The sequence below is a fragment of the Anabas testudineus genome, chromosome 22 (assembly GCF_900324465.2).
Source record: "Anabas testudineus chromosome 22, fAnaTes1.2, whole genome shotgun sequence".
NCBI classification, from domain to species: domain Eukaryota; kingdom Metazoa; phylum Chordata; class Actinopteri; order Anabantiformes; family Anabantidae; genus Anabas; species Anabas testudineus.
The window spans coordinates 19,161,643-19,274,074 of record NC_046630.1 but is presented as its reverse complement, the minus strand read 5'-3'; the positions used below and the strand labels follow the sequence as shown (position 1 = coordinate 19,274,074).

The 112,432-nt window shown below is 40.5% G+C and overlaps 8 protein-coding genes across 9 annotated transcripts; 2 read left to right on the top strand and 6 right to left on the bottom strand.

Moving 5' to 3' along the window:
• Positions 1-28,812: 28,812 nt before the first annotated feature.
• Positions 28,813-31,250, bottom strand: thap1 (THAP domain containing, apoptosis associated protein 1). Its single transcript, XM_026340518.1, has 3 exons — positions 31,078-31,250; positions 30,233-30,425; positions 28,813-30,127 (listed from the first exon to the last, which is right to left on the bottom strand). The coding sequence occupies exons 1-3, from the start codon at positions 31,146-31,148 to the stop codon at positions 29,726-29,728; spliced, it is 666 nt and encodes a 221-aa protein (XP_026196303.1). The 5' UTR covers positions 31,149-31,250; the 3' UTR covers positions 28,813-29,725.
• A 1,558-nt stretch (positions 31,251-32,808) lies between these two features.
• Positions 32,809-35,778, bottom strand: ccdc82 (coiled-coil domain containing 82). Its single transcript, XM_026338959.1, has 2 exons — positions 34,511-35,778; positions 32,809-34,198 (listed from the first exon to the last, which is right to left on the bottom strand). Exons 1-2 carry the CDS (start codon positions 35,045-35,047, stop codon positions 34,037-34,039), a joined length of 699 nt encoding a protein of 232 aa, XP_026194744.1. The 5' UTR covers positions 35,048-35,778; the 3' UTR covers positions 32,809-34,036.
• Positions 35,779-35,901: 123 nt separating this feature from the next.
• On the bottom strand, positions 35,902-48,111 carry wdr91 (WD repeat domain 91). The gene is made up of 18 exons (XM_026338954.1): positions 47,899-48,111; positions 47,137-47,273; positions 46,870-47,049; positions 46,577-46,784; positions 46,318-46,400; positions 46,079-46,188; positions 42,067-42,238; positions 41,541-41,738; positions 41,152-41,348; positions 40,897-40,951; positions 40,711-40,806; positions 40,074-40,168; positions 39,354-39,507; positions 38,254-38,362; positions 37,836-37,948; positions 36,903-37,010; positions 36,497-36,586; positions 35,902-36,265 (listed from the first exon to the last, which is right to left on the bottom strand). Exons 2-18 carry the CDS (start codon positions 47,257-47,259, stop codon positions 36,101-36,103), a joined length of 2,256 nt encoding a protein of 751 aa, XP_026194739.1. The 5' UTR covers positions 47,260-47,273; positions 47,899-48,111; the 3' UTR covers positions 35,902-36,100.
• A 2,692-nt stretch (positions 48,112-50,803) lies between these two features.
• Positions 50,804-51,905, bottom strand: LOC113147747 (coiled-coil domain-containing protein 42-like). Its single transcript, XM_026338958.1, has one exon. It carries the CDS (start codon positions 51,817-51,819, stop codon positions 50,821-50,823), a length of 999 nt encoding a protein of 332 aa, XP_026194743.1. The 5' UTR covers positions 51,820-51,905; the 3' UTR covers positions 50,804-50,820.
• Positions 51,906-52,518: 613 nt separating this feature from the next.
• On the top strand, positions 52,519-54,647 carry LOC113147745 (sperm-associated antigen 16 protein). The gene is made up of 3 exons (XM_026338955.1): positions 52,519-53,523; positions 53,613-53,717; positions 53,839-54,647. The coding sequence occupies exons 1-3, from the start codon at positions 52,579-52,581 to the stop codon at positions 54,484-54,486; spliced, it is 1,698 nt and encodes a 565-aa protein (XP_026194740.1). The 5' UTR covers positions 52,519-52,578; the 3' UTR covers positions 54,487-54,647.
• Positions 54,648-54,682: 35 nt separating this feature from the next.
• Positions 54,683-64,808, bottom strand: c22h18orf54 (chromosome 22 C18orf54 homolog). 2 transcript variants are annotated; one of them, XM_026338956.1, is made up of 15 exons: positions 64,445-64,808; positions 63,730-63,865; positions 63,228-63,378; positions 62,540-62,707; positions 60,558-60,702; positions 60,405-60,474; positions 60,094-60,292; positions 59,646-59,710; positions 59,184-59,292; positions 58,805-58,897; positions 58,151-58,214; positions 57,499-57,556; positions 57,192-57,383; positions 55,952-56,007; positions 54,683-55,277 (listed from the first exon to the last, which is right to left on the bottom strand). In XM_026338956.1, the coding sequence occupies exons 2-15, from the start codon at positions 63,862-63,864 to the stop codon at positions 55,127-55,129; spliced, it is 1,656 nt and encodes a 551-aa protein (XP_026194741.1). In that variant the 5' UTR covers position 63,865; positions 64,445-64,808; the 3' UTR covers positions 54,683-55,126. The 2 variants fall into 2 exon arrangements, with proteins under 2 accessions (XP_026194741.1, XP_026194742.1); XM_026338957.1 differs by having other exon boundaries at positions 60,420-60,474.
• A 1,618-nt stretch (positions 64,809-66,426) lies between these two features.
• On the top strand, positions 66,427-91,523 carry mbd2 (methyl-CpG binding domain protein 2). The gene is made up of 7 exons (XM_026339695.1): positions 66,427-67,273; positions 73,932-74,091; positions 78,266-78,406; positions 78,843-78,933; positions 79,010-79,187; positions 82,665-82,792; positions 90,730-91,523. Exons 1-6 carry the CDS (start codon positions 67,161-67,163, stop codon positions 82,780-82,782), a joined length of 801 nt encoding a protein of 266 aa, XP_026195480.1. The 5' UTR covers positions 66,427-67,160; the 3' UTR covers positions 82,783-82,792; positions 90,730-91,523.
• An 11,430-nt stretch (positions 91,524-102,953) lies between these two features.
• On the bottom strand, positions 102,954-104,562 carry LOC113148745 (lysozyme C-like). The gene is made up of 4 exons (XM_026340523.1): positions 104,394-104,562; positions 104,041-104,196; positions 103,402-103,480; positions 102,954-103,320 (listed from the first exon to the last, which is right to left on the bottom strand). Exons 1-4 carry the CDS (start codon positions 104,518-104,520, stop codon positions 103,254-103,256), a joined length of 429 nt encoding a protein of 142 aa, XP_026196308.1. The 5' UTR covers positions 104,521-104,562; the 3' UTR covers positions 102,954-103,253.
• Positions 104,563-112,432: the final 7,870 nt, after the last annotated feature.

The following is a 112,432-nucleotide window of genomic DNA, read 5'->3' as shown; positions in this document are numbered from 1 at the left end:
GCGCCCAATTCACATAAGCTTGGGTTACAATACATAACAAAGTTCTGTTTCATTGATGCACAGGTCAGAGCGAAAGCAGGAAATGTTCTTGTCCCACTGGGGAGACAAACAACTCGGGGGCACAGACCTGCAACCACAGCATAGCCATGGAAAAGCCTCCAGATGGCAACAAACATTTAATCATTTGGCAGACGCTTTTATCAGAAGCAACTTACAAGGTCCAGGCTTAGATGGGGTTAGGGGGGGTAAGCTTAGGAAGGCCTTGCCTAAGGACCCCTACTGGAGGTGTGCCACAGCCAGGATTTGAACCCCATGGAGGGCAGCGATGTTACCACTACACTATCCAGCCAACAAACCAGGTACACGGTAGTTCCCAGGCCAAGAGAGGCCACGCATTACAACTGCGACTCACCCAACAATGTGTGAGTCACAGAGGAGTACATCATGCCCCTCAAATAAAACTGAACAAATGAACATGGGGACACCCATGATACAGTCTAACATATGCCCTTCTTGGCTTCTTTCTCAGCTGACTAAAGCTCCTTCAAGAGAGCATGGAAACGGGGGCCAAACAAACCCTTGCTGCTGATGGGACCTTCCAGCAGCTCCCTCTGGTATCCGGGACATGTGGTGCCAGATCTTGCGGTTGACCAGCGTCTGCGAGGTGGCCATCCGGGCAGCGGCCACCATGACGGGGGCACAGGGAGACAGGATTGAGCTAGCCGTCTAGCTGACCCCCTCACAGACAAAATGTTTGCCGCCGCCACCTGATAGCCGCACTGATGTGACCTGTCAGCAAGGCCAGCCTTCAGAATATCCTTGGGAGAGGGAGGAAAACAAAAACGCACTTGGCACTGTAAAGGGAAGCAAGGCTGGCCTCCAGCGGAGAAACGGTGGAATAGCCATCCACCATGAAGCCATCCACCTGTGATGGGAAAGTAGGTGGAAACAGGAGCCTTAAGTTTCTGAGGGGCCTCATGGGCAGACAGGCCTCACTGGCAAATAAATAAGTCATAACAGCAGAAGAGCGAGGTCAGACCGGCACACAGTGAGGTGTCTGCCTCGGGTTGTACCAACCTGGTCTTTTACCAGCTCTCCTGGGGATCCTAGGTCAGGACGGGAGCAACAAGAAGAACACAGTGTTCAGCCGCCAAGCATATGATCTCAGGCAGAGGGGTGGATGATGAAGCCAGAAAGGCATGTTCCCGCGTAGGAAGCTCCTCTGGGGCAGACCACATTGGATCCTCAGCATGTGGAGGATGCGGCAGCGTACCAACTGGGGAGGGGCCAGCAGAGAAGCTGGACTTGTCTGAGTCCAGATGCAGTGAGTGCTGGAACTGATGCAGACTTGGCGGTGACTGGAGGATCTGAGACCGGAGCAGGGGAGGCTACAGCAGAGGGATTGCTGCTAGGTGTCTTCCCAGCACATGGTGAAACTCTCTGTTTGCTGCCAGCACTGCTCCAAAGACAGCCGCCTGCAGAAGTAGCAGGAAGTCTTGGGCATCAGCGCCAGGCCAGCATGCTCCGATCCCATGTAGTCCAAACAGTGGGGGTGAAGGTCATTCCCGAAGATAAAGCCCGAGCCACAATCGGGACAGAAGTGGGTCTTGCTGTTATCGCAACTGGAGGACATCATGCTTGTTCTTCTTCTCGACAAGGGGTAACTTTCTGTGCTGTCTGAAGTAAAGAAAAGGGGAAGATCTTGTCTGACATACATGTTATGTATACAGACAGAGACAACTTGGTTCGGTCAGATGAAAGGGCCCACTCCAGGAGTGAGTTCACTTTTTTTTTCAGCTGCTGAAGCAAGGAGGGATAAGACCCGTAGAACAAAAGCCCAGGGGTCTATGCACCAATGAAAACAGAACATACTGTCTCTACTAAGCAGGAGGGGCACAACCATTCAACTAACTGTTGAAAAACTGTAAATGTATGCTGTTATAATGATGGCTATAGCAGCTAGCGGCTGAATATTGCAAATTTTAATAGTTAAATATAATTTCTTATCCAGGAACAAAGATAATTGGTTCCAGTTTTTGGTTGTAATAATCACCACATGGGGGAATGGTGGAAAAGATTTAATGAATGTTTCTTAGAAATAAAAATATGACAATACAAATACTTTTAAAATGTACTTATATTTTTGATATATTTATATGTGCATTGTATTGGAGCAAAGTAAATTTGCAAGAATCCAAACTATACAATCTGACTAATAGGTATATTTAACTTATGATTTCTCTGCTGTTGATTTAACAGTCGTTTGGCAAATGACCGTTGAATCACTTGTAGTAACCAAACCACTGACAGTTGTCACCAGACTCATGCATGGGTTTTTGTGCCTTTGAGCTCTTTGTTTTGATGTTGCAGCCCATAAAGTTGCTGTTTTAGTGCATTCTCACTCTTACTATAAATAAGGGACCTCCAGGCCATAGAGACAGACTCAGAACAAAGGATGAGTGACAGAGCCGTCCACGTACTTATAGAGTATGTATCGATTTACTACTCTTCTCAGTGTTTTACTTGTTTTACTCATCAATGAGTTATCAGGATGAAGTGGGTTATCAGTGAATCACAGCTTTACAACTATTATCTCAGTCACAAATTTGGTTTAGCCATCTAGAAAATACAATTCAGTGGAGTGATTTGATGGGCACTGAGGGCTAAAAAGGAATTGATTTGAAACCCTTTCTGTAGTGTTATTACACTTTAGTGATAAAAATTTAACCCTAATTAAAATGTTTGTTTTTGAAATAACTTGACATCAATTCATCTTTTTCTTACGTCTCTGCGCCAGTGATGGCCAAGACCTGAGACAATATGTTTTCAGGTTGTCCAAACTGTCCAATTGGTATGGCCACACAATTATTGTGAATTTGATACACTAGGAGGTAATTCCTACCTTTGTCACCTTGGAATCAATGACAAACTGATTATATTTTGGTAGCCAAAGGTCAAGGTAACTGGTAAGTTATTGAGGGCCGAAGGTCAAAGGTCACAGTCACCTCATGTTCATCCAGTTTGTATTGTGAAGGTGATGATCTCTCGCTTTGAAATAGTTTCTTCAAATTTGGCACAAACTGTATGTTTGGGTGAAGGATGAACTGATTAAATTTTGGTGGTCAAAGTTCAAGGTCAATGTGACCCCATGTCTGAGAGTAACAATCAGACTATAAATGGGAAGAGCCAGAAGTGAGAATTTACTGAAGTGTCCGTACAAACAGTTCTTGATTCAGAAACACAGACTGGTCTGTTGCCATTTAGCATCTGCATGAGTTTAGTAAAATTGTTGAGATTCCTGACAGATATAACATTTTACAACACACATCCATTCTCTGATTTCAGTTCAACATAACTAAGACAGGTGAAAGTTTAGAGTCATCATTGTTTTGCCATTGAGGATAAAACCAAACTGAGTCAGTCTAGGTTAATAACAGTGTTCGTGGAAATCCTTCAATGATACTTCTGTCAGACTGTTATCAGTCAGGCCACATAACTCTCAAGACTGAAATAGGAGCCTTAAAACCTTCAATCAAATTTAGCAGGATCATATTTACCTAATTCTCTCCACAAGTTTGGTAAAACAGATACGTTGCATTTTGAAGAAAACTTTTTAACAGCCCCATTACATTATTAGATGACGTATTAGTTCATTTAACCATTAACAGCTCTGGTGCATACATGTCCCTACAGATTAAACATTTACACTGTGAATTCTCATTTGGGAATTAAGTGCAGTCAGCTTATGTGTTTTATTAATTTAATTCAAATATCTAAGTTTTGTATTTTCAAGCTAAAATAGGAAATAAACATGTAGGCACAAATGTGTGATCATGGGTCAGAAAACACCTTTTCCTCCATAACTAAACATTTAGTTAAAGTGTGGATTTATTCCCCCATGACTGGTTCACAAAGTTGACCACATTTGTTTCTTTAACCATGGCAACAAAGATTGTGTAACTAAGAAATGGCAAATTACAGTATTTGAACTATAACTAACTGACTTGGCTTTGTACCTCAATATAAGCAAACTGTGATGATTTTTGTGATGATGAAGGTCCAGTATGGCAGCTGCCATAAGCACTCGGTCTTGTGGATCGTATGAGAGGGTCGAGACAAAGAAATGATATACTTTTTTGAAACTATAGGACGTCTTAGTACAGCAAAATGTGAAAAGAATGTTTGCTAACATGAACTCCATATCTACTTAATACATTTGTGGCCTTTCGGCTCATTTCTGCTGCCACCAAGTGCCCAAAACGTTCTCTACATTTAAGACTAGACTTAAAACGTTCTTTTTTTTATAGGAATATAGGTTAGTGTGCTGGGGGAGCTCTACTGATACACTGAGCTCCTCTCTTCTCTCTTATATGCCACCTTTGCATGTCATTAACTTTGTCATTTCTCTCTCTTGTAGTTGTGTTTCCTCCTCTCTGTCTACCTCTGCCTGGAGCTGTACATCTCCAGAATCCAGTTGACCTGCTTGTTGTTGTTTTTGTTGCCTTCTGTTCTTTTCTCTCTCCTCTTTCCACTCACCCCAACCAGTCGAGGCAGATGGCCGCCCACTCTAAACCTAGTTCTGTTGGAGGTTTCTTCCATTAAAGGGAGTTTTTCCTCTCCACTGTCTTCTAGTTTCTGCTAAAGTGGGGTTGTTCTGTTTTCTATATTATTCTGTGTACAGTTATATTTTGTAAGGTCTTAATCCTTAAACACTGTAAGGTGCCTTGAGATGACATCTGTTGTGATTTGGTGCTATATAAATAAACTAATTGAATAAAAAAAAAAAAAATCTAGAATGTCCACGAAAAAAAACATAGTGTCAAAGCAACTGTATTTTGAACGAGGATTTCATCTGGACTTAAAAGCACGTTGAGGACATGGTCAGTAGTTAAGTGAATTTAAAAGACAACAGGCCATCCAGCCAGCTCGCTGGTTGATGTTTTACAGCCTTTACAGTTTTTACTTTGTACTGACTTCAGATGGAATCAAGTGTTTTTGTGTGAAACTGGTAGAAAACGTTGTGTTGCTGTTTTTCCATATTCTGCTCCAGATGGAGTGACCCACTTACTGAGAGAGAGAGGCTCTGTGCCATTTCTGGTGACTAATACCCCCTCCACCCACACCTCAACACACACACACACACACACACACACACACACACACACACACACACACGCACACACAGTAAGCTTTATTGCTGTGTTATCTGTCTTGTTGTTTCTCTGCGTTTCTTCTCTCTGATGATTCTGTTTGTTAAAAATAAAGACGTTCGTGAATAAATGAATGTTGACAGTGAACGTCAGTGCCTGTTATTGTAGTTTTACATGTTCAGAAACCTTCAGTCCAGCACTCCACTGCTGCCTGATGCCACTTTTTGTGATGAAAATCAAGACCTTTAAAAGCCGTTTTATTACTCCAAATCCAACAAAAGGAACTTTTAAGTAAATAGAATATTTCTCTAAACTTCTTTTCCCTTTAAGAAAACCAGGTGCTGCCTTTTGCCCCAAGACAAATTTTCATTGTGAAATCAGTTCTCCAACCTTGCTTCTTGCGCGTTTATGCCACATTTAATATGTGTGTATTTAATATATTTAATTTTTTTCATTTTTTCATGTTTTCTGGCTGAACACCAGAGGACAAATCAGTTCCTACATTGCACACACAAACAGGGACCTCAACTCTATCGCTGAACAGTAAACAGTTAAACAACTATTCCATATATTGTGTATAGAGAATTTTCACTTTCAAGTGTTGGCCATTGGACAAGTTGCCATTTTGCAGATCACAGGTGCAGGCACAAGTGTAATTCTTTGAAGACGTTGTGGATAGAGACTTTATGATATCTGATTCAGTGAAGACTTTCATGTATTAGAAAACTGCATGATGAGTTTGAGCGCTTGCTGTTTTGTGGTCTGCAAATCAGTCAATTATCTATTAATCACCTGTCTCCATACTGTCTCTGTCTTTACTAGACATTATATGAGCATAGTTTGGTTTCGATGGGGAGTGCGTAAAACTTGCACAACACTGTGCAAAACTCAACCCACCTTAATACACTGTGCAAAAGCAAAAGCAAACATCCTTAAGAAGCAACTTCTCTGGTCCAACTCTTCCTTCTTGTGTAAGCATTTGAAACTGTCTGAAAAGAGTATTTAAAGCTCCTGCACTGCAGCCGACCTCAGGTCTGATGGTTGGAATGTCGCCAGCTCTGAGCCCCACCCCCACACCTGGAGGGAGGTCAGCATCCATCCAGCCAGACATCTTCACTCTTCATTAAATATTCATGAGACTTACCTGAGGTGTTGCTGAACATGTCTAATGCCCAGAGCGGTGCCATTCGGAGGTGAGTTTCTTAATGCGAGAGGTCTCAGTTGGAAAACAAGACAATGTGGTGGATCATCAGCTGAGCTGTCAGATCACCAGCAGGATACACTGGCTCCAGAACAGCATCTACTAACAGTTCAGATGTGGCCCTTGGAAAGTCCAAGAAAGACATCCAACATGCAGTTTACAGCAAGTAATGCTACAGACTTAGTCTGCAGGTTTACAATAGTTTAGAAACTTATACAAACCTACAGACTAAGTCAATCTCAACTCTGATTTCTAGTGGCTCTCGCTGTAAAAAGACACAGCAGATTCACAGTGATGCACACAAACATGAGTGAAGCTGAACTAAAATCACTCAACCTAGAGCAGAATGTACAACAGCAGTTAGAGGAAAAAGGAAGCTATGGATAAGTATTATGTTGAAAATAAAAACAGGAAAGAATCCCTTTTGACTGGCCTTATGCTTAAAAACATCTGAGGTTAAAAAGAGAAATCCACATGTTTTATTGTTCTGCCTTTCTCTGGTATTCACTGGTACATCAGAGAAGATGGTTTGTAGATGCACCCACACAGGAAATCCATTAAGACTGACTTGCTTTTTAATTCCGCTTAATTGATTCTGCTGGATACATACATTCATTGGAAACTGCAGTATTTTATGTAGTTTTATTTGCCCTAGCCGTAGTCTGCAGGGCGTGATGTCTCCATCCTGCATTTCCAGCTCATTTTCAGCGAAAACTGAGGCTGCGGTAGTTTGTTTTTCCACCCAGTGGTACCACCTCAACTTGACTCTACTCCACTCCACTTGCTTGGCTTTTAGTACCAAGTACTACGCTTTCCACTGCAATATAGTACCCCCTCAGTGTACCGGGTCGGTATAGTGATGTCACAAGCAACTACCATGAAACTGCCAACACACACAGGAACATTGGAGGATATCGTACAAATGTTGTTCTTGTTTCTCTGTATTTCTCAGCAAAGAGATCTTTTTTTTTTTTCCAGAAGAGAGTGAGAGCAGCAAGATGGAGAGGGCGCTGAAAAAGTCAAGACAGTTTGGAAAATACTGACCAATCAGCAATCTGCAGTGTTATCTCATGGTATCACCTCAGCTAACTTGGAACTGATACAAACATTGTACCAGGTACTTGCAACAACGTTTACCTATTTGAAAAGCAAAAAAGGCAAGTAGAATGGATGGATTGGAGTGGATTCAGGCCATGCAGTGGATCTTAATGCCTGAGTTAATGTTGCTGGTCTGTGGTATCATGGTATCAAGTGTGTTTTCAGGAGAGAACGCAAACTGTCAGTTAAACTGTGTTTAATCCACAGCACAAATATTTAGAATATCGTCCTTATGCTCGGCTCTGTTGTGTACTGCTCTGTCAGTTTTCGGGTGCCCTTGAATCAGGTCTCTTTAATTTAGATAGTTCTATTTTGATAATGGCACAAAAGTCACCAGTTGATCGCTCATTTTATTTGATTAGTTGGAAATCTGAAAAGTTTATTTTGAGCTGAACTTTTTTATTTATTTATTTATTATTTTTGGTTGAGGAAGAACCTCCACGCGCTGCTCTTTTGCTTTGTCAACAGAGTTAGTTGAAAACAACACGGGCTTGGACAGTTTCTCAGGTTTTAATATGCGTCTCGTTAGTCGGGATTTTTCCCTATTTCGAAATTCCGATTTCAGTTGTGTCACTCCGATGACTTCACTGAACTAATCTCCCCTACAAAGCTCCCTTTAGCCACCTGTGGGAAACAGATGTGAGGGAGCCTAGCAGCAGATCTGCTCACACTGGGGAACAATATGCTCAGCCCCACATGCCTGTGTGATTTGCCTTCTGATTGCTTCTCTCTCACTCCTTCTCTCTGTCTGTTGATGTTGTTGGCCGCCTCAAAGAGTTATTGCCTGTTACATAACCACACGCAACAATGGTCTTAGCATTGCTGTGAGGACACAATGCATTTTCTAGGCTCTTAGCTTGACCTCAGCCTAATTCTAATCATATACCATGTATCATATAAGGGCAAAGGTTAAACCTCAGCAGCCCTTTAATATGCTAATATGTCTTCACCAAGAAAATGTCTTCACACAGCCATAGAAATACATGCACACACACACACACACACACACACACACACACACACACACACACACACACACACACGCACAATGAAAGTTTTCAGCTCTCTTTGTTTGGTGTTTTGGTCGGATGTTGCTATGGCGACACAGGCTAGAAACAAAACCAGAGGTAGAAAACAAAAAGACAAGCATGACAGGAGACAGTAAAACATATGTAAACACTCCCAAACTCAATCTATGAGAGCTGGAGGGTTTTGTTGTGTTGCTTTTGAAACTCAACACTTTTTCTCCACCTCAGTGCATGCTGGGAGATGATCTGGTCTGTTTTTAACAAATGATGACGAAGTGGGAATCATTCCTTCACCATAATAAATAAATCGGTGAAGAAAACCGTTCGGATTCGGTGAACGAGCGAATAAATGTGAGAGGATGAGACAGGTGAAGCTGGCTGTGCTCAAGTTGCTGTTGTGTAACCAAATGTTTGTTTGTTCATTGAAGAAAACAACAGTTTTTACCTCAAGTCCACACAGCAGAAAAGACAGAAATGAAGAAACTGCTTGTATAGTCAGTGAGGAACCTGATGTAGGGATGATTGAGGGAGAAGATGGAGGTGTGCAGGGATGGAGGGATGGATGGAGGAATGTATTATTGGCTCTGTAGTTGTTTGAGGGTGACTCAGATGCTCCACCCACAGACACGCTGAGTCACCATGAACCACCAAGTACTGTGTGTGTGTGTGTGTGAGTGTGTGTATGTGTGTGTGAGTGTGTGTGTGATGTACCTGATTTAAATGTCAGTAAAGTGAGAATCTGACTCTTTCTCACAATTTTTTTCGCTCCTTCTGATTGGACGATGAGACTCTGAGAGGTTACAGCAGGAACACACACTTTAATCATCTGAAACATAGTGAAGTACCAACCCGCCTAGGAGCACTCTAGCCTTTTCTCTTCAGACTACGTTTCCCAGAAACTCAGCTCGTTGACTCTGCTTGCCGTACATTTCCTGCACATTTCCTCACGCTTCCAACATCTCAATTAGTCTTTATTGTCACCAAGGCGTACATTAGGTTTGCAAAAGGAAAGGAGCAGCAGTCAGTGACCCCCAACACACTAAAGCAAAGGCAGGATAAGGACAGAGTAAAGAGGAAGAGCATCGGCCAACACTGAAAAACAAAAGCATGACAAGAAACAAGAAGCCTGTGATCTCTGAAGCAACATGTAAATTAAATGTCTCCACTAAGAGTTCTAATAAACAGTATACCAGTCCCTCCAGGAATTGCAAATTCAACCAATGATTGTGAATTTTTCATGACTTTGCAATGTTGTCTCTGCAAAGAAGTCTCTGAATGCCTGGCACACACACACGTACAAGTGGCAAGAAAAAGTATGTGAACCTTTTGGAATTTCATGGTTTTCTGCCTTAATTTGTCATAAAATGTGATCTGATCGTCATCTAAGTCAAGAATATCAACAAATACAATGTGGCTAAAATAATAACACAAAAGAAATTCTGTTCTAGTTTTAAATTCCAAGGGTTCACATACTTTTTCAACTAGCACTATGAGGTTTCTATGGTTGTTCTCTTTTGTGTTATTTTTTTAGGCAGATCATATTTGTTAATACTCTTGACTTACTGTAGATGAAGATCAGATCACATTTTACGACAAATGAATGCAGAAAACCATGAAATTCCAAAGGGTTCACAGACTTTTTCTTGCCACTGAATATCACATAGATTGAAATTGAACTTCGACTGTCAGCCTAGTCCAAACTTTCACATGACTGTGGTTCTCTCCAGACTATATTTGGTTGTTGTTTGTTTCTGTTTGTGTTTAATGAGCGCTGACTCTGAGGTTACATAAAGCTTCTGTCTCAGTAAGAACAGAGACACACTGACAGGTACAGTCCTCGGCTGTCACAGCTCGTCAGACACTGCCACAGTGTGATGCCATGACCCTTTTTTTACGTTGTAAAAAGTGAAGGCCCTGCTGCTTTAAACTGACTAAGGGAGGAACTGAACGGCATCAGTAGGAACAAAGAATTAAGAATAAAACTGTTGGACATCCTGAATTAGGTGAGAGTTGACTTTTTTTATCCCATTTTTAATTATACTAAGGTTGAAAATGCAAAAGCAACATAATGTTAGTAGTATCCTCAGAGGAGGTGTGCATGGACGTCTGTAACTTGCTGATCAAGGCACAACCCCTGTGTTCATCCGCAAACCTTATTTATTTATATCACAGAATCCAGTATGTGGACTTCCTTCCAACATGTACCAATAATAAGTCAACAAGTATATTTAGCCCAGTTACACCATAAAAGCAAGTATTACTCACTTAGTAGCACACGTCCTTACCTTTAGTCATTTGGCAGATGCTTTTATCCAAAGCAACTTGCAAGTGAGGTACAAGGCACAACGAATCTAAGTCAAGAAGAAAAACATTAAAGTGCAATAGGAAGAAATTAATCCATTTCATAAGATTTTAAAGATTTAAATGCAGAGGAAGTTGTGAAGTTCTGTTTTCTGGCGTGAGGCTCCTTGCTGTGCAGATATTGAAAGCTCATTCCACCATCGTGGGACCACTGAGCTGAAGCTTACTTCATCTTTTGCACACCAAAACTGGTTTTACACACAACCGTAACATTTAGCTTCAACTGCTGTCTTCTTTGACTACCTCAGAGTGCACTAGCGTAGTACACCATTTTGCTTCTCATGCAGCAATTTGCAGCCAATGAAAATGGTTAATCTCACCGATGTGGTCCACTGCTGAGCCCACATGCTGAATAAGCTGAAAAGCTGCCGACAGGGGTCCAAGTTGTGCCAAAGGTGCAGGACGCGATGCAAAAACGAGAGGGGCCGACGCCCAGCGTGGATCAGCTGTGTGTGTGATGGGCTTTGGACTGAAACTTCATTACAGACCTTATCACCTAACATCATTAACAGTGAGCCACTAAAACTGGCTGAATGAAAACAAATCTCAGCCAGGTTCCTAAATAACATTAAAAGGCTTCACATCCACTGTGATGAAGACAAAATGTCTGAGTACGCACTCACTGGTAAACACATAGACACACACAAGATTTGTTAGGATGGATATTTTTTACAGTGTACCATTAAGAGCATCTCTACTACTGAAGAACTTCTGATGTGGAGTGTGTCAACCTCATACAGAGACACGAGGTCAGGAGATCACAGCAGACTAAGACACTCCTCCGTGTCCTCACTCCGTCCAAAAGCATCATTTCTGCAGGCGTCCTGTTTAGTTTTTTTTCTCAGAATAGCTACGGCATGTCTGAGGAGCCCATGTGATGTCAGTCTGGATTAAACTGTGCTGAGGTCCAATCTCGTTTTAGCTCTGACCTCCGGGCTCCAACACACATGACTTCTAAAACATCGATGCTGGAGCAAGAGTCCACTTAGCAGAGACACCCTACGGCAAACGACATTGCTTAACTCTCTGAGGTCCGGGGGAAAAATATTAGTGAAATATAAACTAAATTAACTTGTCACTTAATCTGGACCTAATTTCACTAAGATCAACTTATCCCTGACTGAAATGCAAAAATAATATTGTGAAACGTGTAAAAACACAGTAAATAATATTTCTACAATGGATTTTCTTCTTTATCTGTACCACGACACAGGTTTTAAACTAATAGGAGGAGCAGGATCAGCAGTAAAAATCCATACTGTACTGTACACTGTGTGTCTGGGTTGTGTATGTCCATGTTTTTACATAGCTTCCAAATTATCATGGTTGCACTGGACAATCCTGCAGATACACAGGCACACTATTGAAAATACTGCGCTGACTATGTTGTGGTATCATAAAGAATTTTTAAAAATAAATTCTATTTTGTTGTAAATTTACAGTTATTAATAGATACAATTATGAGGTTTTCTAACCAGTCTACATTTACAAAAGGTGTCCTTGACCTTTGCTGCAGAGATGAGCATCCTGTTTGCTTTCATCTTTTTTAACATGTGTCTATGTAGAACTTGACATAGGGAGTCCACGGTTACAGTTTATGTAACACAAGCACTGAATCCTTCCGTATGCACTCCTGCAAGCACATGTTGCAGTCCATGGAGGCTGCCATCTTAGGGAGATCACTCTTACCTCTGACCTGATCCACCCACCTGACACCTTATTCCTGTTTTCTCCATCTTTGTAGTCCGGCTTTCGCTCTGATCATCCTCCACCTACCTGTGAGTACCTAGTCTGTCAGCACTCAGTCAGTACTACCCTGTTGACGGCTCTACTGACATAATCTCTTTGCCTAGAATTCCTGATCCATCTGAGACACTCCTCATTCACTGATTCCTACCTGATCCCAGGCTTTTCTCCCTATAAACACCTGCCTTCAATAAAAACTCTTCTTATTCTACTACTTGGTGAAGCAGGTGACCAAGAACCTATCAGTCAGTCTTTGCAGGAAGGACAGCCGTGTCAACATTACTCTACTGATCAGGCTTTTATGGTGCAGTGGTTGAATGGAAGCAATGGTGTGGGAGACTTCTGCTTGAGAATTAATATTGAAAATGAGCTGTCATACCATCCCATGCACAGTGACTTTAACCTCTGTTCAGCATCTACGTCAGCAGAACAGCATTCTGTTTGCCAGCAGGATAAAATAGTGGTTGCACAAACTGTCTTTTCACAGGTTGACAGACTAGTCAAAAATAGTCTGCTCAGCAGGAAATCAGATGTTCTGTTTATGGCATGTATAGTTATTTATTTCTATAGAAGGTAAAGTTACTGTAAATTAGCACTGGTTAAGTCATTTGAAACATAAGTAAACAGTAGATTTGTGTTAGTTAAATAGTTGTCTGTGGAGATTTAGCCTCACTGGAAACATCTGAAGTGGGGTTCCCATGGTGACGCACATGTCTCAGTTTGGACGTGGACTGGCACATCTGATAAAATGGAATTCCATCTGTTCTGTGACGGACACAAAAAATACGTCTTAAAAAGTTTTCTGTAGGTTTTTTCATATGTAAACTCTGGACAGTGTTGGACAATCAGGTCACACATGTAGCATACAGTGGAAGATTGTCAGAGTCAGACGCGTTGCCACATGGGGAGAAACGCTTGAGCTCACTAAAAGCCTGTGTGGTGTAGTTGTGTGCGGTGGGCGTGATATAACACAGCAAAGATCACATTAGAGCAGCAGGTTTCTTCTGAAATATATGAACTAGCCCTTAATGGTTTGTCACATCTAATGGAAGAATGGGAAGCAGTCCTTCACATAAATTGTGTAATAACGGAGGTAAATAAGTAAAATAGTGTGCTGTAATGTTAGTGATGTAGTAACTGAAGGTCAGTCTGAAAGTCAGATAAAAACAGAAACAAAATCCTTGAAGAGGAAACAGAAAATCTGAACAGATACTCCTGTGTGGAGATATGAGATTTGTGTCTCTGTCATTAGCATTAGTGTCAGTCTGAACGCAGCACATTAGCTACAGGTTTTACTGCGCTATAATTAATCCTCTTCACATTCATCTATAATTCATGGAGGTGTTTTTTTTTTTTCTTGGATTTGGAAGAGAGAGGGGAGCTTATTTAAATTTAACAGATCAAAATAAGGTGGTGGTGCTGGGAGGAGGGGGGGCACTGGCTCTGCAATTACACTAGCTTTTAATGTTTCATTTAATTTTTTTTTATCTTAACAATTTCCCCAGTTGTATGTCTGTGGGCTGTGGAGAGAGGAAAAAAAAAAGAGTTTTAATCCTTCAAACAGAATAACAGAAATGCACGGACATTGCATAAAATGTAACAAACTTTGTTTAGTTAATCAAAATGTGGTTTTATTCTTTTGAGAAAACAATAAATATGCATGATATGTCTGCATACATCTATTAGATACTGTACAAACATACAGTATGTGGAAGCCAGCAATATTTAGAGGGTTTTCAGCCACTGGTTTTGATGAGTTCTCAGGTTTTTGGAGACGGCGATCTAAGAATTAACCTACTTAGCATTTTATTTGTGCAGCTTTTGTTCTCCGAAAATGGCAGGTACACACAGTCTGAGCCTACCACGAGCTCAGGGAGCTACAAATGTGAACACGTTAAATATTTGCACTGATGAAAATAGAGAATGTGTTAGCAACAATCCAAATGCTTATATATATATATATATATATATATATATATATATATATATATATATATATATATATATATATATATATAGGAACTTTGAGACACAAGTAATAAAAAGAATAAGTAAGTAAAAGAATAAAAAAAAGTGGATTAATTATTATTGACTGGTCGGATTTCATTAACTCCATTAAGGACTCAACACTTTTCTGATACTACTGTGATGTAGTTAATCTTTTTTTGCATAAAAACATCTTTCTGTGATATTTAATACTGAATATGCATGTTATGAGCATGGCATTGGATTATTTGTTCATTGAGTTTGTTACAATATATTGGCTATCTAATCTAAAAGATTCAAATAAAACCATGTGGTCAGCATCAAAATGATATAGAACAAACACAACAAATGCCACATGAGAAGGCATCAGGTGACAGTGGAGAGGAAAACCTCCTTTTAATAGAAGAAACCTCAAGTAGAACCAGGTCTAGGTGGGCGGCCATCTGCCTCAACCTGTTGAGTGAGGGTTAGTGGAAAGAGGAGAGAAAAAAGAACAAGTGAGAGACAAAACAACATCAGGAGTTCTTCATGTCAGTGAGATGGTAGAGCAACTGTGCTTTAACACACTTTCAGCATCTGAACCCGTGTACACCTTTCCCTTATCCTACATGATGTTTGCTTCCGATCCCTCCGTCAAGAGGATGCATTCATGTGAACCATGCATGTAGTACAGACAGAGAGGAAACTTCTTCCTGCTGATGAACTCTGGCTTTTAATGTCATGTTGAATTGTTGCTTGAAGAGTTCATGGGAAGGCGGCTCCAGATAAAGTGGGTGCTGAAATGAATGGTTAAAATAGATTACTAGCCAAGGCCTTGACATCTCTTCAGCAGAGCATCTGTAAAAGTGTTTTGATTAAAGGGCTACATCCAGGAGAATCTCATGGAAGAAGCTGCAAAAAACATGCCAAGCAGTCTGCCATCGACAATGCTGATGGGATCACGATAGCAGCCGTGTTTTGAGTGGCAGTTTAACAAAACTCTTAACTTCAGCAAATGATCTCTTAGCTAACTCAAATATTTAAAAGAAAAGACATAGAATTCTAGGGGCTCCCAGTTTGATTGTGCTGTGCTCTGAAATATGAAGGAGAAAGTGAATGCACCACGCAGGTGTCAACCATTTCTTCTGGCTACTAAGTGAAAATGTGCTGAGGTACCTGTTTGAGGATACTGTGAGAATGAGTCCACTTCCAGAACCAGTGATTAGTTAATGTGACCAGTCACATTTTCCATTTTTCAGTTAGTCATTTAGTCAGAGGCTTTTATCCAAAGCGATTTACAAGTGAGGTACAAGGCAAGCAAAATGTATCTAGACCAAGGAGAAGAACAACTCCCAGGTTTTTGGCAGACTTAGGGTGGACGATGACTGAAAACCACTGAAAGTTATTTGGGCTAATTTCTGAAATGTTTGACTGAATGTTAGAATCAGTGAACACTGTAAAGTTGGGTATTGATGTTATTAGGGGTTAGACTATTGCCTTTCGCTGCCTCAGTTTATATAGAGCCTCTTGCCATCGCTTGGAGTGACCGATTTCATTAGGGACTGCTGTTTCCTTTCCTCGACATATTTGGCTAATGAGAGCTATTTGTGCAAGACTCAGAAAGTAGCTTAGGTCACAATTCTCATGACTTTTACATGTTTGAAATGCCTAGTTATTTGTTCATAGCCAAGTTCAGTGTTTTCCTTTCTAAATGCGGCTGTCCAGTTTGACTAAATCCAGATATGTTGGCTGCACACGTACAGAACTCTATCTAGGCCAAAGTAGTTGCTTAATTCATGCAAAAAACATGTTCATATTTGGTTACAGTAGCAGTATCTATGTCTAGTAGCAGTATCTGTGGTGTGTCTTTAGTGCAGACAGCCTGGGGCCGGGATAATGTGGTAAACAGATAAAAGGAGCAATCCTCTGAGTATTGTTGATGTTCATCTTGTTAAATATGTCTATTAATTCTTCAGTTACTGTACATGTATAGTTCCTATAAATACAACCTCAATTCCAAAAATGTTGGGACACTAAAATCTACATTAAACATAATAATAATATAATTCATGTTTTGCAGATGTCACAGTCCCATATTTTATTCACAATAAAACATAACATTAAATGTTTAAACCAAAAAACTGCACCAATTTAAAGTTATGGCACATGTCAAAAAAAGTTGAACTGAAAGAATAATTGATTAGATTACTGATTAGATTTATTATCAACATGTCAGTAGCATTAGGTATAAAAAATATATAGTTTATAGAATAAGATTTTATAGAGTCAGAATTGATCAGAAGTAAAGATAGACAGAGGTTTAAAAACCTGTGAATCATTGGTGAACAGAACATTGCTGGAATACTATTCTAACATTTGTCAAATAAATGATGTTCAGAATGATTTAAAATTATTAAAACACTTTAAATTTATCATTATCTACAAAACATAATATCATCAAATGTATTAGGTTGCTACCCTGACAAGGGTTAAAGCGGGCAACAAACGGTTAAAATATTTCTTTTAAGAAGTTCAGGTTTGGGTTAAACTAGGAACCAGAAACAGGAAGCTGGGGTCCTGGTCTTACAGCAGGGTACAGCAAAAAGTTAGGTTTGAAGTCTGGCCCCTGGAGTCAAAATCACTAGGTCAGAGAAACTAAACAAGGATCTGCCAGAGACTGTGGGACTGAAGACCAGAGAGCACTGACGATTCAGATGAACTGTGATTAGTAGAGAGTGGTCAATCGGACCCAATATGGTCACGGTTTGGACTGGTCTGTCTGCAGTCCAGACCTTTCTCCAACTGAAAATATTTGGTGCATCTTGAAACACAAAATACGACAAAGAAAACTCAGGGCTGTTAGGTAGTTAGAAGATCAGGCAACAATGGGAACATTTGTCTCCCAAAAAAGCAACTGGTCTCCGTAGTTCCTAGACGTTCAGAGACTAAAGAGGGCATGCTACAACCTGGCCCAACTTATTTGAGACGTGTCAATTTCAAGATTATCATGTTTTCTATGTTTTATTGTGAATAAAATATGGGTTTATGAGATTTGAAAATCATTGCATGCTGGTTTATATAATACTACAGTAGCAGATACATTACTATGAAGACACAGCAGGAGTTGGAATTTCATGGTTTTCTGCATTAATTTGTCTTAAAATGTGATCTGAACTTTATCTAAGTCAAGAGAATTATTAAATATAAAAACAAATAACACAAAAGAGAACAACCATAAAAACCTCATAGTGCTTTCCTACCTAACTGGCACTCAAAGCACTTTTACACTCATTCAACCATTCACACACACACACACACACACACACTGACCTGACTCACTGGGGGTAACTTGGGGTTCAGCATCTAGCCCAAGAACGCTCCAACATGTGACAGGAGGAGCTGGGAATTGAACAGCACTACTTATACTATTATTACTTGTAATTATTGTTATACTGATTATTTTGGTGCCTCTTTACCAGAGATAACACACATATGCACACATCCCCTCTCACTGTCTCTGAACCTCTGTACAGAAGAACAGATGCATTTCCTGGTTAAGTCCCTTTCAATAGCTATTCAGTGATTCACTCATCAGCCAAAATTCATTTCAACTGAAATTTTCTTTCATAATAAAAAATGAAATATGTGATTAATTTAGGTCAATTAATAATTAATGTAATCAATAAAACCTTTTTTACATATATCAACCCTTGTTATGTAACATCCTGTTCATATACTGCTACAACTGCAATATTGATTAATTAAGACATGTCTAATCCCTAATTCGCTTCAATGAAAGTTACTCAGTCCATTTTCAGTGACTGTGTTACCCTCATGTGATGTGTGCCAAGACATCAACGAAGCTGTAGTAACGCAGTTTGACCACTTCATGCACAGACCACATGCAGAAGAGCGGAAAAGAGACAGGTGCTAAAACAGAGCGTTTCAGTCACAGAGTGAAAAGTGGGGCTGCATATAGTAATGAGTTGTTTTGTGAAGCATGTAAACTTTTCCAGTAGGTATCTGAAATAACAACATGAACATGAGAATGAGCATGACATGTGCCCTTTAATGAAATGAACCCTAATAGAAACTGTGGTGCTTGTGTGTATTTAAATGAGCGAATGAGTATTTAAGACAGTTAATATTTTTTAACGTACTGAATGCTCTAATTACAAACACATTAACTAGAAAACTTTGGGTATTAACTGTCTTTTCCTAAATGATTGTTTTAGAAATTAAACCTTGGTGCTTTTTTTCTTCTTCATGCCCCTGGGAGCAGATCAGAGTCTAATCAACATGGATGTTTAAAAGAATCACTCTCAGAAACGCTCTAGCAACCTCCTGCTCGGCGTTACAGAGCCGTGAGTCACTCCACTGAAGGAACCCAGCGAGGGATGAAAGTGGTATTAGAGCCGGTTAATTCGTCCTGACAGTTAGAAATGTTAAATCCTGCAGGAGGCTCAGCTTAGGGCGCTTGCGCTCTGCCTAAGTAGGTTAAATACAAACCAGTGTGATCAATCTTCAGACACAGGGAATAAATACACACAGCTGAGCCAGACACCGGCTGGAAACTCTGCTGAGGAGGAAACAGAAGGAAGGTGGAGGAACAGAACCACAGAACAAGAGAGGAGCCCTGGAGAACGGCACTAAACCACCAGCTGCCCAGAGGCGACCACACGAGGCAGAGATGGATTACTAACCGGAATAATGGGACTAGTACCCAGAGGCCACCGGGGAGCCTTTAAGCACCAGGAACCCTAGACCAGTAGAAACTAGAAAGAACAGTGGCACTGTCGTAGAAAGCAGATTGGAACAGAGGCACGGAGATATAGGTGGCACATAGAGAAACAGAAGATGGGAGGCAAGGATAAAAAGGATAGGAAAGAAATGCAGGAGGGATAAGAAATATGAAGTTGTTAATAGAATAACTGATAATATGCACACTGTTGAGAGGTATGAAAAGATAGAGATATGTTAAATAAGCTGTGTGTGTGAATGTGTGCAAATAACCAGGCAAGATGGTCATACTCAAGTATTGATGCTTCAATGGCTTTACTAAAAAAACAAACTAACTGCTACTAGTTGCCATTTTATCTGAGCAATTGAGTAACTTACTTGAGCACTTACTTAATTTAGTGTAAACTAGGGCCCACAGGCTAATTCTATCCCGCATCAGACCGCAGAATCTGCAAGGCATAAAAAACACAGCAGCACGGTGGTGGAGTGGTTAGAGCAGGCTGCACAGTCCAAAGACACACAGTTAGGTCGAGTGGTGGCTCTGATTTGTCCATAAAAGTGAATGTGAAAGGCTGTCTGTCATATTAAATTCATAATATCATAGATTAAAATACTATACAAGCCTCACTTTTATCACATTTGTGATAAGTTATGAATACATGACCAATCCAAAGTTTGGCATCATTAGGAAATATCCATGTTGTTGAAAGAAAAGTCAATTTTATAACATCAAACTAATCAGAAATACAGCACAGACACTGTAAATCAATTAAATGGATATTTCTAACACCATATTAAGATATTAACAGGAGGCCATTGTCAGCAAACAGTACTGTGTTCCAGTGTCTCTGCTAATACAAGTTCACCAACCCTCAGCAGCAGTGTTAGCACAGCTGAAAAAAAAAAAACAGCTGAGAGCCTGGATCAATTTATCTCTTGATAAATTGGAGTTTACTACTTTTTGAATGCAGTCACCCTCAATGAAGTATTACCTAATTAAAAAGCTAATAAAATGAGCCCGTTTGTACAATGTGTCATTTTTTGGAAGGTGGAGTGAAGAGCCTGTCGTCATGGTGTGGGATGAGCTGCAATGATCGATCGAGTGGTGTTGACGGTGTTCACTGTCAGACGGTCCCTGCTCAAAGACGCTCATGGTGAGTTGAGGTTACACACAAACAGGGTAGAAAGCTGTGTGAAGAATAAAAGACGCGTTTGAGAAGGAGGGTCGAAGTTCATCAGGTCTGGGACAAAAAGCACAACAGGCAGTTAAGTGCTAACAAAACTGGAATATTTACTTTTCAACAGAACATACAACACAGCATATTTATCTGTTTGTATTTTGCGTGTGGGGGTAAGCCTGAGCATCATTTTGGGTGAATGTGATGTTCATCTCGTAACCTGCTCGGCTGGGACCGGAAGCGTGATCAGTCGGATGGATGGATGTTGGAGGAGAAGGCCCTGCAGCTGCTCTGCTGCATGAAATTACAGAGCAAAACGCGACGAGGAAATTTATGCGGCTGCCTCTTTGTGTTCACGCTGCGAGAGAGCAAGCTGAGCGGAAACTGATCAGATCTGATCAGAGCCACTTTCAGGATGAGGCCAGCGGTGCAGGGCTGGCTCGGTGTGTGTGTGTGTGTGTGTGTTGGGGTGGGGGGGGCGGATTTGCACGTTCACGGGGCCATACACTAATTTCATCCAGAGCTCGTCTAAAAATAATAACGCCTTACATTTTATTTTCAAACTAGAGGTTGGAATCACAATCAGCATTGGCTAATACTTCAGAGGAGCTGTCCTACATTTAGAGATTGAATAAAACACTGTTAATGTTTTCATTGTGTTTGACATATATCTACTGATTTTTATGTAACAACAATCAATTTCCTGATTTGATATATTTATCATGTAAATCTAATTTCATGTTTGTATATTGAGTACGAGTATATGGAGGAAAATGTCAAAGGTCATCACTCAGCCCGATGAACTGCGAACAGTCAGTCAAGGTTGAAAATGATATTTAGACACAAACTTCAGGGTAAAAGCCTGAAAACAACAAGATGATTCATTAACAAGGTCGAGTCTATAAAACTGAAAAGACATGTGAGCTGAGAAGTAAACTGACACCAGAAACACACACACACACACACACACACACACTTCATCCCACTACGATATTTCATACTCACTTCCTACAGATAGCCATTTGTTTTTTTATTACAAGTCTGGTTTCAAAGTAAAAGTACAAACTGTTTTTGTCATCAAATTTCAAATTAAGAGCACAGTCATACTGTTTTTTTGTTTTGTTTTGTTTTTTTCAATTTTATATCAAAGTTCAAGCACTTTTGTGCTCACTGTCTGTCACATTTAGTCTGTCCAAAACAACACGGAATTCAGTTTTCAAATGCTTAAGTTTTTACCGTAGTAGAGCCAAAAGAATTGATCAAATATACATCTACACACATTCACCAGAAACAGTACAAAGAATACAATGGAAGCCTGAAACAAAAGATGATGAGGGATTATACAACACAAAACCTTTTTGTCAGTACGTTGGTTGTTGCAGCTGTAAAGATTTATTGTGAGTTTAATGCCTGGTGAGGGTCCATGACTGAATGTGGCCTTTCTAATAAGCTCATTGGTGACAGAGGCGCTCTTAGAAAGCAGAGCTTTTAGGAAGCAAAACATATCAAATTTGCCCACGCTAATTCATCCTGTCCTGTCATGGTATTGCAGTGAAAGCAATTGCTTGTTTTACATGTCAGGTCACTTGCTGGGGAGGGGGGGTCATGCCTCTAAAACACCCACACTCTGATTTGTCCATGAATGCCTCACACTAGGAGCACCTGCGTTGTAGCTGATAGGCTGATCAAACGTAACCCACTATAGAGGGTTTAGAAATAAACCTAATAAACCTAATAAAGCATACAGACTAATGATTGATTCCCATAGGAGAAGAAGCTGATAGGAAATATCTGATTTCCACAATTTTTTATATATTTTGTGGAAGTTAGAGCGACTGGATAACCTCCTTACACTTACCCTGCCTTTGCCTTGCACCTCACTAGGAAGTTGCTTTGGATAGAAACGTCTGCTGAATGACTAAATGTAAATATACATTTCAGGACAGGTGAGATGTTGCCATCTTATCAGGCCACTCTCCAGCTGTCTATCTTTGCAGCGGCAGCTGACATGTGACATGTTTTTCCTAGTCCCACCTGTGCAGAGTTCTCTTAGACCTAGATGAAATGCGAGGATGTGCACTTCCGCTGTGACTGCACCAGCCAGCTGAGAAAGCTTCTGATTGGTCAGAACTCCAACAGTTTGTGCTTGAGACAAATCTGCAGCCTCAGATTAGAAATATCCCCTTTACTTCCTTGTGGCGGATTAATGTTCTTGAATTAAAGCTGACAAATCCCAAACAAATGAGTGACTGACACAGATGCACGTGTGTGTGTGAGTGTGTGTGTTGTTTTCCATACATTCAGCATTGACTTGTTACACCGTCTGCACCTTCAGATTATTATTAGCCACAAGGCTTAAGATGATACACACACACACACACACACATGAATTATTCATTAAAGTCTGTCCACAGATGTTTACAATGAATCCATTAAAGACAGACAAAGCAATGAGAACAAAGTTTTCATATTTTACATTTAAAATGATTATTTTACGCAGAAGTGCACAAAACAAGACATGAACCTCAATAAATAAAAGGCAGCTTGGAAATGTTTCAACAAATCATAATCTGAATTTGTGTCCATTTATAAACCTGCTCGTCGATTTGCAATGTGCATGGAGACCGTGCATCATTTCATGTTCAGTGAGCTACAGTCCCACAAACTTTCTCATCGCATGAGGCAGGAATTAAGTTGTCAGACGTGACTCAAGCCAGCAACGCACGTCCTCTGTGTGTTAACACTGAACCGTGCACTGACACACACTAAGGGGGCGAAACCATGTCGTTATGGTTACCGCGTGTCACACAGCGACGCCCTTTAACTCCAGAGGAGTGATGTCACACGGTCTCCACCCAGTTGTGCGTCACGCTGTGGTGGTCACAGAAAGTCCGACACAATAACAGGTGTGTGTGTGTGTAGTTATTATTATTACTTTGGCATGATGAACACACACTTTCAGATTCCTTTTTAATCCTTCCAGCTTCAACTCTGTTGCTGTGAATAGTGATCTCAAAATGCTGGAGTGTTTTGAAGCCTAGTAGCTCTAACTCACATCTCCACACGTGTTTTTAATGATTCCGGCTTTGTTTCATGTCATTAGTCAGGGGGTTCAGGGGGTTCAGGGGGTTAAAGTTCTTCTTATGCCTCCATCCTTGAGGATGCTACTTTCCAGGAACATCTTGAGAGAAGTCCATCAGATTTGGTGCAAACATCCATTATGACTGATGGATGGACTGATTAGGTTTCCGTGGTTATTTTGGCCACGAATGTTGTTAGAAATGTCTGCACAAGCGTAAGTGTTTGTACTGTAACATACTAGATGTGATTTGTGATACAGGTAAGCTGCTTCACCACACAGCAGCACTGCTGGTCTGTTACACATTTCTGTTATCATACCTTTTTTTTTCCCGCAGAAAGCCAGACGTGTCAGACAGAGAGGCCTCTCTGTACCTACAGCTACAGCTAAAACCTCGGAGGTTAAATCAGGTTTCAGTCGGAACTTTTATGAGCTTTGCCAAAAAAAAAAAAAAACTTTCCCCCGAACCACAAACAGCAGCATGAAGTTCTCTTTCATCTTTATCCTCTCTCATCTCGTCACAGCTCCACCACTCTGAGTCATTTTCTTCCACTGCCTTCAGATCCATCAGTACAGAACCTCCATGAAGAGAAGACTAATTAATTAATAGAGGTGGTAGAAGTACACAAGCTCAACATCAAAGTAAAAGTGCAGGTACTTGTGTAAAAACTGCTGCTCTACAAATTCTTTACTACAGTCATGGCAAAAGTTTCATTTTAGACTTTTATAAGCATGACTGCTGCAGTTCACTGCTGCATGCTGGATATGAGGTTCTGAGCCAGCCCTCACTGATGGTGATTCATTCTTATCTTATCAGTGCTGGAAGTTAATCACAACTTGTGGTCTCCTGCTTGTAAGAGTTGCTGAAGAGCTCTGTATTTGTTTTTCCCTCTGCTGACTGTCTGGGATGTCAGGAAGATTGACTTTCCCGAGAAGAGAAGGTAAACACGGGTTCTGGTGTCGGTGAAGCATCCTATAGTGTTACTATGGCGACTTGGTGTGGAACAGTAACAGCTGCTGATATAGGTGGAGCAGATTTGAACCACTTCATGTACTGACAGCTGCTTTTTCCATAATAATACATCAGCATTTATGAGTTAGATTATATTTTTATGAAGAATCTACAAAAGTAGTAGTAGTGAAATTCAAATAGTAAAAAGTAAAGCACCTCAAGCTGTACTTTATATATTGTGCATTTCTTCTACTACATGAATTAATTAAAGTGTAGAACATGAATCACTTTTTAGGACATGTCACATTTGTATTTCTCGTCAGTTTTATAACAGACACAGCTGAAAGAGGGAGAGGCGGGATGAGGAATGCTGGAGTACAAATATTTCAACCCTGTGTGTTCTTTTTGTCTCTCGTGCTTTGGTTCTGTCATAGCTGCAGCTCCTCTTCCTACATGAAAGTATCGCAGTGGAGTCCAGCTCTCGTTCATAAGACACTGACTCACGATCACTAACCTGATCAGATGTACATGTGGTCTTTCTTATTTGTCTGTTTGGCAGTGACTGACACGTTTCTTTGTTCAGCGTTATTAACATTTGGGAGAAGCTCATCTGGCTCCTCTGCGTGTTTTTGCGCATCACTTCGCTTTTTTATTCTGGATCCTGGATCAAGTTTTTTCATGTGGATGTCTTAATGTGTTTAATTTTAAATTGAATTTGTAGTGTGCAAAAAGCAAATGGGTCTGAAATGTGCCCTGATGAGTAACTTAACTTACTAATGATTTGTGCTCTAAAGTACATGAAGTACATGAGGTGTGTTCTTGAATTACTTTTGAACTACTTTATTCTTATTTTTAGTTTAAATTACTAATATTTCTTTCACAATAACCAGATTTGTTGAGATGCACTAGTACTGATGCACACGTGCTCGTTTTGCAATAATAAATGTGCCAATCTGGAAAGTTGCATTTCATGCACATAGTAAGTCATTCTTATTTTAAAGGAGTAAAAGGACCATTTTTAAAAACTATCCTCAGAAGTCATATCGTTGCGTTTCTGGTTTTGCTCCACAGCACATCAGCAGCATCAGCCTTGCTTCATTCACCTCTTCTTCTGTCTGGGATTTGAATCCAGCAGCTCCACGCTCACAGCTCCAGCGGGATTCCTCCCCCACGCGATTCTTCCCCTGAGGTGTTTTTTTTTGGGGGTGTTTTTGAGAAAGCAGCAGATTATTGGCAGAGAGATCAGACAGTGTTCAAAAATCTGATAGATGCTGGCAGGCAGATTTTCAATGTATGATGCTGTTTATATTTATATACATCGCCATCATTATCATGGGGTTTTGTCCCGCTAACCTCTGAGTCCTCGGCTCACTGCTCCAGGCTGAATACTGCGAGTCCAAACTGAAGAGAATGAAAAGTGAAGCTGTGTAGTTTCTATCTGGGTCAGAGCATGAACACATTTATCAGCACGCAGAACAGAACAAAACAATCTGTTAGAAGGCAAAAATGAAATGTGTGTACATTGTTCATCTTTAACCTCTGGGACCCTGATTTCCTCTGAAGTGTAAGGATGAGTGGTGTTGGTCATTTTAACAAATGTACGTCTTTCCATTCATATATAAAACTACTTCTATACTTATACACTGAAACCCAACACCACCTTTGGTTTGGTATGCGGGGAGCACCACATCATCCAGGTGTTGTTTAATCAGGACAGTCAGTCTGCAGCCTGGGGACTGTTCAGTTCGGACAGTATGACCTTGATGCTGCGCTGGGGGGGGGGGGGGTTAGGTGAAGCTTACACTTCCAAACACATCCACCTGGATGAGATTCAGCCCCACAGAGGAGGGTGGAGGTCACCAAGAAGTGCCATTGCTGTTCGATGAGTTTGGATCACAGAGACTCGTACAGCATCTGTCCACACCAGTGAAATGATTTAGTTAGCTCATAGTTTCATAATGTATGGATTTCATTTCATATATTTGCATCTACAGTACACTGCTTTTTTGTCACATCTAGTCAGCTGTTAAATTTCTTTATAATTATTTGATGTTAAAATGAGTATATATTATTTTTAATGATCAGAAAAATAACTGCTGTCTATCTTTGCCATGGCAGCTGACATGTGATATTTGGAAAATTCTACAGTGAATAAACTGTTAAATAAATGTGTTATTATCAGGATGCGGATTATTATCTCTTAAAACCAGGGTTCATATCTTGGAGGTTGGGGTGGCTCTAAAAAGACATAAGGTAATCTTTACAGAATTTTAATGAAAATGTCAATTACCGGGAAATAAGTTTTTAATTTTGGTACAGTTACCTGGTAAAACTGTAAAATCTTATTAGTGCATACATTTCCAGGTAATTGTATTCAAAATGTAAACCTGTTCCCACTCAATGCTTAGAATTTAATTTAAATTGTGGCCAAACCACCAGGTAGTTATATTAAAATGTAAACCTTATTTTGCACTAATTGGTTGTAGTTTAATTTAAATAAATAGTAGAACAGTTCATTATAATGTTATCAGTGGGATGTAATTTATTTTATTAAGTTATAAAACACCAGCTTCAGTTGTGGAACACATTTCATGCACACTAGTCTAATTTACACTGGACTTTGAGGCACAGTTTCCATACACGTGTATCTAGTGTGGGTTTAAGGCTTGTTGCTTGTCAGGTGGCACCCAGCGTGTGGACTGGGACAAGTAGATTGGATTCTAACATTCAGTTCTGTAGCGCCACCTGCTGGTCTAAAGGATCACTGCTGTTTCTCCTCCATCCACAACTTAGTAACAATGCAGCTGCAGAGACTCCAGCACCACTGATATTAGCTACTGTCAAGTCACTAGTTCACTGATGTGGGTAAAAGCAGCGTGTTTCCACAAACACCTGCAGGCAGTTCTGAAAAGTTTTGTCAACAGCTCCTGTCTTTGCTTTGTGCTGTACATTGAGGTATTTTATTTTTTTTTACCTTGCAGTGCAAATATACAATCACGGTATACTCTGATGCTAGAAAAGAAACACACAGCTGTTATGGCTTTAATATGATTTAAGTTTATTGCACTCAAGCAGCTGTTCAGTGATTCTATATGTAGACAGACACACTCTCGCACACACACACCCTGGATCATGATTGTTTTCCATTTAAGAAAAATGAATAAAAGACAAACAACAAATTTTTCACAGACATACAATTGTTCAATGTCCCACACCAGGATCTTTGAAGGAGTTAGAGAAAACAATTTACTTTCTTTTAGATTTATGTCAAAGCAACAACATGTAACTTCTTACAAATGATAATAACGACATACTTTATTGATCCCCTTGGGAAATTGTGGTTGGACAGCTACCACACAGTACATATTGGCTTCTACTATAGGATTTCAGTGTCTTGTCCAAGGACACCAGGATGAACTGGGAATGGAACCACTAACCCTGGGGTTTGTAGACGACAGCTCTACTACCTGGGCTCCTGCCGCCCTCAAAATGTATCTTATGTAACTTATTAGAAATATACTCCAGAACACGGGTTCATGTGGAATGGTGCTTTACAGCCTGGCACCAGAGATATTCTCTTGTAAGGTTTTTGACCAAGGATCGCCCTCATAACCAACCGGAGAAAGCCAGCTCAAAGCCGTCTATCAGTATAGGAACTCGCTTCAGGTCTACTCCCCTCACACTGAGGCTGAGCTGGGAACTCATGTTGTAGTGTGAGGCGGTTCCAGACATAATGTTATTGCTACTGACTGGCTCAGAATTTCCCCAATTTTTAATCATAAATATCAACTATGTTCTAATATGAGACATGTTATTATGACTATAAATTGTGTAGTATTAAAGGAAAAACTGAAAATTAAGCAGAAACCTGCAATACATGTGTGCCCTCCCCGATTCAACATTTTAAACTGGTTAAATTGTCTGCCGTCTTCCACGTTGTTAAAAATCTTTTAAGATATGAAATTCTTCCAGTGGGCAGCAGAAAAGAAAGGCTCTTAAAGAAAAGGATGAAAAGAGAAAAGAACCTGACTGAAGTTCTGTTTAAATCGAGAATAGGCAGAAATTGTATTGGCACCACTTTGAGCAGATAAGCAGAAAAGAAGAGGCATTCCTAAATGGACCAGTTCAGCTTCATCTCCATTTGACTGGTAGGTTTCATAGCGGATTTATTGTAAGCTTGGTGATACCTGCAGGGCTGGACAGCGCACAGTGAAAATAATTGCATATTGTATTATAAGTATGAAATAAACATGGTATATCTGATTGCGTGCATAAACAGCAGTTTGTGATTTCAGAAGCTGTTACAAGGTGGAATCATTTCATTTCAAGTGTTTAATTCATCTCAGCTGATAGCATTCTGGGCAGCGTCAGCCGCTGTTCATTAAGAATCACTTCCCGCACACTTCCTCTTAAGACAAAATCAAAATGTTGACATTTGCAGTGACCAAGGTCATATTCACACTTCCACTGGTCTGTGCTGACATTGCACTTAATGTTGCAGATTGAGCATAGGTGCCATAATTCTACACCCTCGAATACAGCAGGTCAGACCTTTTTCTGTTAATTTGAGATTTACAATAAAAGGAAAGAAGAAGAAGAAGAAGAAGGGCCCTAGTAGTGTGTTGAAAAGCAGCAATCTCACACCACAAAGAAATCATGATTCCACTGACATTGTGGCTTATGCATAGAGAGAGAGAGAGACAGAGAGAGATCCTTTTACTGCCATGGTGGCATTAATTGATGTCACAGTCAGACTGTACATGGACATGTTTTGCAATGGCGCTAAATGATACTGCATCAGAGTCCTACTGAACCATACCCCAGCCCGCCTGTTGCAGGGCCACAGTATGCTTAACTGTGGCCGCAAGCAAGGACACCTGTGAAACAAACCGGGCTTTTCGGGGGGTCAACCATGCCGGGACAGGGTACGGACTACACAGTGTGAGTGGAACAAGTCATGTTCACTGCAGCTCAAACTGAAAACACAAAGAATGAAATTCAAAAACAAATACAAAGATGTGTAAGGAGTTCTAAGAACTTTGCCACGACCTGATTTTTTCCTTCCTGAACTAGATCTTCAGCTCTCAGCTCGGGAGTTTGCTTTCCTTCCTAGGCAGCTCCTTCAAGTCTGCCTGGCTGCTACTGACAATTTTGAAATTGAACCTGCAGCAGATTTTAACATGCCCATTAGTTCAACCACTTTCGTTTCTCCTTTTTCCGCCACACCTCACTCGATGCCTTTGAGTGTGTGGTAGATGTGTTTGGGTAAAATCACGTATCCCTCGCTGAATGCTGCAGAGGGCTTGTGGCCGATCCTGGGCTCCTCACAGGCCGCCTTCAGCCTCTTGAGCTGTCTCTCCTGTCGTCGACACTTCTGCTGCATCGTCTTCAGCTTCTTCCTCAAACGCTCCAGCTGCTCCTCCAGCTGCTCGATGCGCTTCTTCTGCTGCACGGAGTCCTCCGCCGTGTAGTTGTGGTCACACGAGACTGCTGCTGTGTCACCACAGGTGTCGGATAAACTCCTCCCAGGCTCAGACTCCTCTTCCTCCTCCACCACCGGAACAGTGGTCAGAGGAAGAGAGAGTGGGAAGTGGATCTCTGAGGGGTAAGGATCCTCTGCTGAGTCCGGCTGTAAGACAGAAGACAGACAAGAGTTCTTATTCTGCTTTCTCACTTAATTCAGGATAAAAGGAAGTTACCCATATCTCAAATCAAATGGTCCATGTGACTGCACCTTGATGTTGAGGTTGAAGGTAAACAGTGAAGGCACAGCGCTCTCCTTCAGCACTCTGTTGTTGCACTCTCTCTTGAAACAGTCTTTGGTGAAGTGCTGCGAGCAGATGTTGCTGTACTTTGTCGGCTTGAAGTTGTTCCTCCTCATCGCTGCCACCCATTTCCCACAAACATCTGGACGCGCTAGAGGAAACCTGAGCAAATCAAGGCAAACACACAGTGAATGTATCCTGATTCCTTAGATCGTCTTGATTCTTAAAATGATTGTTTATTTCATTTCAGTTAGGCTGGTGATCAGACAGTTAAAACACCCAGGTGGTAGACTTGAGGCGGGTCCAGGTGGTCTCTGCTGTTGCTGTGGCTAGCATTAGCTTTGAAGCTAACAAACAGTTAAGTTAATGAAGCTTTTTACTCTTGCATTTCTGGATAAGAAAAACAGGTTGAGCGAATACAATGGTGTTTTAAGTTTATCTCCTGCTAACGTCAGCAGGTGAATATCTGTGAGACACTCGTTTATGTCTAGTTCCTGCAGCTCGTTCAGTCTCAGTGGAACTGGACAGTAACTTGTTACTTTGCTCCTCTGGTGAACTCCTGTACGACTCACTGACACTTTCAATTTATCCGATAAAATGTGTACTTTGTGTTTTATCTGTAATCCTAGCTTATCAATATGTCATACGGACATAAATAAGGGCTTGCGTGAACTCATATTTCACGTGTGTTGTTGGCGAGGTGCAGCCAAACTTCAGAGCCCAGCACGGTGAACTGTCTGTCAGCACTCTGAGCGGATCATGCTAACCGCTTCTGATGCTAACTAGCTCGCACCCTCAGTTCAAATCCACCTACTTGTGAAAAGAAATGTCTTTGTCTTTGTGGTAGCGGTTTTTACATCCGTACGCTGAGCACGTCTGGACCATGGCTGCTTGCCGAACGACAGTGTCTGAGACCCCGGCAGACAGTCCACTGAGCTCCGAGCCTGCTCCACCTGCGAACCCTCAACATTCCCGATCGCTCCTCGCTCCTCGCTCCTCGACCCGGAAGTCGTTCAGCTCCTCCATCTTCGAGGGCCTTTATATGTTTATGTAAGATATGTACGCACATAAGAATAAGAATAAGAATAAGAATGGTAACATTATATTCAATATTAACAACATATGTAAAAACAATAACGATAAAAAATAATGTTGATCAGGAGATTTCTTCATGATCCTTAAAGAATTCTTACATGAATTAAGTTAAGACTCATTTTGTGAATGAAGACACGTCTCTCCTTCACTTACACTTTTTAAATGTTTGGGAATAGACAAAAGAATGTGTCAGGCACGTGATGGCAGCTTACTGTATGTCTCCCTGAAATCTCAATAAACCCATCCAGGTCACTGGTACCTTCCCAGATATGCAGGTCACTCATGCTGTGGGCACTAGTAGACCCCCATACAATCACAGCTGCTGGCTTTTGCACCTTTCACTGTTAGATGATCTTTTTTGTCTTTGGTATGGATAATGCCAATTTTTTCCTGACAGCAACCTGAAACATGCACTCATGACAACACAATATCCATAGGGTTTCAAGCAGAAGAAACTGTTAAGTGCATGACAGTCTCTTATGCAGTGCTGCCTGAGGACTCAAAGGTCACATTCATTTACTTGACTTGGCTTTTACTTACTAAGATTTAGTGTAGATGGTGAAAGACCTAAATTCTTTTCAATCTGGCACTGAGAAATATTTTTTTGTTCAAATTGGCAAAGCCATATTGTAATCATATTGATGCCTATCTATCTTTGAGATGCAGTTATTATGATAGATGCGGAAGATCCGACACTGTGGCAAGAAAATGTAAGTGAACAATTTACAATTTAAAGTGAATAGATTTTAGAAAGGTTAGTTAGTATTATAAATAAATTATGTGAATCTTTTTACCTTGTATACTTTCATACAGATCTTTAAATGTATTAAAATTTATTTTAAACTTTATTTTCTAATACACCAACATTTTAGAAAAAATTACAATCTCCTGGAAAATTGAATATTTTACTACACATAAAAAACAAAACAAAAATGTTACTGTAATTTTAAATTTAGTACTATTATTATTATTAATTAATTAAAATTTGGTAATGGAATAATTAGAGGTTATTTAAGATCTTTTGCACCTAACTTCTTTTATGTTACTCAAAACAGTTTAAGCATCTAACTAGGACAGGAGAGTGCTGTTTAAATGAGTTTGTTTCAGGGGTAGCTGCTTTGTTCTTCCTAGGACACTTTAGAGTTCTTTTTCTTGTCTTAGATATTTTGCTTGTCTTGTACCTCATGTGTAAGTTGCTTTGGCCTAAAGTGTCTGCCCAATGACTAAATGTAAATGTACAAAAAAAACTAACTTTGCACTCCATGTCAAATGCTAAACTGAATGTATATGTAGATTTTTGAGCAACAAAAACTTGATGTTACATTGTTTTGTTATTTGTTATAGAGTGGTGCCTTCTCAGCTAACCTACATTACACTTAAGGATTATTAATTATTATTTGAAAAGTAACAGTCCTGACACTTTAACTGTCTATCAATCAGTTCATATAAATATAGAAAAAGCTGTAGTTTAAAGTTATTGCAAGCTGACTCGTGGGAAATGTAGTCCCACAATGCAAACATTAGGATGTGCAGATTTCCAACACAAAGTTTACTTGTTGGAAAAAAAAAACTTTATTAATAAAACATGTTTTCAACAGGGCAGGTTGGTCCAAAGAGAGCTATAAAGCAACAAGAGACCAGGAATCTGCTGGAAAACAAGTAAATACACAGCACTGATATGTAACTATTACATGTGAGTGTGTATTATCATGGCACTGTAACATACTGTAGTTGGGTGAAGAACAGAAAGTGCCACAGGGCTCTTAAAGGGTTATTACACCCTAAATAATTTCTTTTGTAATCTACACATAATTACATCATAGGACTTTTCCCAAATTCATGTTTGTCTTGCTTTTTTGGGGTCAAGGACTTCATCTTAAACAATGATACAGACCTGGCTCTGGGGTCCATTGTATTGGTCTATTCTAGTTTGATGACCTTAAGTCAAGACAACAGCACACTGTTGGTAGTTAACTGATTTAAAAATGGCAAATAGTAAATTATTTCTTTAGATTTACAATTGACTGACATCTCCCAACCCGTTGACGTGTCTGTGAAAGGCTGACACGTTGGTCCGTTCCAACTATAATACACTTGTTGGAATAGACCAGGCTGAAATATAATGTCTAGAAACTCAGATGTACACTAAAAACTCTTGACAGCTTATCTGTAGTGTCCAAGCTCAGAAATCTTCAAACGGTTTGAACCTCAAATGATGAATGATTATAGATGATGATTTCCAGCTAAGATATATGCAGTTAAATGCACCATTATGCAGAGAAAGAGAAAGGGAAGAAAGGAAAGCCTGAAGAGAAAGAGAGGAAGGAAACAAGATATTAGGAAATATTTAAAAAAGAGCAAAGTTCTGATTAGGGACATTATTTGTCCAGTTCATACATAAGCACTTGAATGCAGCATCCTTATTTTAAAGGAAAAAATAAATAAAATAAGTACAAATAAATGTTTTTTTATATATACTGGAAACACTTTTCCATCACCAATGTCTGTTTCTACAAGAACCAGGCATGACTGTGAAATCCTTGTAACACCAGTTCTTTGCATTTTTGTTTTCCCCTTGCTGCAAAGGGAAAATGGACAATAGAGAGTCATTATCGAACAACTTAAGTCATTTGCTCTTCACATTCAAACTCCCCCTCTGTTCCTCTGACTGTGGGGCTCTATTTCTCCTCCTTGGCCTCCTCTTCTGCCTGTTCCTCCTTATCCTCCTCTCTCCCTCCTTCTTCAGCCTCTTCCTTGCTGCCGTTTTCTCCTCCGTCCCCAACTTGACCACCACCAGCCTTGTCCTCGCCTTCTTTGGACTCGCCCTCTTCGCCTGCACCCTGGAAACATAAACACACTTTAGACTCTGCAGACCTAAAGCGTCACTTTGGTGAGATGTTTAAATACAGGCAAGCCTGGATCACAAGTTTTAGTCATTTGGCATGTTGACGGCAGGAGCCGGGAATCGAACCTCCTACCTTGAGGTTAGTAAACCCGCTCCACCTCCTGAGGCACAGCCGCCCCAAACAGACTTTAAACCAACAGGTGCCTGGCATTAACTAATCTGAGTAAACTTATGTATACAAACAGACATACATTACGTATTTAAGTAGGAAGTGTACAGGGGGTGTGTGAGGGGTCCAGGGGTGTACCTGCTTCACACGGTTCCTCCTCCGGTTCGGGACCCGGGCCTTCATCCTCCGGGACAGCGCCAGCAGCTTGTTGTGTCTCTGCCTCCTCTTGGCCTTCTCCGCCTCCTCCCTCCGCTTCTCCTCCGCCTGGTCCGAGTCCGACTCGTCCTGCCGCTGTAGCCTGCTCCGCTTCCTGGGCTGCACCATCCTCTTGGGCTGTCTCCCGTCATCTTCCTCCTCTTCATCATCCTCCCCGGTGCTGGAAGACGAGGAGCTGTCGTCTCCTCCGAGGAACGAGCGCTTTCTGCGGGTCACGGAGCGGCTGTCGTCGCTGGAAGTCGCCCCGGACTCGCTCCTGTCCCGGTAATCCTGCTCGCTGTCGTCCTCCGGGGAGCTCTGGAAGTCGGACTGGGATCCGGAGGAAGACGAGGACGAGAAGGACCCTTCGTCACTGTCGTCCAGTATGGAGGCGGGCAGGCCGATCTGTCGCTTCTTGGATGCGGCCACCTTGGTTTTGCGCATCGACGCGAACATTTTCCGCTTGTACAAACTCTCCATGTCTGGACGCGGGGCTGGAGGCCAGGGACATGAACCGGGAAACCGAGAGAGAGGAGCGGACTGAGTGGGACCGAAGTGTCGGGGCAGCTAGCTGCCTCCTATCGCCTGCGCGTCACAGCCACAACAGCTAACACCTGCGTTAAAAACACAACACGGCGCACGAAGTTACCTCCGTGGATTCCGGGGCTTCTCTTTTCATGGAAACGTTTTATCCGCCTGTGTTAAAACAGACTTAACAACCGTAAACTGGACATTTCATGATGTTTTCCTCCTGGTGCCGTGTGTTGTTATTCCTGCTCCTGCTTCTTCGCATTACATTACAGCGCTCGCTGTTAGAGCGCCCCCTGCGGCAGAGAGCGGCACTGCTGCTCCACACTGGCACGATGAAGACATCAAAAACAGCAACAGGATCAGATTCAGCCCGGCTGCACTCTTCAGACAAGATCAACACATCAGATTCTAGATTTGGGAACTGTTAAGGCCTGTTAGCTTTAATTAGTTTTTGTTTTACACTGCTCTCAAGGGTGTCAGTGGCTGTTTCCAGTGAAAAAAGCTCCAATAAACGTATTGTTCACAACCCGCTCAGCTCCAAACAAATGACAGACACAGTTATAGATAAGCTGCTTTACACATTAGAGGATTTAGTTCTACACCCTGAGAGGGACGGTTTTGGTCTGGCGTTGGTGGAGACAAAAACAGAGTTACATGAAAGCAAATACGGGACAAACAATCATCTAATAATCATTAATGCTCTGCTGGATGTTCATCACTATACGTTATATAGTGACAGTAGGCACTGCCCCCTAGAAGCCAAGAAAATGCACTTAATGCAACTATAAAAAAGAAACCTGCTCTCAGAATGTTCACTGGGATTTTAATATTAACAGGAATTTATGACAGGTTTATGAGTCTTCACTGTATCACATAACAAAAATGTTGATGTACTGTATTTATCAGATTCTGGAATACTTTGCTTTAGTAAATGGTCAAACTCCGTTGGTTTTACTCTGATAACCTCTGACCCCCACAGGTATCTTCTATCATGGTCCCTAGTCAGGTCTTCTGTGCCAGCAGCGTGCTCAGTTTGATCTTTCCATCCATGGATGCTGTCAGACAGGTGCCACAGTCCAAAGCAGAGCACCAATCCACTGTCACCACTGGAGCTTTGTGCCCACCCAGCAACAACACACTCTCCAGAGCTGGCTCCCCACTGGTCAGCTGGGGGGGGGGGGGGGGGGGGGGGGGGGGAGGCAGGATGGTTAAGAAAATAAAAATGAAAAGGATTTAAATGAAAATGTTCATTTTGATTTGGCACATAGAAACAAACAATGAGGCATATCAACAAGTGTTGCTACAGATAAAAGAATTACAAAAAATTAAGTTTAACACTTGTGAAATCAGGTTGAACCAATCACACTGAAGGTAAAGTGTTGCTAAAGGTGTATTTACTCTGTATATGAGTCCCCCAGAGCTGGAGCACGTCAAGACATGGTGTCCTTCAGAGTCAAAGGCGAAGAGTCGACCTCGAGGAACTTGAACCTGAACATTCACAGGGTCAAGCATCAGGCATCAATGTGTCATTACATTCATTTTGTTTAATCAGGACTTTATTTATTTTGTCCTATTTTATTCAACTTAAAGGCTAACAGCATTCATTTTTCACATTTTTTATAATTAAATAATTAGCTAATCTTTTTATTTTTAAGGCTTTGGCCTGTTTACCTTCTTTGTATTATTATACACAAACACTTCCTGTTGCTGTAGTGCTGTAGTGGTCAGGTGGAGTGACAAATACTAATGCTGAAGTAGTCTGGGAGGGAAACCAGCTACATATTTTCATGGTAACACTATATACCTGTTTGTATCCACTGTACCCTGACAGGACAAAGGGCCCAGTTGCATCCTGAGGTAAAAGCTGCTCTGATTGCTTCACCCCACACCGATGGATGTTCCATTGGATGAACTGAAAACACACAGTTTTTATGGTAGTCATTATGAGGACACTCGTTGACATAATGCATTCCCTAGCCCCCTAGTGTCACATATGCCATTTTAATCTACTCTGTATTGTGATGCTGGTCCTCACAATGGTAGCCATACAAACACACACAAACACAAAGTTGATGGTTTAAACATAATCCTCAAGGCCCAATGCCCTGCTTGTTTTACAACTATGTCCCAGGTGGAATAGATGGAAAAAAAGTAGGGCAGGGGTCCTTGAGTTCCAGGTTTTGGATTATCTGCACTACAACACTAAAACATGTTTGTTCAGAGGTGAAAGTTGTATTTGGGACCATTGCTGCTTTTCCCCAAGATGGTTCTAGGGCTGGTTCAGAGCCAGTTCTCAATTTTGAACCTGCAGTTCAACAGCCAAAGAACTGGCTCTCGGCCTGTTCCAGACCGACACCAACTCTTTGCTGGTCTAGTTCTGAGAACTGCTTGCAGCATGGGCTGGGTTCATGACCAACGGAATCAACTAACGCTTAACATTTAGCTAATTTAACATAAAGACAGCATGTATGTGTTGGCCCATCACTGTTTGGACTCCAGTGTAGACTCGCTTATGCTTATACTAGTGTAAGTGTTGCTGTGAAGGCAGATTATGGTGATGTAATGACATGGCTCTATGGTCGCTCTTAGCCTGTAGAAAAACAAACTGTGTTTAGACAGTTCCCAAGTTGAACCAACTCTGAACCAGGACTAGAACTCACCCAGAACTAGCACCAAATTTGTGTCTGTCGAAAAGGAGTACATTATTATGGGTTTTCCATGAAATAAACAGACAGACCTTTCCATCTTCTCCGATGCTTAGGACGGTGTTTTCGTCGTAGCTGAACTCCACACTGTAAACTTCTCCATTGTGAGCTCTCCAGCTCATAACGCTTTCATAACGCTGCATATCTACATTAGAGACATCAGAGAGTTTAGAGAACTGCGTTTAATAGCTAATGTGTAAATGTTATAGTGTCATGTACTCAATTGGAATACATTTCACATATTTAACACACATTGATGGTTACACATTATTAAACAAGTGAATTGGATCAACTATTAAAGTTAACTGAAAAGTCAAAGTCAAAAGTTGCTCAGGACTGTTACTTTGAGTCCTAGTAGCTGTCTGTGACAATCTGGTGTCATCTTTTACTTTCACACCAATTCACCAAGAAGAGTCAATAGCTGCAGCTGCAGCTCTCAGAAACACTGACCAAACAGTCGGATGACACCGTCTGCAGCTCCAGTCACCAGCAGGTTTCCATTGTGGTTGAAGGCCGTGCAATTAATCGCTACTGGTTCAGGTTCTAAAGAGAACTGGAGCTGAGAAACAAACAGAACACAATAAATGGTAATTAACAATTGTGTTTGCATTGGTTTACATTTAACATTAGAATTAGTATACTTACTGTTTGCACAGTTCAGGGTGTAGAGCTTAATCTTTAAACTAACTTATAATAACCAAAGTAATGTCAGTGTGTGTTCTCAATCTCTTGACACTGGTTTAACGTAGTTTAAAGCTGTGCAGTTCCTTAAACCAGAATCCGCTACAGCCACCACAGCATCCCTAACACTGGCAGGCAGCGCTAGCATTAGCTGGTCCAAAGAAACACCAACCTCTGCACAAACACCCCAACCAGCAGGAGGCGCTCCGCTTCACTAGCCAGCAGCACTAGAATTAACTCCTTCAGAGAAACACCAACCTCCGCATGAACACTGGTCTGGTCTGGTCTGGCTTTTCCAGATCCATGGTTCAGATCAGACCTTGATTTTTTTTGTGACAGTTTAGCTCATACCTCAGTTTTAGTTTCATTTTATTTTCAGTTTTTGAGGATCTGAAGCCTCTTGAACAACACTCTGTAGTGTCCCTGAATGCAGCACACTGGAGCAGCAGCTGATAAATGCTAACACTGTTCTGGACACAATGTTACTTTCTTTTTGGTGAAACCTGGGGACATCAGGGACTATAAACACAGTCTCCACTGCAGAACGGGAGCTTTCAATGGCTATTTCAGGTGCATCAAATATGCAAATAATCAAACCTCATGTTAGTGTGGCTCATCAACATGCAGCATTGTTCTGACGCTTTGAGACTGAACTGAAACCTTCATCAGCCTGAAACAGCACATTCGTGTGGTAAACAGTGAATCTGTGGTGGCTCTGACACTCATACAAACAAAACTTGCAGAAAAAAGTAGATCATTTTAAATAGTTCACTGCTCTAAATTTAAGGAGTACTTTTCACTGCTGGTGGTGTTTATATGCAGATTAGAGGTTCACTAAAGAACAATTAATCAACTAGTGAATTAAATACCTGCTGTTTGACAGTCTTGGTGTCCCAGAGCAGCAGCTGTCCAGACACTGGTATAGGAAGACGAGGCACAGACTCAACACTTCCAGATCGACTGAGAGCTGCAGCCGAACACACGAATGATGAACCGCTAGGACTGCAGGCTAAAGATAAGATACTGAGAAACAAAGGCCCTTTTACTATCAACAATTTGTACCTCAACAACCAATATTATTTTTTAACCACTTAACAAAATAAAGAACTTCAATGTACAATGCTCAATGATTAACTTATTCATGTAAAGTTATCTCAAGGTGATAAACACAGTAAACATTACACACGGACTCACCTGTTGTCACTGTAAGCATATTAGAATGAGTTTATGATAATATTTGGCATAAAATAGAAAACCCAGCCTGGTCACATTTCTATTTATGTATGGTGTAAATCAATGGAATTCTGAATGCTAATTAATGAGTTTTAGATATGTTTTCAGATGCATTTTTGAGCTAATCCAACTACATTCTAACCTCAGCCTTGTGTGTGATAACAAAGTGAGCATTAATGTTAACCACCTTACTGTAGATGATGTTTAGTATGAACACTCCTAAAGAATTTGAGGTGTTTTTCCTGTTTTGCTTTTATGTTTATGTAGGTTTGACACATAAGATTGATACTGACACTAAGGGTTTGTATTAAACAGTGTGTTTAAGCTAAGCATGTCCACTTAAACGTGTACAGTACCGTGGATGAGTTTCATCGATGTTCATCTCATAAAGATTCTTCTTGGTGTCTGTGTCATACAGCCGCACTGTGCCAACTCCGCTACCTAATAACAACTGAGCACAAACACACACGAAGACATTTGTTTTTGTCAATCAGGAAGACATTCCATTAGTTTGCATGACAACACTAACTAACCTTTGTTAGTTAACCGTTGTTAACTGTGTGGCATATTTTCATCGCCACAATGTAAGACAATGACATTTGTTAGTCCGAAACACTGTAATTAAGGCTTAGTCAAAATTAATCAATTTATCAATATGAAGGTAAAAGGTAACATTTCACAATTTCATAATTCGTTTAAAAATTATAAAATCATAAGGAGAAACTGTAATTTTAAATGTAAATGCTTTTTAAACAGAAAAGGGCGTTCGAGAGTCGTGGAGCGGCTGCTGAGAAAGCTCAGTCCCCCATTGTGTGAAGATTGGTCCTGGGAGCGGTGAAGATATCATGCTTAAGTATAAAAGGAGCATCCCCCAATGGCTCAGTCTTAAGTTGGGTTGTTGGTCAGCACTTTGTGCCAAATGTTACGAGTCATAGCTAACCATTTCAAAGCAGTGTCTAGCTATTCTCAGTTCATGTCAGTTTTTCTTTGTACCAGCCTGTCCGGTTTGGCGGCCCACTCCAGAGATAGTAGAGGAGAATTGGACATGATGGTCGCTTTAGTCTGCATAATGGGATTGAACGACCACACCTGAAAGGATGAGGAAGAAGGTTTTATTGTGTGTTGCACAAAATCTTTTCTGTGTTCATACAAGCCCAAAAGAAATTGATAAAGATTCACCTTGACTACTCCATCTACATCCAAACTGGCAACCCGGCGACCAGAACAGTCAACCCTGGAAAACAGGAGGGGTGGATGAACAGAGAAAGACATCTTTTGTTTAAGTCACCCATGATAGAGTATGGTTAGATCAATAGAGTCCAGATGGAGTTAAAATCTTAGTTATGTTCAATCTGATACTTAGTTCAGAACCAAAGACAGTTTATAGATGTGTGTGATACTGTGTGGATACTCTGTGTAGTGCTGAAGGCAGACCTGCAGTGCATGATGGAGGAGTGGTGCTCTCCGTACTCCTCCTGGCTGAGTTTGATAAAAGGCTGTTCTGCTGACAGACCTCCCCCTTCTGTTCCTCCTCTGCAGCTCCTGCTACTTGAAGAGGTACAATCAGGAGGTTCACTGGGGTTCTCTGCAGTAAGGTCCATCTCCCCTGTCTCCCCCTTCTTCTCTGGGGTCTGAAGGCAATACACAGAAAAATGGAATCACAACCCAAACATGGAAAAATTTGTTGGTACCCTTCCACAGAGAGTACTTGAAAATCAAAAAGGTTAATTGCATCTGTTATTTATTCTATATTTAATATAAATTGTAAAAATGCACCAAACAAGCGTACAAGTGAGCGTAACCCAGAATCATTTTTCAGTTACCTGTGGTTGTGGTTTAGAGAAAAGCTCCTTCCTCTCTTTCTCGTGATCCTGGATTCTTCTGTGTCTGGGATGTGAAGACTGGTTCGACGCCTGGTTTATCGACTGTTGGCACTGGGAGCTTGCAGGTTCGCTGATTGACGTTTGATTGGAAACTGGCCTCACCTCCTTAGCTTGTACTGCCTCTTTTGATTTTACAGGCTAGAAAGAACAAATTCATTTTAGATACAGAATATTAATGAACATTACACAGCCTAGCAATTCCACCCTACCCACATCCTGAGGGACTCATGATACACAAAGCTATTAAAGATCTAGAGGTGACTTGAACAATGCCAAAAAGCGGCACTAAAGCAGAACTAGGATGTGTAACTACACATGATGTGTACTTGTAGAGTTCTGAGGCTACTAGTCAGTTAGAAAATGCTTCTTCATACATACCACCAACTGGTGGAGTTGTGGTAATATTGCAGCTCTCAAGGAAGTTTAAGGTTTTCAACCTCACTGAGCTACTTCAACTTGCTTTCACCTGATTGGTTGGTGGTTCCTTCCTGCTCACTGTCACCTGGCTTGGTGATGACCCAGTGGTGACCTGTGGAGGTTTTCCTGGAGTGCGTCGCCCCTGTGGTAGGAATGTAGAGAAGAAGTTTCTGGAAGGAGTGGTGGAGGTACTGACGGCACGTTGGCTTGACACCAGGTCCCTAAAAGGGCAGAAAAAAAACCAGCAAATAGTGAGAAAGTTCTATAGCACTACTGGATGAGTAGGAATAAACCCAAGCTGTTAAGCTGTTACGGGTTACCATAAATGTGGAATAAACCTCTAAAAGTGAAACAATTTGAGTCTGAGTGGAACTCCAATATGATCATGATGTTTCCTCCACCATACTTTATGATCGATTAAGAATCTTAGTTTCATCAGTCCACAAAACCTTTGGCCAAAACTGATGTGGAGTGTCAATGTGCTCTTGTGGCAAACTTCAAGCATGCAGCACTGATCTTTTTAGCAAGCAGCAGCTTCCTTTGTAATGTCCTGCCATAGACACCCTGCTTGTTCAATGTTTTACCTGCTGTAGACTCATGAACACAGATTTTAGTCAGCCCCAGTGACGTCTTTAAATCTTTGGCTGTCACTCAGGGTTACTTCTGTACCTCACTGAAGAGTGTTTGTTGTGCTCTTGGGGTCATTTTGACTGGCCGCCCACTTCTGACAACTGACAAATTAATGCAGCCATGAAATTCCAAAAGCTTCACATACTTCTTCTTGCCACTGTATAACTGGTTTGCCTTGTAAATGACTACACAGATTATGGAAAAACTGGATATTTGCTATTTTTGATGCTATTGAAGGAAATTATTTCAAAATCACATTACATCTCTTTTGATCTTTGAAGAAGAGTCAATAAAGGGTCATTAGATACATGGATAGTATCAATTATAATTGCTATACCAATAACAGCACCTCTATATCAGTATTGAACCTGATGATCTCCTCCTTTTTGCTACACATAAAGTAGTACTGCATTACTTGTAGGTCTCAGAAAACACTGCTGCACTGGCTGCCAGTCACCTGGTTTCAGACTAAAGATGCAAAAGAAATGTAAGTCATCATTTGTACTGTCCAACATACTATGCCAAGCTTCAGACTGAACTCCTGATATGACCAAAGAGTAACCAACCTCAAGAAATACAGAAATGCAAACATTTACTTGTGTATTAACTTTGTCTACAGAGAAATAATTCCTACCATAAAATATAACCTGTACAGGTTCAAACAGCTGCACAGACAGTACAACTGCTTTTTTAATCACAATTAATGGCATTAATGACACTATTTTCGCATGTCATGTCAGCGTGTGAAAAAAAGGATTGTACTGACAAGAAACAATTCATCAGGTGAATTGTTTATTTAGCAACATCAACTGCATTACAGCAAACAGTGTAAAACAGCATAAATATCGCATCATTAACAATATGTTAGCAACAGCCTTTTAAATAGATATTTTACAGTAGCTTCAGAAAGAACTCAGGCTCCTTCACTTTGTGCTGAATGTATTGTGAACTACAGTTAATTTTTAATGGATAAAATTGCAGTTTTTATTAAAAGATTAATAAATAATCTAGTTTATAAAAGTAAACTGTTAATTTAATGGGTTTCTGGATACCTCTGTGAGCAAGGCCCTTCTTTCTCTGTTTATTAGTTCAGCCAAATGGCCAACTCTAAGAATAATCTTGGTGGTTCTAAAGTTTTTTTATTTTTCGTTAGAAAATTATTAGAATATAGTTATATATAACCATTTAGGCAAACAAAATGCACCTGGCGACAATTTGAAATCACATCAAAGTGTTTAAAGTATTCTGAGAATACTAAGCAGATACTAAGAAAACAATGTGGCTACTCTACCAAGAAGTGTGTGACCAGTTAAAGTGACCCCAAGAGCACAACAAACACTCATCAGTGAGGTAAATTAACAACCAATCTGTGTTCATGAGTCTACAGTAGGTAAAACATTAAACAAGCAGGCTGTCTATAATGATCATAATACATTTTATGGCAAATTAATACAGAAAACAGTTCACATACTTTTTCTTGCCACTGCCTTAGACTTCATAGTAGAACCTATCTTAATATACTAGTAAAACTAAATAATTAATTCAGTCAGGTAAAGTGAACATTAGGTTGGCTTGCAGAAATGCTAACACCAGAAATGGGTGTATCTTTTGACAGCTGGTAAAACATTTTAAAAACCCCAATAAAATGAAAAAAACCTGATTAATGACTAAATGATTAAGCCACTTCAGGTGCTTTTACAATATCATGGAAAAACAAGGTTCTTGTGTTGTCCTATTTTATTCTAATCCTATTGCAGTATTTACACTCCTTAGGGTTTGGTACTAAGCACCACTACCTTAGTTATGATGTCAATGGTGCTAGCAGTAAATGAATCTAATGTATTACATATATTCAAGTCACAATGGTAACTCACTGGACACGCCAGATATCAGTACATGGCACCCGTTACCAACTTTTAGTGTCGATATTACAACATTCACTCTTTTTTTGGTGGAGAAGAAATCGTTATCCCAGAGAAACTGATTAAAATTCGGTTAGCATTGTTTTCGACTTCAACTACATGGCATTCATGTATTCATTAAATACTTTCAAATTTAGGTGAGAGTTTTCAAAACGGACAGTTTCAGACATGTTCTCACTCAAAGCATTCGCTGCATTTTATATACTGCAGTTTTGAAAATACAGAGAGGCTAATTAGTCATAATGTATGGGACATACACTGCCCGGCCAAAAAAAAATTAAATAAAAAGTGACCATCTGGATTTTTACAATTTTTTAGTTTACCTGAGCAAATAGGTAAGAGCCTCTCATTGGATTCTTACTGTATAGATGATTATGTTTCAGCTTTCAACAAGTTATTTAACCCTAACTGATGCAGTGAGTAGCTTCTTATTTCTTAAACAACCATGTCTGAAGACACATCCTGTGATTGTGGAAAAGATGTTAATCTGTTTCAGAAGGATCAAATTATTTACATAAATCAAGCAAAGAAAACATCTAAGGAGATTGATGAAACTACTAAAACTGGGTTAAGAACTGTCCAGTGGAAGAAGGTCATGTGGTCTGATGAGTCCAGATTTACCCTGTTCCAGGGTGATGGACGCATCAGGGTAAGAACAGAGATGGATGAAGTGATGCACTCATAATGCCTAGTGTCTACTGAACAAGCTTGTAGGGGCAGTGCTATGATCTGGGGTTGCTGCAGTGGGTCAGTTCTAGGTTTAGTGCCCAAAGAACGCGGTCATCTGACTACCTGAATATACTGAATGAACAAGTTAGTTCATCATTGGATTTCTTTCCTAATGGCACCAACACATTCCATCATTTTTACACATGGATTGGCCACCACAGAGTCAAGACCTGAACCCCAAACAAAACACAACTGATTTCTACAGTGCAAATTTTGTGTCATGTTGTGCCTACAGTACACTCTACCCAGGGACCATGCCTCAACAAAATCAAATGGACTATTTCCTCAAATGAGAACACAATGAACCAAACTTTCTCTTGATGTGCAATTGCTCAGCTCTGCACAATGTCTGGACCTGATTCTCCAGACATCGTCCAGGGAGCATGTGTGAAAATGGCTATAATATACACTGATATTAAACCAGAACTTAGCCCATACCTAATAATCTAGAATGTTCTTAAAGTGATTTTATCAACAGTTTCTACTACATAATGTGGCCATCTTATTTAAAGCATGGCAGCCATCTTGGGTGCAGCAAATAAGGTACCAATAGAAACTAGACAATTTAGCTAAACAGAAACTAGCTAAACCTGACATGAACAAGTCATTTTGAAAAAAAAATCACTTTTATAATATGCCAAAAAAACTAGGTTTAAGTATGGGTTGAGTCCAAATACAGTGATTCAGGGTGCAGTGCCCCTTCAAACGAGGCCTCAACACAATACATTTAATCTTATTCACATTCAGTCATCAGATATGACAGAGATGTTAGTGTCTCACAGCTCAGTGTCTCCCAGGCGGTCCATGTTCTGGACATACGCCGGCAATTTGTGGTGGACCATCTCATCTCCTTCCCTCTGGTCCCGACTCTCAGTCTGCAGGGCGAACAGCTGGACGAGATAAGATTACACGAGTCAGATATAACTTACTTTGGCTTATAAGCTTAGAAAGTAAAAAAAAAAAAAAAAAAAAATCACAGTTGGGAGTTTATTTTATGATTTTTATGATTTTATTCTCACCATCTGCCGGAGTTGTTCGTTTTCTTCAGTCAGGCTCGTCATCTTCTGTACTTCAGCATCAAAACTGAGCAGGACAGGCTGGGGTGGAAAACAGTTAAGGACTGGAAACCAGTAAAATAAGGGTTTAAATGGCACATGGACACAGTGTATCAGTGCAGCATCCTCTAGAAACATTTACTATGAAATCTAATATAACTCTAAATTACACATTAAACTGTGATCTTAGGAAAAAAGAGGCAACTTTGCCCATGAAGAATATGCATACACTGGAAGAGGACCGACAGGAAGTTGTGCAGTGAAACCAAAAAGGTGTCGGCCCACTGGCGGGAGAAGTACGGCAAGAAGGTGGGATTCTGCTCCGGGTTGGGGATAAATGGCAGGATGAACCATTCCCGCCACTCGACTTGACCCTGCAGCTCTAACGCCTGCTTCTGGAAAAACTCCTGAGTCCTCTCTATGTTTCCTTTCTAGAAGGAAAAAAAGCAGAATGGGGGACTTTAAACTGCTGTTCTGTTTCAGAAATGTGCAGGTGATATCTTTCTAAAATAATACCTGAATGGTGTTGATGACGTAGTATCTGAACAGGCTGGTTCTTAGTTTGTTGACGGTAGGTCTGTAAACGTCCTCCAGTCTGCAGAACAGACGTCTGTCCAGGTAAAGCCAGTACTCCTTCAGACCAAACAGGTCGAAGTTCTGTATAAAATGCTGCAGCTGATCGATGATCTTATCCACCTGCAGAACAAAAGGTGCTTTAGAGTTAAACTGAGAACTATTAAACACATCTTTCAGTCAAAAATATATCACTTCCATTAATCTTACCCTGAAGCCTTTCTCTTTGTCAGTTTTGATTTCACTGTCCAAGTGTTTTAGAGTGCTGGTAAACCCACGGTAGATCAGATACTCCCTCACGTGTTCATCTGTCCTCTCCACTGCTGACCCCATGGTGACGCCGGACTCTGCAAGAAACAAATGAATATGCAGCTTTATTTTGTTATACTTTTTTTGTGACTGAAAATTAAAAAAAACATTAATCCCAGAGGAAAACACAAAATACACACAAAAATACTGAAAGAGCATATAATATAATATGTGTATATAATAGTCAGGAGTGGAATGCAGCAATAAACAGTGACAACATAAATAATAATGATTAAGATGACAGTGTTGTTTTTAACAAGGCTCTGAACCTTCACAGTGTCACAGTGTGGTGTCCTATAATGTGATAATATCAGGGTGTCTGTCTGCAAGCAGAGGCTCAGAAAAAGCTGGGTGAACGTAAACATTAAAGTAAAACTACAACAGTCCGGCTGTTGATACTGACTAAAAGATGCAAACAAGTAAAAGGCAACATCCGTTCAAAGTCTTATAAGACTGCACAGTGTGTAAATAACTTGTTGGCATTCAGTCTACACTTTCTTCAGTGGCACAGAAGCTCGGACATAAGTTATGCTGATTTGTAATGTTATCACAGTTAAAGACCGACTGTCTTTAGTATTTTGCATGTTTTGGAGTGAATGTTAATTACACTTCGGAGGGTTATTGCTAATCGTGTTCCCAAATTGTATTTTAAAATGTACGTACCTCGGTAGGTAATCGCTCTTATGTTCAACTACGTGACTTTTCGACGTTGTATTAGAACAGGAGACAATAAAAACCTTATAACCCGCGAAACTGCATTGAACGATATTGAGGTGTAAACAACACACAAAGCACAGACGCAGTTGTTCTTTACCAGATAATAAAATCTACAACTGTTACAACAGCAAAGAAAAATCTCTCTTCCTGTTTTCTTCTCCGCCGTGACAGTCATGTGACATGCTCATGTGACCTACACTTCTTCTTCTTCGTCGTCTTTTAATGATGGTTGACACACCACGATAAGGTGTATTAGCGCCTCCAACTTTATCCCTAAACAAATTTCACACAACATTGTTCTAGAGAAAAGTGCAACTATTAAGCATTCTGTGCAGTTGTGTGTTGAGATGATTGTGCAAGAAATGTAGAAGTGCAAGTAATTCATGAATATGTCACTATTATACCGCTGCCATGTCATCCAGCCCCAGAAAGATCATGCCTAATTCACACATCCTCCAGGTTCAGGTCACCTGAATGACTGACAATCTCCATCAACAAACCTGTATTTTAGAATTTACAAAATAGAGAACATTTCCTGTGTTGTCAAAAAACAACTGCTTAGCCACCATCTTCATAATCTTAATGAAGAGACTCATTTCCATGTAGTAGATCTTCTTCAATCTGTTCTATCAATTCAAAATTAACCTAATGTTTTATTGTTTAGTTTAGCAAACAGTAGCAAGAAAAAGAATGTAAACCTTGGAGAGAGACAGAGAGAGTATTAATAAAAATGATGTGCCTAAAATAATAAAAAAATCAGATCTTTCATGTCTTGATATTTATTAAGTATAAATAGTATCCATAATCCATCCATCACCTGAAAATACCAACTGGTGCATTGTTTTTAAACTTAGAATGAGCCTTTATATCTACATAGGTATGTAGATATGTTTTTACAGTAGCTGGGAGTAAACAAACTAAACACTGGCTCTATAAGGAACCATGTTTTGCTTTAATTTGGTGACTCTGGAGTTATGGTAATAATTTCCTATCTTACATTGATGCTGTGCCATGTAGAGTAGGCAGAGAACAGGTTCCAGCGTGATCTGTAATAGAGGGGTATCTGGAGGTAGTGAGACAGTGACACTAAACACACAAGCTGGAGGTAGCAGAGTGGAGGATGCTGAGCTGGACAAACTGAAAGAGGTCAGATGTAGAAGGTCTGGGCATGAGGAAGACACTGACGATGGGGCTGGAGGAAGATACAGAGAACTGAGTACAGACAGATGATCTGCTGTGGTGAATCCTAATGGAAGCAGTTCAAAGAACAAGATGATGTCAATCTTCCACATTTTACACGTCCCACTGCTTAAAGCCCATTGAACTGACTGACCTGTACCACCATCTCTCAACTAGGAGAATGCTATTTCTAGACTGTATATAGTCAAATTTCTACAGGTATGATTCAATTACATCTTGTAATATACAGTATATACAGTACACTGAAACATTGGAAGACTTAGTATACTTTTCACACTTTTATTAGGATGTTCTTCAGTAAAATTACAATTTCATATGGTATTAAGACAATAATAAAAGATTTATTCAAAAATAATTTTTAAATAATGAATCTTGCTGCCTGCACCCCCCACGATGGACACCAGCAACCAGATCTTGGTGAAAAATGACTACTCTGGACAGAATAAATGTTGTGATTGCAGAAGCTTATTGAAACGATGCCACGGTGAATGCTTGCTGTAGTCAAAGCTAAAGACTAGACTTAAAACTTTTTAATAAAGCTTATAGTTAGAGATGGATCAGGTGACTCTGAACCATCTCTTAGTTATGCTGATATAAGTTAGTCTGCTGGGGGACCTCTACTGATACACTGAGCTTCTCTCCTCTCTCCTTACTCCTCTATCCATTTAAATGCCACCATTGCATGTCATTAACTTTGTGTCTTCTCTCTCTTTTAGTTGTGTTTCCTCCTCTCTGTCTCCCTCTCTCTGTACTTTTCTGCAGGTATCCTCGGCCTGGATCTGTACATCTCCAGAATCCAGTTCATCTGCCCAATGTTCTTGCTGCTTGTTGTTGTCTTATTGCCTGCTGTTCTTTTCTCTCTTCTCTTTCCACTCACCCCAACCGGTCGAGGCAGATGGCCGCCCACTATGAGCCTGGTTCTGCTGGAGGTTTCTTCCTCTAAAGGGAGTTTTTCCTCTCCACTGTTGCCTAAAGCTTGCTCAAATGGGATTGTTTTTTTTGTTTGTTTTTTTGGTATAATTATACTCTGTAAGGTCTTAATCCTTTCACTGTAAAGTTCCTTGAGATGACCTCTGTTGTGATTTGACGCTATATAAATAAAATTGAATTGAATTGAATTGAATTAAAGGCGGTCTAACAAAATGTCTGTTTTAAACGGGTAGTGTATTTTGCCTTCATTAATTATACTTTTAACACACTTCATGTGCTTAGAGTATGATTGAAGTATGGAAAATATATTTATCTTTCACTTTTACTATTATTTTATTTTAGTTATCAACAACATCACATTGAAAAGGTGCATAAAATGGACACATTCACCACTTGGCAGACGCTTTTATTCAAAGCAATTTACAAGTCGAAGGCAAAGGCCTTGTATTATTAAACACATACCTTTGGACTTTCTACTGTATATTTCAAAGCTCGGTTTGTACTTCAACTTGAGTAAAGACTTGAAGTGGTACTTCTAGTTTGTGTACTACCAACAGCTCTGAATATACAGTATGGTTAGGTTCAGAGAATGGTGTCCCCTGTCATGGGGGCCCAGTCCTATAGATACTGTGGGACCTACTAAAGCATGATGTATTATAAAACAGTCCCTAATATATTAGGTTTATGCTAATATACATAACACAGCAATTCTAGCTCTGTTTTTCAAAGTTTAATCACTTATTTTTTTCTCGAATACTGTGGGAGAACCTGAAGGGATCTCACACCATGAGGGGAGCGGGTAGTGTGCTTGATGTGCTTTCTGGCTCGGGCAGGTGTATGTTTGGGTCTCCTCTGGCTCTCGCTGCTGTCGCTCTCTGCGTCTCCTTGTTGCATGAGTTGGTATGATTTCAGGATGTCCTCGGTGTCCTCCATGAATGCCTGGACGGCGTCCAGCTGTTCCTCGGTGTCGTTGATTCCGATTCCTTCTTCTGTGTCTAGTTTCGAGCCCGTCATTTCATACAGATTAAGAATGGCTATCTTCATCTGTCCCAGCTCCAGTGTTTTTCTCGCAGTCGTTTTCCGGATGAGATTCCACTTGTTTTCCAGTTCCTGAATATCAGCGTCCACTTCGTTGTGTTCAGTCTTTAACTGGGACAATCGGTTCTTACAATCCAGCATCGTCACCTCGTGATCATCCTGGATTTTACCCAATGCTTCTTTCATCTGCTTCAGTCTCTCCTGTGTCTCACTTTGTTCCCTGGACATCTTCTCATTAAAGTCTTGGAGTCTTTCCAAATAAGCTGCAAGTGACTCTACGTCTTTAAATGGAGTTGATTTTAATACCTTCTCCAGGAACTCATAGTACACAGTGTATTCCTGCACTTCCAGCTCCAGCTGTTTGTTCTGCTTCTTCAGTTCAGCCATCTCTGTCTTTAGCCTCTCGTTCTCTTCCTCTAGGTCAACAAGCTCCTGCGTCTCCCTCTCTACTGTCTCAACTAGTTCGTTTGCATGTTCTTCCTCCAGAAACCTCTCAAAACTCAAATCGAACGCCTGTGCATCCTTGAATTCCTTCTGCAGTTCTTCCACACTTGTGTCCAAACTCTTAAGCTCACCGAGCAGCTGCTTCAGCTCCGAGTTAAGATCCTTCTCCTCTCTGCGTTTCTCCAGCAGGAGAAAGAGGGAATCTGTCACCGACTCCTTTAAAACCAGCTTTTCACAGTTGGGCTTAGAATTCATGACGTACGCCTTCAATAATTTTCTGATAAAAGTCTGATAAATAGGACCATTGTTGTGAATTTAAATAGAAGGTTATGTGGTGTTACTGTGATATAAACATGAAACTCACAATTCAAACAAAAACAATAACTCAAATTCAAATAACGCCCAAGAATCCTGATGGGAAGCCAGGGCAATACAGAACAACTGGAACTGCTGCGTGCTAAATCTTTACACTGTGCATAAAAACACACACACAGCTCAACCATCTTCTTGGGCAAGAGGAGGTGGGGGATGATGTTCTTGGATGTTGTGAGAACGTAGTGACAGGTGGAGCGACATTGGAGAGGCTGTAGGATGAGAGAAGCATGTGACGGCAGGCACAAGGGATCTAAGTCCAGGTGGGAATGGTGGCCGTCCATCTCAAGCCACAGTGGGAGCTGCTGGGCTGCAAACTAACTAACCTGACAAACCACTTTCTGACAGCTTGTAGTCCATGTAACCGTGCTGGTGACACTTTGATGTGCTGAAGTGCTGTTCAGCGTTATACTACACAGCACTACTGGTATCTGTCTCCATTTCAAATCAACAAACAAACAAACAAAACTAAACAAAAACACTTCAAATACTTCATCCTCTACACAAAACAGAGAGAAATTATGAAGCAAGGATGTTGCTATGGTAACACAGTCAACAACATGGTGAAAGTAGAACTCTGCTGCTTTGTGTATTGTTACCATAGCAACAGGTAAACACCACGCTCCAGAGCAGAGCAAGAAAATGTCAGCTCAGAGGAAAGAGAGAGCAGAGGAGGTGTTGTCAGAGGAGAGGGGAAGTGTTGAGGACGAAGACTTTGAGGAGGCCGTGAAGGAGGCTGCATCTGCTGCTCCTGCCAGAAGAAAACTTATCATGCCCCAACAGCAAGTCATCATCAACATCCCAGAGGTGGTGGAGGACTTCCTGAGGAACGTCCTCCGACGAGCTGGTCTGACTCGGACTTTAAAGGTCTTTGAGGCAGAGTGGACTGACAGACTACTGAGAGAAACTCCGACGACAGCAGCAGGCGTCTCCTTTATCCCCGACGCTCTCACACACAGGCAGCTCCTCCAGAGCAAGCTGGACACCGTCCGCGGGGAGACAGACACACTCAGACGGGAAGTGCTGGCGGCCGGGGAGACCATGGTGAGGATGCAGAGGGAGAGAGATTTCCATCGGCTGCAGTACAGACGAGTGGCCGAGGACAAAAACAAGCTGATGGAGGATTTGAAGCAGATGAAGAAACACCTAGAGTCCTATGAGCAGGTGCTGAGGCAGCTGGACGACAAATACCAGAAGACTCTGAGGCAGAAAATGCTCATCAGTTTAGAAAAGGACAGAATTCAAAACGCCTCAGAACCTAGACTGAAGCAGGAAAAACTCCAAATGAAGAAACAGAGAAGCATCAGGAGGAGCGCTGGCACAGATAACTCGCCAGCAAAAAGCCCCGTGAAGAGACACCCACAGGACTCGGAGTTTCCTTTCTGCAGCAGGCATGAGAACCCTCACCCAGCTCTGGTGAATCCTGCAAAGTGCAAAACCCCCAGTTCTTTCAGTCTGTCCTGCTCCATCAGAGCCCACAAGCTTCCCATAAGCTCCATCGACCTCCACCCACGAAAACAGCTCCTGGCCTCTGCCAGCGATGATCGCAGCTGGAGGCTTTGGGCGCTGCCGGCCATCGGGGAGAAGGTAAGAGATGGATGGCGTTCACACATGGATAAATACTGTGATACTGAGATATGATAAAGACTCCCTAATGAACGCTGATGTGAATCCAGGTTGGTCAGATGGTGATGACAGGTGAGGATCACTCTGATTGGCTGTCCGGCTGCAGTTTTCACCCTGATGGAACCAAACTAGCAACTACGAGTGGAGACACCACGGTATGTCCCCCTTCATTCCCAACAATGTGGGTCATTCACACCTGAGACTCAGACAGTGTCTGTGTTAAAGTGGTCGACTCCTCCTTACGTGACACCTGCTCTTCCTGTTTCCTTCTTGCAGGTACGCCTCTGGGATTTCTCTCTTGGCCGCTGCGTGTTGATACTCTCCGGCCACAGCCAGCCAACCTGGGGCTGCTCCTTCCACTCTTGCGGTCACTTCCTTGCTTCCTGCTCTGCGGACAGAACCACCAAGCTGTGGGACCTGAACAGCCAGCGCTGTCGCCTCACGCTGCGTCGCCACACCGCCTCCATCAACAGTGTGCTCTTCTTGCCCTCCTCCAACCTCCTCCTCACCTGCTCGGCCGACAAAACCCTCGCCTTGTGGGATGCCAGACTGGGCCTCTGCACCACCATCTTGCGTGGACACCGGCATCCCTGTAACCATGCTGCCTTCAGCGTAGCCAGTGACATCATGGCCTCATGTGACACCTGTGGCACCATCAACCTGTGGGACATTAGGAAGCCTGCTTCAGCAGTGGCGTCTGTCGATGCTGGGCCCCAGGGTGCCAACCAGGTGGCGTTCAGCCCATCAGGGAAGATGCTGGCAGTTGCCAGCAGCGATGGTTTGGTCCGACTGGTGGAGGTTGATTCCTGCGCAGTGACGAGCCTGTCAGGACATGGCCAGTCTGTGCAGAGTGTGACGTTTGACCACACGGGGGAGACCGTGATGTCAGCAGGGAGCGACGGGCTGGTTAACGTGTGGTCATAGCATAACTACTAATGAAAAGCTGAAGTGAAATCAGCTTATGACTTTTCTAGAAATATAATAACAATAATAATAAATAAAAGTATACAAGTGCTATTGTAGTACTACTTGTACATGATGTAGGATGCATCCATACAATAAGAAAACAGACTGATCAGAAGAATAAACATGTATTCAACCAACTTCACTCAACTCAAGCTTCCTTGTTTACATATTGTCTTTAATGTATCATTGTGTGTTTATAGATTATGTGAATCACAAATGAGGAAAATAAACACGCAGCATCAAACTCATAAATTGTGAGATTCTTTTTAAATTGAACGCAGACAGAAATTAAAGAAAGTTATTGTCTTGGCATTAGAGATACTAAAACCATCCTCAGATCTGAGCAGAGATAAAGAGGATTTCCCTGTACGTCACACAGTTTTTCATTAGTTTTCATTCATTTTCCAGGTTAAACTACCGCAGCAGTCAACACTTCATGTAACTTCCACTGTACTGGGTGTGTGTTAAGCTAAACGACACCGTTCATCAGCTTCAGACTTCATCCACATTCATTGGCACCTTTGGTCTGTTTCCACAGAAAACACTGAGGGGAGGACAGTAAGCACACAGACTGATACTGACAGGAAGGTCCCTTGCTTCAGGAGGGTCTCTGTTGAGTACAGACGAGTCCATCAGCAGATGAAGAGGAGTAGTGCCCCTCGTCTTCATCTTTCTCCTCCTCTTTCTTTTTGTGTTTCAATCCAGGTTCTTCCACTAACAGCTTCAGACGGCTGAGGTGATGCAGAGCTCTGAGGATAAAAATATTCTTTTAAATGATCTGTTGTACATTTTGCACTGCCAAACAGGGCAAACTCAAAATCCAGCTACCCCAGTAACACCCATTGTTAATTCTAACAGGTATTTTCAATTTCGTTTTTGTCATCATCATATCCTGGAAATTGTAATTTATTTATTCCTCAAAATATTTGTTGACAAAATTAACACAGGTAATGCCAGCAACCAGCTATGTTAGCTCAATGCTAAAATGTGAAACAATTATTTTTTACTATGAACTGATATTAATTTTCTATAAAATACCAGAATATCAGCTTGTTTATCTTCTTCTTCAAGGACTGTATACAAGAATAATGAAACAGATCTAGCTAATAGCTGGGGTATCTCCAGAGTCATTTAACTAAGAACATAAATCAGCAAATCCTTACAAAGACACAGTAGTAGCAGTAGTAATACTGGTGAAATTATAAAATGAAAAATGTAATTTGTCTAAAGTGCTATTAAATACTACTGCCATAGAAAAAATTGTAAAATTCTGATATTTTTCAATGCATAAGTGACAAGTGACAAGTTTTTGCTGCTGTTCAATTGGAGAAATGGTCCTCATTCTCTGAGGATCGTGAACTTCTGCACCAAGAACTACAGTGCTAGGTGCGTTTTCTAAAATGATGTGTTCAGTGTCCATTACCTCTGTAGGGACAGTCCACCAGGGAAACCCTCCAGCTCCGCTTCACTGTCAGGCCTCTGCAATAGAAACACATTTTTTAAAAACTGGGATTCAGTCTCTTGAAACATAAAACAACAACAACAACAAAACTAGAATTAGCACATTGTGGTTGTGTACCTGCTCTAACCACTGGCACTGTAGTTTACACGCATATCTGTACAGAATCACATCTTCATGAGTCAAAGTAGATGTTTGTTCCAGATGTAATGAAATTCCTTCCAGGCATTTCTGACATAAACCATTGATTAAGACATACATGAGGTCATAGTGACCTTGACCTTTGACCACCAAAATCTAATCAGTTCATCCTTTAGCCCAATTTGTGCCAAATTTGAAGAAATTCCTTCAAAGTATTCTTCACATATCGTGTTTACAAGTATGTGGTGCAAGAACTGAAAGAACATATAGTCACCTTGTACAACAGATTGATTTTTAAGAACACCAGCCTGTACTCTCTCCTCGTCTCCTTTCCACCAACCACAGATATGGTTGCACCCTGACTGTGTAAGTGGCACCTAGGGACTGTCACTGCAGCTTCAATTCACACCCACCAAAGCACTTCATTATCTCCTAACAATGCGTTAGAAATGAATGTGAAGTTATGTTATGTTGTTTGTGTGTTGTTTTATGTTGTCTGTTACATTACAGATTGTTCCTTTCAGTGACACTGAGTGACAATATATAAATTAGGCTAGCTAGCATGTGAAGAAAGCATCTTTATAGTTTCATATATGAATAATGTAAGGAAATAGATGTTTATGAAACAAATGTTTGTAGTGTTAATGTTAGTATGGACCCTGTTACAGTATTTTTTAAACTATGCCATCACACAAACTGTAACTTAGTTATAAGTTATGTCTGAATTGAAAGATTAGTTACAAAACACAACAGAATAGCATCTGATCAGTTATTGTTCATAGCCTTCCAAAAAATAGTATTATACAAAGGCATGGACAATAACTCTAAGGAGAATGGACTTATTTAATTATTATTTAATTAAATAACTTGCAGCTGTTAATTATAGGTGAAAGATTTAGACAGGACTGGACCACAATCTACTTCGTTCATCACTGACTTCAAGTGGACAGTTGTAAGTGTTTATCACATACTGAGCACAATAATGGAGCCAGCAGAGGTTTGTTCCTGGCAATACAGTAGAGCCCTGAGGGTTGTTCCAATAAACCCCACTCAGTTCACTTGCCTGGCTAACTTCCTGTTTTACTGGAGTCTCCTCTGTCTGCAGCCTGTCAGTGACAGTGGGAGTTACTGATGCTTGTTGTTGTCGCTGCAGCTCCGCCTCCACCGCCTGCAGTCTGAACAGCATCTGTTTCAGAGCTTCCACTGGACCGGGCTGCGTCCAGATACTACTTCCACGGAGACTACAGCCCAGAGCCTGAGGCAAACAGGAAAACAGATGTGCACTTAGATCTGTGTGCAGGTTATTCAGAAGTCAAAGATTACAGTGTCACTGGTCCAGCTGAATTCTGTGACAGGGGACTAAATTCTACCTGAGCTCCTCTGTCAGTCAGAGCCTCTGTGGCGCCCTCTGCTGCTCCTGCTAAGTTCCTGCAGGTTCAACAAACCATCAGATATGATCAGTGTGTTCAGTCAGTGCGTTTACATCCACTCAAGTAACCGGGTTACTGTTGGCTTTTTCGCTAAAGCTGATTTCTTAACCGGCATTAAACAGGAAATCAGTTTTTTATAATCGGGGTAAAGAATTAAGGAACCTGATTCTCCCAACTCCAATTACTCTCCCATGTAAACATGTAACCGGGTTTCTAATCAGGTTTTTACATGAGCACAGGACAAAGGCTGCTGACACTAACACCCCAACCACTAACAGCTGAGAGGAGTGGCTGCTGCCTCGTTTTTAAATCAAGTCCAACTAAACCTGAGTTCCCCAGAGAACTAAATAAGTCACTTTCACTATAGATTTCTTCAGATAGTTTGCACTGTTACAAGCAGTGGTGTCTCTGTAGTTTTAAAAATCCACATAGTTAAAATCTGGAATCCAGGCTTCCAAAATCAGCCCAACGTAGAGTAGAAATCCAATTGCAGATTTCCAGTAACCTGGTTAACTGAGTGAATGTAAACACAGTCAGTGTTTATGCAGCAGAACTAACAGGAAAAATGGAAAGAGTGTGATGTGTGTCTTACAGACTGCTTGGAGGACAATGAGAGGGTAAGGCGAACAGCAGATCCTCAGTCTTCACTGGACTTACTAGAAGAAGAACAACAAACAATATACTGTAAATTACACATACTGGCAGGTCTACACAGTATTATTGATTATTATTCATTCAAATGTTTTACTTTAAACAAAACTATCTGGTCTAAAAATAATTGTGACAAATCAACACAAACAAACCAACATGACACATCTGTGTACGTCTCCTCCCTGCAGCCACTTCAAAATAAAAGTGTTTCTGCTGCTTCAGAGACAAAAAGTAGGGACTAGCCTTAATAAAGCCTTGTGGTTGTTTTACCTGAGCTTCCCAGTTAGTGTGTAGCTGATAGTATCACTGCTAAATACTTTTACTGTCTAAACGTTCTTATTTATTGTAACACAGCCAGTAGAAGTTTTTTTTTATTTTCCAAGGTGTGTGCAACTGGAAATAAGAAGAACACATAGTCTCTTCAAACAGAATGAAAACATAGTTTGATTGATGTTAGCAACACTGTCATTAGCAATTGGACATTTTTATGATTATTTCCATGTTAATTATTCAACAGAGTAAGGTCTGTGGACAGCACACTAACATGGAGCTCACATTGTCTGAATCACAAACCTGGTTTTGATTTTGTCCTCACCTGAATCTGCAGGACTGTCTGCTCGACCAGAACTCAGAGACAGAGAGTTCAACACGTGGTCCGCCTTCTGGATCAGAGATTCAATCGTGCTGTCTGACAGGAAGGAAAACACAAAGACACAAATAAGCAGGGGTCTATCCTAACAGAAAACAACTGAAGTCCTCATCTTTGTTTGTCACATCTTCTCAGGATTGTAATGATTGAATTGTGGCAGTATTTCTGGAATATGGAAGGATGCTGCTTCCAATAATGCAGAAACTGGACACTTCTGTCTGTCTAATATGTTCTCTTTGTCAATCTGTAAAACTGTGTATTCTGATTTGTCAAAATAACACCAATGCTCAAATAAACAAAAATCAACCAACAAGTGTTAATTTACCTCTGAACAGAGTTTCCACGACATCAGAGTTTTTTCTCTCTGCAGCGAGCAGTGAAATCTGTTGAGCAAACTGAAGCCTCAGATCTTTGAGACTCTGTTGACTGCCAGCCTGATTACACACAGACACATACACACAAGTTACCGCTATAATAAATGGACTCCTATTGTTGGCACTGGGTACACACAGGGAAATCCTGGACCACGTAAATATTGGTTGATTTTTTTATTTATTTAAAAGAAGTAAAGGGAACCCCTGTGATAAACACTGAACAGGAGTAATGAAATGTTAATGGTTACATTTAATTTTCATTTTATCCATAACAGCTCAAGGTTAAATATCCTTATGAAGAGGACATTTAACCACACATCTACATCATCACCCTGCAGCTCGTCCAGAATCACTGAGTGTTAAGACAGTTGTTCTTGACTCATGCAACATTAGCTGTTTTGATAAAATCTCACCTGAGACAATGTCTGATCATCTTCCTCCAGCTCTGCTACCCAGGATGGAGCTCTGGTTCTGGGAGCTGCAGGAGAAAGAACATGAGACAAACAAACAAACAAAGCCTTTGTGTCCTAAAAAGGTGACTGCCAATAAGTGGCTAAATGACACTATAGGGGTTGATGGGAAAATTCAAATATCATCAACTGCTATCATTTTTACATTGTGTATTGACAAACAATTTCAACAACTGACACGACCATGAAAACTTCTAGATCAGGTCACGCTAAGAGGAGAGGCTTTTTGAAGAGTTAAACATGCTAAATCAATCTGCAAAGTGGAACAGATAGTATTTCATGATAATCTATTAGGAGCTGGTGCTTTGAGTGACATGGAGGAACATGCAGCATGTGTCACAGAGGGACTGTGTATCCTGGCAGTGATGGCGTTTGGCTGTCATTGTTATACCGTGGTCCCACAGCTCTGACTCTTGGGGAGGAGGCGGCTCACTCAGGCCACAGTGCTGGATCCAAGCTGGGTACTTCAGGTCTGGTACACTAGTCATTCCAGAACAGTCCATGTCAGCCTTGTTGCTGGTGAACCAGTGAGGAAGGTGAAGTGACAAGGACGGCTTTGCCCACTCTGACCTTACTTCTCTGTGTGAACACTGAATGACAGAGAGAGAGGGGGAGCTTTAGCGTTTACACACGGCCATAAACACATTTAAAAACATCAAAGTTTAAGGCCGTACAGAAAAAAACACAGTGAAAGACGGTTACCTTACAATTACTCACACAGGGTACGTCATCAAGAGTTTTAACTGTGACTGCCTCTGGTTTTCCTCTGCACCTTATGGGAAAGAGAAGGTACGGACTTGATGCACACTCTTTACAGAAAAGGACAAAGAACATCAACATGCTATTAGTATGAACCTGGAACTTCTGGGCGTCCGAATTAGGCAAGGGTGGTGGTTCAGCTGAGAAGTAGTATGGCTGCTGCTGAGTCGAGCACAAGCTCTGTGTCCTGGCCTGGAGGAGCAGCAGCAGTGCTGGGAGGCACGAGAATGGGACGTGAGGCCTGGACCAACAGACATGACATGATAGAGAAACTGAGAGACTCAGACTTACTCAAAGATTGCAAACCTGTGTACCATCCCATTTTCACTCCAGTACCACACACACCACAAGCCTGAAGCAGGGCTAAGCCCGATCCAGAATGATGGCTTTGAAGGAGGAGGAGGAGGCAAACAGCTCTGCAAACAGCACCTCCCTGCTTACATGCTCTGTTGTGAAACAGTGCAAATGTAGCCAGAATCAGATATCTCAGACTAATTAGCTGGTTACCGGTCATGGTCGATCAAGCTTGAAATAAGCGGTCTCTAGCTGATCGATCACTGCATCACTAATTCCAGGTTTTCTGTTTAAAGACCACGAATACAGATGGTGTTGGGGGTGTTGCTTTTGAAGACACAGGATAAAAGTTGCACTGTCACACTTGTCAAACTGAATTCAATATACACTAAGGTAACCCAAGTAAATCCAAAATGAAGTTTGTAAATGATGATTTCATTTATTAAGGAAAAAAGCCGCTCACACCTGCCTGGTCACTTTGAAGAAAAAGTCATTGCCCCTTAAAGTTAAATAGTTGTTGTGCCATCCTTGGCAGCAACTGTTTTAATTTAGCCACAATAAAAGGTTTAGAAGGATGAACGGCCTGTTTAAGGTCATACCACAGCACCTAAATTGGATTTAAGTCCAGACTTTGACTAGTCCACTCCAAAACCCTAATTTTGTTTTTTTTATGTTTTTTTTTTTGAGGCATTGCATAGGTGTGTGGTTGCTGGTATGTTTCAGATTATTGCCCTGCTGCAAAACCCCGTGTGTCCCTGAGCTTGGGCTCTTAAACTGATGGGCAAACATTCATCTTCAGGAGTCTCTGGTAATGCACAGAATTGAGGGTTTCATGCCTCAGGCCATCATACCTCCAACACCATGTTTAATGCTGTTGTACATACTAGGAGTAATATGCAGAGGCCTGCCACTCCTGAGAAGCTTCACCACTGTTTCAAGTTCTTACAATGGTTCAGTCCCAAAGGATTAGAAATGGCATGTAACTATGTCTAGACTAATACATGTGATTTAGTTTGTTTCTTTTTGAGATCTTTTGACTTCCTTCACTTGAGCTGCTGACACCCTGAACTTCTCCAGACTTTACTGGAGTGAGCTGCAATTGCGAACACAAACATCAAAATCCTGCTGACTCCCTCATACAATGGCCATTTCCTTTCAGCAGGTCCATTCAGCACAACACTAGAAAGGTTAGAAGCCTTTCTGTTGTTGGATCACAATTCTTTCCTTCAGGAAACCTGAGATATATATGTAATGAGTCATTTCTAATCCTGTGACTTGTTCTACTGATGTGCTGTAAACAAAAACACAATTGATTTAAGCTGTGTACTTTTTATGTCATGTGGTTCCTTCTGCACTCTCTACACAGCAACCAACCTCCCACCCTGAATTCAAATGGACTATTTGCCCAAGTGAGAATGTATGTCACACCATGTCCATGTCTAGACCTGATCCTCTGGAGATAGTCCAGTGTGCATATGTGAAAACTTTTGTCAGAAAGATTCTATTAAGTGATTTCTTGATTCAGCAGGTCTGGCAGCACTCAGCCTGCATTTGCATTTTCTTGGGCTATCTTTCTATATACTTACCTAATTTGATGATCTGAATAATTTAAGTGCAGTGTAAAAATATTTTTACAGCACTGCAAGGGTCAGGGATGCTTTTAATAACCTTGAATAATTGCAGATGTGCGTGAGATGCAAATACCGTGAATGAAAGCAGAGGTGAGGGTGATGCATTCAAAGACCACAGTTAAAAGAAGAGGTGTGGGTGATGTGGTTGCAAACCTTGGATGAAAGCAGAAGTGTGAGTGACCGGCATGGAGCCATCAAAAGGGATAGACAACAGCTCGTCTGTGGTCATGGAGAGTCTGTCTCTGTTGTCACGGTGACAGAGGGAGCTGACAGGAAGGTTCAGGAAGTCTAGCTCTCTGTCAGTCAAACTCTCCCTAAGAACTATGGGTAGGAACAAGAGAAAATAACAACAGCAAAACAAATAAATTAACTGATGCAGTCAAAAGCAAATTCTAAGAACCTCATAAGAACAATGAGAATAAGAACACACTTGGTAGCTAAATGGTTACAGCAAATGCTACGTTCTACTGCGGAACTTTGCTACATGTCTCTTCTCCCATGTTTTCGTCTCTCTTTCATCTCTTTTCTTGTATTACTGCATATTTATTAATTTATATGACTTGAATTTATGGACAAACTTAGAGACAAGCCTCTTTTCTTCCTCCATCTTGTCAGGATCTGAAGACACTGTAGATGTATTCATTTTTGACAGACTATATGTCCGTGTATGTTAAGAAAGAAAATGGTCGCTTTTGGTTCGTACACATTTTCAGAGTTGTTGCTACTAACTAAATTTTTGTAAAATAAACAAAGAAGAAGTGAGTGGATATTATAAACCAATTGTTTTTTTTATAAATAAAAAAGACCAGACTGAACGTAGCAACTCCATGTGGTGACCTACCATCTCTGTTCCTTAGTGCGCTCACTTTCCTCGGCGTGGAGGGAAAACTGTGTGGCAGAACCAATCTGCTTGTCTGTGACCCACTGTTCTGATGAGTCATGTCAAAGTCTTCTATGTAGGCATCCAACGCTGCTGAGGCTGAGTCATAGCTCTGCAAATTAATCACTCACTTAGTCAATGAATGAGCATCAGTGATTTATTTTTAGTAGGTCCAGCATCACTATTTTTATATTGAATGTGAGGCAGCCAGAGGGCTTCACTGTGGTGCAGCTGAACAGATTAACGAAAATGATTAGAAAATTACCACATAATTACTAGTGACAGCCCGTTCCGAAAGACTGAGAGGACTAAACTTTTCTGGTATATTTTCTGTTATATACTATATAAAAGTGACAGAACGGATTGCTAGGTTTGATCAATAATGACTCAGTTATCATAACAGGACAGAACAGAGGGACACCTCCCTTTCTGAAAAGGAACCATAGAAAAACAATGTAAATACCTTGTCTCTGTATCTGAAGGTGCCGATGTTCTCAGGAGGCAGCAGGCTGCTCCTCAAATGACCTGAGCTCGACAGCAGGGAGGTCACTGTGGACTCTGGAGACAGAAATTCACCGGCCAAGCTGCTGGAGTCCATCCTGCCGAAACAAGTGCATTGAAAAGTTCTAGTTCACTTAGATCACAAAAACTCGAGGCAGAGGGATTGTGTGGAAAATGTTCAGTGTGGACGTCTGCATTTAAAGTCTGCATCAACAGATTGCTGCGTAGATGGGATTTACACGAGCAGCACTACAAAATTAAATATAACTAAAACACAAGCAAAGCGGTGAACATCCTTTAGTGAAGCCTCACAGCTCCAAATGAAAAGTAGCTACTGGAGTAACCAGAGTGGTCCCTCAGTGATTTATATCATATAGATCATATAGATCACTAATTGACAGCTCCTTAGAATAAATGTTTATAGTGATAATGGCCAGTTTAGTTGAGTGATGTTAATGTTAGCTAATCTGTAGCCTAGCCAACAGCTAACGCTAAATGATAACCAAAATAAAAAGCGAGCAATGCTAAAACATTGCCTAATAAACTCAATAATTTGCACTCATTATGCTTATAGAACGTTTATACAACGTTTCTAAGAGCTTTCTAAACACACAGACTTGACATATTGGCAACATAAAAGACAAACGTTAACTTTGGTTAGCGTTAGTTCAACTCACCCCTGACGATCAAGCTGCGCAGCGTTGCCAGGCAAAACACCGGAATTCCACTTTAAAAGCCTCCAGTGGAAACTTTAATTTAATCTGCTTCAACAGAAAACTTTGATTTTAAAGCGTTTTCACTGTATTCTGTGCACATTCCTCTGTCTATAGTGTCTGAAATCTCAACACACAGATTTCTATTATTCCGAGCGAGGCTGGTCGAGAATTGATGTAAGCGCTGCCTAATACATCCATAATTTAGCCCCAGTGGATTCTAGTAGAAACATTATGATCATCAGCAATAATTAAAACGATAGACTCCAATAAAGCAATAAAGTTCCTGATTACAGTCAGTCTGACTTCATGCGACCCGCCCCGTCGAGTCGTTTCTTCTTCTTCTATTTGAGTCAACTTGATGCTAGAAAGGCGCGCTGCTGCCCTCTGCCGGAGGTTGTGTGTTATAAACGTTAACTTCTTCACTATTATTATTATTATTATTATTATTATTACTTACTTACTGTAGTTTTCATTGTGCTGTGTTTCATTAAAGAATAAAGAAGAATAAAATCATTTTCTCCAATTTCTCTGTTACACCTCTTCTAGTGAGAGTATTTCAGGTACTGACTGAGTAGCAGTGTTGGGCTATTACTGTAATAATATGACTTTTTTTTTTTGTAGTGGAGTAGTGTAAGGTATTAATATTTCCAAATGATAATAATAAAAAATATGATTATGTTTAAACACGTATGTGTGACTTTCCATGACATCCTTTTTATCCTGTGGCAATCTGAGAATTTTTCCATATTTAGAAAAACTAAAATAAAATAACAACTTGCTGATGTTTATATGTCTGGTGCTGGCGAAAATAACCATCTATTCATAGCATAACACATAAATAAACACTGTCAGCACAACACAGCCTCAGGACTAAAGGTGTCAGCTAATGGAGGAGTCAACACTAAATTGTCATGTTGCTGTTTTTTAAGTGGTATTGTACATTGTATACATGGTACATGTAGTACTTTACTGTACTGTATACTGACTGAATGGTTTCTGTTTAAACCTGACATGGCTGATTCTGTACGTGTTTGTCTTGTGTCTGTTTCAGCTTTGCAGTAGGTCTTGGTATTTTACCATTCTGAATTTCCTGCTTCCGCCCTTGCTATTCACGGCCAGCTAGACTTTCCACATAGCTTCAATTATGATTTAAACCAACATGTGTGATGTTGGCCAAATGAAAGATATCTAGGGAGATATTGGTGATGCAGGTCCACCCTACACCTACACATGACCCTGCCCACATATATATATATATCTATCTATATATATATAAGTATATATATATGACTTTTGGTTTGACTTATTTTTATTTCCTTCTAATTAGAGGTACCTTTTGCAATGTGATAATGCTACTTTAAGGATGGGTACGCCTGATAAAATGATAACAATCAACACGCATAATAAACAGACAGAGTGGGACAGCTGGAACGCGTTTTCACCTTCAGGGTTATTTCCCAGAACTCGTGAAAACTTTGAATCAGACATGGTGGAGCAGCCAAACGTTGTTTCTGGGTTCAGAGCTTCTGGAGGCCCCTTTAACCCAGAGCTGGGGGCCTCACTGGTGGATTCAAGCAGAGAGGTGTGAGGGGAGAAGAAAACACAGCGAGTAATCACTCTGCCTCAAAGTCGAGGCACCAGAGACACAAACCAGAGACAGACACCAGAGACAGACACAAACCACAGACAGTCACACCATGTTCTCTGAAAGCTTCACCATGAAAAATCATTTTACAGCAGGTGCACCCCAATCACATGTCCTTTATCAGGATATTATCGGATGGAGTTATAGACATGAAGTTGATGCACAATTAATTACTTCTTTTTATTTTGTAATAAAGTCCTGTATTACATAAATATTAAAATGTACATCCTGGTAAGTATAAAATAAAAGTTCTAAATAACAAGTTCAAAATATTAACTTATTTATTATTGAACTACTCAATAAAATTGACCCACCACAAAAACTGTCCAGAAGAAGAATACTGGTTCTCAGAGGATCTTGAAGTAAGAACTTCAACTATGTAGCTATAACGATGTTTTCTAAAAGATAATAATTTATAAAACATATTTGTCGTTCCACTTACAGAGAAACATGTGTTTTTTGAAGCAGTCTGGACCGGTTTAAGTATTTTGATGTAGGCCTACAAGATCTGTTTTTATCAGAACTCAACCGGGTAATGCATCGTTAATAATAGACGATCTCTGAGAGTACGTGTGTGTGTATGTGCGCCTGCGTGCGTGTGTGCTTGCGTGCGTGCGCGTGTGTGTGTGTGTGTATGTGTGTGAGAGAGAGATATCGTAGACGTCACAGGCTGCCGTTGGTCCAGTTCAGCTCAGCTCAGCTCGGATCGGATCGGATGAGTCGTTGTTTCTCTCCGGAGCTAAACTAAACTAAACCCGCACATGGGTGCAGCTGAGCTCCAGCTCGCAGCCTGAACCGGGGCCACGTTGTTATTTTTATGTAATCCGAAACAACCAGCAGCGAGAACCGAGGCGGAGGTAGGGAGAGCCTCCGTTAACGTAACATCCGTGACGTCGGTCCGCCCGTAGCTGCCGCTCGGCTCGGTTCCCCAGCACGCTGCTCCTCAGGAGGGTCCTCAACGCGGTCACCCGGTGTTTTACGGAGCGATCGAGCGGCCCGATCGCAGCCTGTTCGCGGATCGATAAGTGCGCAATGATGGATCGGAAGAGGACGGACTGTCCCGCTCTGCCGCCCGGCTGGAAGAAAGAAGAAGTGATCAGGAAGTCCGGACTGAGCGCTGGAAAGAGCGACGTCTACTACTACAGGTACCCCGTCACAGCCATCGATCAGCCCGGTCACACGCAGAGCTCACCGGCGATCAGTCCGGTGAGCTCTGTGGTTACCGCTGCTTAATGTGCCTCCCACCATCAGTGAGTGATGAGTATCACTTCCAGTCCCAGTTACCAGTTCCAGTGTAGCGCTGGGACCTTCACTGACCCTGTGTGTGACTGTGAGGCTGTGATCCTACAGCATGATGTGTGTCTGATCTGAGTGTGGTACAGGGGCTCTGTGGCTGTCAACAGGCTGTTCAATGAACTCCTTCAATTTAGGGCCACAGCCTGATGTTAGTTACTGAGATCACCCAGTCTCCACCGGACCCCGCCACCCCTACTTCAATATACATCACCCCTAAAGGCGTAGTTCACATTGTTGTTGAGTCTTTACTTTGAGTTTCTGTAAATGTGATTTACTCACAAAACTTATTTATGTATTAATTGGCTCAAAAATCAGTGACATCAACATTTTGACTTGTACCAGTGGTTAGAAGAAGTGAGAGAAGTACTCAGAATCAGTACTCAAGTAAAAGTATATGACGTTGAAAAGTACTCAACTCCAAGTAGAAGTACCACTTCATATTCTTAGCTCAAGTTAAAATACATCGTCTAAATTGTACTCTAAGTGCAAAAGTAGTCTACAGGTACTCCAGATCTAATTGTAGGGGCGTAAAAGCAGAGTATAATATGTAAATACCCCTAAGTCTAAACCTTCTTTATAGAGCTTTGCCACTCAATATACAGAACCGGGGCCGTAGCCTTGTTAAATACTTTGAAAGTGTAATCCACCTCCAGCTCTGAGAAGGAGTCGGCAGTTTTATCATGTCAACACTGACAAAGTCAAGGATTTAGCAATATAACACGAAGCATGCACAGGGCTAAGATTTCAAAAACCGTTTTTCAAAACAAGGTTACAGCAGGGCATGATATCATGTAGCTACAAGGACGTTTTAGTAATGTTTGTATTTTATAGTATTAGAAGATTATTTTACTATCTTATAGGTACACACAGCAGGAATTACAGTTGTTTTCAACAGTATTATTCTGTGACAGATGCTAAATAAGAGGACGTAAATTGTTACGATGCCAACATAAACTATATTAATATATATTCCTTTTTTTAAAAAGGAAGTCACTTAAAGCTGCAGTAACGTTTTTTTTTAATAAGGCTCCCTCTTTAAAGAATTTTTTTTTAGAGAATTTCCAGGTTTTGCTATTTTCTTTTTTTTTTTTATTGTAATTTAATAATACTAATAGTACCTGAAGTACTGTGCAGAGCGTGGTGGAGTGTAGCAAACGACAGAAGAGCATAGCAGAGCAGGAAGAGGAATGCCTGGGTGGAGCAGAGTGGACTGACTCATGTTAGCACTAGTTTACGTTGCAGCTTTAAGCTTTAAATAAGATTTAAGAACGATGAAATGTGTCCAAACCTCTTCGTCAGTGTCCGTTTGGCATTGTGTTGCTAACCTACTCTTGTAAATATTTTCAGCTATAGATTTCATATGTTCATGTTTGAAACACTGTTTAATATCATTAAGAATCACTAATATCTGAGAGAAGATGGATCAAATGTAAAATTAATGTAATAAAAAAAGCAGAGAAAGAAATGTTTTATTTTTATAGAATATTTGCAGATATGTTGACTAAACTTCAGTATTTGATGATTACTACTGACCTATTTCAACAGTTAATTTTTAATGCTATACTGGAAGATAAGCTCTCAGTGTAGAAGAAATAACCCCACAATTACTCTTACTATAACAGGGGTACAACCTAGAAGACAAATACTGTTGATGAATGGAAATGTTTAGTGTTTAACTGATGGACTGATGATTACTTAAGTTACATGAATTGCAATTACACTGTCATTGCAGTGACTGCATATGCCTTAAAGATCAAAGCTGCAATATGCAACATTGGGTAATCGAGCTTGCACTAGCATGAGGCCTGAAATCCATCCACTCTGCTCGGTTGAGTCCTTCAGGTATGAGTTTGAGTCAGTATGAGTCTTAAGTAAAGTTAATAAATCTAATTAATATTTACAACATGTTCTTAAACTGCTGATTTTGTTCGTACCGTCATTCTTATACTGGTGAATCCCTTTGGCCTCTACAGACATAAAAGCCTGGTGTAGTTGTTCCTATTTAGCATAGGTAAACACCCTGGCCCTGCCCATAAAAAGGCATGGTCTGCAGGGCCGTGTGCACATGCACTGACCGCCCACACAGAAATGGAAAAGGGACCTAAAAGACGGTGGATCACCAGACTTAAAAGACGGTGGATCACCAGACTTAAAAGACGGTGGATCACCAGACTTAAAAGACGGTGGATCACCAGACTTAAAAGACGGTGGATCACCAGACTTAAAAGACGGTGGATCACCAGAGTCTCCGGAGTTAGAGACAACGCTGCACAGTGAAGCTGTGGATATAAAATAACACACACTCACACACACAGCTGAAGTAAAAAGAAACCAAACAAACAAACATCTGATCTAAACTCTTCTGGAGGACAGGCTTTCCCCGAGTTGTCTGAGCTGAGTCTCCTGCCAGGAGTGGGTCAGGATGCTGGTGTGGTGGTTGGGGGGGGGGGGGCGGTAGAACATCACGTTTCATGGTGATAGTGTAGTGTTCATTCAAGACAATGGAAATAATTATTTAAAAAATTGTAAGTTAGGGGGGTTTAGGAAGAAGCTTTTTGTAAATGAGGCCCAGTGTTGTCAAACGTAGCATCCAGCAGAACTAAATCGTCTGCAGGGTGAGCCTTACTGAAAAACAAACAAAAAACAAACAGACAAACATCTAAACAGTTGTGCACTGTCGCTTTAAGTAAATCTGTATACAATTTGCTTTAAAAGTGATTTGTTGTTAAATCATTACAGAAGAATTCGACCTTCAATTCAGCCGAAAATCTAATTTAACTTTTAATTAATTTCTATATATTTTATTCATTTTTGTGTTATTGTTCACTTTTTCCTTTTATCAGTAGAAGTAATTTTCCCCTCTCAATTTCCACTTTATTAGGTACATGTAGCTAAACAGCTGTTTACCCCAGGTATATAAATGTTTCATTCTACAGTATAACGACATATAATCAAATGTTAAGTAAAAGTACAAAAGCACATATATATATATATATATATATATATATATATATATATATATATATATATATATATATATATATATATATATATATAAATATATATTTATTCATGCATTTGTGTTTATCACTTTAAAGTTGCAGCTGGTAAAGTGGAGCTCATTTCTCTTTTTCTTATATTCTGGATTACTTTACGTACTGTACCGCTGCAGCCTCAGTTCTGTGTTCATCTATATTCCCTTTTCACGCACATGTCTAAGCATTTCACTATCCTCAGATGTCTTTGTTTCTCTGTGCCAGCATCACTGTGAGAGGAAACAGGATATCAGTCAGCAGGAGTTCAGTCTGATGTTTGACATTTTTCCTGATTCTCTATCTCCACTCTTCGGCGCCGTGTTACATTCGCAGGGGACATGTTGTCACTCCCGGCGCGGGTCTGTGGTGAGGCCGTAACGCTGCAGAGCTGTCGGCTGTTTTGAGAGGCCGTGTCTGCTTCCTGTCGGTGTGGGGCAGGAGCACAACTCAGATTAACAGCTCAGGAGTCAAAAGCGTCTGAGCTCGTCACAATCGGGACCTTTAACGTGAAGTAGATCAGCAGTTCAGAGCTACGGCTGAGCTTTACTTTCAGTTTGCTTTGCAATGTGACTCATCACTTCCAGTAATGAAACCAGTCAGTGGGTCGACTTACTGGAAGAGCAGCAACGCCCTGCTGGGGCCTCTGCTGCCTCCATTTCTTACACACTCATGCTCGCTCATGTTCATCAGGAGCTTTGGTGCAAAATGTGGACTTTTGGGTTCACATATTGCAAATGTAATAAACGTTCAGTGAGGAGCTGGAGCAAGAAGAAACACAGTATCACACAGATATAAACACACACACACACACACACACACACACGCTGGTCTCGATGGTCCTGTACCTCTGTTACTTCTGAGGGCCACGTTTTCAAAATGGCTGTTTGAAGTTTAAAGGTTGGCTTTAGGGTCAAAGTTAGACAAAGATATTACTGTAGACAGAAACTCTGTGTGAAGTGACTCAATTTCATGTTAGAAACATGCAAAATGACCATCCATCCATGTGTAGTATGTCAATAAGGGTTCTCACAGGGCTCTCTGTGTGTGTGTGTGTGCGTGTGCGCGCGCATGTGTGTACTTGACTTTTGCTCTTAGTGTGAGATGTGATGACAGAGTGGACTGACTAGGCCTTTATCACACAGTCATATCATGAACATGGCAAACGGAGCTGTGAAGGTAATTGCAGGCTAATTTAGTTACGTGAGCCACGCTCGCAGTTTCCCCTGGATTCCTGTCTTTGTGCTCAGCTAAGCTACCCACGTTCATTAGGGTTATAATGTCTCTCCAAATCCACGGTTCAATTCAGACCTCGGATTTTGTGTTTTTCTAAGTGAAAATAAACACGCTCTGAGTGACTTTGAAACACAGATGACCCACACTCTAAACTATCCCTGAATGTCTTGAACGTGTTCTACATATAGATGCAGCATGCCGCATGTAAATATGGAAAATGCAAATATTACGTTACAGATGCAACAAACAGAATTGTAGAGGTTTGGAAAAGAAATACCAGTTTGTTTAGCAAAATTTTAACAAGTAATTTGTGTTCATTTCAAACACTTTCATTTTACAGCACAGTAAGACAAAATACTAATAACTAGTGCAAGTTAGATAATGTTAGAATTATATTACATTAAAAGTGTTTGGAAAGGTTTCACAAAGTAATGTCAATTAAATAAATATATATAAGATCAAATCAGTATTTGCATTAATATTCACACCCATCAGGTCAGTATTTAGTAGATGTACCTTTGGCTGAAATTAGGCTTGAACATCTGGACACTGATGTTCAGAACTTCAACTGCTCAAGTTCTGTCAGGTTGTGTGACGACTGTGTGTGAACAGCCTTTTTCAAATCTATCCACAAGTTCTCAATTAGATTGAGGCCTGGGCTTTGACTTGGCCACTCCAGAACATTCACCTTGCTGTCGATAAACCATTTCTTTGCAGCTTTCGCTGTATGGTTCAAGTCATTGTCTTGCTGGAAAACAAATCTTTTCTCAAGCTGGAACCCAGGTAACAGTTGTTGTATGTACAGTCTGTCCTATCTCAGTTGCTGAAGCTTGTAACTCCCTCAGAGTAGTCATCGGTGTGTTAGTGGCCTCTCTCACTAGTCTCCTTCTTGCACGGTAAACAGTGTTTCAAACATGTACATATGAAATCTACGGTTTCTGTGGACGACCTGTTCTAGGCAGATTTAGACATGTGCCATATTCCCTTCGATTCTTGATGATGGATTTCACAGAACTTTTTTTGTATCCATCCCCTGACTTATGCTTTTTAACGACCTGTTCTCTGAGTTGCTGGGAGCGCTCTCATTTCTTCATGGTGTAATGGTAAATAACCAGTGACTGGACCTTACAGACACAAGTGTCTTACTGCAATCACTTGAGACGCATTCACTGCACTCAGGTTGATTTATAATGTCAATAAAAGGACGAAGCATGCAATGGGGTGAATACTTTTTATAGGCAGAGTCAAACACTAGCCATGCTGAGGCTAAGACATCGCCAACCACTACAGCACTATTACAATTTGAAGCCTTTTAAAGAAGTTCATCTGCAATACATTTTTTTTTTTACCATAAAAATTATATTTTCCGCAAGATAAAACCACAAGTGCTGCAATGCTGTCTTGCCTGTCCTGCTGCTATTACAGACATGTCTGAGCTGTCAACTCACTCATGGACTTGATGTTCTACACAGGCCTCTACAAACCTTAATATTGGATAAACAATAATACCCCATTTTTCAAAAAAAGTGCCATGCTTAACTTGTCCGTCTTGTCTTGTCTGGCTTCCTTCCAAGGCTTGAATTTATAATTAACAATATTAAAATCCCAATGTGATTTAGAATTTTTTTTGACTCTCGGAACAACCTCGAAGTTCTGGTTTGATTTCAGCTCAAATGAAATCGGCCTATGCAGAATCTATGCGTACTTTCATTGCGTCATTGTTTCGTAGTCTTGCTCCGCTACTGGTTGATGCACAGTGCATACTGTTTTGACACATACGTCAACTCGATAGAATGCGTAGAGTTGAAAATGAGTGGAACTACGAGACTGGGTGAAGAGTTTATTGTTTTGCTGTATGCCAACAGTGACGAGTTAAACATTAACTTTGATGATGCAGATATTTGAACATGAAAATGAATGAATAATCTTGAGCTGTGACTGTAGTTTCGATCGACTTTCAGTCGTCTGGAGCCTCTGAATAAAGCGCTCTGTAGTTTGGACTGTGTGAAACATGCATTAAGAGATCTGCACTGAAAATATCACAACTCCAAAGTCAATTTCTCTAATTTGGTTTCACTTTCATGATGTGTTTTCTTTCTTGTTCTCTCGTTTCTCAATGTGACTAGTCACAGTGTCTGTCAAGTATGTGTTCACTTCCTCACAGGTGATGATCTTTACTTCGTAACCTGGTGTATAAAGCTTAAGTCATGTGTCTGACTCTCTCCTCGTTCTCTTTCAGTCCTTCAGGGAAGAAGTTCAGGAGTAAGCCTCAATTATCCCGTTACCTTGGAAACACAGTGGATCTAGGATGTTTCGACTTCCGGACGGGGAAGATGATGCCTGGGAAGCTGCAGAAGAACAAACAGAAGTTTCGGCATGACCCACACAGCCTGGCCAAGGTAACACTGATTGATTACATCTGCGGAGGGGTTGTTAGCTGTGCGTCGAGGCAAAGCAGCATCCAACAGTCGGTGCAGACTGGCATGGGTCAACAACTACTGGATGCATTACATTGGGCTAGGATTCTTGACAGGTCGGCACAGCCATTCATTACGGAGGAATGAGCATGAGAAGCACCACCCACACTGAAAATAGTATCTGTGATGTGATATCTTGCAGGGTTACTGTACTGACTTTTTTTCCATCATCATGGGTTATTTAGGTTTTAGTTTGTGTATGCGCCCACTGTGAGAGTGTACTTGAGACTGCCTGAGCTTTGAACCTGATGTGTGCAGCTACTGGAAGCCAGTGCAGAGTTGTGAACAGTGGTTTGACATGTGTCTTTATTGATTGATCAAAAACAAGATATGCTGCAGCATTTTGGTTTCAGGGATCATCAGAGGTTTAATTGTGCATGACAATAGCCCTGTCATTATGTAGTAATCAAGGTGAGAGGTGACGAACGCCTGCATGAGGTGCTGGGTATCAGATATCCCGTGGGTGTTGACTCAAACAAGTTTCAGGCCTCTCAGTGGATTCAGAGTTATCTTGATCTTGTCAGTTATTGTTTTGACGTGGTCTCATCAGCGTTTTCACTCGCACTCATTTCATCCTGGTCTTATAGGTATTCTTAGTCTTGTGGTCAGGTTGACAAAGTCTTGTGTTTTTTTTGTGGGTGTTCAGACTCTCGGTTTATGTCTTTGGTTTTATGTCTTTATCTTGACTCAGACTTGCTCTTCTCTGGGTTTTGACTAGCAACAATATTTTCTTGCATTTCTTGACAAAACCTGTCTCAGTTTTGAGGTGAAAGATATGAGAAAATAATAATAAGAACGTTTTAGACAAATATTATGATTTAATAGCTGATGTTAAAAGTAGCTGTTTTCTGTATTATTCACTGCTCTTTCATGCTAAAAAACACATCTTAATCAGCTCAAACTGCAAACTGCGAAAGTGTAAAATAGATTTTATAATGAATAATTGTTTAGCCATTATTTTGACTCTGGCTGACTCATAACTCTGACCTGTCTTAGCTGTTCTGACTCAGACTTCAGACTTATTCATACCTAATAATTGTTTTTGACCTGGTTTCGTCACTGCCTTGACTCATACGTGTCCCAATCCTGTCCTTTTTTTGACTTTAACAGTTTTCACTTGGACTCACCACAAGTTTGAATTTCCTCTTATTGATGGACGTTCAACTCTGACGTGTCTCAGTCTTGACCTTGTCGCTGATCCAAACTCTAGTCCTGGTGTATAGTGAGTTAGATTAAATTCAATCAAACACATACACTCTCCTCACCCACACAGGACTGGACTGCAGATAAATCTTCCTACATGTCGTCACCACTAATTTAGCTGAAAAAAAATTGTAAATGAGTATCTCCAATATGTAAATTTAAATGACATCAAAGAACTCCACATTAATAACTGAATAAATGTAAAAATTACAAAAGTAATGATACATTGAAATTCACTAAAAATGATCTCTTTGCTTTTGAGTTGTGGTTCAGGAGAAGCATTTTTAAAAAGAAACTAATGAGATTGACCTGGACAAAAACTATACCCTATATAGTACCTAATATTTAGTTACAGCAATCACTTCAATCAAACGATTTCTGTAACTTTCAATGGGACTTCTGCACCCGTCGACAGGGGATTTTGCCACTCCTGAGCAAACTTCGCCTGCTGTCTCGGGTATGAAGGGTTATTTTCCAAACTGCATGTTTCAGCTCTTTTTACAGATGTTCAATGTGATTTATATCAGAATTCGTAGAATGCTACTTCAGAATAGTCCAATGATTTGTTCTTCGCCATTCTTGATGTTTTTGGCTGTGTTTTGGTTCATTATCCTGTTGGAGGACCATGACCTGTGACAAAGACCAAGCTTTCTGACATTGGGCAGCATGTTTTGCTTCGGAATGCCTTGATTGTATTGAGATTTCATTGCATTCATTTCATTGCATCAAAGCAGCCCCAGAACATAACCAACCCTCCTTCATGTTACCCAGTAGGTACAGTGTTGTTTCCTTTGCTTCATTTCTGCTTCTGCTGATGTGAATTGTCAAAAAGTTCCAGTTTTGTCTCATCTGTCCAAAAGACATTCTCCCAGAAGCTTTGAGGCTTATCAATATGCATTTTTTTTTTGTTTTTTTATGGTTTTATGAGTCCTCTTCTGTCCTCTTCCATTAATTCAACTTCAAACACTGACTGGTGGTGTGTTCTGACGCTGATGTACATTGACCTCAGATTACACCTCTAATCTCTATGGAAGTTATTCTGGGATCTTTGATTACCATTTGTATTATCCATCTCTTCAATTTTTCATCAATTTTTCTCCTATTGTCACATTCAGAAAGGTTGGCTACAGTCCTGTGGACTTCTGAATAATATGTGCAGCTGAATTCACAGGAGCTTCAAGCTGCTTGGAGATCTTATAGTCTTTACCTTTAACATGATTGTCTCAAATTTCTTTTCTAATCTCCTGAGACAACTCTCTCCTTAGCTCTCTGTGGTCCAATTACTTTACATCTTCTCTTGGGGTACCATCATTTCCATGTCCAGGCGAGTTTATTATGATTTGTTTTTTTTTTTTTTACTTCTTTGAAACCACAACTCAAAATACATTTTTATGACTTAATTATTAGTAAATGTTTATTTATTGTTACTTTTGTCAGTTTCACATTAATTCAGTGGCTTTTGCAGGTTTTTTTTTTCTTTAACAGAAGGGCACCAAGTATTTTTTCTCTGTCTGTATGATTGGGGTGTCCACCCATGTAAGACACCTGACAGCCAATCAGGAACCAGGATTCTCCATGGTCGTATTTTAACAAACAATAACATAATAATATGCTAACACACAGAGGTGTCATGTGTTTGCTGGCCTCCCTCTGCACACATCCGTATTTGTGTGTACGGTTTTGTGTGCCTGTTCTTGTCATTTTACCAAAGACAACAGAAGCAGTGACTCCTGCTACACAGCAGTGTGCCGATAAAAGGAACTATCTAAATGTTTTTAGTGAACCCATGCACAGGAAAGATGAAAGTATGGAAATAAGGAGTGATGGGAGCATTGGAAGTTCATGTTCAGGAGGAAGGGAGATTTGAACCGTCATGTGCAGTTCTCTGTCTGCAGACAGACGTGGCTCCAGTGGTGTTAGGTAACAGTGAAAACGGGTATGAAGTGTATACAACACACAGGCCAACTGATCATTTATTTGTCCTTCAGTGGAGCTACTGAAAAGATCATGGGCTGATGGATGATGATGGATGACCTACACACTGTCCCTGAACACCTTGCACACAGTTCACCAGAGCTGCTGTAAACAGACAGCTCTTGCTTCTTCTATATGAACACAGTGTTACTTTCATTTCTCAGATTGGTTTCAGATCCCCTTCTGACTAGTGATGTACTTAGCATTAGCTAGAATTAGAACTATTCCAGACTTGAGTTGAAGTTTAGTTTTGATCCAGTACTACCACCATGATCATCGCTATCATCAAAGGTGACTTTACTTCACATGGTGCCTCGCTTCTCTAAACACATGATCTTGTTTCCGCTCACTTTGTGCTCACATCCTGGGACTGAGGTGCAAAGAGACAGATGAAGTGAAGGAAAGATGGATTCAGTTAAGGAGGTTGCCCTTTAAAGCTATATATGTACAACCAACAGGCCTGCCCAAAGCAGCTAAGTAATGTTGATTTTAATGCAACCAACCATCATCAACATCCTTCAGCAGCGCAGAAATAATGTGTATGTTTCTGATGATGTGTGAAGAGCTGCAGCGCGATACAGTGTCACGAACCGTGTCAATACAGTGCACACACGCTCGCACTTCCTGTTGTTGTCTAGGAGACCTCAGTTTACAGTTAACCCTTTTAAGCTCAACTGACACACAAAAACAGGTTGCAGGTTTCTTACAACCCTTGTCTCATGTTTATCAGTGTAAATTAGACAAGGAAGGAATCAAGGAACAGAGGAAAGAGCAAGGGAAGGAAGGAAGGAAAGAGCAAGGACGCTAAGGAAAGAGGGAGAGAAAAAGGGTGGGAGTAAAGCAGTAAAGGTAGAAACCAAGCACAGAACTGAATAGCAAAGAAAGGAAATGTGTCATAAAGACTTTGTATCTCGTCCAGGGAGGAAAACCGGACCTCAACACAGCTCTGCCAATCAGACAAACAGCGTCCATCTTCAAGCAGCCTGTTACCAAGGTTACAAGTCACCCCGGCAACAAGGTGAAGACGGACCTGCAGAGAGCAAGCGAGCAGCCCAGACAGGTGAGAGGCTGACGCACACGCACACACATTCCGGTGTTGCCATGGTAATGCCTGAGGGCGAGGTCAGACAGTAACACAAGAGATCACAGTGGAGGAAACCAGGTTGTCATGGGAACTGTGGCCACTAGAGGGTGCAGAGGCATCATGGGAATGAGCAGTATATCTGATACTGTCTGCTTTGGAAAACCTATGTCTATAAAACACATCTGAATACGAGCGGAGAGTTTAGAGAGAGGCTGTCGACTGTATCTCTAACCTCAGCTCCACCCTTTCATTCGGGTATGTGTATGTGTGTGTAAGACAGACAGAGAGACGGTTGGTAAGCTAACTGTTAGGTTGCTGAGATGGAAACAGAGGCTGAGAAGTTTCACCTCTATTAGTCACTTCCTCTGTAAATCGAGATAGTGTCATTAACACATCCGCCTCACATCTGCAGCTGTTCTGGGAGAGGAGGTTGAAAGGTCTCCGGTCAACAGACGTCACAGAGGAAGTCCTGAGGACCATGGACCTGCCCAAGGGACTGCAGAGTAAGTCTCCAACATGAACATGAAGGCATGGCGCTCTCCAGCCCTGACCTCTGACCTCTGACCTCTCTGACTGCAGGCGTGGGTCCGGACTCTAGCGACGACACTCTACTGTTGGCCATCGCCAGCGCTCTGCACATGAGCTCTGCGCCAATCACGGGACAGACGTCGGTGGCTGCCGAGAAGAACCCGGCCGTCTGGCTGAACACGTCCCAGCCACTCTGCAAGGCCTTCACCGTCACTGATGAACACATCCGGTGAGAGGCCCAGCATCACGTTTCCTTCTTTGCTTTATTTGTTCGGTCATCCAGACATTAGTCAGTGATGTGCGATTTGAACCTAAAAGGAAGAAGATAGGGTTTTTTATATACATTGATCTGACTTTCACAGTTTTCTATCACATATATTTGCATTAGAACAGGGGCTTTCCAACTCAGACGCACCTCCCTAAGACATGCCGGAGAGCTGCAGGGCGACATGGAGGGATTAAAAGCTCAGTAAAGTCTGAACACAAACATTTTACACATATTTTTAGACTCAGTCTAATTTAAACTTTCCACGGATTTGGTTAACTTGCATGTTAACGTCCATCCTGAAATCAAACAGACTATTTCCATGATTCACCCGGGCTTTCTCCTGCTGTGTTCCAATTTCTATTAATAATAACAACCGGGCCACCGTGGTGTAAAAAACAATCTAGTGATCACGAGTGTGGTTGCAGAGTTGAGTGGTTTCCACAGGTCCTAGGGACTATTTCTTCAATTACACTGTTTATGTTGCAGCTAAATTTCCTAAATGTAATTTTTTTAATGCTTTATTACAAACCAAATACCATTCACTGTTCATATCGCCCTGCTCTACTTTTCCTTTTAATGTGATATTGATTATCTGTTGCCTGCTTCCATCTGTAATATGAATACGCTCGGTCGTGTAACTACACAGACAATTGTTGCAGCCGGACAGGAGGGGGCACTGTGGGAACACATGACACACAGCTGACTCTGTGTGTGTGTGTGTGTGTGTGTGTGTGTGTGTGTGTGTCCAGAGGAAAACAGAGCAGAGTACAGCTGGCTGAGGCCATTACAGCAGAATCACTAGAATACATTACTATATCCTTCACTCCTTCACTCCCCCCTCTCGTCTCCTCTCCTTCCTCTTTTATTTCCTTTTCTCCCTCCTCTTTCTGTTTCCTTCTTGTGTCTTCTCTCCTTCCTTACGCTCTTTCTTCATTCACTCCTTCCTTCCCTCCATCTTTCTTCCCCTCCTTCTTTAATCTTTTTTCTTCCTCCCATATTTTTCCCTTTCCCCCTCAATGACTTCCTTGCCTCCTTTCTCATTCCGTTCCTTTATCATTCCCTCCCTTCCTTCTTTCTGCCCTTCCTCCCTTCCTTTTAATATGTCCTCCTCTCCTTTTTTATCTCCTCCTCCTCCTTTATGTTTTCCTTTCACTCCTCCTCCATCTCTCTCTCCTTTCTTTAATATTTCATTTTCCACCTTTGCTCTGTCCCTCTAATAATGCATTCTTGTCTTCCTTTGTTTTTCCACCTTCATCTTTCTCTCTTTTCTATTTCCCCCTCCTCCTTCTCCTCCTCAGGTCGCATTTCTCTCTGTATACCTCCTCCCCTCCCGACTCTCCCCTTCCAGCTTTCCTCTTCTTTCTTTTCTTATCTCTCCCCTCCATTAATTTCCAATTCTCTCCCTCTTCCCTCCTCCAGCTGAATGTGCTTGTCATCTTAAATCGCTCTCATTCCTCTCTTCTCCCTCCTCCTCCCTTTCATCGTTTCTACTCTTCCTCCAACACTCTATCAGTCTCACCCATCTTTCCCCTCTTTCTCCTTTTGCAGCTATTTTCAGATTTTTATCCCAATTCACAACTTTATTTATTTATTTATTTTTGTCCTTTTAAACCTTTTTTTATGTTTATCATCTTGGGCAGAAGCTAATTCCATTAACAAACATGATCATGTCCCAGTGTACCGCTGTCATCCAGATTCACTGTCAGATGACGGATCCCTGTGTTTCTTTATTCCGTCTTGTCTTTTGTTGGTTTTGATAAAAGGTGACAGACGTCTTCTCTGCTCTGCACCAGCAAACAGAGACAAACACGCACACGTCTGCTTTACAGAGCTGACGCTGACTCTCAGAGGTGGGAGGTGTCTCAGTTCACCACAACCTGCTGACAATCATAATACTGTATCTCATCATGGTTTTGATGAGATCCCCCTAACTCCTCACTCCTTTTTGATTTTGGCCCATTAGAATTAAAGCCCGAGAGAGCCGAATGGCTACAGCGCATGTTGTGAAACCACAGCGTCCCCGGCTCGAGTCTGACTGTGGACTAACACGATCACAAAAATAAAGTAGAACCTGATGTGGGCACCAAAAAGAAGTAATAATAATATTGGATGATAGGTACCTGACTTATGATCTTATCATAGCTTCTTTTTAACTGAGTAGTGTCCCGAGCATGTTCATCAGCTCGTCAGCTGATGTCACCCCCAGGTGAGAAGCTACTTATTAGTGCAAATCATCTTCTAGATTTTGGGTGCACATTATTATTCTTTTATGACTTTTGATCCAAAAAGTGGTGCACTTTCAATTCAATAGTCTCATGTTCATCATCATCATCACAAAGGTTGTGAATCATCTTTTTGTGTCATAGTTTTCAGTGACTATATGAATACTGGTATCAGTTTATCCCAAAGTTTAAGGTTTGGATGAAGGCCGAGCCTGCGGGCCAGTTCAGTTCTTTTTTGGTGGGGCTGATTTGTCAAAAACTTCAATGCATTTTGTTTAATTTAAATTTCCCTTCACTGAGCCCGGATTACTTAAAAAACCAAAAAACAGTACTTTCCAAAAATACACAAGTACAAGTTAATCCACATAGTTTTGTATTCAATATTTGTATTGTATATCTGTGTTTTCGGACGCACGTCCTGCTCCAGTGAGAATGAATCATTTTGATTTGAGTGACACTGTGACCTTTACTTTGAGAGCACCGCTCTCAGGACAAACTTTCCATTTTACCAACTCTGTGAATGTGTTATTTTTTTATTTTTAAGATGTGAGTTCAAACTAATAAAAACCGTTAATGTTTGGCCTTATGTTTCAAGGGCCCCAGTGTTTTCCAGTATTATACACAACTGACCCACAGTGAAACATAAACACACTCATTATGTGTCATTAGACTCATTTAAGATGAACTGCGGGAAGAAAAGTAGTAATACAATAATAGCAATAAAGTTTTCATAGATTTATCATACTTTAATAGTTACTAATAAGAAATGCAGCCTGGAAATACTGTGGTTCTTGAAAGTTTGTGAACTGTTTTCTCTATTTCTTCATGAATGTGATCTAAAAAGCTGATTTTCAATCGAGTCCTAAACTTACTTAGAGAGCTAAGTTAATAAATAAAGTGGTGCAGTTAACACCAGTTACTATAGGCCTGGGTTCACATACTTTTGCCTCACAAATATTTAACATTGGATCTTTTTCCACAACAAATAAATGAAAAGTGTAATTTTCTGATTGATGTTTTCTGGTCTTGTTCCAGTAATTATGTGGTGTTTCAGGTGCAGGCTTGTTCTTTGTGGATTCTATAATTTAACACTGACTCAAAAACTAATGACATATTGATTTGCAACATCACATCCAAGAATGTTTGGGCAAGTAGTGAACTAGCGGGCTGTGGAAGAAGTCTGACAAAAGATTATTCTTTGTGCGTGTGTGTGCAGGGAGCAGGAGCTGAAAGTGCACCAGGCCAGGAGGAGCTTGGAGGACGCGCTCATGGCTGATGGTTTGGCGCGGGCTGCTGAAAACACCCGAGAGCTGCTGCAGGGGAAGGCGGCCTGAAGACAGGCAGGTGAGACAAGAGCTGTTCTATCAGTAATAACCAGCAGAACGAAAAGTAGTTAAAGTTCTAATGAAACACCTTCTATTCCTTCGTTGTTTGAGTGCCACTGCAGCCTGTACTTCTTACACTGGCTGCTGGACGGTCCAGGCAGTTGCTCCACAACAATCCCTTGTCTTTACCAAGTTGAATGATACTCTTCGTGTCCGTTTTTATAGTAGAGTGTTCACGCTGTGGAAGAAACAAGTATTTGACCTTCGCTCGAATGTGCAGATAAGCTGCTGATTCGAATATAGCGGTGATGACTAACGTTGGCCAGTTGTCATGGTAACGCAATGTGTTTTCAGGGCGGTGAGATGAGGTGCTCATCAGCGATCTGAGGAAAAAAGATCTGTCGGAGTACAGAGGGGAGAGAAATGTAATGGAGAAAGCGTTAAAAACCACAAGTGAGAGAGTTCATTTATTGACTCTGTGTTTTGAAGTGTAACTTCCTGCTGAGTCACATTCACCTCCTGCATATGTAACGCAGAAACGTGTGTTTTGATTTTCACCCAGAGAACGACATTTCACCTTCATGTTCCAAAATGCTCTTACTGTGTCCAAAACACCACGTTGTCACATCAGGTTATTTCTGCATTTGCCTCCGTCCACATTAAAACCCAGACAGAGGGCGAAAGGGGGCAAATCTCCTTCTTCTAGGCATGTGTGGAGGACTGATAATAATAATAATAACTGAGGCAGCCACAGAAAACAAACAAAAAGAAATGGTTTATTATTTCCTGTTCCACTCTATGCATTGTTGATGCCAAGCAGACTTCAAGACTTCTTGAGTCAAGTCTTCATCAAACAAGCAGAGAACAGTAATGGAGGGAGGAACAAGCAAATCAGTTGGACTGGTAAGAGTGAAGAGCTGCACTACTGCCACCTCCTGATTGGGCACAGACATAACAGCACTTCTGTCAGAGCTGTGTTTTCCCCATATACAGTATAACAAATGTCCAAGTGGTGGACGCGGATTTCCACACTCCAGAGACCAGAGTCTGAGAAAGTAAAAAAAACAAAAAACCTTTAGGTTCTTAACTTTTAAACTACTATAGTGTACTGATGACATCCTGAGCTACTACAGTACTAATATATCACCATTGACCTAATAACATACTGAACTACTTAATGACCTACTGTAACTGATCACTTAAAAAAGTATTAACTACTAAACGAATAAATGACTCAACTACTAGTAATTGATGAACGAACACAATGCTTAATGACCAATGTAACTTAACCAACTAACCAAATCACTGAACCACAAAATTATAACTTAAACTAAAGTTAAAAATCTTCAACCACTGATCTCTTAAAACTGAGTGAAGTACTGAAATAAGAACAAAGCTACTGCACCTTCTAACTATCAATCCACTGTGGTAGTACACAGAACCTCTAAACTAGTAAATTAGTCAGTTTAAGGGGAGAATTAAACTAGCTAAGTGAGATGTGCTTCATAGGTAGATAATCTGACTAAAGACTAAAGAATCTAACTACGACTCTGTATCGAGTATCTGTGCTGCAGTTTCAACATGAGGAAAGTTACAGATCACAGCTTTAAAAGTCCTGAACGATGCAGAAGCAGTAGTCAGGTCTGTTAAACCCCGCCCCCCCCGTGTTTGTGTGTGTGTGTGTGTGTAGGTAAGACTTGTTGTGAATGCTGATGGGATCCTCTGCGTCTGATTGAAACTCAACCATGCAGCAGACTAACAGACTGTGTGTGTGATGGATGGGCTGTGGGCCTGTTGTGTGTGTTAATGGTTAATGTTATATGCCTGTGTGTGTGTGTGTGTGTGTGTGTGTGCGTGTGTGTGCGTATTGCATTTTGTTTGGTCATTGGTTATATTTCACTCTGTGGAACCTGCAAACAAAACTGGATTAAAAAAACATTTACTTTTAGAAGTTCACACATCCATCCATCATCCTTCTATTTCCCAGCTGCTTATCCAGGTCAGGGTCACCGTGACAACAGGCAGCCGCAGTAGACCAGAGACTGCTTTCAGTGCTTTCAGGTTTTGCTGCTGAGTTCAAGATTTTATTTTCACATTGGTAGCTCAGAGAAAGGATATGCTCTCATTGGGAAACTGCAGCCTTTAACCTCACTCCCAGTCCATTTCAAATCAAGCCCAGCTTTTGTTGTAACCAAGTGCAGTTTTTCTAGAGGATGGTGCTGAGAAGAAGGTCATGGTACCATCACACAAAACTGGTTCATTCACTGATGAGCAGGCGCGTTTACTTGATCTTGATTGGACCATAATAGTCACATGACACAGTTAGACATCATTAAAATAGATTTAATTTGTAATATTTAAAATATGTACAGCTTTCCTACCTGTGAAACCAGTTTTTAATTGATGTATTATGCGTTTGCTACGTTCACAGAGTTGGTCAAATGAAAGAAAACACTATACATATATATATACTGTATACATAACACCTTTTATTGGTCTGTTGACGTTAGAGACTTTACATAGGCACAGAAGCAGTGCATGCACATGAACATGATTAGCACTCAGGGTGAACGTGCACGACGAAGGCCTCGTTCACACGATGTGCCTCCCTACACGCTGGTCAGCTGCCAGCTCTCGCTCATCCTACCTCTACACCATGATTCACTCAATGTGTCAGGTGTGGGAGGCATTTAGGGACCGTACGGTGTGGTCCTTGAAGGCAATCTGTTATGTTTTGGAATAAGCCAAGACTCGAGTGATATGTGTGAGTCACAGAAAACCCTAAGCCCCAGCATGGACGTGAACTACAGCTTAGTTTTTTGGGACTGTATAATGTAACTGTTAATTGAACTAGTTCATTTTAATAATACGAATGAGTGTTAAACATTTAATTGTTAATTATTTAACTGCTAACTGGCAAATGGTGTCAAATAAAACTAACACCACCACCTTAAAACCCAATTAACATTAATAATAATAATAATGGGAGACAAGTAACCCATTAGATTTCTACTGGCACCAGCATCAGGACAAGTTCTACATTGTATTCCAACATGATTCCTAGCTTGTAGTTTGTCCATCACAGCCATTTTATGTGTACGTATTGCAGTAGTAACACGTCTGTCATGATATATCTGTTCTAAATAGCAACTGTATACGTGTGTAGGTGTTGTCAGTTGAATGGTGTGTGCACTGTCTGGTGTTTGCTCTAAATGCAGACGGACGAGGCTTTTTTAATTTTTTATTTATTTTTTTTAAGCACATTTGTTTTCTGTGGAGGGAAAATCGTCCATTAATGCAGATTTATGCAGATTGGCTGGATGGAAGTCGTTTGGGCGAAAAGAGCCGCTGAGAGTCGAGGAGTGATTACTAATGGGTTTTTATAGCTGGACCAGAGAGAGAGGGCAGTGGCCAACCTGTGTCTGTGTGCGTGTGTCTCCTCGGCTGCTTTCTAGCTGTTGAAACAACAATTTGAAATCGCTGCAGAAATCTCACACTGTGACTCTTGTTGCTGCTTCCTGCTAATTTATTTATGTTGGTTTTATGGCCGAGTTGTTTTTTTTTTTTTTTTTGCCTTGTCTCCTCGTGGGTCTTTCTGCTCTGCTCTTTGTTGGAAGGGTGGAGCAGTGGGTGTCAGCAACACCCTGCTTCTAAACTGCAGAAATCAAACAAGAGGAAAAAAGGTCCCAGAAACATTGTTGTCATCAGTAGAAGTGCTCACACGCTATGCAGTGCTATATTTTCTACATAAACATAACAATAGACTTGGAGATTTTACAGTGTAATAGTCAATTTGTCTGTGTTTACTTTTCCTCTCACTTATTGGCCAACATATCATGTAAAACATTTAGTACTCTGCACTTGCTAACTGAGATTTTTACTATTTTTTATACTATTTACTATTTATGAACTTAATAGACTAAATGAATTACAACTTTTTTTTTTTGGAAGCATCCTGACTTTTAATGCCTGAATGTTTTAATAATAATAAGATGGCTGCCAGTCAAGCATCACCTGGTGCTGCTCATTTGGGACTATTGGGTTTTTTGTATAATTCTGTATACAGTTTACAGTACTATTATATTATTATATTATATGGATATTTTGTAAGGTCTTAAAACTTAGATTATAAACTGGCTTGATTCGACTCCTGTGATGATTTCACAATATATAAATAAACTGAGTTGAATTGAATTGATTTAAACTCCAAACAGAACAGTATTGGTGAATGTCAACAGGAAAAACAAACAAACAAAAAAACCCTCAAACACCTTTCAGTGTTTTCTTTGCACAGGACTGAGAATGTATGTGAGATACTGAGAAATCAGATAATTGCCCAATTTTTTTCCATGCTAGCTATATGGCCTTCGGTGTAGGAATTTTGCTGTGAATGGATCAAAAATCCAATTTGTCAAGTAGCTACTTGTGTTTATAACCTAATCTTTTATTTCCACTGGCATTTGGTGTACTTTATACACTCTGTGTGCTAATAAACTCATTTTGTTCATGCTATGAGCATGATAAATGTTATACCTGCTTAGTATCAGTGTGATGAAACTGATCCATTTTCATCATAAAGTAGGAGTTCACCAAGTATTGGACTGTTCCTTTAAATGTGCAGACTGGAATTTATATCTGATCGAGACTAAAGATTCAGACTGTGACTAGAAAGACTGTGAAGATTGACGTGTGTGTGTGCGCGTGCACGTGATTATTAGCTGTGCATCTTGTAATTTCCAGAGGCACTGATTCAGATTCCTGCAGCATTTTTAGCTGCTGGTAATTAGTGGATGTTGAGACACAGAGAATTATCTGCTTCAAAGTCATTCACAAGGCTGATAACAGCTGTGTGTAAGCGTGTGTGTGTGTATGTGTGTGTGTGCTTGTGTGTGTCTCAGTTTGCTGAATTGCCTCGATTAAGCAGCAGATTATCAGAATTTTCCAATTATTAGGGAGTAATTAAGACTGAGCCAGGGATTATCAGACTGAAACATTAAAATACTGAAACACTGAAGGGAGAAAGTATTCAGATAACACAGTAAATCAATAAAACACACAAACACTGGAACAAAGCGTTCATCATCATGTCTGCATCCTCCTAGTCTAAGACAAAAAGGTATTGAAAATGGAACAATTGGGTGATTTTGAGGCCTAGACTCACCTCCATATATACTGTCAACCACTGGTACACAAGAGTTGTGAGTGAACAGACTTGTAAACACGTCTGTCCCTTTGGCAGCGGAACATTAACAGTACAAAGAAGGGAAGAAACCCCTCAACAAGACGCCTTGTCCAGGCAGCCCGTGGCCTTGCTGCTCTCCAACTGGACGCACAACCTGAACATGGCAGAGTGCTGTGATTCTTCTCAGCTGTTCGGTCAAAGTGGTGGAAGTAGTGGCACAAATGACTAAAGATTTCATTCACTCTTTGCTTCTATTTGACTCTTTCTCAGTCACTCTGTCTTGGAACCAATATTTGGGCATCCTCTGTTGCCAAATGTTTGATAGATGATTTTAACCTCTTTTTCAAAGTCTTGGATGTTGGAACAGATCCTCTTCTGTCTATTGGCAGCATTATCAACCAGAGTGGCTTGTATAAAAACTGAGAGTGAATCTGTATGCTCTCCCCATAGGAGCCTTTTGTAGGTACAGTACATCTAGTTAATCTAGTTCTGCACCGGGTGCCTGGTCTAACTTATGCTCTAGCTGTGTTTGAAGTGCCAAATCCAGATAAGGTGGATAAATAGGCGCATACGGCCATCAAAGTTGGTCTCACTTCATTACCTAAAATTGCTGAGCAGTATTTAGACCTTGAGTAAGACGACGTTACTGCAGTGATAGGTCTTGATGATCTTTCCTAATAAATTTTTGATCATGACGCTGGGATCTACACTTACTGTATTTCCTTGTCCACACTTAAAAATCAAGTATCAACAGTAATTTATTTACTTTAGGTCAGAATTAGCTGTTTATTTTTAAGGCGGACCAAGTATTTTACCCTTAAACCTTATAATTTCTGAGCAGACTCTTCAGTGGACAAATCAAATTTAAATATGTCTGTAGTCTCAGTGGGTGCTAGACGTTTAGGAAGAAATGTCACTTGTCCGTGAACTTTCTTTGTGTATAACTTGTTCAACCATCATAGATCTACCTGATTGTATAGGATGTCTGTTTGAGCTGAGCTTTTGTTGTAGTCCTCTGTAGTTCATGATAAAACTTGTTGACATACCGCTCACTCTCATTCTTTTGTTTCTTTGTTCGTTTCTCAGTTGTCGTCATTGTGTGGGTTTTTTGAAAAACCGTAATGTTCTTGAAATTCATATCGCTCTCACATACTGTATTTGCCAAATGTAGCAAAGCAAACATTTTGAATCAAATAGAGCTTCTATTTATGGGATATAAAGCCGTGAAGGGAACTGGATACTGCATGTACAGTGGCAAGAAAAAGTATGTGAACCTTTTGGATTTCAGTGATTTTCTGCAAAATATCTAAAACAGCACAAATCTGACAATGAACCAGTGAAAAGCCTTCATTTATTAGCCATGAGTGCAGAATTAGCATGATTTCCAGATAGTGTCTGGTATATTTTGAGGAATAAATGAGGTTTTGATAATGTTCCAAACGTGTATGACGTTAGCAGCTGGAGGTGTATGTTGGAGTTGGCGTGTGGTATGCAAAACATGATGTGTGTCATATACTAATTCTCTGTACCAAAGGACTCAAATAGATACGATGTTAGAGGGGTAGGATACGGCACGCTGATGGATTCCAAATGGAAAGGAGGCTTTCAAAACCAACAAAGGATTTGAATGAAAAGACAGGTTCATAACATTTCAGTGGACTGCTGGGAAATCCTGCTTTTCCACGAAGAAGAAAGATGTTTTCAGTCGGCGCGTTAGAGAGGAGTGTGTGTGTGTTGGGGGGGGGGCAGGAGGAGGAGAACATGGTAATACAGCATTTGATATGGGTCCGCCCTGTGTGAACGTTTCACTCTGTTGTTTAAAGTATAATTAAAATGTTTTCTGCGTAGGCCAAAGGCATCTGCAGACAAGCTGTCTTAATTGTAGCCCTGCCCCCGCTCATTAATGCAGCACGATGGAGGAGGTGTCATAGGGTTAATGGAGACGCTAACAATTAGCACAGAGGCTCTCCACGTTAATTGGACTTTTTTTGGGGGCCGGGTGGTGGTGGTGGTGGGAGGGGGGGCGTCCAGAAACACAGCAGAGACTGTGCAGCAGAGTGTTTTTATTAAGTGGGTTTTATTAAGACAAGCTTAACGAGTCTATTTGGGTTTAATGGGGGGGTTGGGGAGGTGGTGGTGGTGGGGGGGGGGGGGGGGTCTCTGCTGGGAGCATCGTAATTATATCATAATTATATTCACACTTTATCTGTTAGTGGAAGATATCAGTGTAGACCTGAGTGCTTATTAACACTCATACATGCTGGTACCTCTTTGACATAATCCATTCCTTGGCTCCTAACCCGGACTTAATTCTAACCTACACAAGTATTAGTCCTAAGAGGTGTTCTCATATTTCAAAGATGTTGTAACTATCACATTCAAAAGAATGCTCCCACATATTAAGCCAAACTTTCACCATGCATTTCTGCTCGTACCTGTGATTTTTTTTTTTGTACCGTAGTTACTGCTGGGTTATTGAACTTCGCTTCAAGAACAGCTCTTCTCAACTCAAGAGCCTAATACTCACCTTGTATGAAAAGTTCAACTGAAGCAAAAGGTCTTTGTTGGTTGGTGGGTTTTTTTTAAAGGAATCTAAAAGGTGTCTGTCGAAATCAGAATAGGTTATTGAGCAAACGCCGTATGCTGATGAAAATTTGTGCTCAAATTACACCAGAGAGCTGCTTGAAGAAACCAGTTCAGACACTCCACTCACCGTTAACCACAGGTCTGTAAACTAAACTGTTATCTTTGTCTCTCTGTGTGTCTCTCTCCAGAATTTCCTCAGCTCACCAGCCTCAGGTTTATCATCATCTTCATCTTAATCCACACAACAAACCCAGCACCCACACTGAAACTGAAATATCGCCTGCACTGAAGCGTTCTCTCAGTGAGCGATTGCTTCAACCTTCCCGTTAAGGAAACCTTTTTCAGTTTGCCATCGCACCGAACATCTGTCAGCTTCCCGGGGACTGAAGGAATTCTTCAGAGCAAGAAAGGGAGCAGCATCCACAGCAATAATGGCACCAGCAATGACTAAACCACCAGCAACGATTACAATATGACAAACACCAACTGCCACAGAAACAGAAACTGCAAGATGGTAACAAGAAGAGCAACAGCAGCAATACGTTTTCTATCTACCAACTCAAACAAAGCAACAACTGAACCTTTAACAACCTTTAATCCTCTCTGTGATTTATAATCTGTGCAAACGTTACAACAAGCGCTTCTCTCCGTTTTCATATCCAGATATTAGTTTTCTTTCTTTTTAATATAAAGCTGAAAAAAAATATAATAAAATAAAAACTGCAAGCAATGTCCTTGTTAAACCCAAAGTCAGGTTGCAAACTGCTGGACAGCTTTTGCTAACTCTACTAAATCTCAATGTGCTCCTCTGATGATTTTGGTTATTTGTGGTGTCAGGTTGTCATCAGTTTTCAGGGCTTTTAATGAAATAATGCGGATTTTTCATGAATATGAAATAGAACAATTGCTTATTTAAGACAAATTTTATACCTTGAGACATGTACATTTCTTAGACTGGAGTAAATAAATGATTATATTGAAAGACGTGAAAGATGTGTTTCTTGTGTTAAAAATCAGTATTCTACACACTGCAGATGTCTTAACCTTTAAAGGAACATTTCAGCATTTTAGAAAAGACACTAAATTTGGATTGTGAGAGTGAAAGGGGCTGATTAACATTGTTCTCGTGGACAGGTACACTGCTGGAGTCCATACATCTTTAGCCTAGCCTAGCAAATAGGCCCATGACTTAGAGACCAGCACAGTATGTCCTTCGATGTGTTTGTTTACTGTCTACTGTTCAGGCCTCTCCTGATTATTTGACCATTAACCCTTGTGGCTCATCGCACATTCAATTGGCTGCTTGTTCTGCCAGTCCAGATGTTGGACTCTGTAACTGCATGCATATGTGTGCATTATGCATTGTGTGTCTGTGCACGTTAAAGACAGAGTAAGACAAACCAGCCAGCTCTGCCCTCATTTGCATCTGCTAATGGCTCTATGATGCCAGTTTCTGATCACCGCAGCTACACATTGAAATTCTTGCTTCAGTGCCAGATGTCCCAAACACACACACACACACACACACACACACACACCCTCCCACACCTCCAATTCTCTCTCTCTCCCACTCTGGGATTCCTGCTTCAATCATTTAACAGCAGATCTGTTCGAAATCACCAACTGAGCTTAAATTGGACACATCAAGCTGCTGCTGGTAAAGATAAAAGATACAATTTCAACCATAAACATGTGAGTCAGAAACCACAGGTAGAAACGTCTGCTGTTACACTTCCCAGATTGTGGATCTTAGCTGCAGGGGTTAAACAAGTTGGTCTTGGAGCAAGCTGTTGAACTCAAATAGCAAGAGGAATTCTGCTTCCACTAATAATACACATAGTAATACTTAATAGTGCTTAATAAAATCAAAAAGACAAAAAAGCTGAGTACAGCATAGAGATGGCAGCAGTGTGGGTGATGTATTTAATTGTGAGATGAAATTATTACCGTTCATAAAGCTTCAGAGATAAGTGGCATACCACCAGGTGGAGCCTTGTGTACCACCAGTGCTGCAAGCACCACAATCTGAGAATCACTGGTGTAATCGACGTAAGTGCTCCAACAAGTGAGGTCCAAATACAGATCAGTCATGTCTGAGCAGATCCCACTAACAAGAGCATGTGATTACAGAAAATTAACCAAACCTTCCCATTAATACTACCATTAAATGCTGACATTGAAAACATAGAAATATGCTAAGCTAATTCTTATGCAGTTGTCTTTACAGAGCACTATTTAACCTGTATTGCACAACCACTCTAACATAGTGTTGCTGCGATGGTCATCCTTCCACCAGGTTCTGGGTCTTGTAGTAACATGCAGTGTAAACAGTGGGAACACTGATCACCCACTGGGTGGTTTTAATGGTGTGGTGCAAAAAGATCAGCATGGGAAAAATGTAATGCTGGCCATGATTGACAGGTTCTATCAGAACACAGCACATTGCAGCTTACTGCATAAAGGGCCTATAAAAGAGTGCCCATACCACCCCTGTCCACCACAACATTACATTTTCTACTTCCTCTATTCATGTTTGAAAACCTACAGTCGCATGTATTTATTTAATTAAAGGCACATCTCTAATATTGTTAGATAAGTGATAACGTGTCTTTCTCTGCGTGTGTGTGTGATCAGAACTTGCCCTGGTTATTTCTGAACGTCACATTTGATTGGTTCCATCACAACAAACAGCCTACTTTTATTTTAAGTAGCAGTTTCTGTTCCTTCTCTGGTTTCACTCTGATGATAAAATGACTTTCTGTTGGTTCCCCACAACTAAAATGTTGTAATATCATTAAACTAAATGGGAGTTTTATTGCTTTGTTTGAGCTTAAACTAATAACACGCCAACATGACATTTAGTTTCAGACGGAACTGCAGCACATTTAAACAGTAGCACATACATCAGCTGCATTGTGACTTTAATCCCTTCAATCAAATGAAAGCTTTTGGGGATTTTGGATCAATTATTTACAGTTTTAATTCCTCATTGGGGAATTCAAGTTAAAATTTGATATTTTAACTTTCCCTGACAGTGTTTTGTAATTTAAACTGCCTGTTATTTCAGTTCATTATAAGAAATGTCCAGGTTTGTGTAAACTCCCCAGAAACATGTGACTCTTGTTTTTGAAAAGTTTTTCCTCTTTTTAGGTTACCAAAGCATGTTTTCAGTTGGTGTTGTGAGAACATTTTGCTATTGTTCTATATGCAATATGCATATTGCATATTGCTGATGAAGCAATAACATTATCTTGTAATAATGTTTTACAAACTCTACCTGTTTATCTGTCATAGTAAAATTTCTTTTAAATCTAAATGAAAAATTGGAAAAATGTCTCACTCCATCTTGTACATCCTTCTCTAAGTCACTTTTCAGAACTAGTGACAACTAAGTGACTCCTGCCTAGGTGATGAGGGGGACATGACTGCCATCCTATACCAGGTCCAGTGAACGGCGTGAAGAGGGAGAGAGCCCCTCACAGCCCTGGATGAATGTGTGTAACGTAGTATAACTGGAGGGTGGAGTGATGGGGTGAACAGAGCCAGGTCCCTGACTAACTGTGAACCTTTTTTTGGAATTTCATGGTTTTCTGCATTTATGTGTCATAAAATGTGATCTGATCTTCATGTAAGTCAAGAGTATAAACAAATATGATGTGCCTAAAATAATCTGATATTTTATGTATGTATTGAGAATAACCATAACAACCTCATAGTGCTAGTGGAAAAAGTATGTATGCAGCAAAGAAAGGCCCAAATCATGATGTTTCCTCCTCCATAATTTACCCTCAGGATGTTGCTTTTATGATGATATGCAGTGATCTTTTTACGCCAGACGTCATAAACACAGATGTTAGCCAGTTCCAATGATGCCTTCAAATCTTTGACTGTCTCTCTGGGTTGTTTGTTTACCTCATTATTGAGTGTTCGTTGTGCTCTTGGGGTCATTTTGACTGGCCACACACATCTTCCCAAAGTGTCTCCATTTGTAGATTGTTCGTTTAACTGTAGACTGGTGAATTTCTGAAGTCTTTGACATCCCTTTGTAACCCTTTCCAGCTTTATGTAAATCAACAATTGTTGATCCTCTGAATTATCTTTTTCACGAGGCATGGCTTACATAAGCGTATTCCTTCTGTGCAGAACAAACTTAAATAGTTAGAGTGGTTTTTGTCAGTTGATGAAGCTCTAGTCCACACCTCCAAACTAATTTTCTTAAGTTATGCTAAGACCTGACTCCAATTAGCTTTTTTGAAGTCATTATTCAAAGGGTTCACATACTTTACTTATTATTTTAGGCATTATATTTGTTAAAACTCTTCACTTAGATGAAGATCAGATCACATTTTATGACAGATTAATGCAGATTTGCAGAAATAATGCAGAAATCGTATTGAAATAGTAATTTATTGATTGATGTCGATGAAGATTATCGTCTAGGTGAAGTTGTCTGGAAGTTGATTCATGGCAACTGGACTTCCTTCTTGTTAGGCTGAAATGTGTCACTACTCATCCAAGTAGCTTCTTGAGTCTGAAGATAGTTGGTTAGAGTCCACAAATATGTACTCCAGGTTTGGTTTCACTCCACCCCTTGGCCTGAATAGGCTCGTTAGGTGTAACAAAGGATCCTGTTGAGTAAAAATCCTGTTTTTACTTAACAGGATTTTCAATTCAATTCAATTTAATTTGTATAGCGCCAAATCACAACAAATGTCATCTCAAGGTCCTTTACAGTGTAAGACCTTACAAAATATACCTGTATACAGAATAATATAGAAAACCCAACAACCCAAAGTGGTGTGTATTGGCAAGGAGAAAACAGAAAACTAATATTTACTGGTAATATTTAGAACTTCCCACCAGGCCATTGTAATCAGTTGGCAAGGAATAAGAAATAAGGATTTGGCAATTTTAAGCTGTTTTTAAGTTAATTCATGGTGGTAAATTTTTCCATAAAAATTCCAATGCATTATACCATACCTGAGATGGCTGGATTGGGATCACTGACAACACATAGTTGATTCTGGATAGGTGCCATGATTCCTGTCCTGCTTTCTGTCAGCTGCTCTTATTTTGGTAACTCCTTCCATTCCTCACCTGTCCTTCCTGCCTCCAGCTTCATGCAATCATCCTGATCAATTCCATCTGTGTTCCAGCCACAATATTTATGGGGCATTGTGTTCACTACTCCCCTGCCAGATCTTCTTTCCAGGATTGCTTACTCTACCTTGTTTTGTGCTGTGATTTTTGACCCTGTTTGTTTCTGGACCTTACCTCTGCCTAACCCCTGTAAGAAAGACTGTTGCTGTGCTTTGTTGTGTACCAGACCCCACAGAAGGAATGGGAAGGTTAGTGTTAGCGCCTGCCTTCTACCGAGCTGCGTCTACAATGTGGGCAGGAGAGATAATGGTGATAATGGAGATGGGTCAGAGTTCTCATCCTCAGGTAACTGCCGGGACAGGGCGTCAGTCTTGACGTTTCTGGATCTCTGGCAATAGACAATGGAAAAATTGAAGCTGGTGAAGAATAGGGCCCAATGATCCTGTCGCATGTTGAGCCTCTTGGCGGAGCAGATGCACTGTAGGTTTTGTGATCAGTCCAGACTATGAAGGGTTGTTTGCTGCCCTGCGGCCACTGGCGCCATTCCTCTAGAGCTAGTTTGAGCTAATAGCTCCTTGTTGCCCACATCATAATTCCGTTCGGCGGAGAACAGTCTCCTGGAAAAGGCACAGGGGTGAAGGAGAAAAGAGGCGGCCTCTGGGTGGAGTGGTACCTGGGAGAAGGTTTATGGCTCAGTTGTAGGGTCTCTGTGGTGGAAGAGATGTGGCTTGGGGTTTGTTGATCACCTCCTCTAGGGATAAGTCTCTGGGAGGCATTGTTCTCAGTGACTGCACTGGGGGCTGACACCAAGAACGTGGACACACATTGGGGGTGCCAATTCAAGGTGGTGAGGTGAATCAGTAACTCAGCAGAAGGGAAGGTGGACAGGAGAGTGGTGAGATGAACCGGCTTAAGAAGTGGTGTGGTGGAGACAATAAGACACAGATGTGGATGAGGTATGAGGGTTGATGAGGTGAGGTGAGTCTGGGAGAAGGGACCAGGCAGAAGAAGGGGCTGTACCTGTAATGATAAGAGGACAACTGGTGAGAGACGGGTATAGGCAGAGAGAAAAACAGGAAATTGCAAAACACCATGACATTCCTGGGCCGACTTGCCTCTTTCAATCATTATTTCTCCCTTGTAAAATAAATTCGTTCTTGACTTTACATGGCGCCTGGCTTTTAAATTTGGTCCAATCTTATTCCTTACTGTAGGACCATAATTTTTAAAGTGGGAATTCTTCCCAAAAGTGATATGGGCAAGGACAGCAGTCATTTGAGATCATCCTCTATTGTCTTTTAATAATAAGGAGTAATTTAGTTAGAAATATCTAATGTTCCCTGAATGGAGTGGGCTCAAGAAATCCAGATTCTTTGACAACATTATAGATTTTGTGTATTTTGAGTGTGAAAAGGTTTGTTTTGTCTAATTGCTGCAGCTAATGGTTCTAACAGAAACATTTAACCCTGTAGAAAGAGACAATAGTTGACTCCTGGCTTTTGGAGCAATCTCTATGATGGCCAAATTCATATTTGAGGGTGATATACCTTGCTTAACTTGGAGTATCATTTTGTAAAAAGTTGGTGCCAGCATGGTCCAGAATTCCTTATAATATTCAGCTGGGAAACCATCCAGTCACCTTTATTATTTGGCATCTTCTGTAGGGCTTCACAAAGTTCAGCCAAGGAGAGTGATAAGTCCAGAGTTGCAATCTGTTTGTCTAGTTTTGGTAATTTAAAATTTCTTGGCTAACATAGGTGGATCTATTTGTGATGTGAGTATAAGTTTTGATAAAAATCAAAAATTGTTATTTATTTGTTGGGGCTCATAAGAAATGTTCCCTTTTTAGTTAGATGGTTTCCTTGTTGTTTTTTTAATCTGTTGGCCTGTTCAAAAGATGCAGTTGTTCTATCTGAAATTAAGTTTCTCAATTATATTATTTGATTCCTGTTTTAGAAGTCAGCAATCTCTAGTGATTTAACTTTTCTGCTCTCATTATTTTTTCCTGTATGATGAGTATGAAATTATTCTGCTTCACATAACTGTCTCCCAAGGAACACAAGGTGAGGTGTGTCGTTGATTTGATTATGTTGCCCACTCTCTCTTGATATAACTAATATATATAAGAAATCATATATTATATTAATATATAAAGCCTTTAAGTAATGATGCATTAAATCTCCAATTCCTGCTTGGTGATATCAATATTCTTGTCAAGGAAACAGAGACTGGTGCATAATCACAGATCATAATAAAGTGAATACTGGTGTCTGAAACATCTGTTAAGACCAAATTGTCTACTAAAAGGTAATCTAGATGAGAGTGCGAGTGGTGCACAGGTGAAAAGGTGTATTCACTAGAGGTGAGGTGGCTAAGCATTGAAAGGACCAGTCTTATTCTTGTACTGTTTTAAGGTCTTGACCGGCCGCCAAATCCAGTTATTCTCTGCTGCGCTTAGCCTGTCCAGTTCTGGGTTGCATACCAAATTAATGTCTCCTCCTATTATAAGCTTTGCACCAGAGTGAGCAGAAAATGAGGTAAAGAAAGTGTGGAAAAAAAAAAGGGGTTGTCAATGTTAGGGCCTTATACCCTAGCAATGCAAAATTCTGTGTTCTGTATTTAGTTATTAATTATTAAAGTTCCTCCTTCAGGGTCTATAATAGTATTTTTATGAATAAGGTTATTATTCTCGCTCATTGGGATGGTGACCCCTCTTTGTTTGGTTTTATAACAGGCTAAGTACATATTAGGGAACTGTGGTGGGGCGTATGTATAATCTGCTGTTTTTTAAGAAAATACGTTTCTTGTATTAATACAATGTCTGCTTGCAAGGTGTTAAAATGATTAAATAATTTAATTCTCTTCTCCTTCTTGTTGATTCCACGCACATTTCAAGTGACAAACTTTAGTGATGTCATACCTGACATTGCTAAAAAGCCATCACTGAAAGCCCAATAACACCTTTCATGCTGTAACATGATTGATAGGCACATACAGATAATCGTACCTGTGAGGGAGTGTGCCACTGTTTAGTTATAGAAGGATATTAGCTTTTTATATCTTTTATCAGACCACTTGTTGTCCATAGAGCCACGGAGTAGATTCCTGGTCACGGTAAAGCTGTCCATTTATATAGAGCTTAGCCATGCTGACGACAGCTCTGCAAACCTCACATATGAATCTCCGCCGGATTGGGAGCAGCCTGCGGTGCCGGTCCAGGATCCTCTTGGGAAACTGGTGGTTGACACTGTAGTCTGTTCCCATCAGCTCTCTGCTTACGCTCTTTATAAGTTCCTTATGCTTAAAGTTGTGGAATTTCACCATGATGGGTCATGGACACTGGCCATTCATTTTTTTCCTCCCAGATGGTGAGTGCAGCGGAAAGCAATTTTCTCCACAGTATCAGTCGGCATTTTCAGCAGATTTTCCAAAATATTTTTAACTGCATCTTCCTGCGACTGTTTGTGGATTCATGAGTAGGCCAGATTGTCCCTCATGCTGCGAGCCTGGAGATCTATAATATGTTCTTGCAGAATTCGCAAGACAAACTCACATCTCTGTTCACTCAAGCTGACCTTTTAGGTCCTCACAGATCACAAAAATCTAGAGTATCTACGGACAGCAAAGAGCTTTGCCATTCTTGGGCTGCTATTCTGCTCTCTTTCACCTTTTCAGTTACCCCAACCGGTTGAGGCAGATGGCCAGTCACTCTTGGTTTTGCTGGAGGTTTCTTCCTCTAAAGCAGTGCTTCTCAATTATCTTCTAATGAGACAACCCTGACACAGTTAGCCTACTGGTCGTTCCTCGTCTCCCGACATAGCCAAGCCGAGTGCTACATAATCTTCGGGTTAGGATGTTAGGTTTTTTAAATAACTCTGTATACAGTTATATTTTGTAAGGTCTTAAACATCATACTGTGGAGGGCCTTGAGATTACTTCTGTTATGCACTATAAAAATAAAATTTAATTGAATATAATTACTAGTAGACTATCTGTGACTGGTCCTCCTCTCTCTCTCGAGGCAATATGACCATACTTACTATCGAGATGTCCAAGATTGTTTACTTCGTTCCTCTACCCAAGTTACCCACTGCTTGAAAAATGCTCAATCATCTTTGATTGAGGTACCCAGTTCACCCCCAGGTTCTGGTCCAAGTTTTATCATCTCCTGTGGATCAAGGTCAGCCCTGTCTTCTTTCCACCCTGAATCAACAGCCATACTGAAAGGCTAAACCAGCAGCTAGAAACCCGACTCTTGCAGCCAGGATCCATCCTCTTGGTCGGAAAACATGGCCTGGGTAGAGTATGCACAAATGACCGTTGTTGGAAGGTACTGTAATGATTTCAGTCTAACTTCCTGTTTGTGCGTTTTTTTTCCTTTTCTGTTTTTCCCCCTGTCTTCACCACATCCAGCTTGAATAATTACCTTGATTGTTTTCATCACCCCTCTCCTTATAACCACCATGTCACCCCTAGTGTGGAGTATGTGTACCCAAGGTTAGTACAAAGCAAAGATCAGTACAAAGCAAACAAAAAGCCAAGGAGAAGAACTTTAAAGTTAACACTTTCATGAGATATAAGTGATAGTTTTTGTTTTCCTAGTAAAGGTTTTAAGTGCAGAGAAATATTTAGGTGCAATAGAGTAGAAGAGTTTAGTTTTTTGAAAATTAAGAGTGAGACAGCTGAATATGCAGAAGAGGTTAGGGGCTGTGACACTAAACTATTAAACAGTAGTGGATTTCAGAAATAATGCCACCTTTTCTTCATCCTCATATATAGAGAAGACAGTAAACTGTTTACAGCTATTTATAGTTAGCTTTGATGGAGCTGATTAATATAACATGTATTGGTATAAGTTATCAACTAGAGTTTTCAAATAACTTTACCAACATTGTTTATAATATTTCATCCAATATCTTTACTAGGGACTAAAACTGGAGAAGATCCCAGCCATGAGTGGAAATCAACATTTTAATCAGTTTTTAAATGATGACAATACAACATCACAGCATTTCTCTTCACTGATTAGATCTGTTAGACCAAGTCAATTCGAAAAAACATTTGTCTGTCAACAATTTTCTTCACTAATTGTGTGATCATAGAAATGGCAGAAACGTTTCTAATAGCGGCTGAAAATAGGAGAATTTGATTATATTTTACCAGTATCTTGGTTCCAGGTGTTGATTACAGGCCACATCCTGCCAAGTAGTGGCTCAGGTATCTGTTTTGACTGTAATTACGCCAGGCCACCCTGAAACCCACACAGAAGGACATCACTCATCTCTCCACATTTGAACATTTGTGTAGTGGGCACATGAAGTGGACGTGGATCAGGTATTACCTAGCTCCCATTCACTTCCATTCAATTCAATTCAATGCCATTAGGGTCCCTAACAACTCGTTTGGCGCAGTTGATGGACACCAAGATAGCTTGAGTGTTAAACCTCGACTCAGACGCTGGTCCATTCACAGTGTGTGTAGTTTATAGCTCTGTCCAAAGCCACCAACAGCACAAAGACCAGACTCCTCATGATGAACTCTCTGTGCTGGATCAAACGTTGCCACAACTGCCGCAAAGTGTGCTTTTATAATCTCAAAACTTAACTGAAACTGGTGCCTCTGCTTTGTTTCACTCTCGTCTTACTTCACTTCCATTTTTCTTCTTCCTTCTTGTTTGGTGTCTTTGGTTTCTATTTCTGTTGCTGAAAATGCATAATTACATAAGATAACACTCTGCAAGGTCGCATCTGTTCTGTCCTCTGAACTGCCATCAGAATAGCATACACTTCATCAGTGATTACATGCAGGATGTTAGGTGTTTTATAAATCTATCCATTCTTCATCTTAACCGCTTGTCCTCTTAATGGTTGCGGGAGCACTGGAACCTATCCCAAATGTGATTGGGCAAGAGGCAGGGAACACCGTGATGGTTTAGTGTACCACAGCTGAGCCACCATCATCAGAAACAGATGTTACAACAGATGATGGGTCAGAGAAGAGCGCTCTCCTTGTATCTTTTCTTGCTTCCCCAAATGTATCTTCAGTGGTAGGGACTAAGAAGCAAGGAAAAAACGCAAGTGAGGGTAACATGGATGCAATTATTTCTTTTCACCTGTTGATTTCCATTCAAGCTATTGACCTTACTGTGTAACATACATGTGTTGTTTGTTGTTGAGTCCACTCTAGTGCTGTTCCTTTAATCTCAATGACATGTACCAGTCTGTGTAATGAAATGTTGTGATCTATAGTGTCGAATGCAGCACTAAGATCTAACAAGACGAGTATAGAGAGTAGTACATTGTCTGATGCCAATAGAAGATCTTTAGTGACCGCCACTAGTGCTGTTTCTGTACTATGATGTCCTCACTGGAAATCTTCATACAACTTATTGCTGCGCACATGGTCATATAAAAACTACTTTTTCAAGAATTCTGTTAATGTGTCCTTTAGTATTTCAATACTAAAGCATTAGTTTGTACATGTAAATTCCCATTCCCAGGGGAACTTCAGGACACACAGTTAGCAACATAGCTGACATTTTAGGTGGTGGACAAAAGATGTTTTGACATGAAGAAGAAAACAGCTAACAATGTGGTTGTTCAGCCAAATATTTAATTCTCATAACAGTAAGTCTGTTACGCCTAATGAATTTAAAGACAAAGCACAGATGCTCTGATCTGTAGCGTTATAGCTGTTCAGCAGTTTGTAAAACCACTTACTATGCTGCTATTTCTTGTGATCTCTACTAAGCCCACATTTAATAAACAAAACTGATTTATGGTTAAAAAAATGACTTTCATTTTTTCCGGCACATTGCTTTAAGATGATATTCATTAATGATCAGGACTCATTTAAAGTCTCAGAAAAGTAATAGTGTGTAAATATTGATAGGTAGAGTGACTGCACTGAGTGTGTGAGTGTGATTAGCGTAGATATACTGTCTACAGACAGTGGAAGTGATACCAGCATTATTATATATTAATATGAAGTCATTATTAATATTACGGTATTAATTATTAATATTATTTATTCTTTTTCACCTCTTGATTTCCATTCAAGCTATTGACCTTACTGTGTAACATACATGTGTTGTTTGTTGTTGAGTCATATAAATAGAACAAATTGAATATTTCATACCCAGGGTGACATAACACCTAAATAACTGTAGGTGAAAGGTGTGAGTGTTAACATTGCAAAAAAAACCCAAAAAAACCTGCTGTGTAAATTCCAAATGTTACATGTAGGGACCAAGACTATTACTTAAGAGTCTGTGTTTCATCTAATGAACAATTTATTGACTGAACATTTGACACATGAGAGGTATAACTCTTTATTGTTGTAGTATTTCTGTCAATTTAACAACAGCTATTAATGGATCATTCATTTTGAAAGAACACATTCCCAGCTAAAGGTTGCAATCACTGCATCTGTTACTGATTAGATCTGTGAAATCAAACATAAATCAAATGAAAGTAAACATCTGAATTAGAGCTGACCATTATTTCAGTAACTGCATTTTACTTTGTGATAGAAACAGCAGAAGTGCTCCCAAATGGTAGCTGAAGGTGGGAGAATTTTATGTTGATGACATCGTTCTGGTCCCATGAGTTGATCACAGACCACACCCTGAGACATAGGAGCTCAGGTCTCTGCCCTTGCAGTGATTGCGCCAGGCCACCCTGAAACCGCACAGAGTGACATCACTCATCTCTCCACCTGTGAACATTTGTTTAGTGAACAAATGACAGATCTGGTCTTACCAGGCTCCCATGCCATTAGGGTCCCTAACAACTCGCTTGGCGCAGTTGATTGCCACGGCCACGTTATCAGTCAAAAGCTCTGTTTAAAATACAAATAAATAGTTTAATTATAAATGTAAATTGTAAATGTACTGCATTTATAAGTTACAGTTTGCCTCTCTAAGTTTCTTATAAGTAATATATTTGTGTTTTTCTTCTGGGCTTCACATAGACCCTGCAACCTCTAAAATTTAGGACCTTCTAAAAAGAGCAAAAAATCCCATTCAGCACTCACTGCTGCTCATAAAGCTGAGTGCTGTGAGTGCACAGTGTTAAATGGAGACAACAGGCATGTCTCACACTGTTACCTTTCCTCTGAATTATACAGCAACGTTGAGACAGATGATTAACAGGAAAATTCACATCCTCTGTATCTCAGTGTGAATTATACTCATGCACACTCTCCCCTCAGTTGTGGTTTAGTGTCTTAAAATCATAACCCTCCAGTACCAGTGCTTACAGCTTGATTTTAGTGTCCACTAACTCTTGGCTCCTAACTTGCTAAATGGTCAACGTGAACATTTTTCCAACTTTGACCCAAGATCTTGCCATGTGTAGTTAAGATTTGTTTGTATGTGTATTTGGTGGTTTCTCACTGACCACTGCACTTGATGTTGCATGCATTTGAAGAGGGCGTGCCATTGCTACACCACCAACGGCTGTTAATTTGGAAGATGCCGTAGTCGGTGGATCCATCAGTGTTATGGTTGATAGCTTGGGTGTTGTAGCTTGACTCCCACTTGCTCAGGCAAACCCCTGGAGAGCAAAAAGAATAGATCCACATTTGTCTATACTTGTATATAAACCTATACCTTTACATCTTTTACAGTACATGTTTTAATACATTGACCTTTGTAACTCCCACCATTTCCAGTGTTTCTGCTAAACTGCTAAAGAAGACATTTTTTATTTTATGTCATGACAACGTATTGAATAATAAAAACTGTACTCACAGTTGGCCAGGCTGTAGCCACGGTAGCCATCCATCCCACTGTTCTTCAAAATTCGAACCCATTCACAGCGCGAGTAGACTTTGGCACTGGCCACAGCCACGAACAGCAGAAACACCAGACTCCTCATGATGAACTCTCTGTGCTGGACCAAATGCTGCAACAGCTACAGCGCAGTGTCTTTTTATAGTCTGGTTACCGCTTGTTCACTTCTCATTTTCTTTGACTGCCTTCCAGTTTCAACAAAGCTGTTTCAACACCACTGATTTGTGTTGCAACACAAAGCAGCTGAACGAAGTTTCATTTTTGTCTCAGTTTAAATCACAGTTGTTGTGTTTGAGTGGCTGTTATCAGGCTGCGTTTGTTTTAATCTGATAATAAAGACAAAGTTAAGGTGGAGTTAAAAGTGACTTTTACTTACTTTACTTAATTAAACACTTATGTATGGCACATATGACAAGTTGTTTGTTTGTGTGACCTAAATGTGCCCTGCACAGGTTTCTCAGAAACAAACTTCTTTCAGTCCTACTCTGCAGAACTAACTTTATGTATCATTGAGGCCTATATAACATTTTGAAAGCTTTTTTAACAATATTTTTAATTGGACAATCCTACATGGTCTATATTGTCCCTTGTTCATTCAGTTATTTAATCTAACAAATCTAATTTAAAAATGGATACATTTCCTTTTGCTTTGTGCATGTATTATTCAATTTATGTTATGAGTTAGCTATTTTGTTAATCTGAAAGAAGTTTGGTGTGTATTTCAATATTTAAAGAGGTCTCCTAGTGAATGTTACTGATATTATTTAGCATTGGGGTGCTAACCAACACTGGTCAGGATCAGATCAGCTGTGTCTCGCTGCCTGCACATGGACACCAGGGTGTCAATGCAGGAACCGAAACTTTTAAGTTACTTAAAACAACCGTTCCCATTGGTAGCAGTGATAAATTTAGTTATGTTAGTCGATTAACCTTATCTGAAGCTCAGTACTAACCTGTTCAGAATGCAATTTCCTAACTCAGTGTCTGTCTCCAATTCCATTTGGGCTTTAAGCAGTTTAATGTCTGGCACAAGCTCTTATATTCTCAATGCTACTACCACACCTAAACCAGGGCACCCAACTCTGATCCTAGAGAGCTTGTTTTTCAAAGTGTGTTCAGACAATCAGAAGCTGTAAGGTTAAGTTTAGGGAAGGTTGGAAAACAAGGAGGGCCGTGACTTTCTAGGACCAGGGTTGACTTCTCCTGCTCTATACTCAGGGTAAGCTGGGCCTGTGCACATCCTCTTGAACTCTACCAGGCTCCTCTCTGTACTCCAGCTTCCAAAACCTAAATGTTGCTCCTTGTGACCTAGTTAAAATGATTCACAAAGCATCTTAGTCATTAAAAAGAGCTCCTAAGATAAAAAGGATTTTAGGAATATTAGGAGTAGGGCGGAGGACTTTTAAAAAGCTTAATAGCAGTGATAATGTTTGTGGTTGACCTCTTTAGAGATGTGCTCACATCACCCAACACAAAAACACAGTAACACCAGAAACTAAAAAAATGATATTGACTGGCCAGTGAAGTACCACTTATAATATATTCTGTAAAATAAAACTGTATGAATGTACTAATAATTGCTTTCTCAACATCAGTAAACCAATTGTTTTAATGTCCACTGTTGGCTCGTAATTGTTCTTAACCACAGTCATGACAGTATTAGCTGAACAACCTGATCCAACAAACCCATGAGTTCTTACACTCACAGCACAAATCATGAAGTCCAAACAGCCTCTCGAGTCCTTAAAATATATTTTTTGATTTTTAAAATAATCCCATCCCTAGAAACGATGCGAACCACACTTCCTCACCAAGAGAACAGTTTTTGCCTCAGAGTTGCTCTGAGAAGTTTTCTAAATCCCTCTTTGACCAGGACTTCCAGCTGGGATTGTTTAAAGTAGTTTTTTAAGAATGTTTGTTGATACTCGTGTAGGCACAGCATCAGTCTCCATCCATCTATCCATTATCCTAACCGTGTGTCCTGTTAAGGAGGCAGAGTACTACCTGGACAGGTTGTCAGTCCATCACAAAGTCTCAGTAATGGTTAATTATACATGATTACTGCTGTTGTTCCTCTCACTCTAAAAACCTTATCATATGGTGGATAAACACAGTACAATGCAACAGAGGCTTAAACAGTTTTGATGAAGTAGCATTAAAGAGAAGTAGTCCAGGTAAACCTATCCTAAAACAAAGCTGCTATTGAAAACTGAACCACCTCAATGCACAGTGATACTGAGGGAAAAGTGGTTCATCTTTGTTTAAACTGGCTGACAGTCAAAACAAACCCAGTTCACTGAATACATGTGATTAAAAGACAAAGCACAACCTGTTTAAGTTTTATCTGAACTGAACGCAGGTACCAGTAAAGTCTTTGTGTGTCAGTGGCACTGAGCCACACTTACACAATAGTTACAGCAGCTTAAACTTACTGTTCTGTTTTTGATGTAATCATGTATTAATCCAACCTTATCATTTAATGTGTCCTTTAGTATTTTAATATTAAAGCACAAGTTTGTACATGTAAATTCCCATTCCCAGGGGAACTTCAGGACACACAGTTAGCAACATAGTGGAGGTGCTTAGGTGCTTGGACCAAAGATGTTTTGACAACGAGAAAAGCACGGAATTGAACCACTGACCTTGTGATTAGTGACAACCCACTCTAACTCCTGAACGTGAGCAGACATGAGCTGTGGAACATAAATGAGCTGCTAATTGTATTTGTAGCTTTATGTATTCATTATAGCTGTTGTCTTTCAGTAGCTTGTAAAGCCACTTACTATGCTGTTATGTCTTGTGATCTCTCACTTTACTGAGCCCTCATTTAATAAACAAATCTGATTTATATAAAAGAATGACTTTTATTATTTCCACCACATTGCTGTAAGATGATATTCATTAATGATCAGGACTCATTAAAATTATCAGAAAGGTTAATAGTGTGTAAATATTGATAGGTAATGAAGTATTTTTATTAAAATGTTTTATGTGTTAAAGTACAGCATGATATTTATCCTCAACAAATACTACACATGGCACATGTGATATGTCCCATCAACAGGCCCAGACCCTGAAGCAGGACACAGAGCTACATTCACAGTAACAGCGAGGAACTTGATGTAGGACCAAAGCAGCAGCACATTCACCAACAGCTCCATGATTATAATAATTTGTAAAAATGAATTATTAGATAAATAATTTAAAAAATCTATAAATAAATGACGTAAGTATATCGTAAGTTCTATTTGCATGCGTGTTCATGGTGTCCTGCAGCCAATCACCAACGGGTTTCCAATCAAGGGGGGTCACGGTCAGCTAAAAGACTTCTTCAAGTATGGTGTTGTGTATCCTCAGTTATCCCTCCACAAACATTGTTTCTCGCTCCTCAGAATGAAATAAGAGGCTTTGGGACATCCTTCAAGACTGTCCTTCACTTGAAGCTTGTCGTACATATTTGTTTAATTCATTTTGGGCTGCAACTCTTTTAATGGCTCATTTTCACTTATAGTCGGAGTGTAGGTTTGCCTAGCAAGCATGATTCCACATTTACACATTTGTGGTCAATGGCTATATGAAAAAAATGATCTGCAGCAATCAAAAGTAAGAGAGTGATGACTGCCTTGAGTGTGCGAGTGTGATCAGCGTAGCTACACTGTCTGCAGACAGTGGCACTGATACAAGTGGCAGTACTCCTTGACAGCTCACACTCCCCGCAGATCCTTCCCCCCTGATAAGGTTTCTCACAGTCATGCTCAGATGTAGCTCCCTCAGGTACTGCTGGTTGGGAAGCACTCCTTAATGTTGTCTAGATCAAATCCCCTCCACTCTTCTTCAAGCAACTGCACCCACACTAATCCTTCACTCTTTGGTTTTAGGGCTGTGGTTCAATTTGAGGAAGCCTGTTATTCTGAACTGTGGAAATAAAATAGCTGTTGCTTGTTTGTTGTAAAGTTAACAAAATTAGATTAATTAAATAAGACAGAAATATAAGGCTTGGCAGAATCATGAAGCCTTTTAGAAATGTTCAGCTTTGTTTAGAACCTGCATCCCCATTCCAGCGTTGTTTATGGTGTTGTCTCCTCAGGCTTCTCTCTCTCTCTCTCTCTCTCTCTCTCTCTCTGTCTGACTCAGATGGATCTATTCTCGTCTTTCCTCTCCGTGCGCAGATTAATTGATTCGCCTGCTTTTGCTCGGACGGCTGATTAATTGCGTTCGCTGTCTGTGTTTTCAGGTTTGAGATGAGACAGAGTGAGAGATGAGAGTGAGTAAGGGCGTTTTAATGAAGAAGAGTATCAAAAAAGAAAAAACAGCACAGCGAGAGAGGGTGGAGAAAGTTGGTGCAGTAAATGGAGTTCAGGAACTCCATTATGGCTGTGATTACAGCTCTGTATGATAAAATGTCTGTGAATGGAACCAGCACTGACGGCCTGCCTCTATCCTTTTTAGTCGAACTTTGTAACTCTAACTTTAGGTGCTCTTCATCTTCTCACAGATCTGAATTCTCGATTGCAACCAAACTTTTCCCTGGGTTGTTTTTCGTCTTGTTTTTCATAGATGCTTCCTATGCAAGTAATGGGCTATACAAAATAAAAAAAGTTTTAGAAGTTAATTTGAACACAGGATGAGGTTGCAACTGTCCAAATTACTCATTTAAGACTGCAGTGTTTTCAGCACAAATTTCATGGTCTGCTAACTTTTATTTTGAAGGTTTCCCTGCATTTCTGGTTTTGTCTCTGCCTCATTTTCTAGCTTGACAGTCTAATTAGCTTAGTTGGTTTCGCCTGTGCCTTCCCCTATATAAGCATCTCCCCACTCACCTTCAGTTTGTCATATTGTCTGTTCTTTTCAACAGAAGCAACACTAGTGTGTATCAGATTTCTGCTGGCTCTGACTCAAGCTTTTTCTGACCTGCCTCTGCCTAAAAAAGGGTGCAAAGGTGTGAGATCTCTTTCATCTGGGGACTTGCTTTGGTGTTTCAGGACATTTTCCTGTAGCATCACCCAACTTCTACAGAATTTCATACAGACATTCTTGCTTTATCCTGAAATTTTGTTTTTATACTTGGGTATTCATCTTTTCTCCAATCACTGCAGTTTGGCCAGGCCCTAAAGCATCAAAGCAGGTCCAAATCATGATGTTTCCTCCACTATACTGGGGATGGTGTTTTCATGCCCTTTTTACGCCAGATGTTGTCCTGTGTGTTCTCTCCAAATGGTTCAATCTTAGTTTCGTCAGTCCACAAAACATTTTGCCAGTACAGCTGTGGCGTGTAAGTGTGCTTTTTGGCAAACTTCAGTCATTCCGCAATGTTCTTTCTAGTAAGCAACCACTTCCTTCGTGGCATCCTTCCAAAGACACCCTGCTTGTTCAATATTTTACCTACTGTAGACTCATGAACACCATGATGTTAGCCAGTTCCAATAATGCCTTCAAATATTTGGCGGTCACTCTGGGTTGCTTCTTCCCTTCATTGATGAGTGTTTGCTCTTGGGGTCATTTTGACTGGTCGCCACTCTCTAATTCTTGATCAGAAAATTCACATACTTTTTCTTTCCACTGTATATTATTAAACAGATGCATTTCCACATTTGAACAGCAACAGCATTTGAACAGCAACAGACACTCTGTGTCAATAGTCATTGTGGTTAAAGAATTAGTAAGTAGTTATATCAGAGTTCTGAAGACCCCCGTCTCTTTGCACAACATTTACAGACCTGAGCTACAGCCTTTGAGTCAAATTTATTGTGTGTGAACGTCAGATTCACATTTTGGTGACTTTTAAGAGCTAATTGTCACTGTTGCTGTTTAAAATGTCAGACAGGAGCAGATTGGCTGTTGCCAACTAACATTAATTCAGTGATTTTTAATTGATTATCAAATGTAATGTGGTTTTATCAGGCTTCAACACAATACCACTCTCTGTTGTCAAAGGTTGTAGGAGGAAAGAGGTATCACTCTGTAACACTTTGGATCAATGTATCTCTAGTTCAACAAACCTCTAAAATCACTAGTTGATCTTGCATTAATTTCAGAATCTTTGAGTTAAAATTTTTATATCATGTCAATGGTTGGTTCTCTGTATTGGGGTACAATTCCATTTATTTAAATTTATTTACAGTGTGTAGTGCCAGATCACAAAACACTCTTCTCAAGGCACTTCATGATCTTAGCTATAAAGACAGAAACCCCAAAAAATCCCCCCTCGAGCACCACTAGTTGACAATGGAGAGGAAAACTCCCTTTAAAAGAAATCAGGTTCCGGGTGGGATCACTTCCACCAATGTGTGCTATCAAAAACAAAAACATTTCATGTGCAATCATTCATTTGACTGTGTGACTCTATTCGACGTTACTAGACATTTTCCTATATCATACTGTTCATTTGAACCTAACGTTTGTTAGGTTTGTTCAGATGCTTCCATATTATTTAGGTCTTTGACAGATTTGTCACTAATTGTTTGCCAGTTTCATGGCCCTCAATGGACTGTACAACCTTAAGTGTGACAGTGGCTCTGAATATGACTACCTTGGAAAACTAGTTAATGACCCCTGTTGTGAACTATATCGCAGCTTTCAGAGTATCTGATGAATTTGTGCCACTCCATAATATGCCTAGAGTTTATTATGACAAAGGAAAAGGCCTTGATGGTGTTGTTAGACTTAATATTCACAATGGGTTTCGATGAAAAATTAATGTGAGAACTTTTCTTTGCTTCCAAGACTCCACAGGGAGCTCCAAGTTAAAATCAATGTCTGCCAAAGAAAGAAGAAGTAAATCATGGCATCAGAGTGCATCCAACAGAAATTCATTCATAGAATCACATTCATACCAATGAAGTGCCGTCTGTTCAGGTATGCAGCAGGACTGATGCTATAAATATGATGAATAACTCACAGGCATACAGTAGCTCTATGTATTCAAACCCAGAGAGATTTTATTTATATTCCAACATGAGATGACATCTCAGACTTCATTCAGAGATCCACCCGTTTAAATAATGAGTGTAGTATTCAGCAGAGACACACACTGACCCCTATCTCAGTGTCACTGATTGGATAGAGTAGAAGGGATGGAGAGGAAGATGGAGCAAGGCAAGACAGGAATGATGCCTGAGATGATGAGTTTTGTTCCAGAAGGCTAAGCTGAAAGAAATGAAGTGCAATTCAACTCCCACAGCTTATTTTCATGTTTCTGAGGCTGTGAACAAATTTAAGTTCAACTGTTCATGTCCTCACAACAATGAACCTCACAACTTCAAAGAGCTGTTTGTGGGTCAAGGTTGGTTTTAGGGTGCAGTTTAAAATTAGGTTTCGGTTCAGGGGAAGATTAGAGTTGGTGGTTGATGGTTAAACTGTAAGACTGGTCATTTTTTATACTAATACTATTTTTATCTTCATACAGAGACTAAAACAAACAATGAATTGCTTCTGCTTTTGTCAGTTTCCAACCTGAATCAGAGTGTTGGTCTGTGCTGTAGACCTCTGTTGTGCAAAAACAAATTAGAAACCCTACAGGAAAACACACTACTGCCCTGGGTCACATGTTTCTTTATTACAAAACGTGAGTATTTAAAAAAAAAAAAGTTGGCTCTGAGCAGCTATAAGTTTTTACAGTATCTGAAGTAAGTAAGAATCAAGAGCACATGCTTGTGATCTCTGCTTTGTTTACTTCACTAGCTTCTGAGAATAAGGAGCTAGTTAATGCATTCATTCAATTCAATTTCATTTGTATAGGGCCAAATCACAAGAGATTTAATTTCAATGCACTTTACAGCGTTTAAGGACATTGATGGACTGACGGACTGCATTACTTACATGAATTTCTGTGTGGACACCCATGTACCCACAGAAACTGTTTGCTGCTTTCCAAACAAGCTCTAGGTTAGCAGACAAGGAGGCAGCGAGGAGGGTCCAGAGACTGCTGTCAGTCAGGCTGTGTACCTATTGAGCCACAGCCACAGGATTGTGAGGAGGATGATGTCCTAACGCCTCTC

Bases quoted from the DNA above. Each gene is read 5' to 3' on its own strand.
- thap1 (XM_026340518.1), bottom strand. From the start codon at position 31,148: ATGGTCCAGACGTGCTCAGCGTACGGATGTAAAAACCGCTACCACAAA. The intron at 30,426-31,077 runs GTAGGTGGATTT...TGATTTGCTCAG, and splicing joins AAAGACATTTCTTTTCACAA to GTTTCCTCTAGCGCGTCCAG. The intron at 30,128-30,232 runs GTGCAGTCACAT...TCTGTCTTACAG, and splicing joins CCTTCAACCTCAACATCAAG to CCGGACTCAGCAGAGGATCC.
- ccdc82 (XM_026338959.1), bottom strand. From the start codon at position 35,047: ATGGAGAGTTTGTACAAGCGGAAAATGTTCGCGTCGATGCGCAAAACC. The intron at 34,199-34,510 runs GTACACCCCTGG...TTATGTTTCCAG, and splicing joins GGAGGAACCGTGTGAAGCAG to GGTGCAGGCGAAGAGGGCGA.
- wdr91 (XM_026338954.1), bottom strand. From the start codon at position 47,259: ATGGGGTCAGCAGTGGAGAGGACAGATGAACACGTGAGGGAGTATCTG. The intron at 47,050-47,136 runs GTAAGATTAATG...TTTGTTCTGCAG, and splicing joins ACAAAGAGAAAGGCTTCAGG to GTGGATAAGATCATCGATCA. The intron at 40,952-41,151 runs GTCTGCCTTCAG...CCTGTTTTCCAG, and splicing joins TCCTCCATCATGCACTGCAG to GGTTGACTGTTCTGGTCGCC.
- LOC113147747 (XM_026338958.1), bottom strand. From the start codon at position 51,819: ATGAATTCTAAGCCCAACTGTGAAAAGCTGGTTTTAAAGGAGTCGGTG.
- LOC113147745 (XM_026338955.1), top strand. From the start codon at position 52,579: ATGTCAGCTCAGAGGAAAGAGAGAGCAGAGGAGGTGTTGTCAGAGGAG. The intron at 53,524-53,612 runs GTAAGAGATGGA...ATGTGAATCCAG, and splicing joins TGCCGGCCATCGGGGAGAAG to GTTGGTCAGATGGTGATGAC. The intron at 53,718-53,838 runs GTATGTCCCCCT...TCCTTCTTGCAG, and splicing joins CTACGAGTGGAGACACCACG to GTACGCCTCTGGGATTTCTC.
- c22h18orf54 (XM_026338956.1), bottom strand. From the start codon at position 63,864: ATGGACTCCAGCAGCTTGGCCGGTGAATTTCTGTCTCCAGAGTCCACA. The intron at 62,708-63,227 runs GTAGGTCACCAC...TCCTACCCATAG, and splicing joins CGCACTAAGGAACAGAGATG to TTCTTAGGGAGAGTTTGACT. The intron at 57,384-57,498 runs GTAGAATTTAGT...TGTTTGCCTCAG, and splicing joins TGACTGACAGAGGAGCTCAG to GCTCTGGGCTGTAGTCTCCG.
- mbd2 (XM_026339695.1), top strand. From the start codon at position 67,161: ATGATGGATCGGAAGAGGACGGACTGTCCCGCTCTGCCGCCCGGCTGG. The intron at 74,092-78,265 runs GTAACACTGATT...TATCTCGTCCAG, and splicing joins ACCCACACAGCCTGGCCAAG to GGAGGAAAACCGGACCTCAA. The intron at 78,407-78,842 runs GTGAGAGGCTGA...TCACATCTGCAG, and splicing joins CAAGCGAGCAGCCCAGACAG to CTGTTCTGGGAGAGGAGGTT.
- LOC113148745 (XM_026340523.1), bottom strand. From the start codon at position 104,520: ATGAGGAGTCTGGTGTTTCTGCTGTTCGTGGCTGTGGCCAGTGCCAAA. The intron at 103,481-104,040 runs GTCAGTGAGAAA...TATTTTAAACAG, and splicing joins ATGCAACATCAAGTGCAGTG to AGCTTTTGACTGATAACGTG. The intron at 103,321-103,401 runs GTAAGACCAGAT...GTGCGGTTTCAG, and splicing joins CCTAATGGCATGGGAGCCTG to GGTGGCCTGGCGCAATCACT.